Source organism: Prionailurus bengalensis, chromosome A1 (assembly GCF_016509475.1).
Source record: "Prionailurus bengalensis isolate Pbe53 chromosome A1, Fcat_Pben_1.1_paternal_pri, whole genome shotgun sequence".
Taxonomy (NCBI): domain Eukaryota; kingdom Metazoa; phylum Chordata; class Mammalia; order Carnivora; family Felidae; genus Prionailurus; species Prionailurus bengalensis.
This window is the reverse complement of record NC_057343.1, coordinates 211318755-211462933: the sequence shown is the minus strand read 5'-3', so window position 1 is coordinate 211462933 and position 144179 is coordinate 211318755. Positions and strand designations below refer to the sequence as shown.

General features: G+C 40.6%; 1 protein-coding gene across 1 annotated transcript; it reads left to right on the top strand.

Moving 5' to 3' along the window:
* The first annotated feature begins 30616 nt into the window (after positions 1-30616).
* LOC122480059 (40S ribosomal protein S6-like) lies at positions 30617-106536 on the top strand. The gene is made up of 4 exons (XM_043574034.1): positions 30617-30727; positions 33760-33947; positions 105295-105727; positions 105953-106536. Exons 1-4 carry the CDS (start codon positions 30617-30619, stop codon positions 106064-106066), a joined length of 846 nt encoding a protein of 281 aa, XP_043429969.1. The 3' UTR covers positions 106067-106536.
* The last annotated feature ends 37643 nt before the right edge of the window (positions 106537-144179 follow it).

Sequence of the window (144179 nt, the reverse complement as noted above, 5' to 3'; positions counted from 1 at the left end):
GGAAGTAACCTAAGTGCCCATCAATAAATTAATGGGTAAAGAAGAGGTGGTGTATATACACAATGGAATGTTAGCCATAAAAGAAGAGTGAAATCTTGTCGTTCATGACAACATGGATGGACCTACAGGTCCATAACACCATACGAGGTGTTATGATAAGTGAAATAAGTCAAGACGGAAAGAGAAAATGCCATATGATGTCACTTATATGTAGAATCTAAAAAACAAAACAAACAAGAAACAAACTCATAAATACAGAGAACAAATTAGTTAGTGGCTGCCAGGTTTGGGGGGAGGGTGTTGGAGAAATAGGTAAAGAGGAACAAAATTCTAGTTATAAAATAAATAAGTCATGGATATGAAAAGTACAGCAGAGGGAATATTGTCAATAACACTGTATAATGTTGGATGGTGACAGATGGTGATGACACTTATCGTGGTGAGCACTCTGTAATGTGTAGAATCATTGAATCACTATGTTGTACCCTTGAAACTAATATAACACTGTCAACTATATTAAAAAAGAGAATGTTCTAGATGCATTCTAGAAGGGATAGAGAAGGATTAAAACATGAGAACGACTCCTCTCTTTCACTAAAATAATGATTTTTAGTTTCTTATGCATAGAGTTAAATGACAAGAGTTTCTTTTTTAACAAAAGACCATTTTGACATCGTATTAATCATCAGTGTAAAAAACTTGTGTTTTCTTTTTCTTCTCATGAGACTGGACTCTAAGACTGTGGTGAAAAAAACCCTGCTTCTCCCTTTATTTTCCTCCCTCAAACCACACACACACACACACACACACACACACACACACACAGTGGTGTGTGTGTTTAGTTCTCTAAAACTATAAAATTTGTTTTAATTTTTATATCAGGCCATGTGTTCTGAACACTGAATTGCAACTAAAAAGAGAGGAAGTAGGACATACTGTAGCAAATTTTCAATTGTTCATTGAAATGCTTCTATATCAAGAGCCTCAGGAACACCCCTGGATCAAGGAAAGGAGTCATGGTCCAGTGCTGCAGGCTGTGTGGGGCCTTTCACTGGAACAGAGTGGACTGGAGCCCTGGTTGTCAAGTCTGCATGGCTTCCAAGTGCATGGTATACACTTCAAAGGAACACAAAGTGATCCAGTGGAAAGCAGAAAGTTGAAAAGAGATGAACTTCACCAATATTTCCCTGGCACTGCCATTCTGTCTGTATGTCAGAAGGTCAGTTTCACATGAAGGGCAGGAGGTGTCCTCAGAGAGGTGAGGAAGTTCCACAAAGCAGTGGGGCCCATCTCCCTCTGTTTAGGGCAGGGACATTTACAGTTTTTGGGTGCCCAGTTAAATGGCTTCATGAATGACATTATCTAGTTTTAACTAAACTTGCCCTCACAAAATAGACTTCCACATGAGCTGTGTGTTGAAGATAATATTAGCAATAATACAAACATAAAAATCTATACAAACACAATGGCAGTTATCCAATATGACCCTTCAAGAATAATACAAGGGGGAAAAATTACTCTCTCATCACATCTGATAATGAATTGGATCCCCCCAAATTGAAATTACCAAGATGACTTAATGTATGGGTTTGTAAACACTGTTATTAATGATAGCCTTGTCCATAAGGTAGATTGTGCCTTGAGAAATTAGTTAATAATAGTGGTAACTGTACATAATTTATATACATATAAGTTCAAAAATGATTTACTAATAAAAACATGTGATCAAAAGAGTTTGAATATCACTATTTTGAAGTTCTGAAAATTAAACTTTTGAATTGAAATTTGAAAAAAATTCTATTGTGAGTTCAGTCACTACAGAATGGAGGGCCATGTTGGCCACAGTAAGTTTTACTGGCCCAAAATAAACATAACTGTAATATATAAAAATGAGAAAAAAAGACATTGTTGATTGAAATGGATATTGGGTATTGTGAAGTGTATTTATTCATCTCTGCCTGTCTCCACAGACTGTGAATCTCGTGTGGACAAGGACCACTCCTATTAGCTCTATATCCCCAGCTGACAGCCCCCTACCTAGAATTGGTAAGAGCTCAAAAAATGTTTTCTGGATTAATGGATCCAAAGAAATCAAAGCACTAAGGGGAATTTTGACCTTTGGTTCATAGCATAATTTCTCATTGCCCCTTAGCATTTCCCAGGAATGAGTACTTATTTCAAGATGGAAGACCACTCTCTGTGTCCAATAGAACTCAAAGGACAACATCCAGAACCTGAGATCATAGGAAGTATCAACTCCTGTAGAGAGATGGAAGTCTCTCTCCCATCTGGGCCTCCATTAGCCTTCACTTGTCACTATTACAGTGGGCATCATGTTTATGATTCTCGTTGTCTTCCACTATTAGTTAGGGAGCTCCTGCAGGGAAGACACAGGCTCTTACTTGTCTGCTTTTCTGATATCTAGAACAACGGCAGACACAGAAGAAGGGGACAGGGAGAAAATACATGTGAACACCTACTCTGTGCCAGGCACTTGCTCTATCTTACTCATACCACGTTAATCCTGTGAAAGTTAAATTATATTCCCAAGGTCACACAGCAAATGAGGGATTTGGCATTTCAATCTAGGCTTGATTCCAAATCCAGGACTCTTTCCACTACTTTAAATTATGTTAAAAAATGTAGAACACATAAATTTGTTGATTAATTAACCTAGCCTCTTCATCATGACTCTCAAATGGTAGAGCTCTCACTGCCACGCAACAGAACCCACTTTATTTTCCAGATCCCTAATTATTAACTTCCTTTTATTGAACTAAACTCGGCCTCCTACACTTCCACATACTACTCCTGGTTCTTTTCTGGAGCCACACGGGAAAACTGTAATCTCCTTTCCACAAAATCAAATCCTTAACTTACGAAGACAATCACTGTGTCTCCCCCTTCAACAAATAGTTCTCTTCCCATGCTTTAATGACCAAATACTGCAAGAAGCAGAAAGCAAGCCCTATTTTAATCTTTCAGTTATGAATCCTTTCCTGAGAAGCGTTTGGCCTTATCTAGCCAGAAGACTTTTGGGCTCCTGACCATCTAGACCCGGCACTCTTTTATGTATCAAGACATGGCAGTGAAATTCCCTGGCTCTTGCATATTCTCTGCAAATGCTCACTTAGGCTAGCAACCACAGGGTACAGGCCTAGGGGCGGCTGGTGACTCACTAGATGCCTCTGAATGGGCTCTGTGGTAAGTACATTTATTGGCTTCTCTCAAATGCAGTCAGGACCCATCTACAACAGAATCACTGGAAGTCCATGTTAAAATGCAGACTCCTGGGCCTACTCCAGAGCCCCTAGATCAGAATTCCTAGGATAAGACCCAGAATCCCTACTTCTTAATGAGCCTTCCCTCCCTCAGGTGATTCTAATACATACCCAAGCCTAAAGCCTCGGACCAAAGTAACAACATGACTAAGTGACATGGAAGTTGCCTTTTAGTGCAGTCCCTGTTGGTGGACGGCAGCCACATAGATAAGGAATATTTTTAAGTGAGGCTGTCAATATTTATATAATATGAGAAAAGCAAAGGCATCTGCCAAGGGAGTTTAGCAGCGACCACATATAAAATCATGATAAAAAAAGGTAGGGCCCTCTAGTTAACAGGGCTGGCCTAGATAACATAGGTGGTCACCTGTACCAGCAGATGGAATCCAGGGAAGATAGGATTCTGTTTAAAATCACTTTTCTAATTGTTCTTTCCCTCATGCTTCTTAGCTGCCCAAAGTCTCTTTTTCCTCACCCTGATTCTCACTTCTCTCTCCAGAGAGCCTCTGTGTTTCTGGGGCTGAAAGGTCAAGTGCAGGAGAAGGGAATCCGCAAGACAAAAGCCTTTGAAAAACTCATGTCCTGAATTCCTGGGAATTCTGCTCTGAGAGCTGTTGTGTGACCTCTCTGAGGCGTTTCCAAGTTCTCTAGAATGGGTCTTATTCTTTGTGAGGTAATTTTCCCCATTGTTTTCTTCCTTTTCAGCATGTAGTGGCTTGCATGTATTTGAATAGATAGAAGTGACATGACTGGCCAAGGGGGCAGAAGTTCATAAACAGAACAGTTTGTGTATTTGATTTGGAAGGTGTGATGGTTAATTTTATATGTCAACTTGACTGGGCTAGGAGATGCCCAGACAGCTGGTAAAACATTATTTCCAGGTATGTCTGTGGGAGTGTCTCTGGAAGAGATTAGTATTTGAATTGGCACCCTAAATAAAGATTTCCCTCAACAATGAAGGTAGGCATCACCCAATCTGTGGAGGACCTGAAGAGAACAAAAGGTAGCGGAAAAGAAAATTTGCTGTCTTTGCTTGAGCTGGGACATCTATCTTCTCCTCCCCTTGGACGTCAGCACTCTGGCTTCTTGGGTCTTCTTGGGTCCAAAGACCATTGGCTTTGGTCTTATACCAGACTTATACCATTGGCTTTCCTCAACTTTGGACGCAGACTGAATTACACCACTGGCCTTCTTGGTTCTCCAGTTTGCAAATGGCAGATTGTGAGACTTCTCAGCCTCCACAATTGTGTGAGCCAATTCTTGTAATAAATTTCCTTTACATATCTATTCTTTTTCTCAGGAGAACATGGACTAATACACATGATAAGCAAACATCTTAGTCTCTTACTTTCAACTGCTTCATTGAAACTCAGAGTACCCTTTTTGGGTGAACTACTGATCCTACCCCACAGATGAAAAGACCACAGGAGATAGCAAACAGTCAATAGGTGTCAGCAAGTGGTCTCATTCCCAAATGAGATCAAACAGCCTGGACTCCGAGCTCAAACTAAAATATTTACATGATATCTTGCTGAGAACATCAGCATTTTTGAGAAGGACAGTAATGTATAGGAGACAAGAAAAATCATTCATTGAATTATGTTAGAAACAACCTGCGATAGGAAAGGATGAGCTGAAATGTTGGACTAGGTTTTTCTAACTTTGATTTCTTATGGAGGCATTGGTATCAGAGGCTGGGCGAACTTCCAGCAGGGCGGACCAGGTCCCAGGATCTCCGGCTACGAGGAAGAGGGTCTAACTCTGTTTCTTGCTTGCCATTCACAGCAACAATGTGCAAAAATACAGATTATGTCCCCGTGCTCTAGAATTTCTTCATTAGGATGACCCCGGGTAGATTCTACACTAAGAAATCCAGATATACAAAATGGCAAATTATTTGTGAAAAACTCCTTCACTTTAGAGAGTTGTCACAGGATTTTTAATGAGCGCCTTTGAAAAGCACGATTCCAGGTACAAAACTGTGATCTGCTCACAGCTCTTCAAGAAAACAGCTCCTGCATTATGAGAAACACTTCACAAGGCCCAGCCACTTACGGCAGCTGCGCGGCCCATCTGGGAAATAACTCCGGAACCCCTTCAGACAAACTCGCCGTGGTGACTGGGCAGTCACCGAGCCCCTGCCAGCTCATTTGTGGTCAGTATTTTTCACAGATGCTCCCTGGTGAGTAGCGATTTCCGGATATTTTTCAAATGATTTTCATCCTGCCAGCTGGGCACAGTTCAGGGAATAACAGCTTGAAGGACTCAGCCGGATGGACCAATCAAAGACAGCTTGCCAGCCTGATTTGGATCGGACTGGATTGTTTGAGCTTTGCCCTGAGGTTGGCATACCCCCTGTTTTCCCGTCCTGTTGATTTCCATCCTTCCCCTTCCCCAATCTTTTTTTGCCCCTGCTCTGATAGCTCACTATGCATTCATCTCTCCCGCTCCAATACCTTCTTCCAAGGTGACACCATTAATGGTCAGGCAAGGGGACGGAGTGAGAACAACATCCTAAGAATAGGAAAATGTAAATCTTGTCCCAATTCTGCCACTAACTAGCTACATGGCGTTGGTCAAGTTGCTTAATGTCTCTGGGCCTGTTTCTTTTCTAGTAAAATGAGAGAGCCCATCACTAATTTCATGTAAGCCCTTTACCGGATCATCCAAGTCCTTCCGTTGAGCTGCACATCTGATGACACATCTCCTCACCTCTACATGTGCTTTCTGAGCTATTTCAAGACATTCCAGATTTCAGAAGGAAAGTAGTGTTCATTGCATGAGCCTGCTTCAGTGACAGACTAGGGCTGAACATTAAATTTGGAAGAAGACATGAAATCCATTATTAATACTGCTTAGGGCAAGAAGAGGCTGAAAGAAACACAGCAGCTGTAAAAATCAATGGTGAAATGGAATTTATCACTTCTGTGCAAGTCTCACCTCCCAAGCCTTTTCCTCCATGTCCCCAGGATCCTGAATAATGAATAATGAATCAAAACATGCTCTCCGTGACCTTTAGGACATGCAAAGATGGAAGGACGATTAAAGAAAAGAAGAGAAAATTCTGTAAAGTTTAACTTTGTTATTATATTCTAAATTGAAAATAATGTTTCCTCAGATTTTAAAATAAATACAGAAATTTGGAGACTACTGAAAAATGTCATAAAATAAAATCACTCATAATAGAGATAACCACTGTCAATGTTTTGACTATTCCTTTCACACTTTCTGATCCTGACACTAAGGAAACAGTTTTCTCCATCATTTTGAAATGTCAGTCCTATCCTGAATCATCCTGGCTCATGAAAATCTCTAAATCATCCTAGCTCACGAAAACCTCTGCATCCTAGAGAACCTAAAGTACCAGCACTATCCTTCATTTTCTTTCCCATATTTCACCCTCACCCAAAATGAAAAATAATGCTAACAGGTGACTATTTGAATAGGTAGCCGAGTTGGGGGTAAATTTCGAGGGTTCCTGTTGCTTAGTGTTTATAAACAAGCCTTTGTCTGAATCTCTGTATTTCAGTAGGGGGTACGAGGCACATTTTTTTTTTCATATGCACTCTTTCCTCCTTTGCTTTAAGTTCCTCATTGGTTTCCCATGCACTTTTCATAAAATGCAGACTCCTGAAGAGGACTTCCAGAAATCATCACAGTCAGACCCCTGCCTCTGCCTCTGGTCTCAGTATGTACCATTCTCTCCTCCAGTACCACCAGCCCTTGCCAGGCTGTCACTCCTCCTGAAACACTCTTCCTCTTCCCAGTGCCCGGCTAATTTCCAATTTATCAACTTGGTTAGGTTCTATTGCTATATGCTCCTGTGTACGCTTCTCCTGTGAGCATTCAATGCATTTCATTGCTATCGTTTATTCTTTGCCTTTCCTACAAGACTCTAAATACCCTAAGAGCAATGACTAGCTGTTTTGTTCACCACCGTATCCCTATCCCCAAGCATGGGCATTTTGCAAAGTGAGTGTTCAATAAACACTTGCTGAATATATTAATGGATGACAGCCGTATTCCACATTAACCAACAAAGCTCTTCAAGAGAAAATATACATACACCACTGTCTTTCAGAGTGGGGGATTTTATAAGTGGTTGATACTCTGAAGAGAAAAAGAGAAATTCACTGTGCCCTTTTTTTTGAAACTCATAATACCTGGCTTTGGAAAATTGACATTGAAATCTTATATGGCTTTTGTAATTGCCGCCGTGACTCTTAGGCTTCTTGAGGGTAGGATAGGAACTAGGAAGATGATCCATACCCCTGTGACCTATGCCCCCAAAGAGCAACATTAATATTTGCAACCTACCACCTTACTCCTCAGAGGGGTAGCGGAGGCAATCTCTAGCCTTAATACCACAAGGCTCTACAGTGCAGGCTCCCTCTAGCCATATGCACAGGAAATCTGTGATTAGGGAAATGGAGAACTGGAGCTCAAATGAAAGCAACAGGAAATCCAAAGCTATTCATGCTAGGCATACTAGACATTTTTTTCTATGGTTGCAGCAACCAATAGATCACTGCAAAAGATCACTGTCTTTATAGCGATAGTAAAGGGGTTTCATTCTCTGGGTGAATAGCCCCTTACTTTGGGGGAGAGGGGTCCAGGACAGAGAGTCAAATAATGGAAGCCAGCCATTATTAATGGGCTCTAAGATCAGCCCCCATCCTACCTACAATGTAACAGCCCATGGCTCCAGCCAGCCAGGCTAGTTCCTACACTGCCTCCCAAAAATGTAGGGGTGGGGAGGGGAAGGGCATGCTGTATCCCAACATCAGTGGGAGTGGGGAGGTGGATTTTAATCATTCTATCATATTTCTGAAAGTTACAATTATGTGAGCAACATAAACTGTGAAACTGAATCACTGCTTTGTTTGTTCTGTAGAGTGTTAAAATCTTCCTCCTTTGTCATTATAGAAAATAACATTGTGAACAATCACACCTCAGGGAGTTTAAGCCCCAACACCATTCTTTTCATGGTCTGCTTACACTATGCTTACTCATACCACGCTCATTCCCAATTCCAAGCCATTGCTCAAGCTGACCAGATTCCTGGAAGAAATGCCTTGCCTGTTCCCTTTCACATTGCAAATCCAACCTACCCACTCAGGCCTAACCTGTTCTTGCCTTCTCTGTAAAATCTTCCACAGCAACCAATCTGCAATAGTCTGCCAAATCCCTGGCTCCTTTTATACTTATAGCCAACATCACTCATTTTGTTGAATAAGTACACTTGGCTTTGTATTGTATCTCGGCTGTTTCTAATATCTATTTTGACTCCCTAATGGATTCCTAAATCCCCGGAAGGAAGAAACTGTGACTTAAACTTCTTTGTGTTTTTGTTACAGTACTAGCCATCCAACAGATGTTGAAGATGTAATAAATGATTGAAACCATCATGAAGGGTGCCTGGGTGGCTCAGTCAGTTAAATATCCAACTCTTGGTTTCAGCTCAGATCATGATCCCACAGTTCATGAGGTTGAGCCCTGCATCAGGCTCTATACCGACAGCATGGAGCTTGCTTGGGAGTCCCTCTCTCTCTTTGCCCCTCCCCTGCTCTCGTGTGTGTGTGTGTGTGTGTGTGTGTGTGTGTCTCAAAATAAATAAATAAACCTAAAAAGAAAGAAAAAAAGAAAGAAACCATCATGAAACTAACAGCAAAATGTAGACCATAGTGGTAGAATACATAATATTTAATTGTGGCCAATTAGGAAAGAATTCATTTACCAATACATAGCCTAAAGAGAAATTGACACATTAGTTTTGATTTTCAGATAGATTTCTTTACAATACAAGAGACATGATTAGATATTAAATGACCAGCCAGTGGAACACAAGTTTTCTGGATTTTAATGTGAAACTAGTTATGAACAATTTTCTTTGGCTAACTGATTTAAAGCACAATTAACAATTTAAAGTATAAAAGGAATGTCTCATCAACCTGCTTTCATGGTTCAGTTGTTGCATGAGTATCCACCGTTTTCATTTTTTAGTAATATCTCAAAAGATTTAAGATACATGCAAGAGATTTAAATGAACTGATGAATATCTACAAAAACCTACAGCTAACATCACACTTGATAGTGAGACTAGAAGCTTTCTCACTAAGATCAGGAACAAGGCAAGGATGTTGCTTTTTTTTAAAGTTTATTTATTTATTTTGAGAGAGAGAGAGAATAGAGGAGGGGCTGAGAGAGGGAGAGAAAGAGAGAGAATCCCGAGCAGGCTCTGCATTTTCAGTGCAGAATCTGATTCAGGGCTTGAACTCACAAACCGCGAGATCATGACCTGAGCCAAAATCAAGAGTCAGATGTTTAACCAACGGAGGCACCCAGGCATCCCAAAGTTGTCCTGGAAATCCTAGGTAATGTAATAAGATATGATAAGGTATACAGATTGGGAAGAAAGAAATAAAACTGTCTTTGTTCACAGATGACATGATTATCTATGCAGAAAATCTGGCAGAATTAACAAAAACACTTGGGAAATAATAAGAAATTATAGCTAGAATATAAGATACATGTTTAATATATAAAAATCAATCACTTTTCTATATACCAGCAATAAACAAATGGAAGTTGAAATTTAAAAAACAATACCATTTACATTAGCCCTCCAAGAAAATGAATACTTAGGTATAAAGGTAAGAAAATATGTACAAGATCTATATGAGGAAAACCACAAAACTCTGATGAAGGAAATCAAAGAACTAAATACATGGAGAGAGATTCCATGTTCATTGATAGGAAGACTCAATATGCCAAGAGGTCTCTTCTTCCCAACTTAATCTATAAATTCAACACAATCCCGATCAAAATCCCAGCAAGTTATTTCATGGATATTAGCAAACTGATTCTAAAGTTTATTTGGAGGAGCAAAAGACTCAGAATATTGACCGAGAAGAACAAAATCAGAAGAGTGACACTACCCAACTTCAAGACTTACCATAAAGCTATCATAATCCAAACAGCGTGATATTGGTGAAAGAATAAATAGATCAATGAAACAGATAAGAGGGCCCAGAAATAGACCCACACATAGTCAACCCATCTTTGACAAAGAAGCAAAGCAAATGCAAAGGAGAAAAGATGGTCTTTCAACAAATGGTGCTGGAATAAGTAGACAACCACATACCAAAAAATAAAACTAAAATACAAGATAAACAAACAAAAAACAAACGGATCTATATACAGAACTTAACAACCTTTACAAAAATTAACTCAAGATGGGTCATAGATCTAAATATAAAATGCAAAATTATAAAACTCCTAGAAGGTAAAATAGGGGAAAATTTAGATGACCTTGGGCACAATGACTTTTTAGATACAACACCAAAAGACTTGATCCATGAAAGAAAACATTAATAAACTAGGCTTCATTAAAATAAAAACTTCTACTCTGCAAGAGACACTGTCAAAAGAATGAAAAGACAAGACACAAACTGGAAGAAAATATTTGCAAAAGACATATGTGAAAAAGAACTGTTATTCAAAAACATACAACAAACTTGTAAAACCCAATGATAAGAAAATGAACAACCCAATTAAAAAATGGGCAAAAGACCTGAATGGACACCTCACCAAACATGATATAAAGATGGAAATAAGTGTATAAAAAATGCTCTACATCATATGTTATTAGGGAATGGAAAATTAAAACAACAATGAAACATCACCACACACCTATTAGAATGGCCAAACTCCAAAAGGATGACACCAACAAATGCTCACGAGAATGTGGACAAACAGGAAGACATTTTGACTGTTTCTTTTTTTGTTTTGTTTTGTTTTTAACGTTTATTTATTTTTGAGGGAGAAAGAGAAAAAAAATGCGAGCAGGGGAGGGGCAGAGAGAGGAAGACAGAAGATCCGAAGCTGGCTCTGTGCTGAGCCCGATGCAGGGCTGGAACTCATGAACCATGAGATCATGACCTGAGCTGAAGTCAGACACTTAACCGACTGAGCTACCCAGACACCCCAGTTTGTCTGTTTCTTACAAAATGAAATCTGTTCTTATTATATGATCCAGAATCCCTCTCCTTGGTATTTATCCAAAGAAGTTGAAATCTTATGGCCATACAAAATCCTGCACATGGATGCTTAGAGCAGCTTGATTCATAACTGCCCAAATTTGGACGCAACCAAGATGTCCTTCAGTCAGTGAATGGATCAATCAACTGTGGTACATCCAGACAGTGGACTATTATCCAGCACTAAAAAGCAATGAGCTGTCAAGCCATGAAAAGACATAGAGAAACCTTAAATTTATATTACCAAATGAAAGAAGCCAATATAAAAAGGCTACACATACTATATGATTCAACTATATGACATTCTGTAACACTACAGAAATAGTAAAGGATCAGTAATTGGTGGGGGTGAGAGGGGAGAGAAGGATGAGTAGGCAGAGCACAGAGGGTTTTCAAGGTAGCGAGAATACTCTGTGTGACTGTAATGGTACCTACACATCATTATACACTTGGCCAAACCCACAGCATGTACAATACCAAGAGTTAAAACCTAATATGAACTATTGCTTTGGAGAGGTAATGATATAGATTCATCTATTATAACAAATGTGCCACCCACTCTGGTGTGGGATGTGCAGATAAAAAGGCTGGGAATATATGGAAAAATCTCTATACCTTTTGGTCATTTTTCCTGTGTATCTAAAACTTCTCTAAAAAAAATAAATTCTCATTCTTAAAAGTCTGGACCAAAGTGAAAAAATATAAACTGTATGTTGCTCTCAAGACTTTTTTTTAAGTTCTAAGAAAACTGTTCCCTGTGGTTTCAAAAGAATGTTACAATTTCTGCCTGAAGGTGGCGTTTGTGTACTATGGTCAAAGAACGCTTCCCTCAATTAAGACCAAAAAAAAAAAAAAAAAAAAAAAGAAAGAAAAAAAGGAAAGAAAAAAGTTTACCAGACAGTAAAACAACTCATAAAACTGTCATGAGTAATTCAGCAGCTGGGCTGAAATAGAAGGGCTGCCGTAAGCACCTCTGGTTCTCCGTGGCAGGGGTGAGCTTTTATAGATTAAGATTATAGACTTACCTGTGAACACTGAGACTCATAACTCAGTTTACAGGTGCCTTAGAGCTGAAAGAATATTTGCAGGGCTGACTCTGGGCTTTGTTACAAGCACCAGGAACTTCATGAGCTATGGAAGGCCACAAGATCTGGCGGAGAGAGTCCGACAGGAATGAGGGTTCTCAGACCCGCACAGAACTTGTGACCAATTTACTTCCAGCCATACCAGTCGCATTGTGGGAACTGTTTGCACTTGAGGGGAACAGCTGCTAATTAAAAGTTTCCTAAACCCAGCTTCTGCAAAAGTATTCTGTCTGGCACATGTTAAACACATAGATTTCTGGACTTTGACTTCAGAGATCCAAATATGAAGATCAGTGGAGCCCAAGACTCTTCATTTAAAAAGCTTTTTTTAGAATGGACAATTACTCAGCTATATAAATAGAACAAACTACTGATATAAGCAACAACACGGATGAAATCTCAACAACAATATTCTGATCAAAAGAAGCCAAATGCAAAAGAATACACATGTATGATTATGATTATGTGCGTGTGTGTATATATATACACACACACGTCATATGCATAAAGTTCTAAAATAAACACAACTAATCTCTGGTGATAGAAATCAGGCTGGTGGTTACGTAGGGCAGGGTGTTATGTAGATTAACTGCAAAGGGGCATGAAGGAAATTTCCAGAACCAGAGTAATGTTATATATTGTATTGGAGTGGTGCTTACAGTGTGTGTGTATAGAGAATACTTTAAATTATGTGCACTTAATTGCATATGAATCATACTTCAATAAAGTTGATCTAATCAAACACTTCATAGGTGACTCGAACATACATCCAGGCTTGGGAACCTCTGACTCTTTGCTAATGGAGAATGACCAGGTCTTAAGTGCACCTGAACTACACTGAGGCTTCTTTTTTTGGCATTAATACTTCCACTGAGAATATTTCTGAGCCCCAGGCCACCTTCCAGATTTTCCATGTGAGAAAACTAAAGTTCAGAACAATTGAGAGACTTTTCCAAGGCCACACAGTAAGATACCAGCAGATATCAAATAAGAATCCAGGTCCTGACAGCTTTTTCTTTTCTCCCAGTATTACACCATATTCAAAGGAGTAAGAAAAGGAAGTGGCTTGTAGATGTTCCTTGCTCTAATGTGGCTTCTTTATTTTTCATTCCCGTCTATAGGATAGACCTATTTGGTTACCTAAGCCAAAGAAATTGAATAAATAGAATAAAATCTTATCAAGAGGCGTGGGTGGCTCAGTCTGTTAAGCATCTGACTTCAGTTCAGGTCATGATCTCTCAGTTTGTGAGTTCAAGCCCCACACTGGGCTTTGTGCTGACAGCTCAGAGCCTGGAGCCTGCTTCAGATTCTGTGTCTCTCTCTCTCTGCCCCTCCCCACCCCACACACACACTTTCTCTCTCTCTCATTCTCTCTCTCTCTCTCTCTCTCTCTTTCAAAAATAAATAAACATTTAAAAAAATTTTTTTAAGGAATAAAATCTTATAGGGAATTATCGAAAGACTGGTTTCAGGTCTGTTCACTTACTCATTCAACTAATAAACAGCAAATATTTGCTGAGTACTTGCTAGTTACAGTTCTAGGCACGCTCAATTTGGTGATGAGTAAGACAGACAAGATCCCTGCCCTCAAAGTGTTTATATTATAGTCAGCCATAAAGAAATAAACAAATGCGGGAGCAAGATAATTTCAGACTGTGAAAAATGCTTGAAGAAGACAAACAAGGTGATTGACGGAGTGACTGGAAAGAAGGATCTGTTGTGGCTGAACCTGTCAGGGAGGCTGCTCTGAGGTCATGACATTGAGGAGCATGAGATGAGGCCAGAGAGGGTGGGATAGAAGGCAGCTATCTCCAAATGCTTCAAGGACTGTCATGCAGAGAAGGAAGTACACTAGTCTCATGTTGACCTACAAGGTGAAGTGAGAACCAAATGAATGGAGGGACAGAGGTTGTATTAAGATCAGTTTCGGGAAGAACTTTCCAACCTAGTAGTAAAAGAATATTTAGTCAAGGGAATACTATGTTCTGGTTTCCTTATGTGCAATACTTTAATTCTTCTAAAAAAGCTTTGGGTGGCAGATGGAACAATGTTCATTGGAAGGAGTGACTTCCCCCTCCCAAGAGATTGCGGGCTCAAGCAGAACAGTCATATACTAGGGATCCCAGAGAAGGGATCCTTCTCTGAGTACTAGAAAATTCCTAGAGTCTCTTCCAGCTATAATCTTGTTTAAGTCTGAGCTAAATAATTTATGTTTGGCAGATGGATATACCTGTAGATTTGAAAGGTTTAGCTGTGCTGAGTGGTATCTACAGACCCACAAGACTCTATGATCTTCTAAATAATCATACTCGTGCACAGGAGGTGCCCAATTTATTTTTGCTGAAATGAGATGAGCTTCTCCAGTGAGGTACAGACAGGTGAGTTGGGGCCACCTTAACCTTTGGCCCTCAACTCTTACAGGTGCTACCCTAATTATGTCACAGAAACTTTTGTAAAAAGCAAGAAAAACATACTCCAGATTCCAGTCCAGGTTGTGGAACTTACTAAAACTTCTTGAACAGTAATAGGGTACTTCCAGTTTTACTAAACTTTAACCATAGGTTCTCAGAAAGGCCTTCCACCGAATACTTTCCCTGAGGAATGCAGCAGAATGGCATTCTAATGCCTCCTCCAATGAGAAACCAGAATATGGCCAAGAACAACTCTTGAGGATGGATATCAGCAGGAGTGGAAAGGGTAATGAGCTGCCCATGACCTAGAAATTCTGCCTGGCTCACTCAACTTCACTTAGAGAGAATTTGCTTGATTTACTGCCAGAAAACAAAGTTGTACATGAGAAAGAAGCAGTCTTGATTAGAAGGCTTTTAAACAGGTGCCTCTCCAGAGAGACTGATAAGTCTCTACCATTAAAGGTCCTATGTGGAAAAGGGAAGACCTGGATATCTTGGATTATTTGGGCATTGACCTTCTTGCAGACTGTTGCAAGGGATGAATTAGGTAAGCCAAGATTCTTTTCATTCTAGGAGTCACGGCTTTGTCAACATTACCCAATTATTGACCCCGTTTGTCTCCACATGGAAAACAAAGTTCTAGCTATGGTGCAGGCAGTGGCAAGATTGAAGTATGCTGTGCAAAACACAAAATTTCTGGAAAGACAGGCTCCCATTGCCTCTGGGTAGCTTCTTATCACTCTGCGACTGTGTCCTCTCTCTTTCATCCAGTCCTAAATTATCATTCTATTAGAACATAAACCTCTCGAGAGCTCAGTCCTCCTGTCTTTGAGTGTGCTTCTGGCACAGTGCCTGGCAAAGAAAAAGAGACAGAGATAGACAAAGAGAGAGGGAGACAGAGACAGAGACAGAGAGACAGATAGGGCACTTGATAAGTACATGATGAATAAATGAAGTTTCATTGTCCTGCTTTCCAGAGCCTAATCATAGCCAAAACTAACTGAACACTTCTGTGTACCAGGGAATGTGCCAAACACTTCAAAGATATTATTATTGGTTCTTTAAAACAGCCTTATGAGTGGGTACTATCATCATCATCAGTTTTAATCATCACTATTTTTATATGAAAAAACAGACCTAGACTTGAAACCAGCATAATATATCCCAGATTGGTTTTAACCCTGTCAATGTAATGGGAACAGGGGCAGGCAGTGTGTGGAAAATCTGTGGATTGCTTTGTCCCAAATCAGAGTCAAGGTCCCAATGTACACAACAGCCAATTTCTTAAAAATCTCAGCAACACTTCGGTAGCGTCGACATTTTTGAACAGAGAGAAAAAAAGCCAGCAGGAGGAATGACTTTTCTGTCCCTCATTTTCTCCTGCTTTCCAGTGCTGACAAGGGGCATTTAGACGAAAGCTAAATTTCATTGAATTCATACTTTGTAATGACCATTATTTTAGAGGGGTCCAGGATGGTTGCCTAGGACTTGGATATCTTACTATGAAAGGTGTTTTGCTTCTAACTTGGTCAGGTATGAAGATATTTAGGACTTTACATATGAATTCTACATTACCATTTATTAAAAAAAAAAAAGCAATTGTTTACTGAGAATTCACTGGGTGCTGGACACTCTGCTAAGCCCTTGAATGTATTATCTCAAGTAGTTCTCAGGACAACAAACATCCCTAATAACTGAAATTGTTTTCCTCAGCTTCAATATAATGTATTGGTTTATGAGTGGGTGAATATTGATTACAGCCAAGAGCTGTGTGTTCATCTACAGAAAGGAGGAATAACTACAAAAAGCTTTGACAAATGTTTTTTTTTAACCAAATAAGGCAAATAGAACTGTATCCTTGACAACCTGCCATATCTGTCTTGCCCAAGACAGTCACAGGACTTCAGAGTTCTGTGCAACCATGTGAATTCATTCCACTTGGCCTTCTTAGCTAGCAAACCCTTCACTTCAAATAGTTCATAAACCAAGAAGGCAAAAAGTAATCAATTTTATGGCAGAAAAAACAGATCTGAGTTTAAGTTTCACCTTACAAAATTAAAGCCACTGATCTTTCTTTCTTCAGGTGGGGCCATCGCTAACCTGTAGACCACCTTGGCTTGAGTTAGAAAAAGGTGACCCATGGACAACCTTGGTGACTTTGGCGCTGTGCTTAGTGAGCAAATGGTACCTTTGTGGCCTTCCTTCTAGGAACACACAGCTCTGTGCCAGGCCCCATGGCTCAGTGGGAAGGGAACAGGGCTGGATATCAGCCCCCACTCAACCCCTTGGCAGGTGCCTCAAAGCAATGTGCATAACTGTGTGTGGCAGGGCCACCATCAGGAACAACGTGGACATTCCAAAGTGACAGTCTGTGGACCCCAGCCTACTCACAGATGGGTTTTATTGCCCTAATCATGTTTGAAAGAATTTAAATTGCTTTTCAACCTTAAAAATTAGGAAATTTCACACAAAATTGAGATTTCAAGCTTTTCTTGAAAAATCAGATGATCTGGGAACAGTGGGTCTGCATTCCCGTATAGCGAAATGGATTGAATCTGAGAACTCCCTACTCTATGCATTTCCTTATTTAATTCATTTGACACCATATCTTGGGTTTCCTTCCACGTTAGCATGTAAAAAGCTACATTTTATTTTTTTTAATTGTTATTTGCTGCTTGATATGTAATACTTGTACCTGCTTACAAAGTTCAAAAGACACACGCTGTCCCCTAACACCAAGTGCTGCTTCCCCAGAGACAACCACTGCTACAGGTTCTTGTGTGCTCTTCCGGAGATATCATATGCACACACAAGCAAATATATATGCTGTATTTCTAAGATGCCATCAACCGCAAGGTGCACCATTATTCTGTATTCACTAAGCAAGAAAAAATCCCAATAAAATCATGACACCGTGCCTTAATGATGATCTTGCCTGATCCATAAATCAGTCGGGTCAGCCCCTTATTGCTTTGAAATTTGTTTCATCTGCTCCAGGAGACTGGACAGTTGTCCCTGTCCTTCTGTTGCATTGCTTGAAGTATGGCAGGTGATCTTTTACATATTGCTGGGTAAAAAAAACGTAATACAGTTTTATCTTCTTGTGGGCATCTTCATTTTGTAGGCCTTATAAAAGACTTAGTTATTTGTCTGAGTTATTGAGATCTAATACATATATCTGGTTGGCATATGGTGAATCGACTGAGGTTACTCCTCCATCTATTTTGATGTAAAAAGTCAGGGAAGAATCTGACTTTATTTTTCTTCCCACTACTGCACCTAGTTTACTACAGTTCCCACCACTTCCTAGTGGCTTACCTTGAACAGCTTCACTCCTGTTACTTGTTTGACCCCTATAGAACTTTGAGTGCTCAGCATAAGGACTAGTAGATAAATGGCTGGACAGTGCAATTAGAATCTCTTTGGAAGCCCATTTGCTATGAGGGCTGGGCGGTTTCAGCACAGGCAAGAAAGCCCTGTGATAAGTCCAGAATAGCTGGCACAAAGTCTCAGCTTAGAAGAGACCTTCAGAAGCCTGAGTGTAGAGTTGCTGGGGTGGTCTGACCTGGGGGCTTCTACCCTCTGCCTTGATTCACCTCCCTCCTCTGGCAAGTGATATGTCTAGGTCACTGGTAGGGAATGCAAGGAAAGCAGGTGAGATTTATACCAATACCAGACAACCTAATGACGAGCAAAGCTGAAATTGAAGCCTGGGATCAGACTTCTGTGTTTCCATAAAACATGTAATAACTTTAGTCCAAATTGACACGGTTATTCTAAAACAAACACATCTATGACCTTAAACTGCACCTTGCACTTGGAAGATGTTTTTCAGGCAAGTTTTTGAGGCATAAGTTCTAGTCCTTACTTTGCCAGGACACCCTATACCTCCTCCAATAAGCCACTTTCTGGGCCTCAGTTTATTAGTCTCATATACCAAGTGATGGGTTTAGACAATAATCTGGATCTAGGTTCTTAAGCTTTTTGCACAATGCATGCCTTCAAAATACACCTAATTTTGCATAAAATTGCAGAGCATTCACAGACGCCCTAATATCCACCCACTGATTTCTCTGCTTGCTTGTCCAATGCTTTATACACATGCTAAGTCTCACTGATTTTTCTCTTGTGTCATCGTCACAAAGATAGTATTTGATGGTTCTCAGCAGCTGTATATTAAAGATATTTCCTGGCCTCCCATCCTTAAGAGAGTAATGACAAGACAGCCTTGTAAAGGATATCCATGGCCCCAGCATCTGAGACAGAGACAAGACCTTCTCTTCCCAGAGTACACACCAGATAATCACCGTCCCAACACCTGCGCATCTAGGGTCTGGACCTCAGTTTCGTTTCTGCCCAATCGGAAACTGATGACACAAAGGAACAGTACCACTAACCCATTCTGGTAAGGGAGGCCACAGTGACAGCAGGTCCACTCCACCTCTGGAGCCAACAGTGTCAACCATTTCAGTGGCAGTGCCCAGGTCTACCTTGGAGATGCTGGAGATGCCCCAGTAACAGAGACGCTGGTGTCTTCAGGAAACAGGTTCACTGTGGCAGTTGAAGCATTATGCTGACTGATTACTTGACCTGACCCAAGATTCTGTGAGCTACCAATATCTTCTAATAGGTCCCTTTTCTAAATTTTTTTTTCAACCTTTATTTATTTTTGGGACAGAGAGAGACAGAGCATGAACGGGGGAGGGGCAGAGAGAGAGGGAGACACAGTATCGGAAACAGGCTCCAGGCTCTGAGCCATCAGCCCAGAGCCTGACGCGGGGCTCGAACTCACAGATCGCGAGATCGTGACCTGGCTGAAGTCGGACGCTTAACCGACTGCGCCACCCAGGCGCCCCTAATAGGTCCCTTTTCTAATTAAATTACCTAAAATTGGTTTCTGTTGCTTGCAACTAAAATGCTGACTGACACAAACCCTACTCTTGAATGGGTCAAATGACTTAGAGGAGACTTCTTGGAGAGTCAGCTGTGCTGGGGGAGAGGGTAACAGAATGACGAAATCACACAACTTAATGCCCCTCATTTACTGGACTTCTCTTAGCACCCTAAGAAACGTACAAAGTAACAGCAATAAGAGTGAAATTAAATCACAAGAAACCTCTTGGGTTATCCCTACACTGTTCTATCAGTTACCTTCAAATAACGCACTTATTTAAGCCTCATTAGTTTGGAATTTGTTGATAAAACAGTATGGGTAAGTCACATATACATTTTTTGAGTGCCTACTATGTGTCAGGAACTCCGCTAGACGTCGGGGCAGATTCACAGAAGAGAGAGAGTGGTTTTCCCTTTGAGAAAAGCAAGAAATTGCTTGAGGGCTACAATGCTGAGTGCGACAAGAGCACCTATGGAAGGGAGAATAGCTGAGCCTATTCTGGGTTGTTCAAGAAAACTGTATAATGTCTGGATTGAGTTCTTTTCAATAGACCAAGGTGTGAGGTCAGGTTGTGTCTTAGAGAGTGTGCAAAGTTTCCAAGGCGATAAATAGTGGGAAACAGACTTCCACTTTGCGAGTCTGAAAATCCACCAAACTCTGTGCAAAGCTTTCTTAGTGTTTCCTGAAGTTTCCTATTTTGAAGAGACCAAAGAGTGGTGGTTAGTTAGGCTCTCACAAGTCTAAATTCAGTTGGATTGATTTTTGTCTCCCTCCCCTAAGACTTGGGATGAGTCCCACCAATTCCGAAGTTCTCAGCCTGCTTTTTGCTTTATGCATCATTGTCTGCAAAAAAGATCACAAGGTGAGAACTTCACTGGAAAACAAGTGTTCGTTCAGGTCTCATGAGACAGTAAGACAGACTCAATAGAGGCCACTGATGGGACAGAAGCTGTCCTGAAACAGAAGCCCGACTTAAGGCTTGTCATTTGCAGGGGGCCCCGGGGGATGCCGGAGATGGTGTGTAGGGAGAGAAGGCAGTTCACCAAGCAGTTCAGTCACAGGGGCCACATAAACTAGGAGACGGGCTTTTGCCATAACAAGGTGCAATATTTATAGACTTGTTTCTGAGCGTAACCACATTGAAAGCTTTTCCTGATGTGTTCAGCAGAAAACTTCTCTGGCCTTAGTCCTCACGGACATTTCCCACACCAAATATTGCTGCAATTTTTAAAGAACCTTTTTACTCTAGTGTGAAAGAAATATCCTCAAGAAAATAAAAGCAACTCTTGTGAACAAAACCTGAAACAAAGGAGTTCACTGCTGAAAGAGCTTTAAAAAAAAATACAACTCTTCTGAAAGTTCAATTTAAAATCAGTGTTTGGGAAGGAGAGCACATTTTTTCACAGTGGCCTCATTATAAATGGTGACTGGGTTCCCAGATGAGCCACAAAGGACTACTTCACTCACTACGTTCCTGTAAAGTTAATCATGTTGTCTTAGCCCTGTGTAATATTTTTATATCATTTTGTTTTTGTTTTTGTTCCTGTATACGTTCATTCTCTACCATACAAGCTCACTGCAGAAAACTTTAAAACTAGAGGAAAGTATAAGGGTAACAAAGTATAAAAGTAAACAGAACTCTCAAAATCTATCACCCAGAGATAACCATTTGAATATCTTATTCCAGTCATCTAAAAAATTTTAACAAATTTATTGAAGCATGATGGACATACGATAAAATGCAATATTTAAAATGTATAATTTGAGAAGTTTCACAGGTATGTGTGTCTATGTGTGTGTGAAACCATCACCACAATCAACATGAGTATGTCCATTGCCTGCCATCACCCCAGAATCCCCATGCCCCTCTGTAATTCCTTTCTCTGTCCCCCACTCCTAAGCCAACACCAGTCTGATATCTGCCACAAGAGATTAGGTTACATTTATTAGTTCATATAAATGGGTTCGTATAACATATATTTCTTTTTGTTTTTTTCACTCAGCATAATTATTTTGAGATTCATCCACATTGTAGACTGTATTAATAGCTCATTTGTTTTTATTGCTGGGTAGTATTTTATTAAATGCTTATAATAGCAATTTTTTCATCTGCCAATGGATATTTGGGTTTGTGATATCTTTTTTTTTCCAACACCAACAACCAGTTCTCCAATTCTCCGATATCAGTTGGGTGTCTGAGAATTCAATTCTGACACTAACTACCCAGAGGTAGCACAGACCCCACAGGTTAAGTCCTAAAAGATTATCCTCACTACAGACACCAGTCAGAAGTGGAGTCCCAGGGCAACCCATGTTTTTGCCCAGCTGACTACTAATTCTGAGCTTCCCACAACCCTTCTTCAGTTTCCATGATTTACTTGAATGATTCACAGAATTCAGGAAAGCTGTTTATTTATGATTATAGTTTACTATAAAGGATACAACTCCATTTACTCTAAAGAATACAACTCAGAAAGTGAAATGGAAGAGATGCATAGGGCAAGGTATGGGTGGGAGAGGGGTGTAGATCTCCCATGCCCCCTCTAGCATGCCCATGTGTTTGCCAACTGGGATGCTTTCCGAACCCCATTGTTTAAGGGGTTTTCTGATAGTTTGATTACACGGGCATGATTGATTAAATTACTGGCCATTGGTGAATGAACTCAATCTCCAGTCCCACTCCACTCCCAGGAGGGAGGTCAGGGAGGAGGGCTGAAAAGTGCTAATGCTTGGTCTTCCTGGTGGCCTGTCTGCATGTTGAAGCTATCTAGGGACCTCACTGCGATGTACCTCACTAGCATAAACTCAGATATGGTCTAAAGAGACTTGTTACAAATAACAAAAGAGACTCCTATCACTCAGGAAATTCCAAGGGTTTTAGGATCTCTGTGCCAGGAACCAGGGACAAAGTCATATATCTATCTATATAGATCTATATAGATATCTATATAGAGAGATGTATGTGTACATATATATATACACATATATATTATATATATATTTATATTTATATATATGTATATATACCTTATATATATACATATATATTTTTTTTTTTAACTATACCACAAGGTTGTTTTCTGTTTGGGGCTGTTATAAATAAAATTTTGAACATTCATTACAAATTTTTGTAGAAACATATGCCTTAACTTCTCTTGGGTAAATACCTAGGAGCGAAATAGCTGCATCACATGGTAACTGTATGCTTAAGGTAAGAAATTGCCAGATTTGTTTTTCAGAGTGGTTGGACCCCTTTATATTCCCACTAGCAGTGTATGAGGGCGCCAGCTGCTCTAAATCCTCACCAAATCCTGCTATGGTCAGTGTTTTAAATTTGGATGTTCTAATACATACATAGTGCTACCTCTGTGTGGTTTTAATTTGCACCTCTCTAATGATTAATGATAAAGAGCATCTACTCATGTGCTTATTCGGCATTTGTACATCTTCTCTGGTGAAATGTCTATTGAAAGCTTTTGCCCATTTTTAAATTGGGTTGTTTGTTTTCTTATATTTGAGTTCTGAGGTTTTTTTATATATTCTGGATGCAAATCCAATATCAGATATGTGATTTGTAAATATTTTCTCACAAGGCTGGGACTTGTCTTTTTGTCCTCTTATGTCAAAGACAGAAACTCTTAATTTGATAAAGTTTCATTTATTAATATCAATTATGCAATCTATATCTATGAAATCCAAAGTCAAAAAGATTTTTCTCCTATGCTTTCTTTTAGACATGTTCTAGTTTTCATTTTACATGTAGGTACATGATCCATGTTGAGTTAATTTTTGTTAATTATTTATCTATCTAAGTTTTTACTTTGTGTTTTGTTTTTGTTTTGCTTAAGGGGATCTATGTGTTTCAGCACCATTTGTTGACAAGGCTTTCCTTTTGCTCCTAGATTGCCTTTGCCCTTCATTAAAAATCAGTTCTCTCTCTCTCTATAGAACTATATATGGTGATTTCTCTAGTTTATTCCATCAAACTATGTATCTATCTTTATCTCCTTGTCTTGGTAACTGTAACTACATAATAAGTCTTGATATCAGGTAGTGATGGTTCTCCACATTTATTCTTTCTCAAAGTTGTTTTGGCTGTTCTGAGTTTCTTGCATTTCCATATGAATTTTAGGATCCTCTTGTCAATTCCTATAGAGAAATCAGCTGGGAGTTTGATAGACATTGTGTTAAATCTGTAGATGAGTTTGGAGAGTGTTGTCATTTTTGACAACATTAAGTCTCTCAGTCCATGAACATGAGATATACTTTATTCAGATTTTTAAAATTTGTTTCCAAAACATCTTGTAATTTTTAGTATACAAATCTTGCATTTCTATTGTTAAATTTAGTCCCAAATATTTTATTCTTTTTGATGCTATTGTATCAGAAAGTATATACAAATACAATTGATTTTGCTTATTAATCTTATATCCTATAATCTCACTGAAATTGTTTATTAGTTCTAATAAATTTTAAATAAGTTCCTTAGGATTTTCTACATGTAAGATCATGCCAACTGGAAATAAAGGTTATTTTCTTCTTTTCTTCTTATCTAAATGCTTTTTATTTCATTTTCTTGCCTAATTGACCAGTACAACGTTGAATAGAAGTAGCAAGAGCAAATATCCTTGTCTTGTTCCTGATCTAAGGGAAAAAGCCTTCAATCTTTCACCATTAAGTCTGATACTAGCTGAGGGTTTTTCACAGATGCCCTTTATCAGGTTGAAGAAGTTCTTTTCTGTTCCTATTTTGTTGAGGTTTGTTTGTTTGTTTTTTAATCAGAAAAAATGCGGTCATATTAATCAATTTTTTAAGATTAAACCACCAGAATATTTTATAAATATGGACAAGCTGATTCTAAAGTGTATATATAAGGGTAAAGTACACAAACAATGAGAAACGATGTATGAAAAACACCAGGCTAAGAGCTTTCCAGTATTTTCCTAATCTTCCTAGCTCTATGAAATAGCATTACTTTCATTTCATAGATCTAGGTCCTGGGGCTTACAAGAAGTAACATAATTGGACCAGAGTTACACAGATGGTAAGTGGCAAAAGTACTCAAAAGAGTCTGGCACATAGGAAGTCCTTAATAAGTGTTCATTAAGCCAGGAACACATCACTCCTCCCCCCATAAGCAGAGCTGGGGGCTCCTCAGAGATCCAAGAGGTGAGGACAACTTTTTTTTTTTCAGAGAGAAGAGATCTTTAGGACACTATTAACACTGTGACATTAATAAGGTATCAAAACTCTTAATTATCTAATTCTTTCCTTTGTTTTACCTAAAATTTAGAAAATGTCTCCTCATCAGTACACGGTAAATTTTCCTACACCAAACCATCCACCAGCGTCTTCTACTATGTGGCTTTTAAGCCTCTTGCACTGACTTTTCTCGAGTGTTATCTTTTTCATGTGGCTGCCCCCTCACTTATATCTTGTACATCCAATGCAAATGGGATGCAGGTGAAATTAAAGATTCCTTACTGTATTGAATTCCCATTGATGAATGTCTGCCTTGCACTCCCTTGAGCTGTTCACCACACTTATGGACAGAGAGAGAGAGAGAGAATTAGCTATTGTCTTTCGGGCTCAAACTTCCCTTCTACACTCTGTGTGCTGCTTTGTCATCTGGCTCAGGGCTGGATTCCACCACAGAGAGCACTGGAGGCCAACTGCAATGCTGGAGGAGGCAGAATGGATTCGGATTCACTCATTCCTATTTGCTTTTTGGTTTCAATGGGCCTCAAGGTCCTGTCTCAGCACCCTAGAAACACTTCCCTGCTTCATCATTTGCTGCAGAGCAACGCCCCCTCCTCTAGGTTTCTTTCTTTTTTTTTTTTTTAAGAGAGAAAGAGAGAGAGCAAGTGAGCCGGGGGGGGGGGGGGGTGGAGCAGAGAGAGAGCATCTTAAGCAGGCTCTGCACTCAGCACAGAGCCCAACATAGGGCTTGATCCAACATAGGGCTCAAACCCGCGACCCTGAGATCATGATCTAAGCCAAAATCAAGAGTTGGAAGCTCATCTGATTCAGCCGCCCAGGTGCCCCTTCCCTCCTCTAAGTTTCTAAGTTTTAGTAATTCCAACCTCTTCCTTTGATCCACAGTCAGAAGGACAGTAGCTGCCTCCTGCAGTTGCTGCTCTGTGATATCTTCATGTTCTCTTTTTTGCCTTTTCAATTCTTCAAGCCTAGATAACAATTATTTATATTAAATTATCTCTTCTAAAATAGTTGGTGTAACTCCTGCCTCCTAACTGGACCCTGAGTGATAAAGAGAAGGTGGGAGGAGATGGGACCAGGAGGGTTTTACAGGCCCTTCAATAACAAATCTCCATGTCCTATAGAGTGGGGCCACTGAGTGGGGTAAAGAGCTAGGGGTCCCCAAGTTACAGAGGGGACTTGAAAGAATCTGAGCTTGAGGCCCAGGGGAAAGTGAGAAGGCTGCCCAGCTCTGGCTCTGGGCTAGCCTTTAGGCTGTCCAATGTCCAGTTCAGCTCATCCTGGTGACAGCACTGAAGTATGCATAATAATGGTGGCCTCTGGATCACATTTCCCAGACACCTTATCGGCACTGGCCTCACCACCTTCAAGGGTAGGGCGATGAGGCAGCCTCCAATCTTGACTCTAACAAAACTATCATGGGCTTCCTCACGTTGGAGAAGAGACACTTAGATGTGCCCCCTCCCAGGAGAACCGGGGGCCAGAACTGCCAGTCCATTCAACTCCTGGAAGCCGATGGAGTTATTGGTACCAGCCCCTAGTCCAGATTCAACCCCACCACTGCCTCTTACTAGCTGTGGGATCTTTGGCAATTTTCTCAGTCTTTCTGTGCTTCAGTTTCTTTACCTGTATAATGGGAATAATAAGAGTGCTTGTCTTATAGGCTCTTGTAAGGGTTTAACGAATTACTTTATTTTAAACATTCAGAACAGTGCCTGGCACATGAACAAAGCATATGAAATTGCTTGCTATTGTTATTATGATGATCTGTGTATCACACACAAACAAAGCAGGGAAGAGATGGTATACATAGACAGGAACCATTTGGGGTCAGAAAAGCTAGGTTTTTAAAAATACTTTAAGTTGCCAGGAACAGCAAATACTAAAGACAAATGGCTTAAAAGGGAGGGGGTTTATTATCTCAAAAACAAGAAGTCCATAGTGAAGACAGCTTCAGCAGCACAAGAGTGTCAAGGACTCAACTGTTTTTCATATTTCTTTTCTGCTATTCTCAGCAGAATGACTTCTCCCTGGGGCTTGTCCGCTCATGTTTTCAGGATTGCTGCAGCAGCCCTCAACATCACATCTTCCAGACAACTTACCGGCATTCAGGACTCTCATTTCTCCGTGTTATCTTTTAAAGATAGAGGATGATCTTTCCCAGAAGCCCCCGCCCCAGCTTGCTTCTTCATTCTCATTGGATAGATTTGTTTCACATACCCATGCCTACACCAATCACAGACAAGCGAACTCTCAAGATCAGTTAGACCAATCGTGATTCGCAGCTGGGAAATGAGACTAGAGCCCAACCTCCACTGGAGCACATGGCTGAGCAGGAGGCACATGCCAAACAAAGTCCAGGTACTGTTATTAAGGAGAAAGGGAGAAATGGCCGGTGGGCAGGCAACCGGAAGTGGCTGCTGCAGTGGCCTTCCTGGCACCGTGCAAGTCACACGGCCCTTAACCTATGCGTAGGATTGAGCCTGTCTCCAGGCTGGCCACACTGGAGATTTAGTAGAATTTGTAGGGGAGGAAGAGATACTTCCCCCCACCTCTTCAGGGATATGGGGACAAAATAGATTTTATTTTCCTAGATCCCAGGCACACACACACACACACACACACACACTATTTGGGGAGTGTTTGTCAAGAGAAGTGCGAGGAATGGAAAACAGTGAGGAGAGGAAGGGGGAGGCTAGTGCTGAATAAATTGGCCTGTCAACAAAGGATGGAGAAGGGAACATTAGCAAGAAAGAAAAAGGATGGGAGCTGGAGAGCCCCCAAGCACAGAAGCTGGGGAAATGAAGGGACAAATTCAGGAAGGAATGTTATTTAAACTGTGTGCACATCTGAAGAGCAGAAAAACCAAAGGAGCCGCACAAAAGGCTACACAAGAGAGGGGAGCCTGGGAGCGGGAGTTGAGAGGAGGGCTTTTTCAGAGCAAGTGTAAACCGGTGTGGTAGTTTCAATAGCAATGACCCAGCACCAATTCTATTTTTTCTTAACATGAAATCTCTGCTGTGCCAAAATTACATGACTATAAAGCTGCTATTTCCATGAGGCAGGAAGAAGGCCTGGAAAGGAGTTGAATCAAGCTGCCGGAAGCTGGGACAGAGCAGCAGCCCCTGGCCAGCGACACCCCACGTGAACAGCTCCTGATGGGGAGGCCGGCGGGAGCTCTGTGTCTGTTTACTTTTTCATGCCCAGACCTCCAGAGGGCCCAGACCTCACTCTTGGTATCCCATGGTGCTAAAGCTGGGGGCAGGAGAGATCTGAACCCTCTTTGACCCTGAGCTAGTGGCTGCTTTCTCCAATGGACGCTTTTAATAATTGGATCCAGAGATGACAAACTCAACCGTTCTGAGTATGGATACTGTGAGAATAAGGAGGGTAAAGAGAATTCCTGGGATTATTCTTGGAGAAAGCATGGGATTTGCTTAGAAGAAACACGTTAATATATCACTTGAGGTGGAAAGTGTGACCCTAAACGAGACACCCTCAAGTTGCAAGTGATGTTCTATAAGCAGCTATGCAAGGGCCAGGGGAAGAAATTCTTGCTGCTTCTAATAGGAGGTAGAGATGCTAAAATCCCCTGTATGCTGATTAGAAGTTATCCATGCAGGGACACCTGGGTGGCTCAGTCAGCTGAGCATCCAAATTCTGCTCAGGTCATGATCTCACTGCTTGTGAGTTCAAGCCCCACATCGGGGTCTGTGCTGACAGCTCAGAGCCTGGAGCCTGCTTCTGATTCTGTGTCTCCCTCTCTCTCTCTGCCCCTCCCTTGCCCTCGTTCTGTCTCTCTCTCTCAAAAATAAATAAAAATTAAAAACAAAAAGAAGTTATCCATGCTGTCTCAGAGCACCTGGGTGGCTCAGTTGCTTAAGTGTCCAACTCGACTCTTAGTTTCGGCTTAGGTCATGATCCCACGGTTCATGAGTTCAAACCCTGCATTGGGCTCCGTGCTGACAGTGTGGAGCCTGCTTGGCATTCTCTGTCTCCCTCTCTCTCTGCCCCTCCCCTTCTTACTCTCTCTCTTTGTCTCCCTCAAAACAATAAATCAATAAACTTAGACGTTATCCATGATGTCTCTTTTCATCTTCCCAGTAAATTTTAGTTTTTTCTTGTCCTTCTAGACATCTTCCATAGTGGAGTCACCAGTAGACATTTTAGCTCTATAGCAGCTGTTGGTGCACACACTCATGCACAGGGACTCTCTGGTCATTCTGTATCATGGACACAAGGAGATGGTGAAATGCAGAAGTCTGCCAAAATAGCCCTCCTACCATCCCCAAATGCTTAGTGAAAGTCTACCAAGACTCACAGGACATTTGGCATGAGTGGATTTTTTTTTTTTCTGGAAACTGGAGCAGAGGCTGAGTCTTGCTCCTGAGAAGAAGTGGGGGTGAGTCAGTCTGTGTGGATACGAAAGCCCGACAGAGACCTTTGCTGACATCTGGGGTCAACTGAGCAAAACACTTAACATCTGATTAGGAGGTGTCTGAGCCACAATCAATCAATCAATCAACCAACAAACCAATTAATAAAAAAGAAAAAAAACGGGGGAATTCAATAAGTTCTTGCTTCACCCTGGACACATACCATAGCACATATGACAGATACAAACTGTGGGAAAGGCATGACCTTCAAGCAGCTGACCATCTAAACTTGGCACCAAATGGAAGCCCAAAAGGGATTAAAATGTGCAATCATTATGATTACAACAGAGATCAGAGAAGAGGGAGCCCAGTAGAGGCGGAAGAAGAGTTTTATGGAGGAGGGTAGCTTGAAAGCACAGAGGCACAATGTAGGCAGAGAGGAAGCTGGGAAGAGGACTCCAGGCAAGGACCAAGTGAGGCGGTGACAAGGAGGCAGGGGTAAGCATGGCAGATGTGGGGGAAGTTAGTCCTGCTCATCTGCAACTGGGCAGCCTCTTAACCTGGACGTCAAGGCCAGGGCCAACAGTCTTCATAACTCAGAGATGCGGGACTCCCCACACGTGCAAACATGATCATAAACCAGACAGGGAGAGTTTGCAGAGGAGGAAGGTTGGGAGGAGGTCGTTTCTGTGGTTTAGAACTTGGTGTGACCCTAGATAGCAGCCGATCCAGCCCCTAAAGGGGGCTCTCTCTTCAGAGAGCAGAGCTGTGTTTTGTTTTTGTTTTTGTTTTTTTTTTCATAAAAATGTTCAATTACCTTAATGCAAAAGTCAGGAAAAGCAAGTCTGGACCAAAAGGGGAATTTCTCTGGGAGATTTGTGGTTCTCCCTTGCGGCCCCCAGGGGCGCCCATCCCCACAGTCTGCAGCCTGCTGCTCTTAGGACGAGGAAATTACCGATTCCAGTCTCACACAAGGAATTAAGCTTGGAACAATACAGTATTTTACAATCCAGTACAAGCTGCATTTATCCAGAGCTTTTCATGCATGGCATCTTAAAGCTCTTTATGACCCCTTTTAAAAAAAGGGGAAAAGAAAAAAAGAGAATTTAAAAGAGGAAACCTTCTAAAAACCCAAACCCCCACTGAACTAAATGAGCCATTGAGCGTGAATAGGACTTAACAGTGGCCTTCAGAATGGGAACAGAAGTCCCACTCGGATAGAACAAGAACAACAGAATCAAAGGAAATCACAGCTCAGAGAGGATTGCACAGGCCCTGAAACTTACCCCTTGGCCCTTGGGCACTGATGGGCAATGCCGTCTGTGCCTGGCACTATGAGCTTTGGACAGGGGTCAGGAGATGGGGTTCTGGCTCCCATGCGAGTGCAGACAGGATTAGAAGGCCATCCCTTGGCTCTGAAGATGGTCAGCACCAGCCTCAATATTCACTTTGCCCGTCCAAGCATCACCCCCCCACACACAACAGTTATCACAGCATAGCAGGTGGTTCTGCTACGTGCCTTTAGGCACCATCCTACTTGAAACTCCTCTCCCCAAGCTCCCAGGGCCCTCACACTGGGTTGCTGCTCAGCCCTGGCCATGCCTGCCCTTCTTGGAAGTCTCTCATGCTTTGAGCATCCTCTCCACACCTCCTTTTGCTCTCTCTTCCCCACCTCCCCCAACACCTTGGCTCTTCCCCTGGCTCCTATTTCTTCCACAGCCAGCTCTCTACTTGGCCCAAACTGATCAACTTATTTTTTTAGGTGTGTCACAGGGTGATGATCATTTAACATGATACTGTCTCAAAAGCTATAATTGTCTCCTAAAGAGATCTCCAGTGTTATAACCAGAAGAGATACCTGGAACATCCATGGGGATGGAAGACACTCCGATTAAATGCTGCCAACATTTAGATGCCCAGGGCTGCCCTGCTGTACCAGAGGCCAGTGAAGGAGTCTCCTCATGAACATGAGAATTGTAATTCATCTTGCGCTGTTGACAAAGTAAAACTATTGGCCTCGTGAGTCAATCCCTAGGCAGCTCAGTTATTCTACATTGAAACTTTAGTTCGTGTCTGTGCATGTGTGTTTAATTTCCTGCTACTGAGTGGGAATGAAGTCCCAGGACCAAGATGAGATCAGTTATTTTTTTAAAAAATCAAAGAAATTACTTTTGTATAGAATTTGACTACACTATGACAACTACTTTTCAGAGACTTTGTGAAGAGTAACACCCTGGGGATGGTTAGTGTGAACAGGAGTGTGGCAAGGGGATAGGGACAGGGGCTAGGAGGCCGTCACCTTGTCCTGCCTATAATCAGCCATGTGACCTTGGACATATCATTTCACCTCTCTGCTCATTGGTCTCATTGTCAATAAAATAAGCTCATTTAAGTAATATTTAAGGTTTCCCATGGGTCCAATATGTCAGGTTTGGGGAGAAATGATGTAATGCTATTAAATATGTTCAATCCCTCTGGATTATAACACTGCTGTTTTTTGAACTCCCCAACCCCTTAAATTTTAAACACAAGCATTGTTTCTTCAATTCTATGAGTACTAAGACACAGATATTGAGATTTGGAAATGAGCACAAGAGCATCACAAACCAAACGCACTGCAGGAAGACTAGCCTGTGCTTTGCTGAAACGCACATGCATATTAGCCACCCCACTGATCGTAACGAGACCGTGGAGGTGACTTGTTCTGGTAGCTGTAGTCTCTGGAACTTACTATTGTCTTTAGGGCTGCAGGAACCAGTGACCCTCAGGGTCCCCTGACAGCAACTTGTACAGAGGAAATAAAGGGAAAGGAAACTGGAATAGGGCAGAAGGGTATCGTAGACACTGCAAATGCCCCCTACCATCTGTGCACTGGCCAATCTGACTTACAAGTGTAGTGCACACCTTCACTAGAAGGTTTTCTGTGGCCCCCACAGCCCTTTCCCCGGGCACATTGCAGGTTGGAATTAACGATGCTCCTGAGAGCCGTGCTTCGTCAATACCTGATAAAGCTGATGGATAATACCTACACACCTGGGCTCCTTCACTGTCTGGGTGAGGTCCCTCGGAGGCAGGTGTCCCTCCCTGGCTCCCTGCACTCCCCAGCAGGATTATACCTCGTTGCCCACAGAGGCAATTTGCTAAAGGAGACACCCCCTGTTGGCTGCTTTCCTTCACCTGCCCCACTTCCTTATTCTCTTATTGGTGTTTCCGGAATCACTTCCCAGATGAACTATTCCCACTTACACCCATGTTTCAGAGTCTGCTTCTTGGGAGGTCAGGGGGCAGGGGTTAGTAATCCAAACTAAGACAAATGGTTCAGCTCCTAAAAATATAGCTTTGTTCCAGGGTTTCATTCAGTATCTCATTTGTTCGTTCAACAAATATTTGTTGTGTCCCTACGGGATCAGGCGCTGAGCCCAGTCCTGAAAAGCTATACATACACACTCTGTGGAAGATCAGTCAATGACTATTTGGCTGCGAATCTCCCACCACAGGCCGACTTAGCGGTGACTGGGCACGGGACCACTGAGGTGCCAACCCCCACTGGACACAGCAAGGGCCAGATGCACTGGCTGGCTCAATGGCGAAAGATGAAAGACCTCACTCCAAGAAGCTTCTAATCCAACACGCACCGTCTTCCCCAGCCCCCAGCAACACAAAAGCCTCTTTATGTTGTGAGCCATGAGAAGGTAGTTCTAACAAGTTTTGCTGCGGGAAATGTGTAGCAGGACTAAAGAGCCCCCCTGCATCCTTTGTGTTTGTCCAGGTGTCTGTGCACATCAGAGGCATTTCCAGGGGCTGACCTGCCACAGGGGCTCATCCGGGCCTTTGAAGCCTGCAGTCCTCTGGCCAGTCTGTCTGCCCAGCAGCCTGGGAAATAGATGTTGCTCCAAATGTGGGTCCCTGAGCCTGTCACAGAGGGCAGCATACCCTTGAGGGGCCATGAGAAACACGCAGACCTCCCTGTGCCATTTGGGGTCCTGAGGGAACCCAAGAGTTTCAAAAAGAAACATCAAGTAAAAGTCGCAGGGCTTCAGGTGGAGAAATAAAGACGTGCAGCAGCTTAATAACTGTCATAGGGCTCAGGCGCCTTCCCGGAGGCCCCCAGGGCTTCCCGTTGTGCCTAAGTCAGAGTCTGGGGGCAGGGCTTCTCTCCTTTATTCAAGGCGCCAGGCGCTGAGTGAGGGCTTATTCATGCTATCTGTGTGGGGATCTCAAGCTCAGGAATTTCTTCCTTAGATTTACACAAGCCCAAATTTTAATAGACATCAGTTACTGGGATCACGAGTTGGGCTAAAAGCTGATGAAGTTTAGCACTCAAAAACGAGAAATGGCCAGTTAAGCACATTTTTGTAATTCCCCGTGTAATAAAAGAGAGAGCAGGAGAATTGTATTTTTGTCTGCTTCTTTTCCTAAATGGCTCTTTTCTACTTCCTTTGATTTTGCCCTAAAGCCACAGTGTTTTATGATAGGAGGTGGCATCAAGGAGGCCCAGAGGAAGGAGAAGGTGAAGCAGCAGATTGCCATTACTGTACGATGTGGCCACACGAGGGAAGCGAAAGCAGGTGGAGACAGAGTCCACTGCGCCTTCTGCCACCGCATCCACGTCACGCTGATATTGACCACGCCATTACAGAGGGGGTGGGTGGGAACATGGGCTTTATTTCTCCTGAGAAGAAACTGTGAGGATTATGTTCAGAAAGTAAAGCTGACCCTTATTAAGGGATTTTACTAAGTGATGTTTATTAGATTCATTTTGCTTTTGAAATTTAAAGGCTAAATCTTAACAAATTAATTTTTAGCAGTAAAGTTTGATATTAGTAAAGAAAAGGGAGACAGGAGTGGGGGGAAGACAGAGAACATTGTCCAGAATTTCAGAGGTATTCTCCCTAGGTAAGAGCACTAATGACTGTGTGCCAGGCTTTGGGGGTAATGCAAAATGGTAAAAGACCCCATTCCCAATCAGGAAGCTTATACTCTGGTTAAGGAACCAAGGCAAATCCCAAAATAGTATAGAGCATAATTTAGACTGTAAGAACTAGCATAAGAGAATAGCCATCAAAGTAATATAGGAACTTAGAAGAGACTATCTTGACTATGGGAAATTCATTCCCTCTTTTCTTTTTTCTTTTCTTTTCTTTTCTTTTTTCTTTTCTTTTCTTTTCTTTTCTTTTCTTTTCTTTTCTCCTTTCCTTTCTTTTCCTTTCCTTTCCTTTCCTTTCCTTTCCTTTCCTTTCCTTTCCTTTCCTTTCCTTCCTGCTTGCTTGCTTTAACAAATGGCACCTCCACTGGCTGGGCACTGTTCTAGAGCATCGGTATAGCAGTGAACAGAATAGACCTGTCTCATGGAGCTTACAGTCTAGTAAGGAGAGACAAATGATAGACAATAAACATACCAAATAAGTAAATTAAATGTTTTGAAAGAGGCTTTACATGCTCAGGGGTGGGGGTTGGGAAATAGAGCTGAGAAAGGAAATAGTGCATTTGGGTAGGTCTCTGTAAGGATCATGACTTTCACACTGAACGGAAGGGGCTATTGGGGGGCTCTGAGCAGCAGAATGACATGACCTGATCAGCATTTTAAATAGGATCACTCTGGTTGAGAATGGCTTTGGAAGATGTTTAAAGGAAACATCAAAATCATCATAGTTAATGTGTGCTGAGTAGGTCCTACATGTCAGACATGTGATAATCCAGTGTCATGGATTCTTGAATACATTCTCCTATCAATGCTGTGGGGAAAATATTATCATTATCCTTAGTGTACTTACAAGGAAACTAAAGCTTCAAAGCTAGCCAATTTGTTCAACACCTCACAGACAACAGGACATAGAGTCTCATATCTGTCAAATGTTCTGACCACTAGCCTCCCTGCTTCCAAGCAGTTCTGTTACACTGGGTATCACGCTTTCCCACAACTTTCTTTCATGATATGATTTCCCGGTCAAAAACCTACAAGAGTTCCCAATATTTGAAAACCCTCTTTTGGGTAGTTTATGTACCATGATTTGAGCAGGAGCTCTCTGTTTCACCCAAGCCAAGAAATACCTAATTGTTATGGCCAAGGCACTACTGAAAGGAATACAAAAGATAAAGCGTTCCATGTCAAAGATGTAGTGTAATATAGCAGGAGTTACAAGATATATCTATGTTAAAAAAAAAAATCCAATTCATGCAGAAAGAGCCAGGCCAACAAGAAGTCAGTTGATTTTAGAACTCAACTCATTGTCCTTCAAACATGCCATGCCCATGTGTCAGTTTATGTCAGTTCTTGCACACTGGCCTTCACACGTCTTTTTATCATCATAAGATAATTACGTACTGATTGTTATCATCCCAAATTTGTAGATGAAGAGCCAAGCTTAGATATAAGTATTGCCAAGGTTGCATAGCAAGGTGGCACCTTGGAATCCTACACTGGGAATCCAATCTGGAGTTTTTGTTAACTCCAAATTCCATAGACTTTTTAGTATAGCTCACTGTCATTTAAATGGAGGGAGAGAAGAGAGAATAGGAAGGGGAAAAGAGAGTAAACAATTGTCTAATACAAGGAACAAATGACTGCCAGCAAAGTTAATGGCTGCCTAAAAGAGTACCCAACTGGGCTGTGATGCAGGGTGAGATGCCTATTACCCAAAGATGTAGCAACTAAACCAAATTTTAAGTAGGGAAAGCGGAGTCTGGAAGGAAGCAGGTGTCAACATGGGTGAGGTCCCAAACCAGGGAAGGATCTGGCCAAAGTCGAGGTATGAAACCCAAAGTGTGGTGTTACTGGGAAACACAGCAATAGAAGAAATGAGGAGACTCTTGGGGAGAGGGTTGGGAAGTCAGGGTGCTGGATAAAAGAGAAGGAGGCATACAAAAGAGAAGGGCACAATGCCAGTGAGGCATCTTGGTAGCAGTTCTTGAATAGCATTATGAAGGAGCCACAGAACCTCTGTGAAGTTCTCAGACCAAATGCTAGCTTCACATTATGGAACAGAATGACATGAGTAACAACAGGTCATCAGTTGACAGAAAATCTACGTGCAGGTGAATCCTCCCCTGTGCTCACACTGGGATTCAGAATGTCTCTCCTGGGTTGTCTAGGGTCTGGGATCTGAGGATGGACACTATTCCCTAGGGTGCCCGACCACACTGGGCCATTTTATGTCATTTTTTAACTCATCCACTGCCAATGTTACAGGACTCTTCCAAAGAGGTCGGTTGATTGATTTAGTGAACTAAAGTGTCTTCCTTGTTCCAAAAAGGACTCTGTCATATATACTTCAAATGAAATCTTGTAATACTTTTATTCGAGTCCTTTTCTCAAACATTGGATTTTGTGAGGTTAGAGCATTAAAATAAAGTCATTTAACTTCTACAGTTTCCCATACATGGAGGCTTTGAGGCTGTATGAAGAACAGTGTGCATGTTCTTGTAAACTCATATTTCTTGTTTTTAAACCTCAGTTTTATTTGGGTTAAATCTCCTTAGCCCCAAATGATCAAAAGTTTTGGCAGTTACCTGCTTTATTTCACCATAATCAAACCCATGCAAGATTCTGAGGTCTGAAGAATGCTGTTTAGAGTAAAAATTTATAGTAAGGGACAGATCATTATATTCATCATCAACGCGGCTTACGTCTCAGGCACTCTCTCTTCCTTTGCCAACACCTCATTGGTGCTATTATTCCATGCGATCACATGGCAACCCTGTGAACTGGGCAGGGCAGATGAGCAAATTGAGGCGAAGTGGGTCTGTCTAAAGTTATTCATTTTTCCTTCGTCAAAATTGTGTAAGTGCCCATCTCCTATTCCAATGGTAAAATGATACAGGCTGAGGTTAGGGATTTTCCCCCTTCCTCTAGCTAGGCAGATAAACTTCTCCAAGGAGAAAATTAAGGAAAAAGCGAAGACACATTTAAATTTCAGTTTCTGGAAACAAGAGGACAAGGTATGGCTTGATTGGTAGCAACTTTGTCTTTAGTGACTCTTATCCTAACTTCCTATCTTATTACATGCAGCTGCAGAAGAATCAACCATCCTGAATGTAGCTTAAAGGGCACAGGAGGATTAAATAACGCATGAAGGATTTTCTGACAGATTTGTCAGACTTAAATTTTGGAACATGCAGGACATGGTTCAGAGTCCCTGGAGTGACAGGTCCAGTAAGTGATTACTCACACCCTGGATTTAATTTGTTTAAAGAAAAATCTAGTTCAGTCTTGAAAACTTTTACTTTCATTTTGCCATATTTTACAGTCTAGAGTTTCATTTCCAAAATGAAAGCCACTAAATAACTACTGAGCATTTGAAATGTTGCTAGTAAAAATTAAGATATACTGTATTAAAAACACTCCAGATCTGAAAGACTTTGTACTAAAGATAGAATGTAAATGTCTTATTAATAACTTTATATTGATGACATGTTGAGATGATATTTCAGATATATTGAGTTAAATAAAATATATTATTAAAATTAATTTTACCTGTTTCTAGTTTTTTTTAAAATATAATTTATTGTCAAATTGACTAACATACAGTGTGTACAGTGTGCTCTTGGTTTTGGGGGTGGATTCCCGTGGTTTGTCGCTTACATACAACACCCAGTGCTCATCCCAACAAGTGCCTCCTCAATGCCCATCACCCATTTCCCCCTCTCCCCCACACCCCCCTCCCATCAACCCTCAGTTTGTTCTCTGTTTTTAAGATTTTAAGACATATCAGACAAAGGGCTAGTATCCAAAATCTATAAAGAGCTCACCAAACTCCACACCCAAAAAAACAAATAACCCAATGAAGAAATGGGCAGAAAACATGAACAGACACTTCTCTAAAGAAGACATCCAGATGGCCAACAGGCACATGAAAAGATGCTCAACATCGCTCCTTATCAGGAAAATACAAATCAAAACCACACTCAGATATCACCTCACACCAGTCAGAGTGGCCAAAATGAACAAATCAGGAGACTATAGATGCTGGAGAGGATGTGGAGAAACGGGAACCCTCTTGCACTGTTGGTGGGAATGCAAACTGGTGCAGCCGCTCTGGAAAGCAGTGTGGAGGTTCCTCAGAAAATTAAAAATAGACCTACCCTATGACCCAGCAATAGCACTGCTAGGAATTTACCCAAGGGATACAGGAGTACTGATGCATAGGGGCACTTGTACCCCAATGTTTATAGCAGCACTCTCAACAATAGCCAAATTATGGAAAGAGCCTAAATGGCCATCAACTGATGAATGGATAAAGAAATTGTGGTTTATAAACATAATGGAGTAATACGTGGCAATGAGAAAGAATGAAATATGGCCCTTTGTAGCAACGTGGATGGAACTGGAGAGTGTGATGCTAAGTGAAATAAGCCATACAGAGAAAGACAGATACCATATGTTTTCACTCTTATGTGGATCCTGAGAAAGTTAACAGAAACCCATGGGGGAGGAGAAGGAAAAAAAAAAAAAGAGGTTAGAGTGGGAGAGAGCCAAAGCATAAGAGACTGTTAAAAACTGAGAACAAACTGAGGGTTGATGGGGAGTGGGAGGGAGTGGAGGGTGGGTGATGGGTATTGAGGAGGGCACCTTTTGGGATGAGCACTGGGTGTTGTATGGAAACCAATTTGACAATAAATTCCATATATTGAAAAAAAAAAGATTTTAAGAGTCTCTTATGGTTTGCCTCCCTCCCTCTCTGTTTATATCTATTTTTTTCTCCTTCCCTTCCCCCATGGTCTTCTGTTAAGTTTTTCAAGTTCTACATATGAGTGAAAACATATGATATCTGTCTTTCTCTGACTGACTTATTTCACTTAGCATAATACCCTCCAGTTCCATCCATGTTGCTGCAAATGGCAGGATTTCATTCTTTCTCATTGCCAAGTAGTATTCCATTGTATATATAAACCACATCTTTATCCATTCATAAGTTGATGGACATTTAGGCTCTTTCCATAATTTGGCTACTGTTGAAAGTGCTGCTATAAACATTGAGATACGTGTGCCCTTATGATGAATCAGCACTCCTGTATCCCTTGGATAAATTCCTAGTCGGACTATTGCTGGGTCGTAGGGTAGTTCTGTTTTTGGGGGGTTGTTTTGTTTTGTTTTTAAGGAACCTCCACACTGTTTTCCAGAGTGGCTGCACCAGTTTGCATTCCCACCAACACTGCAAGAGGGTTCCCATTTCTCCACATCCTCGCCAGCATCTGTTGCTTCCTGAGTTGTTAATTTTAGCCACTCCGACCAGTGTGAGGTGATATCTTAGTGTAGTTTTGATTTGTATTTCTCTGATGATGAGTGACGTTGAGCATTTTTCATGTCTTCTTTGGAAAAGTGTCTATTCATGTCTTCTGCAGATTTCTTCACTGGATTATTTATTTTTCGGGTGTGGAGTTTGGTAAGTTCTTTACAGATTTTGGATACTAGCCCTTTATCCGATATGTCATTTGCAAATATCTTTTCCCATTCTGTCTGTTGCCTTTCAGTTTTGTTGATTGTTTCTTTTTTTTTTTTTTTTAAATTTTTTTTTTCAACGTTTATTTATTTTTGGGGGGACAGAGAGAGACAGAGCATGAACGGGGGAGGGTCAGAGAGAGAGGGAGACACAGAATCGGAAACAGGCTCCAGGCTCTGAGCCATCAGCCCAGAGCCCGACGCGGGGCTCGAACTCACAGACCGCGAGATCGTGACCCGGCTGAAGTCGGACGCTTAACCGACTGCGCCACCCAGGCGCCCCTGATTGTTTCTTTTGCATTGCAGAAGCTTTTTATCTTGATGCAGTCCCAATTGTTCATTTTTGCTTTTAATTCCCTGTCTTTAGAGACGTGTCGAGCAAGAAATTACTTTGGCTGAGGTCAAAGAGGTTGTTGCCTGTTTTCTCCTCAAGGGTTTTGATGGTTTCCTGTCTCACATTCAGGTCCTTTATCCATTTTGAGTTTATTTTTGTGAATGGTGTAAGAAAGCGGTCTAGTTTCATTCTTCTGCATGTTGCTGTCCAGTTCTCCCTGCACCACTTGCTAAAGAGACTGTCTTTTTTCCATCAGATACTCTTTCCTGCTTTGTCAAAGATTAGTTGGCCATACATTTGTGGGTTCAATTCTGGGTTCTCTATTCTATTCCATTGGTCTATGTGTCTGTTTTTGTGGCAATACCATACTGTCTTAATGATTACAGCTTTATAGTAGAGGCTAAAGTCTGGGATTATGATGCCTCCCACTTTGGTTTTCTTTTTCAGGATTTCTTTGGCTCTTCAGGGCCTTTTGTGGTTCCATACAAATTTTAGAATTGTTTGTTCTAGCTTTGAGAAGAATGCCAGTGCAATTTTGATTGGGATTATTTCTAGCTTTTTAATGTGCTTTCTGTAAAATTTAAAATTATGTATGTGGCTCACATGAGTGACTTACATTGCATTTCTGTTGTATAGCAGTGATCTAGAGAACACTTCTTTTTCAAGAACTGTGAAGAGTTTGAGATATTACTCCACTTGCAAGCTAAGAAGTCATTTGGCCACAGTTTCATGGATGCTGGTAGATATGAAACTCCAGGTTCAAAGACAAAGGATAGTTTCTTACTCACAGTGAGAGCAGTAACCAAAGTATCAGCATACTGGCATGAGCTCACCAAGCCCCAGTTACCACGGATGATGTGAAGAGAGCTAGGTGATACTGTATTGCACTAACAGAGAGGAACTTGGAATTTGAAGAACTTCAATCCTTGATAAAGCACAGTTGGCAAACCTGCCTTTGCTCTGGAGGAAAACACTATCTCTGTCTTCCAAGGGTGTTAACTATGCAAACATCCTTGAAAAGATACTCCAGACAAAACGACAGTTGATGCATTGCTTTCAAGGTGTGGAAAAGTGAGAGAGACCCATGGGGAACTGTCTACCAACATTCTCATTCCTATTAGTTATTTTTCCCTTAGACTATACATTTCTCCTTGTGGATGTTATATTTTTCTCAATTAATTAATATACATTGTTAAAAAACATTATTAGCTCCTAACTCGTTTTAGTTTTCTAAAGGCTTTGCAATTTCCTTATTGAATTGTACACCACAATGTGTCTTAAGCTGTACTTCCCTTCTCTGAAAAGAACTCATTTTCCTGAAATCATCATATTCAAAATGCACTTAGTGGACCATTGGCAGTGTTGTAGGAATGTAATACAGGAATACAAAAACTCAACTGAAATAGTCTGATTCTCTGGGCACACACATTTAAGAAACATTTGGAAGCACTGGCACTTTAGAAACATTTGTTTAACTAAATAGTGATTGGAAGTCTCCCTAAAGACTTGACTCTGGATAGAGTCTCAGTTCCCATGACAGCACACAGGTCTGAACAGGCTCTGCCTTGCACCCTGGAATGTTGCACCTTCAAAGCGTTTCACCAACATCAAGTAAGTGGTTTTCACAATGCATAGGTAAGGTTGATCATTAAGTACTATTATCCAGATATGACTGGCTTAATTCACTTGCCTCCAGCCCCAGCAGCCAAAGTCAAAAGCAAGAGATGAATCCAGAATATCTGGCTTCTACGCTATATTAACATCCCTGGACCATGTCTATTTTTTGCACATAAAACCACTCCTTCCTGTTCTTTTAAATATACTCAGTAAGTAACAGCTCATTCGGTAATAGTATATTATTCTATACCGTTGCTTATAGACTATTTTATTTCTTTTAAAATTGTCACGACCTCACTTTTAATTTTTTTATTCATTTAAATAGGTAACAGATGCACACATGAAAACAAAAAAAGGTAGTAGGAGGTGGAATATAATAAAAAGTATTCTTCATTTCTCCTCTATCAGACAGCCACCTAGTTCTCTCTGGAGGCAAACCTTCTTAATGATTTCTTGTGAATATCTCCAGACATAGATCACACATTTACAAATCTATCCCTTATATTACGTAGTTGATATGCCTGTCATCCATACTTTTCTGTATCTTGTTTTTCTCACTTAGTTATCAATTTTGGAGATTATTCCCTATCAATGAGCTTAGTGTTTCATTCTTTTAACTGTACCCTGTTTATTTAATCAGTTTCCTATTGGGGCAGGTAGGTTGTTTCCAGTCTTTGCTATTATTTACTTATTGAGCCAACACTTACCCAGTGATTGTCTCGCGCCATGCTCTGCAGTGACTCTCCTGGCACTTGTATCACTTTCTGCACATGCAAATAAACCAGAAGCACCGTGGTTTTGCCACTTTCTAGCTGTCTTTGGCCAAACTGCTGAGCCTCAGTTTCTTTATTTACAGTATGAGAATAATAATAGTACCTAGTTCATAGGATTGTTGAGAAGAGAGTAAAAGAGTCAAATATATATAATATATAAATACGTTTGTATATAATCTATGCAAAGCATGGTATCTAACACAACGTACGTGTATTCATTGTAGCTGTAATTTGCATTTCTCGAGTGAATTTGAGAATCTTTTGTTATTAAGCCTATTTTGTTACTAAGTTATTGATCTTTTACTTACTGATTTATCAAGTGCTTTAAAAGTATAAATTGTAGGGGCGCCTGGGTGGCTCAGTCGGTTAAGCGGCCAACTTCGGCTCAGGTCATGCTCTCACGGTCCGTGAGTTCAAGCCCTGCGACGTGCTCTGTGCTGACAGCTCAGAGCCTGGAGCCTGTTTCGGATTCTGTGTCTCCCTCTCTCTGACCCTCCCCCGTTCATGCTCTGTCTCTCTCTGTCTCAAAAATAAATAAACGTTAAAAAAAATTTTAAAAAAAAGTATAAATTATAGGGGCTCCTGGGTGGCTCAGTTGGATAAGAGTCCAACTTCAGCTCAGTTCATGATCGCATGATTTGTGAGTTCAAGACCCACATTAGGCTTGCTGCTGTCAGCGTGGAGCCCACTTTGGATCCTCTGTCTCCTTCTCTCTTTGCCCCTCCCCCATTTGTGCTCTTGCTCTCTCCCTTTTTGAAAAATAAACATTTTTTAAAGTCTAAATTATGTATACACACACACACACACACACACACAAACACACACATATATATATAATATATCCTTTGTCTATGATATAAGTTGAAGATATTTTCCTAGTTTGTAATTTGTCATTTCATTTTATTTTTCTCACCCTGTAGACATTTTTATTATTATAGAATCAAATTTCCCCATCTTTTTTTATATGACTTTTGGATTTTGCACTCCATTCAAGATCTTTCCTTCTTATTGTGAGATAATAAAAAAAATTATTTTCTTTTTTTTCCTGGTATTTTATTTTCTTTACAGTTAAATCATTGGTCCATCTGTGAATTATTTTGGTCTTAGGTGAGCCAAGAATTCCATCTTCTCTTTTCCAGATGTCTGCTAGTTATTCTAATACCATAAAGGTAATTTAAGGGAAAAAATGGTTTAATGTTAGAGAGTTTTACAATTTACTAATAGTACAAAATTTATTTTGCCTAGTGTGTGTTCTATGGGAAGAGGAAGAAGGTGTGTGTGGCCTTTCTCATCCAGCTCGTTATTAGTAATATAAGTACTTGTCATTGAGGGCCAGGGTATAACTGGCCCATTTATTTAGTGATCAAGGTATACTAGCAGTTGAAAGGAGGATACTAGAAGATTTACAGTCAGAGGACCCAGCAAAACTGTGCCCGGTTTCTGACCCACTATGAAATCACAAATGTCATTGTTTTAGCCACTAAGTTTCAGAGTGATTTGTTACCTAGCAATGGATAATACAATGAGCACAGATGAGCATTGCAGAAGTGAGAGCCAATGGCGGGTCCTTTCTGATTGCTTCTATTTTCTCAGTGAAGAAGGTTATCTGCTGAGAGCGAGGAGGCAGCAAGAGATAATAGAGGTTTGAGGAGAGAAGAGAAGGTATGAAACAGAAGCATGGGAGAGTTAATAGACCAGGGAAGTACAGTATGACTGACAGGCTGAGATGAGTGGTATGAACGTAAAGCAAGAACAGCCAGCTCAGCTGTGTTGTCTGCAACCATATTCGCGTGCAGGGGTATACGTACAGAGGTTTGGCTGTGGTCAGAGCCAGGGTTTTGCCAGATGAGCATGACAAAGAAAGCGGAGGCAAAGGAACTAAGGTACATATAAAGGAATGAATATTATGACAGACCACAGACTATGGCCTGGATAAGTAGAGACTGAAAGAAGTAAGAAGATAGTATGCTCAATTGTTACAGGTCCTAGCAATGGCAAAAAGTTTTTAAAATCAGGACCTAGAGGAATAATAGGAAGTGATATACAATTACGTTAGAAAAAAACATAGCATCATGTAAAGTTGAACCCATCGATTCTGCTCCTACAAAAACTCTTGCAAATATGTGCCAGAAGATATGTACAAGCTATTTATAGCAGCAGAAATAATGACATCAAAAAGCTGGGAAGAATGAATGAATACATTTTGGTATATTCACACCACAGAATATTATACAGTAGTAAGACTACACCATAGCCATTGCACACAATATGGAGACATTTTATGCATAGAATAGTAAATACATTGCAAACTCCAAATCACTACATGCAGTATGATATCATTTATATAAAATTCAAGAAAAATAAGTAAGCAACATGCTGTTTAGGAATACATGCATATATGATAAAGCCATTTTAAATATCAGGGGAAGTATAAATAAATAAATAAATATCAGGGGAATTAAAAATGCAAAATTAGGGCTTATGGATACTCATGGAGAGGAGGCAAGGAAGTGGGATAGAGAAGGAAGACATAGTTAGATGAAAATAAAATAAAATAAAAAGTGGTGCTCAAATATTGGGATGCTTAAAATTAAGATCGCAGAGGGGATAAGATTCTTGGTAAGGACAGAGTCATGTGCCATGACCATGCAAGTGAACGGCTGAGGTAGGATGGAGTATGAGATACTTGGAGGGGAGGAGGTAAAGGAGCTGAAAGGCCAGTATACTGGAAGATTCACCTATGTGGATACTGAAATCACCTAGAACAGAGTAGACATGGTGTCGGAGAAAGTGACAGTGAGCCAAGAATGAAGGGAAGTGACACTGGAGTCATTAGTGGTTGTCAAAAGGAAGGTGGCAAATGATATAGAGTCCAATATTAAGAATTCCAGTGCTGCTTATTTTTTTTGGAAAAGGATGGGACAATGGCTTGGGAGCAGCAATAAGCAAAGAGGACATCGATCCTATGCCAGGCCCAGCGGTGCCAGAGATGTAGGAGAGAAACCAGCTACCTCTATGAGCGACTGCAGTGGGAGCAGTGTCCTTAGGGAAGAGCCAGTTAGAAACGAAAGGGAAAAGGACATGAGGAAGAAGAGTTTCCTGTCTGTATACACGGAGTTCCAGGGGCACAGAGGAAGAGTTTTGATTTCTGGAAAAAGGATGAGAGACGGAGTCACTCAAGATATTCAGATTTTTCAGAAATGAGAATCTGGGAGACGAGGAATGACCAGGCAGTCTTGGGTGTCTAGTGGTAACTGAATTACATGGAGGAAGGTCAATCCAGAGGGTCTCGAGGAAGATAATGCCACTGAGATGGGTGTTGGTGGATAGGGAAGATGGGATGTCCTGCCAGAAACACGCAAGAATGTCTGAAGCCTGAGAATTTCTTCAGTACCGTGCTAGAGGCAGGAGCCTGGGGAAGAAGTACTGCATTGGCCTCCGTGTCATCCTGCTTTAACCTCCTGCTGGAAAATTGATGTCCAAAGGAAAGTTAGGATGGCTCCATTCAAATCTCACCTTTTCGTGTCATCCCTTCCTCATTCTTTCCAGAATCACAGCAAAAACCATTCGGAGTCTGCCAGCTGTTACATAATATTCATCATTCCTTTTATTTGTCATATCCATCAAATCCATTGAAATTATACCTAATGGCCTAAGACACTGGGCCTATTTTCAAAACCAAAACTTCAAGCATAAAACAAGCAAAAGACCCCTCATATGAAAGCTGGTCCTACGCATCAGGAGCCCATCTTATGGGACAAGGAAAGGGGCCAGGAAAGAGATTCCTCCATTCAGGCATGGATGCAATCTGGGGGTCCAAGATGCAGGAGACCACTGTAGGGTTTGGCAGATCCCCTTGGTTGTTCCCAGCATTCTTCATGAGGTATTTTGTACAAGGGCTTTGGTCTTGGCAGGTCACTCAACCCTGAAGGGCCCAGAGTAATTGCATCATTCAGTAGTGTGTGTCCACAACGGACCACAACCCTCCTGGATGGCTGATGTTTGAGAAAGCAAGCATACATGGACAATGGTTAGAAAATCCAGCCATGTAATTGGAGGCTCATGATGTAAATAAGGCACCAACCTCACTAGTCCCGATGAGGGTGTTGGCAGACACCCAGCTTATGAAACAGCAGCAAGAGAGAGTCTAGCACTCCTTAATGTCAGAGATGGAAATTCTGTTCCTTGTGTCCTGTGGTGGCAGGGAGGCTACCCTGGACCATCCCTGTAGAGTAGGCTTCAAGTCAGGTGTGCTGGTCCTTCCAAAGTTTCTGTGAAGTGCCTAATAGTCTTTATAAATTACTCGTCTGCTAAAATAAACTAGTGTGGTTTCTTATGTTTGCGGTAAAAGCCTTGATACCATTTTTTAAAAAGATTTGTACAGGCAGAGAATTGGAGGCAAGGAATTCCAAGGTCAGGGAATGGCACAAGGACAGGCAGGCATGCAAGTGTGAAAACTCAGAGTGTGTCGTTAAAAATATTTGCTGATTTAAAGCTTGGGGTACAAGTGCCCCTATGCATCAGTACTCCTGTATCCCTTGGGTAAATTCCTAGCAGTGCTATTGCTGGGTCATAGGGTAGGTCTATTTTTAAATTTTTGAGGAACCTCCACACTGTTTTCCAGAGCGGCTGCACCAGTTTGCATTCCCACCAACAGAGTTTATAGCAGCACTCTCAACAATAGCCAAATTATGGAAAGAGCCTAAATGCCCATCAACTGATGAATGGATAAAGAAATTGTGGTTTACATACACAATGGAGTACTACAGGACAATGAGAAAGAATGAAATATGGCCTTTTGTAGCAACGTGGATGGAACTGGAGAGTGTTATGCTAAGTGAAATAAGTCCTACAGAGAAAGACAGATACCATATGTTTTCACTCTTATGTGGATCCTGAGAAACTTAACAGGAACCCATGGAGGAGGGGAAGGAAAAAAAAAAAAAAAGAGGTTGGAGTGGGAGAGAGCCAAAGCATAAGAGACTCTTAAAAACTGAGAATAAACTGAGGGCTGATGGGGGGTGGGAGGGAGAGGAGGGTGGGCGATGGGCATTGAGGAGGGCACCTTTTGGGATGAGCACTGGGTGTTGTATGGAAACCAATTTGACAATAAATTTCATATATTAAAAAAAAAAAGAAATATTTGCTGATAGGTGTGGCGGAGAAAGTAAGGAACTTGAAAGTAAGTATTGGATGATCATTCAGTTTCCTGGCAAAGAGGAACACTATACAGCTGAAGCCATACTTTGAGGAACAGAGGTGTGTATCAGAATCGGATACTAGCTATGATGGGGAAGAGAAAAGTGGCATAAGTGGGTTATGTGGCTTCACAGCGGGTGGGGGCGTTAAGCAAACGTAGAGGGCAGCGTGGTATGGTGGGAAATGACTGGACTTCATCACACTTCATTCAGATCTTGGTCTGAATTCTGTAATTCTGTGACCACTTATCCATGACCCCGTATATATTTTATTTAATCTCCCTGACCCTCAGCTCCTTCACCTGGAAAAACAGGAATAATAAAATCTACTGTCCTAGCGTGATTAGCTTGTGCATTCCAAGGGCAAACAGGTAGGCCAACTAAAGCAGATTTATTGGTCCACTCAAAAGAGGGAAACCACACACCAGAGAATCATGGGATATCTCACCAAACAAAGGAAAAGATAGTTTTATTCTAGGGTTTGGGGAAAAGGTAGAAGTAAGTAAAATTTAACCGAAGTAGTATGGCAGTAGACTCAAAGAAGTCAACATCAAGTGTGGGCTGCAAAGTGAAAGCGGGGTCTTGTTTCCTTGGCAACTACAAAGTTAAGATGGATGTGAAATGCTGGATCTAAACCCTCTTATCTCAAGCTCTGCTCCTGGATTGGAAACCAAGACTACTCCTCTATGTCAAAGTGACTTAAATCCTCTGGTCAAGAGTAATAAAACTATTCTTAACCAGTTTTAGTTCACACAGTAAAGTTAGTAAGTAAGAAAGCAGTGGTCACTCAAAGAAAGGAGTTATTGTGACGCTTTGAAGCATGTGCTTGGAGGAAATATTGTTTTCTATTAACTCTGCAACTAGCTTTATCTGTGTTTTTTATTCTAGTCAGTTGAAAGAATCTTACCATCCAAGCTAATTTTTATTTTCTCACCCTCCTTCATTGCCTAAACAATGAGAAGATCAGCCTGAATATTTTCACATTATTCTGTGAAATCCAGATCTTCACCGTTGTCTAAGTCCCACTGATTAAGTGGCTGTTTGGAGGGGAGGACTTAAGACAATCCTTTATATTTTTTTTTCATTGTAAGATGAGCTGTTGAGTCATTTGATGCGACAATGGCTTTGTAGTAGCACTTAGGACTATAGATCACATATTTGAGCAGCACAACACAGACAATATGAAGAGAGCTACTTCAAGTTTGTAGTACACTCAGTCGCCAGATCACATGGTTAACATCGCATAAAATTAGTGTAACACTATCACTCATACAAACAAAATTTGTCACAGGGAATTTTGTTAGTATCTGAATATTCACTCTCATTTATACTTAAGTATTCTAGATGTGACTTACAGTCACACTTTCTTTGTGTGCTTTGCATATTGAGCCCCAGCCAGTTGAGGTTTAAATGTTTATTTGTTTTTCCAAGAACAAAACGTAACAATAATTAATGCGATCACACGGGTGTATACAACAACTCACCAAGCTGTGCAATGAAGATTGATACCCTTTATGTTTGCTACCTCTCAATTCAAAAGTTGTTTTGCTTTGTTTTGTTTTTAAGAAAAAATGTCATTGAGGAGAAGTTCCTTGCCCAAGGTTGTGCAGCATTTTATTGCAAGAATAAAATGCAGCAAAAAGTTGCTTGAGACCAATTGTGTAAATTCACTAACGTTTGAAAGTTCTTAACTTTCAAAGGACTTGTCTATAAGTCCTGCTTGTAGACAGGAAGGTAATAACACAAACAGAACTGCCAAAGATAAATAAATAAGGAAGTGGGCTGACAGCACATTCGAATTTTAAGAGGGTATAACAGCTGGCTAAGTAGTTGAGTTTACAGTTTGGACTTACGTTGTCTGATTCCACAGCTTGCATGGTCAACTTCTAAGTTATTTTAAATGAATACAAAATATGTAAGTAACTCCTAGTCGACTGAGAATATCTTACACACAGAGTGCCCTTTAGAAAAGTTGGCTTGCCAGTGTAATGGACATTAGATGATAGCCCAAATGCATTAGAAGGGCTAAAAAATAGTTGAGATCTTGCATTCAATAAAGAAAATATGAGAAGAAAGCTTGACATTTCTCAAGGTTTTGTGATCCCCAAAGGAAGAAATAACTGAGAGGAGAGACGAGTGCCCTTAAATATGTGAAGTTTCCCCAAATGCCAAGTCAAGAGATATTATACTTCAGCCTGCTGCTGGTAGATCACAAAACACCATGGCTCCTGTGGGGACACATTCTTGCGGTCAGGAAGAGACAACATCTTGATCTATTGAGTGCCTTTTTTGCTGAATTTGAAAATGAAGGAAGTACATTTTTTTCCTAGTGTTGTTCTTTATAATCTACTAAAAAGTCTTGAGTCAGGGTAAATTAGATAGCCTCAGACTCCCCTCCTCTCCCGTATTAGAAGAGGCCGACCAATGTCCACTGCAGGCCAGCCTTTTCCAATGCCACGCTTCCAGGATTTGGGGATCCTAAAGCTGAATTCTTCACTGACTGGAAGCTTCTACTCAAGGTCTCACCAGTGATGGGAAAATGGAGCATGCTACCATTTGCTGCATCCCACAAGTCTTCTCATGACAGTTGGGGGAATGGAGGCTCAACTGCTCGCCGACTGTTCACAGCATCACTCACCACTCCATTAGGTGGCCCATGGAGCCATGCACTGCATTCCCCACAGAAAGCTACCTAAACACAAGTCCTGTCTTCTAGACCAGGGGCCGGCAGCCTCTCGGCATGGCGTGTTGGCCATCCCGAAGACAGCAGTTCCTGGTTGATGTGTACCTAAACTTCCAGTGATACTTGTGACCTTGCACAAAAATTTAATTTTAATATTCTTTCGATTGTCACATTACATAACTACAGATCTCTACTTCACGTCTCAAAAATATGACCGAAAACTGGTTTTACTTGTTTACATCACAATGATAAGAATTCGATTTTTTTTTTTTCCAAATACTTCTCAGGCTGTTTCAAAGCCTGGTTTGCATAAAATATTCTGGTAGATAAATTGTAAGTTACTAACTGACAAATATTATGTCTAAGTTTATGCACAGCCTCTCAGAGTGGCATAGTGACTCTTCTTTCACCCCTTGTGTAGAGGGGACAGTGAGAGCATAGGTTGAATCCAGACGTCTCCACCTCCACCAGGGGGTGCTGCAGAGTGAGGTGGTGGCTGTCCTTCACCAGGAAGGGTCTCAGACCCCAGAGCAACACACCTCCTCTAAGGGTCAACTTTGGAAGGAAAGGAAAGGGTATAAGGAGTACGGCCTCACCGCTACCATTTGTGGGCCCTGGGCAACAAAACAAGTGGAGGCCTGCACATATTCTCTTATCATTTCAACCAGTAGGATGAAACTGCAAGATTTCATCTGACCTATTTGAGTTGTGTTGTTGATGAGAATCATTTTTTGCTCAATTTAACTGTTTTGATCAGTAATTAGAGAATGTTCCTCCTATTAAAATGGCTAAGTAGGAAGAAAGAAAGAAAGAAAGAGGAAAGAAAGAGAGAGATGGAGGGAGAGAGAGAGAAAGAAAAAGAAAGAATGAGGGAGGGTGGGAGGGAGGGAGAAAGAAAAGAAAGAAAAAGAGAGAGAAAGAAAAAGAGAGAGAAAGAAAAAGAGAGAGAGAACATCTTATCCTACAAAGTGCCCGCAAGGATGCACAGTGAGGGTAACTCTCATACACTGCTGGCAGAGGGCAAAATGGACACCCACTCTAGAAAATACTTTGGCAGTTTCTCACACAGTTAAACATTCACTTTCCATATGACTCAGCAAACCACTCCTAGGTATTTACCCAAGAGAAATGAAAACTTAATATCCACTCAAAGACCTGTGTAGAAGGCTTATAGCTGTTTTGTTCATAATCTCCCCAACTGGAAAGAACCCAGATGTCCATCAACTGGTGAATGGCTAAACAAATTGTAGTTCCTCCACGTAATGGAATAATACTCAGCAATAAAAGAAAATGATCTATCAATACTTGCAACAACATGAATGACTCTCAAAAGGATTATGCTAAGAAGCCAGACACAAAAGATTATATACTGTATGAATTCCATTTACATGACATTCTGAAAAAGACAAAATTATAGGGACAGAAATCAGATCAAAGGTTTCTGGGAGCAGGGAGCTGGGAGAAGAGAGCAAAGGGATTGACCAGAAAGGGGCACAAGGGATCTTTCTGGGTTGATGGAAAACACTATATCTTGATTGGGGTCATGGTTACGTGATAGGATACATTTTGTCAAAACACATAAAACTGAACACTTAAAAAGGGTGACTGCTCCTACACGTAAATTATACCTCAAAAACCTGACTTAAAAAGAATTTGTAATGTCCTATTTTCCAATCTTTTGTGGGTCAGAGTAACAGAAGCCTGCTCACTTTTTAACAGTTTTTAAAAATTTAAGCAGATGGCCTCTTTGTAGATTTACTTATTTTTCCTTTATAGCCTTTTCTCTTCTCTGAACTCCGCTTTTGTAGAGTTTTGTATTTTTCTTAATGCTTATTTATTTTTGAAGGAGAGAGAGAGAGAGCCAGGGATGGGCAGAGAGAGAGGGAGACAGAGAATCCAAAGCAGGCTCCAAGCTGTCAGTGCAAAGCCCCACGTGGGGCTCAAACACACGAACAAGGGAACCGTAAGTTCATGACCTAAGCCAAAGTTGGACACTCAACAAACTGAGCCACCCAGGTGCCCCTGGAGTTTCGTATTTTTAATTTTTATCACAATTGCAATTTGCACTCATTCTCAATAATCTAGAAGATTAAAATATTTTAAGTTAAAATTCAAAGTTTATAAAATTTAAACAGGCTTTCATCAAATTCTATAAATTGTAGTAAATGCAAAATATTTAGAAAAGTAAAACCTCATTTTTTAATGTTTATTTATTTTGAGAGAGAGAGAGCACGTGCATGCGAGCAATGGACAGGCAGAGAGAGAGAGGGAGACAGAGAATCCCAAGCAGGCTCCACACTGTAATCATGGAGCCTGACGCAGAGCTTGATCTCATGAACCTCAAGATCATGAGCTAAGCTGAAGTCAGATGCTCAACTGACTGAGCCACCCAGAAACCTCTTGAATTCATGCTTACTGAGAGCAAAGATTTGAAAAGTTGATTAATTTGTTTTGCCATACTTCAGTTCTTCCATTGTTCAAATCCTTCCTACATATGAAAGCAGTGTCTATCTCTGACTTCAGCAGTGAAATAACCCACAAGCATTAGGTCTAGCTGTTGATGTTTCAGGAACACAGGGTGAGAAATGCAGAGAAGTATCTCCCTGGGGACTGAATGGTGTCAGTAATGATAGTGGACTTTTAGGATTATGGATCATACTGTGCCAACACTGAGCACAGAATCCCAAGGCATTCACACCTGTGTATGACTTAATAAATTTATTTTGTGTGTCGTTCTATTATGGGAACCCTCTAAAAGCACCCAGAGCAGGAGTCCCCCTTGCCCCACCCACTTACCCTATGGCTTTTGTCTCTATGCCTTAGGTGCCAAGACTGCCCTAAAGAATTGTCTTCAAAATTACAAATGCTTTTGGTCAAGATCACACTTCAATGTACTTCATTTAACATGATCATTACCTATTAACACTTTAACTGGATTTCTACATGAACTATGCTCAAGAATGGGTAGAATGGAGATCTGAGGAAGGTTTGGGGACTTGGAAGAAGGAAAGGTCATGGTACAGGTAGATCCCCAAAAAAGCTCCAGGACTGTAGAAGGTAGACTTTGACCTCAAAAATCCTCACATATGCTCCAGGCTATCAGTGTTCTTTAAAGCAGAGAGGCATAGAAAGCCTAGCTGTGGAGACTCATGTACAAAACACAGAGTAGAGCAATCCCTATCAAAATAATACCAGCATTCTTCACAGAGTTAGAACAAACAATCCTAAAATTTGTATGGAACCACAAAAGACCCCGCATAGCCAAAGAAATTCTGAAAAAGAAAACCAAAGCTGGAAGTATCACAATCCCAGACTTCAAGATGTATTGCAAAGCTGTAATAGTCAAGACAGTATGGTACTGGCACAAAAAACAGACACTCAGATCAATGGAACAGAACAGAGAACCCAGAAATGGACCAACAAATCTATAGCCAACTCATCTTTGGCAAAGCAGGAAAGAATATCCAGTGGAATAAAGACAGTCTCTTCAGCAAATGGTGCTGGGAAAAACAGACAGCAACATGCAGAAAAATGAACCTAGACCACTTTCTTACACCATACACAAAAATAAACTCAAAATAGATGAAAGACCTAAACGTAAGACCGGAAGCCATCAAAATCCTCGAGGAGAAAGCAAGCAAAAACCTCTTTGACCTCAGCCGCAACAGCTCCTTACTCAACATGTCTCCAGAGGCAAGGGAAACAAGCAAAAATCAACTATTGGGACCTCATCAAAATAAAACCCTCTGCATAGTGAAGGAAATAATCAGCAAAACTAAAAAGCAACCAACAGAATGGGAGAAGATATTTGCAAATGTTATATCAGATAAAGAGTTAGTATCCAAAATCTTTAAAGAACTTACCAAACTCAACACCCAAAAATCAAATAATATGGTAAAGAAATGGGCAAAAGACATGAATAGACACTTTTCCAAAGAAGACATCCAGATGGCTAACAGACACATGAAAAAATGCTCAACATCATTCATCGTCAAGGAAATACAAATCAAAACCACAATGAGATACCACCTCACACCTGTCAGAATGGCTAACATTAACAACTCAGGCAACAACAGATGTTGGATGTGGAGAAAGAGGATCTCTTTTGCACTGCTGGTGGGAATGCAAACCAGTGCAGCCACTCTGAAAAACAGTATGGAAGTTTCTCAAAAAAATCAAAAACAGAACTACCGTACAACCCAGCAATTGCACTACTAGATATTTATCCAAAGGATACAGGTGTGCTGTTTCGAAGGGGTACATGCACCCCAATGTTTATAGAAGCACTATCGACAATAGGCAAAGTATGGAAAGAGCCCAAATGTCCATCGACAGAGGAATGGATAAGGAAGATGTTGTATATAGATGCAAAGGAATATTATTCAGCAATCAAAAAGAATGAAATCTTGCCATTTGCAACTATGTGGATGGAACTAGAAGGTATTATGCTAAGCGAAAATAGTTAGGAAAATACCAATATCATACAACTTCACTCATATGAGGAATTTGAGATACAAAACAGATGAACATAAGGGAAAGGAAGCAAAAATAATATAAAAACAAGGAGGGTGACAAAACGTAAGAGACTCTTAAATTTAAAAAAAAATTTTTTTTAACATTTTATTTATTTTTTTTTTTAATTTTTTTTCAACGTTTATTTATTTTTGGGACAGAGAGAGACAGAGCATGAACGGGCGAGGGGCAGAGAGAGAGGGAGACACAGAATCGGAAACAGGCTCCAGGCTCTGAGCCATCAGCCCAGAGCCCGACGCGGGGCTCGAACTCACGGACTGCGAGGTCGTGACCTGGCTGAAGTCGGACGCTTAACCGACTGCGCCACCCAGGCGCCCCAACATTTTATTTATTTTTGACAGAGAGAGAGAGAGAGACAGAGCATGAGCGGGGGAGGGTCAGAGAGAGAGGGAGACACAGAATCCGAAGCAGGCTCCAGGCTCTGAGCCATCAGCACAGAGCCCGATGCGGGGCTCAAACTCACAGACTGAGAGATCATGACCTGAGCCGAAGTCAGACACTCAACTGACTGAGCCACCCAGGTGCCCCAGGAGACTCTTAAATACAGAGAACAAACTGAGGGTTGCTGGAGGGAATGTGGGTGGGGGGATGGGCTAAATGGGTAAGGGGCATTAGGGAGGACACTTGTTGGGATGAGCACTGGGTATTATACATAGGGAATAAATCACTGGAATCTACTTCTGAAATCATTATAGCACTATATGTTAACTAACTTAGATGTAAATTAAAAAATAAATAATTTTTTAAAAATAATTTTAAAAAGAATTTTTAAATAAAACACAGAGTAGAATAATAAGATTTCACCAAGACCCAATGGTTCACATAGGGTTGGAGGATATTGTGTGTTTGGAATAAAGAGAAAGAGAAATATATAATCTGCATTTTTTAGATTGTTAAAAGCATTCTAAAATGTCCATTGTTCACTTAGCAAAAATGTTAGTTTATTGGGGTATATTCTCCTTTGAGGAAGGTTCCTTAAAATACAAATTTGAGCATATTGCTCTCTCAAAGTCCAATCCATGGCCTTCAAAAGCCCTGGGTGATTTGCCCCTATACATTGTCTGCCAACTTCCCCTCATCACGCGGCTCTCATGAACACTAGGGGGCAACCATGTGACCTTCTTTCAATTGTTAGCAAGTTGCTTCCTGTGGCTAAGCCATTAGTCCTGCCACTCTCTCTGCCTAAAACAAATGTTCTTCTTCCCCAGCTTGTCATGTCCAGCTCCTTATCATCATTACACCTCAATTTAAATGTCCTTACCTCAGAGCATCCTTGTCTCCTGGTCACCTCACCACAGATAGGAAATACCCTCACACACCTTATTCTACTTCCTCTCTTCTTTTAAAACCCTCATCTTAACATTTGATTATTTCGTAAGTTTATTTGTCTTTGCCTAGCAATACCAGAGTGCAAGCTCCATGATCTAGTCCTGTTTTGTTCCCCTGATGTCTTTACTGTGCCTAATAGAATTCTTGGCATAAAGTAAGGAGCAGAGCTTCATACATTCTTCGTTGATAAGAAATCAAAAAAGAACTGCAGGTTGTTGATGGGAATGCAAGCTGGGGCAGCCACTCTGGAAAACAGTATGGAGGTTCCTCAAAAAACTAAAAATAGAACTACCCTACAACCCAGCAATTGCACTACCAGGCATTTAACCAAGGGATACAGGTGTGCTGTTTCGAAGGGACACATGCACCCGCATGTTTATAGCAGCACTATCAACAATAGCCAGAGTATGGAAAGAGCCCAAATGTCCATCGATAGATGAATGGATAAAGAAGATGTGGTATACATATACAATGGAGTATTACTCGGCAATCAAAAAGAATGAAATCTTGCCATTTGCAACTACATGGATGGAACTGGAAGGTATTATGCTAAGTGAAATTGGTCAGTCAGAGAAAGACAGAAATCACATGACTTCACTCATGTGAGGACTTTAAGAGGCAAAACAGATGAACATAAGGGAAGGGAAACAAAAATAATATAAAAACAGGGAGGGGGACAAGACAGAAGAGACTCATAAATATGGAGAACAAACTGAAGGTTACAGGAGGGCTTGTGGGAGGGTGGATGGGCTAAATGAGTAAGGGGCACTAAGGAATCTACTCCTGAAATCATTGTTGCACTATATGCTAACTAACTTGGATGCAAATTTTAAAAAATAAAAAATAAAACAAGTTAATTAAAAAAAAAAAAAAAAGACCCACCGGGCCACAGACAATATATCATTAACATAATAGGTACTCCATACATGGAGTTCGTTCCTTAGGTAAGCTTGCAGAGTACTGAACAGGACTCAGTGGCAAAATAAAATGTATATGAGATGCCATGAGATCTGTGGGAAATGAAAGTTTGAAAGGTTTTGATCATGGCCACAAAATAGGTAAGGTCTTTTAATATCACTGTGTTATTTCAAATAAATGAATATACTGGAGCAGAATTCAATATTGCCTAGGTTTTAAAAATAATCTGGCGTGATGTCATGGATCTGGTGTACACATGTTATTTTAGTGCCTCATCTTTTAACAAAATATTAAGTAAAACTCAGTAAATGTTAGTACTCCTTTATATTCTCTAGGAGTGGGGTAGAGTGTTAACAGGTATACAGTGAAAAAGCTTTTCCCTAGTCCAATAAATGAGTAAGTATTAAGCAGGCCACCCATCCTTTATTTATATTAAGCTATGTGACTCCTCAGAGCCTTTAACATGCAAATATGTACTATGAATCAGAACTGTGGAGCCCTTATTCTTTTTTGAACTCAGATAAGCATTTCCTCGAACTTATTGGGAATGCATTGGGGAATGCTATGAGCTCATCATTCTGCCTTCTAAGAAGCTGCAAGACCAAATTACAGGCTGAAGAAAATGCTACAAACCCGGATGGGGAAATAATAACATAGAATAGATCAGTGCCTCGGGTCAAATTTGCCTCATAGGGTCCAGGTTCTATTTCTCCAAAGAATATCTCTGTGCCATTTACTGCCTCTCCACAGGTCTTTGGAATAGAAACAGCATTCCTTGATTTTGAAGCATGCAGAGATTATACAAATACCTTCCAGGTGGTCAAGATTTGGGGGAAGGTACGGAAGGCACACAGACTTTCCAATAGGGCTCACTCATACTAGTTATGTCTGGGAAACTATCCAGAAATCTAAGTTCCATCCTTGGCCAATTGTGAGCCTGAAACTGTCTTCATTCATTCATTTGACAAATATTTATTGAAAGCCTACTGTGTGTCAAGCTGTGTTCTAGGTGCTGAGGATGCATCAGTTTATAAAACAGACAAAAATTCTTGCTCTCATGGAGCTTATGTCTTGTAGGGAAAGACAAATGATAATCAAAATAAATAAGTGTATTATTTATACATAGAATATTAGAAGCTTATTAGCAATGTAAAAACATAAAGCAGGAAGGAGGATTAGGGAGGGCCGGGGTTGCAACTATAACACAATGGCCAAAACAGACCTCAATGAAAAGCAAAGACTTGAAGGAAGTCTGGGAAAAAAGCATTCCCAGGAATGTAAATTGCAAAGGCTCAGAGGCAGGACCAAAATTGGAGGCTTGAAGATTCACAGGAAATCCAGTGTGTTGGGAGATCATGAGCAGGGGGACAATAATAGGAACTGAAGTCAGAGAGGCAATTAGGAGCAGAGAGGGCATAGAGAGAAATGGGGCCACTGAGGCTGAAGAGAGACATGATGGATTCATAGGACCCCTCTGGCTGCTGGGTGGAAATTGAACTGTGGGCAACAGGGAGTGGAACCCAGGAAACCAGATAATAATATAACAGACCAGAAAAAAATAACAAAAACATATACACCTTAATTATAAATTTTTTACATTTCTGTAGTTAATGAAGCGGTTTTTTATATCCATTGTCTTATTTGATCTACATGACAATACATCCGTGGCAATCCATATTACACCTGTCTCAGAGGTGAGAGAATGGAGCCATAACAAGGTCAAGGGTCCTGCCCAACAATGGGCAGCTCCTATGTGAAAGAACCAAGCAGTTCTGGAGTTAGGGATACTGACTCAGAACCGAAGGCTCCTTTCACTAAACTACAGTTTGTCAATTCTGGAAATTGAAGTAAAGACTTCTTAAGTGCTGGGTGTTTGAGGAAATGGTAAAGATAAAGAATGATGGGTACGTTAGGTTTATCCTAGAGAAAGTAAGACTTAAGCAGGGCTGTTGTTTTTCTTTCTTCGTAAAAATTTTTATTGAAGTATAACACACATACAAAGAAGTGTCCAAGCCCCAGGGAGAGTTGTTTGTTTGTTTGTTTTTCAATATAACTTATTGTCAATTTAGCTAACATACAGTGTATACAGTGTGCTCATGGCTTCGGGAGTAGATTCCAATGATTCATCACTTACATACAACACCCAGTGCTCAACCCAACAAGTGCCCTCCTCAATGCTCATAACCCATTTCCCTCTCTTTCACCCCCCTCCCAAACAACCCTCAGTTCATTCTCTGTATTTAAGACTCTCCCATGGTTTGCCTTCCTCTCTGTTTGAAACTATTTTTCCCCTTCTGTTCCCCCATGGTCTTCCTGTTAAGTTTCTCAAATTCCACATAGCAGTGAAAACACATGATATCTACCTTTCTCTGACTGACTTATTTCACTTAGCATAATACCCTCCAGTTTCATCCATGTTGTTGCAAATGGCAAGATTTCATTCTTTCTCATTGCCCAGGCAGAGTTTTTAAAGGAAATTCTGAAGTTTTCCATCTCACCACCAATTTGAAGGGTCTCAAGAGAACATACAAAAATGAGAGTAATACATTCTTGGTAAGACTTTCTTTTAGGCGCCTATGAAACCTCTCATTAATTCTATGCTTGGGCTTCCAGAGATAGAGGTCACACACTGCTCCACATACCACAAAAATGACGGCCTTGAGACACTCCTTGCAGTTTAAAAGTTTAACCCAAACCTTGCTCTTACTGCTGGGACTGGACAGCCAAAAGATTGGAATGTTCCAGGCGCATGCATGTTAGGGAAATCTCAAGGATTAACTTTCCAAAAAGCACCTTTTTAGAGATAAGAAGCTCAGGACTTAACTGGTTTTTTTGAACAGTAACTTTACTCAGAAATGTTCATATTGTGTACAGGAAGGCATATCACCCATTCAAGGAAAAAATAAAAGCACCCTACAGCCAAGAAACTGAAGAGAAACTAAATTTCTCTTCCTCCTCCTCCTCCTCCTTTTTCCTCCTCTTACTCCTTCCTCTCCACCTTCTCTCCCTCTTTCTTCCTGTCTCTCTCCTTCCCTCCTTTCCTTCCAAGACTAAAGATCTCGAGAAATCTTTATTCTAATTTTGGTGCATTACAAGACCACAGAATGGAAGAAAGCCAGGGGCTTGTGGATCCTTGAATGACAGATGGCAGGGTGGGGGGGAAGTTGGGGTCCCAGTTTTCAGAGCAGAAGATTTTCCTCTCCTCTGGCCAATACGAAACAAGTCATCCAGTAGAATACACAGACCAGAAAGCAGGGAGAGAATTAAGCTCCTTTTTCCAGCTCCTTCTTGATTTAGATAACATCAGGAGAGTTTCAGGACTCCTCCAGGATTACCCCAGTGGTTAGAAGTAAATCAGGGACTAGAATCCAGATCTCAGGGCTCCAAGCCCAGTGCTCTTTTCATTAAATCACACTGTCCCACCTTAAAAACTTCTGTTCATCTTCACACTTCCCAGGGGCTTGTAGCAAGCAGAAGAAGAGAATACATGAAGGTTATAATTAATAGTCATAATCATAATCGACAAATAGGGGCACCTGGGTGGCTCAGTTGGTTAAGTATCTGCACTATCAGCACGGAGCCTGCTTGGTATGCTCTCTCTCCTCTCTCTGACCCTTTCCTTTGTTCTCTCTCTCTCAAAATAAACATTTAAAAAATAATTGGCAAATATCACATTATCCTAATTGCTATTATTATTATAGCTAAGAGTTATTGAATACTTAATATACGTTAGGCACTATTCTGAGAGCTTCACATATATTAACTCATTAAATCTCCACAACAACCCTATTATCTCCATTTTATAGATGAGAAATCTTTAAGCACAGAGAGGTTAAGTGACATTACTTAATGTCACCCACTAGAAAAGAAAAAGCAAGTGATTCCAATCATACTGACTCCTGGGGTGGAGGGATGAGATGTCAAGGTTGGCCCACAAAAAGTGAGCCAACTCTGGTCCATCCACACAATGAAGTACTACACAGCCATATAAAACAATGAAGATGATCTCTATGTAGTGGTGTAGAGTGGTGTCCAGGATATATTGTCTATTAATCAGAGTCCTGGCAAGAAACACAAATTTGAGCATTAAAAAGAAAAATGACTATAATTGGTTGTAAAATCTTGAATAAAAATACCCATAAGCTTATACTGACATTCAAATTATGAAGTAAAATAAAAGGAGAGGAAAAAGCTCATTTTTCATCTTTGGAGGTAACTCATAACCCATTACTCCAAAATCTGGTTGTTAAAGGAAAATAATTAAGTATCTTTACCTTTTTATGAAGTAGTAGACATGAATTTGTCCACTGTCAATAAAGAAAAGCTCTGTTTTATAGAACAATTACAGCAAATAAGTGTAGAAAGGATCATAGCAGTAGAATATCACAATTCTACAACTGCCAATAAGATCATTTATCCAAACAAGAATCACTGATGGATCATTATTAAGGGAGAGGTTATTGGAGACTAGGATGTTCAAGTGCACCAAAGTACCATCCCTACACATTTTTTATTAAATTGCAAAGGGTAAACTGTACTTTTGCAATGCAAAGATCTCACAGTGATCACTTTAACCAAGTGATCAAATTTAACATTACAGTCAGACAATGGACTATTTTGAAATTATGAACCTCCTGATAGGATTCAATGTTAAGTACCCAAAATCACATATAAAGTATGCTTGTCAGAAACTTAGCCTGAAGCTAATCAAGTCTTTAGATTCAACTTCCAGTTTACAAGAATGAGAAAACATAAGGGAAAAAATTAAACACCTTGAGGAAGCAATCAGACAAATCCAGAATGGAGGACATTCTACAAGACAAATGAACACATCTCTTCAAAAAGTCAATGCTATTTTTAAAAGAAGGAGGCCATTCCAGAGTAGATGAAAAATATTTAATCAGACACCATGTGTAAACCTTGATCAAATTCTGATTAAAAAAAAAATGTAAGAGGGATGCCCTGGTGGCTCAGTTAGTTGAGTGACAACTTCATTTTGGCTCAGATCATGATTGCATGGTCATGGGATCGAGCCCCATGTTGTTCTCTGCACTCCATGTGAAGCCTGCTTGGGATTTTCTCTCTCCCTCTCTCTCTGCCCCTTCCCCATTCTCATGTGCTTGCACACACACTCTCTTGCTCTTTCTCTCTCAAAATAAACAAATAAACAAACAAATAAATAAATAAAGGGGCGCCTGGGTGGCGCAGTCGGTTAAGCGTCCGACTTCAGCCAGGTCACCATCTCGCGGTCTGTGAGTTCGAGCCCGCCTCGGGCTCTGGGCTGATGGCTCAGAGCCTGGAGCCTGTTTCCGATTCTGTGTCTCCCTCTCTCTCTGCCCCTCCCCCGTTCATGCTCTGTCTCTCTCTGTCCCAAAAATAAATAAACGTTGAAAAAAAAAATTTTTTTTAAATAAAATAAAACAAATAAAAAAACTAAAAAATAAACTATAAGGACATTTTTAGTAATTAGGGCAATTTGAATATGGACTGGATATTAGATTATATAATCACTATTAACATGCGTAGATGTGCAGATATTTTCTTTCCGGAGGAGAATGGCCTTTAAAAGAAGGATACCGAAGCATTTAGGGGTGACTTATGATATCTACAACTTACTTTCAAATGCTCATATGGAGTTAAGCAAGCAAAACATTAGGAAATGTTTGATTCTAGGCAGCTGGTATAGGAGGGTACGTGTGCATTCAACTTTCCACTGTGTTTGAATATGGTTATAATTAAAAGATGGAAAGAACACCTGCAGACCAAGCAATATACACTTTGTAAGAACGAATGCCTGGAGGGAAAGGGGAGCGAGTGTACGGAATGAGATATAAGGGGAAACAAACACCGAACCGGTGAAAGGGGCTCTGTACTGACAAGGGTAAAAGGGGCGCAACGAGCTGAACATTACAATCGATTCAACTCTCCATGCCTGAGAAAGGAAAGACATTCATCAAGTCAGCCAAGCGAGTCCCTTCCCTCACAGCTGCATGAGAGGAGAGCCGCCTGAGGGCGAGGAGTGTGGAGCCAGAAGGCCCACAAACGTGTAGCGCCAGGCTGACTATCTGAGCTCTTATTGCCCGTTGAGCTGGGATGTTTTCAAACCCATATGGTAACGCAGAGTTATCTCCCTTGTGTCATGAAGGCCTTATGTTATTTGATTTACAGCCACTCCCACAAAGGGAGATTTGTTCAATAATCCCCAGGATTGCAGCTAAACACCAAAGGACATATTTATCTACTTGGCTGTAGTCAGATGTCTCCATCTCCCCCAGGGATATAACTATGATTGCTTTTGTTTATTTAAGGTGCTTCATCAGCTTCCAAGCATTCCAGAACTCTTCTGTGGCATCCCTGTGAGACAGGGGAGAAAAAACTGTGAGGATCCATCAAGCCTCATTCCTGGTGGAGAAAGGAAAGGGCTGAGGTGCATTGCCTCTGGTCCTTGGAAAAAGAGCCAGAATAAAAAAAGTACAGGCCAAGAAATGCCCCCAGCAGGCCTTGATGACACATAAGAGAATGTCATCGCCCAGGAAGTCTGTATAGAGTTCCTGAGAGAAACATATTGGGAATTCCAGGAGAGTGAGAGCTTCTGGAAGGTAGGAAACACATTTGCCTCTATCCTAGACCTAGCCCGGTTCTGAGAACATAATAGGTGCTCCATTCGTATCTGTCAACTGAGTAAATGAATCCATGATCTAACAAGGCATAAGTGGTTCAGACTGAGAAGGACAAATAGGTAAGAAAACACTGATTTTTCTTTTCTTAAAGTGAGTAGGGAAAGAAATGAATAGCAAACAAGAAAAATAAAGCAGATATCTAGATCTACCCATTCGCTTTGGTGGGTGAAAACAATTCTTAAGTAAACATAATAAATGGAAAGAATGTTACATATGCAAGTGAGATACAAAAAAATAAAAATAAAAAGATTAGAAACAAGTTGTGTGTTTGGGTTAGAAACCCAAGTATTACCTTCCCAGGGTTCAAGGCTGAAGACTCTCAGAACCTTGTAGACCACTCTCAGATATTTCTAGTCCAAGAGTAGCGACTCTCGTTCCTGGTTCTATCAGCCACAAGGCTTTCCATTTCACCCCCAGAAGTGTCACAAAATTCTTCCCTGGTTTCCCAAAACAACCTATTTTAATTCACTAAATTATTATAAAACCAAGGTGGTAAAAGAGAAGGGAGTGTTGTGAAATCAAAGAAGCAAATATAATTCTCCAAAAACATTCAAAACTCCTCTGTAGTCCAGACAGATGGTTGTTTCTGAGAATACCACCCTCCCCAAAGCTACAACTACGCAGGAAAAAGTTTTTTTTATCCCATTCTTGTATGGCTCCTCCTGGGATTAATTTTTCCCTTCTCAATAGCACAAAGAGGTGAGTCTTCTGTGCTAGAAGAAGGGAGCCAAACATGTTGGATCTGGCAGAAAGCAAACATTTGTGCATTGCCTGAATTATTTTAAATAATGAAAACATCACTCTGATGGCCACTGTCACAAGGCACCATGTAGTAAACTTAGGAAAAACCAAGGGTTGTGGCCTGCTGGCTTAAGTAGCTGAGCAGAGAATTTGAACATGCTAACTCAGAGACAGTTGCTGGATTTTAAAAGTAGAAAATTGGAGGAAGCTCCTGTTTGCCTCACTCCATTTCTCCAGACGCTTTAGGTAAGCCCCATTCTGTGCTATCAAAGGGATCCATCTGCCCAGCTCTGTTTTTCATGGGGCCTTTCTTTCAGGCTCCCTCACAGAATCAGCTGGCCTTGAATCTGACACTGCTAAATACAGACCCCAAGGCTCCCGGTTCCTTCCTATGCTTCCCTGGAACAGAGCACCCATTCTTGGCCTCTGCTTATGATTGTGTTGGTCTAGTCCAAACTCTGATCCAACCCCAGGACTGGGATGGCATCCAACTCTGCGTTAGGTACAGTGCTGGAGACCATCTGCTCTTTTCTCAGTGCTGCACATTTGTCCAATGTCATGGTCCTAAGAATCAGATTAGAAGACAGCTTGCTTTGTGATTTTCCTGTTCGTTTTTTTTTCTCTTTTGAACATGCATTTTATCTTGCTCCGAACATTATTCTTTTCTTCCTGCTCTTTCAGGTTTAAAGCCAAGAAGTCCCCAGTATCTGCTATCATCCAAGAATAAAACGGGCTGAAATCTTTTCAGATCCATGTGTCCATTTGCTAGTGTTTAAAATCCAAACTCTCAATATCAAGTTTCCATCGTAAGCAAAGAAACTTACCATTATTTGCTGGACACAAAGAGCTAACGTAAAGAGGTAAATCTTATTCTGAAGAGTTAATCATGTGGAATCCCAGGTCGCACCCCCAGGGATACCAATACAATGGGTCTGTTGTGAGACCAAACACCATACACTTTTAACAAGGGCTCCAGGTGATTCGACACAGGTGGACCACATTTTTGGAGAAAGAGAAGGTCAGCGTAGTAAGAGCTGAAAACAGCTAGAGTGGGGAAGGGGGTCCCAGGGAACTTGGTGATATGTAGCCACCTGGGCTGGAGGCCTTCGGTGGAGGGGAGGGCTTCAGAGCATGGAGAATCCTGAGGTCTGCAGGTTCCCCTTTGGGCTACTGTTCACCACTTGAACCCAGGCAGCAAAGAAGGAGGGAGAAGCAGGTATTGTGCCAAACAGCCAGCAGTAACCTGACTTCCCAGACTCTACTCCCTTGCACCCCTCATGTTGAGGACCATCTCCTGCCTGCCCTGTGAGCTCAGGCTCACTCTCAGTTGCTAAACTAGCAACCAGAATTGGGCTGGGGACAAACTCTGCTCCTCCCATGGTGGCTTGGTAACATCGTCACAGTTACCTGTCAGACTTGAACCTCGAATCCTCAACATTTTTGGCTTGGCAGCCCTCAAAATAAACTTTAAAGCAACCTCACTCATTTCTAAGTAGACATCTAACATTTTTCATCGTAAGTTTAAATTGTTGCAAAGTATGTACTTCCTGGCATGTTGTGTATTTTGACATTTTTTAAATGTTTATTTATTTTGAGAGAGATAGAGAAATCGCACGAGTAGGAGAGGGGCAGAAAGACAGACAGACAGAGAGAGAGAGAGAATCCTAAGCAGGCTCTGTGCTCAGCACAGAGCCAGACATGGGGCTCAATATCATAAACCGTGAGGTCATGACCTGAGCTGAAATCAGGATCCAGACACTCAACCAACTGAGCCACCCAGGCACCCCTGTCATTTTTTAATTGAACCATTACATGACTCTTTAAGTGTATTAAATGGAATCTAGAAGCTATTACGATTGGTACTTACCATCATTCATTCATTTATTTAAACTATACACGAACAAGTCCTTCTTTAATAGTAAGAAATTTTATAGCAATTCATTTTCCTTTTGGACTTACATTTCCATCTGACTTCCTCCATGTAATTTTAACCTATTATATTTTTATTCTTATAGTCTTTTACGACCATGCCATCATACTTTATCTACTATAGCAGATACACCTATAGATAGAGACATGTTTAGATGTAGATATATAGATACATGTAAAGCCTGGCATTTAATATGCTCTTTATAATTTCCTATGGCCAAAAAGATTTAAGAGTCAAAAGATGTCTTCTGAATTTCATTATCACTGTAATTTTGGTAAAACTAACATAAATATATTACAAATCATTAAATATAAAAGGTGAATTTTATTAGAAGTGCATCTCTAAATAAATAGGAGTGATTCTAATCATTTCTACAGATAGACAATACTTAACATCAGAATGAGTCAGTGCTCAGCCTACTTATATTACTGTATTCCATTTTTTTTTTAATTTTTTTTAACGTTTATTTATTTTTTTTGGGACAGAGAGAGACAGAGCATGAACGGGGGAGGGGCAGAGAGAGAGGGAGACACAGAATCAGAAGTAGGCTCCAGGCTCTGAGCCATCAGCCCAGAGCCTGACGCGGGGCTCGAACTCACGGACCGTGAGATCGTGACCTGAGCTGAAGTCGGACGCTTAACCAACTGAGCCACCCAGGCGCCCCTGTATTCCATTTTTATATATGAAAGTCCTGATATATCTTATTCATATAAATAATTACATAGAAATGAAAGGAGTTTTGTTATGGCAGTGTCACTCAATTCTTTGAATCCTTCCTGAGCTCGTTTTAATGGTTCATCGGCTGACATCTTGTTACATTCTTGCATGTTTTGAAGCAAAGAATCAGAAATTTTATGAGTCGTAAAAGATTCAATATGCAATCAGAGTCATTTAATCTCTCACACCAATATCAGTATTTCAAATAGCCCTTTGGTGCCCTACAGATTTTTGTATTCTAAGGTATGCTTTCTTGATGGGGGCAAAAATTGGTTCCTAAGGGATAAAAATCTTACTTTTTTAGTGTATGAAGTACACATATGCATATAGAACATGAACAGATATATGGCATACATATGTGGAATTAAAATTTTGTGATGGAATGATTGGGAAAAAATGTCTAAAAGTCTCCTTAAGATACTAAAGCAGAGACAGAATCCCAAGCAGGCTCCATGCCATCAGCACACAGTCCGATGTGGGGCTCAAACTCATAACTGTGAGATCATGACCTGAGCTGAAATCAAGAGTCCTACATTTAACCAACTGAGCTACCCAGGCACCCTCAGAACTTGATTCTTTTAAAACTATGAGTCTGTATGTCTTGTGGAGGATATTTATCCCCCAGGGAAACTTATACCTCACTTTTAAGACCACTGAGTTAGGACAGAATCAAATGCTTATGATGAAGACCCAAAGTAATAATAGTTACACTACAGAAAAACTCATCTCTCCGTCACAGAGAAGTTGGACCTGGTGTGGTGGATCCTGTCCAGGGGTCAGGACTCCAACTTCCTTGTATCTCGTTGCTCTGCCAGGTCCCAGGGTTTGCCCTTATATGGACAGTTACTCTTACCCTGCCCTCCCCTAGCCCCTGGCCACCACAATTCTGCCCTCTTATGGATTCAATTAGTTTTTTAGATTCCACAGAAATGGGACATGGCGGTACTTGTTTTACTATGTCCAGCTTATGTCACTTAGCATAATGTCCTCCATGTTCATTCATGTGGTCACAAATGGCATAATTTCCTTTTTTTTTTTTTAAGGCTGAATGATATTCCATTGTGTATGAAGTAACCCATACCTCCTCTCATACTCGATAATTAAGAATTAACTGAACAAATAAATTTGAATGTACTGATCAACTGTTCTCCTAGTGTCTTAAGACCAGGAGGGAAAAGGAAGAGAAATCAGGGAATGGAATTCCCATGAATCTTAAGAATATATTATATGGAGGGTGCAAAAAAAAAAATGCAAATAAGCACAAAAGCTATAACTGCCTTCAAATTATAAAAGACTGTGGTGAGCCCTAAGTTGAGCTAACAGTGTGACATAATGTTAGTTGATAAGAAATCTGTGTAGACACAGATTTCTGCGTGCTCTTGGCGATTAGGAGAGGCTGATCCTTGTGGTGCTATTTTTATCTAAGCAGAGGTACATAATGATCAGGCAAAGGCATAGTTTAGATTTGGTTGATAAGTAAAAACAAATCAAAAAAATTAATTTAAAAATTTATTAAAAATATTTACGCAAAACTTACAAATATAGTGTGTTTACATATAAACACACACACACACACGTCTGGATAGGTTAGATTATGCTACAAAAACAACCCTAAAATCTTCATAATAACAACAACAAAACCGAGGGAATATATTTGAAAAGCTCTAATGACTGCCACATGAAGGTATAGGAGACTTGCCTGATTCTTGCATTTGAAACTATAGAACACCAACATCTAAACAAAAATTTCTGTGCTAACTGTGTCAGGGAGGACAGGGAGTGGAGGAGGGAAGCCCCACCCTCAGCACAACAGGCTTTCCCAGTGGAGATGGTATAAGGGCTCTGGTCCAGAGTCCTCATCTTCTCTGGGCTAAGCCCAGACAGCATCCCCGTGTCTGCTGAGGTCAGGGCCTGGTGAACAGGGGCAGCATCATCACAGGGAGGTGGAGGTGCCTTTTGTTTAGACACTGAGAGATACACAAGACCAGCCTCATCACTAAATCATTAATGGAGTTATTTATTTAGTTAGTCATTCAAAAATATTTTTTGATTGCCTCCCATGTGGTAGGCACTGTAGTGATATAGCTGGAAGATAAGTAGGAATTACAACAGATGGTGCTATTCCGATCCTGGAAGAGGACCACAGAAGACTTATCAGTTATGGGATGGTCCAGTGCCTAGAAGGTGCCGGATACAAGAAAAATGCTTGATAAGTATTTCTCATTGATGGTTGATGTTATTGATCGTTGCTTTATCTGACTTGCTTGCTTTCTTCTCTTTCATTTTCACTTTGATGGACAAAGACAAAGCTACAATATGACTCTGCTGTGACACTTGGGACGCTTTTCCCTGCTGAGAGTGTTGTCTTTATCATGGGTGCCTCAGGCAGTCACAAGTCCTCTAGTTTCTGCTGTCTTCTAGCAACATCAGTTAGCCCACATGCCTTTGGGATGCTCAGCCAGAGACTGGACACATACTCTTTTCCCCCAGGGCTTGGCAGATGATCACAGGTGAAAAATGACATTATGTGTTTTCCTACCCTTGGTTCAGCTGAGCTCATCCAAAGTGCCAACTGGGGTCCCCCTGTGCTTGCCAGCACAAGAGCATGCCTTGCACACTGCACCCTGAGCACCGTTGCTCATGTGCTCTCCTTTCCCAGAAGCACGCTCTGTGCCCCTCAATATCTGATTGCAATTTAAAAGTTTTTCAAAGAAGGTTTTTTTTTTAAGTTTATTTACTTATTTTGATAGAGAGAGAGAGAGAGAGCAGGGGAGGGGCAGAGAAAGAGGGAGACAGAGAATCCCAAGCACGCTCTCTGCACTGTCAGCACAGAGCCCCATGTGGGGCTCCATCTCACAAACTGTGAGATCAAGAACTGAGCCAAAATCAAGAGTCTGACACTTAACCCACTGAGCCACCCAAGCACCCCTCAAAGCTTTTTACTGAAACATAACACATATACAGATAGATAGATATAAATAGATATAGATATAGATAGATGATATATAGATATAGATATAGATATAGATATAGATATAGATATAGATATAGATAGATACAGATACAAATACAGATATATAGATATAGGTATAGGTATAGATAGATATACACACACAGATATGACTATATTAAAATCATATTCTGTCCCTCTAGGGGCACCTGGGTGGCTCAGTTGGTTAGGCATCCAACTTCAGCTCAGGTCGTGATATTCCAGTTCACGAGTTTGAGCCCTGTGTTGGACTCTGTGCTGATAGCTCAGAGCCTGGAACCTGCTTTGGATTCTGTGTCTCCCTCTCTCTCTGCCCCACCCCCCCCCCCCCCGCTCATATGCTCTCTCTCTCTAAAAACTAAATACACATTAAAAAAAATCATATTCTGCCCCTCTTGATAATGTTTGGTATATTTTTCCAAATTTCCTTCCATGTGTACATAATTTTTTATATAAGTTTATTCAAGGAATCATTGCATTTTGTGTTATATTTTCATTTAACATTTTATCATAATTATTTATCATAAATAATTAGACCATAAAAATACTCTAATGAGAGTTGTAGTGGCTATTTCATATTCCACTGTATTTGTGCCACAAAATCTATCAAAGCATTTTCTCAAAGCCTTGTCTTAAGAAATAAGAGAAAAGCCTTAGTTGAATTGTTCAAATTTCTTGATCTCGATACCTAATTTCTTTCTTACATGAAGAAAAAGCCATGACCACTATTATATTTCATACCTTGAAATGTCAGTTATTGGAAGATTACACCCATTTTATGTTTCTCAGAAAGAACACAGGTCTTTAACAATGATTGTGACTGGGGTGCCTGGGTGGCTCAGTTCAGTTAAGCGTCCAACTCTTGGTTTTGGCTCAGGTCATGATCTCATTTTCATGAGTTTGAACCCCACATCTGGCTTTGCTCTGGCAGCATGGAGCCTACTTGGGATCCTCCTTCTTTCTCTGCCCCTTCCCCATTCACACTGTATCAGTCTATCTCAAAATAAGTAAATAAACTTAAAAAAAAAATTAAAGGGGCTCCTGGGTGGCTCAGTCAGTTAAGCATTCAACTTCGGCTCACATCATGATCTCACTCTTCCTGAGTTTGAGCCCCACATAGGCTCTGTGCTGACAGCTCAGAGCCTGGAGCCTGCTTTGGATTCTGTGTCTCCCTTTCTGTTTACCCCTCCCCATTCCTGCTGCCTTTCTCTCTCCCTCAAAAATAAATAAACATTTTTTTTAAATTAAGAAAATTAAAATAAATTATTGTGACCTGTGCAAATGTCTCTAGAGTGAGATATGTTTTCAGATGTTATAGAATCCTCTGCATGCAGAACTTGGGGAACTTTTCCATGCCCCACAGAGTCCCTCTGTGCATGACACTTTTGTGTTCCTACTGCCATACCCTGATTTACAAATGTGCCTAGACACCCCCTAGCTCTTCTCACCTAAGACTCATCCGTTTCTGGAATTTGATCTGGAATTTAATTTATTCATGTCCACGGCTCTCTAATATATATATATATACATATACATATATATATATATATGTATATATATATACACACACACACACACATATATACACATATATATATGTGTGTATATATATATATATATATATATATATTTTTTTTTTTTTAGTTTATCTACTTTTGCCTCCATGTTATCTTGGGGACAATGGTCTGTCCTAACAGGAAGGATCACTTTGTGAAAGTAGATTTTATCCTTCTTGGTTGCACTAGTGACATTTCAAGTACTAAAAGCCATACAGGGTTATTGGCTACCCAATGGGCATAGAGACTATAGAATATTTTGCATAAATTAAGCAGCCAGCCACCTGGATTCCCAGTATCCAGTCTTCTTTCCCAGCTCCTTTTAACTGGGATTCCCACACTCTGCCTTTCCTCCTGTAAGGATTCCCAGTCTGTGAGAACCTGCCATTGAAATGGCATCAGTGGAGTCCTGATAAGTGGCCCATGACTTGCTGCAACTGTTCGCAGTTTTTGAAATGGCTGCTTCCCACCTAAGCTTCATCCCAGACTCACTTCTTTGGAACCGCTAGGGACTCCAGGGCACATATATGTCCTGGCAGCTTAGGTCCCTCTCTGTGGCTTCCCACTGCTCAGAGGAGCCTGAACACATTTCTCAACCATGTCCTGCTGGGCAATACAAATCAACTTCTGTCTTAAAAAAAAAAAAAAAAAAAAAAAAAAATCTGACTCACTGGAGTTACTCCAAATCACTTTCTTTCTTGGAATTCATGACTTCTTTTGATGTTTATCAATACATCACTACCTGGTGAGCTTGCCAAGATCGTGTCTAGGTTTTGGTGATACATCATCTCCCCATGGCTTATTGCAAGGAACTTCCCACCTCTTTTAGGGATCCAAAAGATCCGTGAGCAGCATAAAATGGCAAGATGCCAGGAAACAAGGACTCAGTTCTCAGCTAGATATCTTATTCACCAGCACAGGGCTGCCTTTGAGTCAGTGTGTATTGGGGAAGAATTCCAGGAAGATGTGTGACTTTAGAATAATTACAGAGGTCAGCTAAGTAAGTTAAATAAGCCTGGAAATCATAATTATGCCAACCCTAGACAGGGCGATGAAGTCAAGAAGTTTATCTTTGGCTTCTCTCCAAACCTCCCTGAGAACCCTTCTCTTTGATTCTTCTCCTTTGTCCGCTTCCCTCGAACTTGCTCAGGACTCTATCTGGGCTACTCACTGCTTCAGGGAAGCCCTTTTGGGGCTCTTTTCTCCCATGGAAACTTAGTTCCATGCCCATTAGGCTCTGCTTGTGAAGACCAGCCAGCTATTAGGACAAGCTAATTTACTTAAAAACAGGAGTTTTTTACCTGGTTCTAAAGGTGGGCTTCAGAGGTCGGTGAAGACCCTAAGACATTATAATTTTGCTTGTGTATTTTCTGCGGAAAAGAGCCATAGATTTCCTCAGATTCTAAAATATGTCTATGACCCCAGAAAAGGTTGAAACCCCTGATGGCGAATGTCAACAGCTGATAATTGTAGGAGGTTTTCTTCCCAGTTAATGTTTGCATTTTAACCAAAGTGTGAAGGAGAGACCACCATCTGTTAAATATCTTTGCTTTGGGATATAATAATAGGACAGTTTTCAGGCCAGAGGCAAGAGAAGTAGGAAAGACTCTGGGGCAGGAAATGTCCTGTTATCACCTTTGAGATCATAGCCAATCGTCTCTGTGTAGGATCAAGGGCAGCTTCTCTGGGTTGCACCGTTTCTCTTTGAACACAAAACCTTTCCACTCATATAAGGTGTAGGCTCTTTAAAGAAATGTCAAAGAAACTAATCAGGCTTGGGATGCAACCCTTTCTGTTCGCTACAGATAAATTCTGCTGACGCGCCAGTAGGGTTTGGTGAAAGGTCCGGAAACATTGGCAGTTCCTGCTCTATCACTCATTTGCTGAGCAACTTTCTGAGAATGGCTTGGCCCCTCTGGACCTCAGTTTCTTCATTTCTAAAAACTCTGGCCACTTCTCTCCAGCTTTGTGATTCTAAGAAAGCTGCCAGAAGTTCAGCGTACATGAGATTTCTGTACTGTCTCTTTATTGATATGGAGAGGCGTTTTTCATATTTGGGGGGAAGACACCCAACCAAACACTAAGTTGTTTGCTTCCTTTTTAATATGTTAGCATCTTGTCCCAAGTAGCAAAACCTGCGCTTGAAAGCTTCAAAACAGTCTGCGGTGGATTGCGATTCTTGTCTCAGAAAGATTAATTGGAAACAAACTCTAAGGAAGAAAATTCAAAGCCCATTTCTATGCTTCCTGCCTTTTAGATCTTCTAACATGTAAATCGACCGTTACAAAGAGGATCAGTGATTAGAATGGCCAGCGCGAAGACCAGCATTCAGCTCCCCCATTATTCCTCGCCAGAGTCCCTGGTGACCAGCATCTCAATGGCCTTCTTTTCAGCCTGAATGATGATGAACCGCGCTAGCTCCAGATCCTGCACTCCCCAACACAACCACAGTCTTAACAAACCAGAGACCCTTCCCCACCCCCAGACCGTGCTTCAAATCAGAACAAACCCTGGTAGCGAGGATCACTCCAGACATCCACATTCAGGAACTATCATTATATTTCAAAGTTTAAGAAAGCTGCTTTTGATCTCTGGATATTTGTTTACCTCCCCCATAGTTATGCCTGCTATATTCCTCATTTGCCCCGTCTTTTTATTCTTACTTTTTTTTTTTTTTTTATCCTGGCAAAATTCCCTGGAGGAGAGCTGTTTTCTGATTGCTTCTTTCTCCCCCATCACTGGTCTCCTCGCATTTCCTCTCTTCTTCTAACACAGAGACTCCTTGCTTACTCAGCAATCTCAGCTGTTCTGGTAACTGAGAACCAGGAAGCAAGCAAGCAGCACTCCCAAATAGCCAGCATGGACTTAGGACAAGAGTGGGCATATCTTAGCCTTCACTCATACCGGTTTCCTTCTGCACCGCATACAGTTCTGTTTAGAAAAAAAAACAAGTGCAAATGTCAAACATATAAGTGTGTAAAGAAAGGGAAGGACGAAACAGGCTTGGTAGAGGGGAGCCTCCAATGGCTGCCCTGCCTGCCAAGGAAAACGCCAACGGATAGCTTGGCAAGAAGAGAGAAAATTAAAAAGGCAGTAAAAACATGATAAAAGGGGAATCCAAGAAACCTTGAAGTCTAGGATATTTAATGATGAAATAAACAGACCCATTTATTCTACCTTAGAGTGGGAGTGGAACCAATGATCAAGTTAGCTTCAAAACAGGACAAAGATAATAAATCAGTTGAAAGAACTATTGCATCTAGAGGTACCTGGGAGGCTCAGTCAGTTGGTTGAGCGTCCAACCCTTCATTTCTGCTCAGGTCATGATCTCAGGGTCACGGGATCAAGCCCTGCGACGTCAGGCTGCACACTGGGTGTGGAACCTATTCAGATTCTCTCTCTCTCTCTCTCTCTCTCTCTCCCCCTCTGCCTCTCTCCCTGACTCGTACTCTCTCTCCCTAAAAATAAAAAAATAAATAAAAATGAAGAAAGAAAGAACCATTTTACCTAAGCTCCCAATAGCCATCCTTCCTATTTTAGTATAATAGCTGAGAGCATGACTGCTCAAAACAAAGACTATGCTATTCTCCCCCCAGTTGGGTATGGCCAATAGGGTGTGTATGGAAGTGATATACTACTTCCAGGTCACGCCCGTGTTTGAAAGGAAGTCTAATGCTCTCTGTTCTCATCATCTGCTGGCTTGGGTGTGGACATGGTGTCCAGAGCTGGGACAAACAACCACATATTTAGGATGACAGAACAACAAGAAAGGGTCTGGTCACTGATGCAATGGAGCTGCCACATCACCTTATACTGTTTATCCTTGGTCTGATTCTTGATAAGAATATAAATTTGTCTTGTTTAAGCCACTGATATTCTGGTTTTTAGCAGCAAGACCTACATCCTAGCCAAATAGTGAAATTTGTAACTAGGGATATAATTTTGGGGATCCTGTTGATGCCCCCACATTCCACTTCCCCTCTCTCCTTTTGGGAGTGGCCCTGTGCTGAAATGGGGGGGAAAAAAGTGGGAGTTGGAATCTAATTTTGACTCCACCAGTTACTCATTTTTCTTTATAAAATGAGAGTCGTAAGAGTTAGTATTTATTAAATGCCTCTGCGCCATCCTTGCTTGTTTGCATGATGTCATTTAATCCTCGTAAGAACCCTGTGTGGTAGGTGCTGTTATTCTTCAAGTCCTACAGATGCAGTTAAGCATCTTTCCTAAGATATTACGGCTAGTGAGAGGCAAAGCTGGGATTGGGACCGAGAGAGTTTCTTGAGAGCTCGCAGCTTTTAACCACTTCCCTCTGGGCTTGCCTTTTTGCATTGGTGGGAGATTCAAGGCAAATTTCATTCCCAGAGCACAGCTATCCCTTTTCAAACTGGGATGCTTCTGTAGGGTGCTGACCGTGTTCTGACAATCTGTCTCTTTGAGCTAAGGTCCTGCATTACCTACGGACCACCCGCTCTTGGGTGAAAGTCTTCCTTTGGTGAAGGGAGCTAAAAGTCTCTGATTAAACTACAGTAACTCCCACTTAGTTAAGCAGGGAAATTTTCTTCCTCCTTCTGTGATAAATTGATTTTTTTAGTCAAAATCTCAAAGTCCCAGGTCTCTGCAAAGCCACCGTCCATAATGATAATTTGGAGTTACCAAAAAAAGACTTGCATTCTGTCCAAAATGTTTTGGAAGGCAGGATGTCACCCCAGTGACAAACCCACACACGGAGAGAGGGCTCCCCCAGATGAGGGAGCCAGAAAACCTTCAGCCCTCTAGCCTTTCCTTTCTCACACAGGCAGGGAAAAGAAGAAATAAACACTGCTTGGTGCTAAAAAAAAAAAAAAAAAAAAAAAAAAAAAAAAAAAAAAGGAGACTCTGGAACTTGAGGCCTGTCACTGCTCACTAAAGGCAAAAAATTAAAAAGAAACACAAGTGTGAGAAGAAGACAGAAAAAGACAGAGAAGCAAGTATATGAAGATTCTCTCCGGAAACGGATGAAAGACAGAAGCAGGGGTACCTTAAAAGATAGGTTCTGTTCCTCTAGGAAACCACCCTGTAAGAATCAGTCTGCATCCAGCTCATCCTGCATCAATGTGGCGAATTGGCTAAAGGCAGGTGAGGTCCCACATGTGTGGAAGTCCCCCCAAAACTGCCAGGGGCACTGGGACTGATTCTTCTCTCAGTGGCCGAGTCAAGAACAGTCTCATAGTGCTGGGAAAATGCATTATCCCCATTTCACAGATAAGGAACTAGAATCTCGAAAATGACAAACAGTTTGTCCCAGATCAGATGAATATTAAGTGGCAGATGTAAGATTTTACATCAAGACTGTCAGATGCCAAAAGTGACTGAAAAACACTATTTATTTGATATGTAGCTTCAATATTCCCTTTATAGCATTTCTTCTATCACCTCTTGTGCAAGTGACTCTCTTTCCTTCTTTTTTTCATTCAACATTTATTAAGCACCAACAATATCCAGTTGCTAAGGTATAAAAACACAGTTCCTCCTGTCATTAGATTTGCAGACTGATAAAGAAGGCAAAATGAAACCACATAAGGATAAGAAAGTGTTAAAAGTGTTACCAGAACAAAGGCGAAAGTAGCTGCAGAATACAGTGATAACAAAAGTTATTAACCCTTATTGAGTGCTATATCTTTACCAGACACAGTGCTGAGAGCTTTGCCTGCACAGTCAGAGAAGGGAGACAAGACAAGATGCAATCCCATCGGTGTCGCCCAGGGAAAACCTTGCTCCACTTGTCAGATTTAGCAAGTAAAAATACCAGATCCCGGGCACCTGGGTGGCTCAGTCGGTTAAGTGTCTGACTCTTGGTTTCAGCTCAGGTCATGATCTCAGGGTTCGTGAGTTTGAGCCCCGTGTCGGGCTCTGCGCTGTCAGAGTTCTCTCCCTCTCTCTCTGCCCCTCCCTCACTTGTGCTCTCTCTCTCCAAAAATAAATAAGTCAACTTTCAAAAAATTCAGGATCCCCAGTTAATTTTGAATTCCACATAAACCGCAAACACTTTTTTAGTATAAGTCTCATGCAACGTTTGAGATACACTTCTACTAAAACATTATTCGTCATTTATCTGAAATCGCAATTTAACTGGGAGTCCTTGTATTTAATCTGGCACTTCTAGATGAGGAGAGCAAGGAAGTAGCAGAATGTGTTTCACAGAGAAGTTGAGTCTTTACGGTGAGTACTTTTACTCCATATTCGGAGTAATGGGGAGAGAAGAGAGGGAAGTAATGACTGTTGAACCTCTAACCTCAGATGAACCATGACCACAAGAAACTATCAACTTTCAAAAGACCAACATAATTACTTTCTTAGGATGAGTACACGATGAGTACTTTTATGAGTAAAAGTACTCATTCCTCCTCTGTGAAGTCCCTGACATACATCTAAGGCTCCCTCCAGCCTTCACAGTGATCCAGTTTTAAGTAGTAAATCTAAGTCATGTTGGCTCTCAGGCAACCACATGAGGAGGCAGCTTGGTTCTCCAGTCTTCCTGACAATTCCATAAGCTTCCAGGACTTCTCCAGAAAATTACTTTTGTTCTTCTCAGCTAGAGTTGGTATCTCCTTTCAACCAAAGAATCAAAGAACTCCAGATCACTGCAGGCAGTGGGAAGGTGGGTACCAAGGTCAATTACATTTGTGAAACTCTGTTAAACATAGCTACACTGTATTCTTTACTGCAGGACTTCTAAGACCCTTTAACATGGTCGCATCTTTGTGACTTTTCAGGAGAGAATGAAGTATTTGGAGCTTCATAAACCTTCTTTATCGCAGATCCTTATTGTTAATGTTTTTTTCTGGAGAACTTTGGAGGACCTATATAGCCTAGAGTTCCTGTTTCTGGAGATTTTTCACATATATATTTTTTTTATTTTAATTTTTAAATTAAATAAAAATTTAATAAAATAAATTAAATTATTTTTTAAATAAAAATCTTAATTTTTAATTTTTTAAATTTTTAAAATATTTTCTTATTTAAGAGAGCACATGCGAGCGGGGGAGAGGAGCAGAAGGAGAGCTAAGAAAGAATCCTAAGCAGATTCCACACGCAGCACAGAGCCTGGCATGGGGGTCCATCCCAGGACTCTGGGACCATGACCAAAATCAAGAGTTGGACTCTCAACCTGCTGAGCCACCCAGGGGCCCCATCACTTGTATCTTTAACTGCTGTATATATGTCAAGTCTGACCTACTAGCCAATTTTAGGGCCTTAGGTGAAGGAATGAACTCTTCCATTGCTTTTTCACCCCCACAAAGTACTAGGTATAATGAAGCAAAATGCACTGTGAACACTTTGCAACCAGCCATCCCATAACCACAGAGTGATTGAATGTGATTAAAGTCACACGAATCTCAGAGCACTCTTCTTGAGGCCGGGAAAGCTGACCCATGTCACCTTGCCAAAACACAACTTTCCTGATTACTTCTGCCTGCCCGGGATTCCTGTGGTTTCCACTTGTAAGGTGATCTTTCACTTCCTGACACTGTTGCTCTCTTACTGCTATGGCGGCAGCTGTATCCCAGGACCCCTGGAAGGGTTGGCTGCCTCAGAGACAGAGGATACATTCTCTAGACATGGCCAAGGGCTGATTACCCACAGGTGGCTCCGCTGCAGATCCATTGGCAAATTGTGGTTATTAATGACTTGATTGCTGGCTCTAAAGGCACACTCCTCAACCCAAAGTTTTACTTAAAGTGTTTATCCGATATATAGCAAACCCACGCCATGTGCCAGACTTTTTCGTATCATCTCATACTTTCTGTTTAATTCTTACCCTATATGATTGCTTAACTCTTTCTGGATCACTGTACATAAGTGTCTAGAAAGCAGGGAGCCTGGCCTGAAAGAACTGAAGATTGCTACTTATCATGGTGTTCTCTGTACATCACTGGCCGGAACTCCTTGACATTGAGTGTTTGAACAATAAAAATAGATTCACAAAAAAAATGCAGACCACAAAGGCTTAAATTTGGAAGACAAAGTGAAAAAAAAAAAAACCTTTATAATAAAAACAATAGTTTTTAAACTATTTCGTTTTTAAACTAAAGTTCAAAGGGCTAGAAGTTATTAGTTCCTAGAGACTTTGTTCAATAAATAAAATTCATTTAATGCAAAACTACTGTTGACTTAGAAGAAGAATGCATTCTACTTAGGATTTAATAACTGATCACCTTGCTAAGGGCATTACATGGATATATAATACACATTTTTATATGAAAATAGACATTATCAAATAGGTACTTCTATTATTATTCTCATTCTACAGAGGAGGAAATTAAGAGAGAGCACATTAAAAAGTTTGCCAAGGTCATATCATTAGCAAGAAGCAAAGCCAGGATTTAAATATGGGATTGATTTCCAAGTTCACTATGCCTATCACTATTTTGCTATATTCCTGATAGCTTTGCTGAGACATTAACCCCGTCAGATCTCCTGGGGCATTTGGAGTCCTGAAGCCCAGTTGTCTCTGGACATGTTCAACCTTCTTCTGTTCACTTCCCCCCACCCCACCCCAAATCCCACAGTCCTGAGCTGTACAAACTACTATCATTTTCCAAATGTGCCATGTCATAGAAAATGTTAAGAAGCATTAATTTAACCACCTAGGAAATCACTTTCTGATCAAAAAGCAAAAGTCATTGATTGGACAGATAGAAATCCAATCAACGAGTGATCCAATGAGCAGTCCTTCTCTTTCCTCTAGGAAACTAGTCTAAAAAACCAGGAGCTGGTGGGGTAGAGGACAAAGAGGGTGCAGGACAAAGGATGGTTGCACAAACTTGGTAGGGTAATTAGGCTAAATGCCCCTAAGCGCTGAGTGAGATTTGCTGAAGTCAAGTCTTCATGGACTTGGTCAGAAGGCTATGTCAGTCCACAACAGGCTTCCATACTACAGCCAGTCCCGTGGGCCAAACCCAGCCTATGGCTTGTTTTTGTACAGTCTACAATGTAAGAATGCTTCTTATATTTTTGAAGGGCTGTAAACAAAACCAGAATACGTGACAGAGAACATTTGTGGCCCTCAAAACCTAAAATATATGCTATCTGGCCATTTACAGAGTAAGTTTGCTAACAACCCCTGGTGTAGAATCCACTCTGTGATCACCACAAGAAAGCCATGGGCCAATGAATGGGAAACCAGTGAATGTGAAACTTTAAATGAAAATCATTTTAAGATTGAAATGACTTCACTAACAATTGTATAGCCTGTATATAACTCTTCAAGACAGATTTGCTTAGCCTTTAGGAATGAAGTTTCAGGAGTTGAAAAAAAGAGACACAGGAAAATAACCTCCTGTTTCCCAATTTTACACCTTCAGTTTGATAAATCTGCTTTTTCCAGGCAGATTCTGTGAAAACGAACAGCTGCAAAGAGATATTTCTTAGAGGGTATGGGGGTATCTTAACCATAAGGAAGAGAGAATTCTTTAATGCTTACTACATCCCAAAACCTTTCACACTTGCTGAATCAAAAATCCCATGTACTCTGCCTCTATTCTATCTAAAAGATAACATACTGGGTCTCAAAGGGCTAAGTGGCTTGTCCAAGATCCTACAGCTGTCAGGTGGCAAACCTGGGCTGCAAATCTCCGTTTTCTGAGTCCAAGTCCAGAGCCCCTTTTTCTACACTCAGCTCCAGCTAGCGAATTTGAATGTGTTCCAGACATAGAATCCAAAATCCAGAGTTCCAGTTAGGCCCTGCTTCCTCATCTGATAATGAGCATACAGATGAGAGGTCCCTCCCAGCTCCATCCTTCTTTGATTGTTTCTGAGAAATAATGCAAATGAAATGGAAAAGGAAACTCAAGTAGGCCACTCTATGTTCCTGGTTCATCCAACTTCTTTGGGGTGTGAGATCAGATCAGGGGAATTTGTCCAGATTAATTTAAGTGAGAAATGCATAACCAACACATGAGTATGGAAGGCCTTCAGTGCTGGCAAAATGGCAGCCTGACAACAAAGACTCCTCCCCACTACAAATACATGGAATGCTGGATAAATATTTTAAAACTCTAAAATGCACAGCTTCAAAAAGGCCAAGACAGTTCCCGGGTGCCAGAAACAAAAGGAAATTCAAAACCAGAGATGTGGGGCTCCAGCTGACATGTAAGGGACCAAGAAAGAATCAGAACTGGATACAGGTCCCACAGTAAATTTGGCCTGGAGGCTGTTCAGGCTGAAACTGAGATCTTTGCTTGAAACTGAGACTCCAAAAATCCTCCCAGGACTTGAATGGAGTACTTCAAGAACTCTGTCTACTGTCCAGAGCAACAACAAGGAAGCAAGTTATCTTTTCTGGGCTCAAGTGGGAAAAAATATTCATCTTGTGAAAAGTACCAAACCCAAATCCCAAACCTGAGTATGGGGTATGAATTTAAGCTAGTGTAAACCATGGGAACCTGGAGTGAAATAAATACAAAACTGCTGTGTAAAGAATTATCCACAATCCACGGTGAATGGAACTCTTAACAAAGGGAAAAGTAAAAGCTTACAGTAAAAATGTACTAACCACATGATGAAAATGTATCAGGGAGGAGTATCAGCTGATACAACACATGGAAGAATAATGAGCCGAAGAACTAAAATAACAGAATAACCTGAAAGACACAGCAAAATAAGTATGTTTAAACTGAGGTGATAGAAGAAAGCACAACAAAAATCAAAATGATAGGACTCAAAAATTTAAGTGAGCAATTTGAGTAATAATCAAGTAGAACTTCTAGAACTGAAAAGTAAAATCATTAAAAATTTTAAATCAAATTAAATAGCAGAGGAGATGCACTTAAAAAGAACTAGTGAACTGGTAGATTGATGAGAAAATCATCCAGAATAAAACACAGAAAAATAAGAACAGAAAATATCAAAGAGAGTTTAAGAAACCATGAGAGTTGACTGATATATTTGGATTTTTAAATCTAAATCAAATATAAATTACAGAAGAGAATGGAGGGAAGGGGGTTTGAGGAAACTCAAAGAAATAATAGCAGGGAATTTTCCAGAATTTAAGAAGGCCATTGAGTCCCAAGTAGCATAAAAGAAAATAAACAAAAAAGCCATACAGATACACACATTGGAGCCAAACTTTTAAATTTTTTTTAAACATTTATTTATTTTTGAGACAAAGAGAGACAGAGCATGAACAGGGGAGGGTCAGAGAGGGAGACACAGAATCTGAAACAGGCTCCAGGCTCTGAGCTGTCAGCACAGAGCCTGATGCAGGGCTCAAACTCACAGACCGTGAGATCATGACCTGAGCCACCCAGGCACCCTGGAGCCAAACTTTTAAACAAACAAACAAACAAACAAACAAATAAAACACTTAACAGCTCCTGAAAAGACAGAAAACCTAAAAGAAATGACAAGTAGGTTGACCACAAAATTATCACTAGCAAAAATAGAAGAGTTTCTCTTCTATACCCAACTAAGCTGTTGTTCCTGAATGAGGATGAAATAAAGGTATTTTAAAAAATAAGCCTAAAGAAATTTATCCCTGACATCCATTGCTGGAAAAGCTACTAATTGAATGTATTTTAGAAAGAAACACAAGTTGAATCTTAAAATAAATATAAACAAATGAGCAGAGAAATGAGCATTGAGTTGAAACAACAGTAACAAAAATAAGAGCTAATTTGGAAGAGCCAAAAGCAAGTTAAAGGAAATACTAAAGAACAATGGCATGGGAAATGTGAGGAGGTATCTTAAATCCTTGTATTTGGGGAAGGAAAACAAATAAAGATTGAATAACTAGTGAAGTATGCACGATAAAACTTTTACTGTAACCAGTAAAATATTTGAAATATAAGGAGGAATAGTGTAATAAAAACAATACAATAAGATAAAGAAAGGATAAAAAAAAGAAGAAAAGAAAAAGAAGTCCATGGGCAAGGAGATCTAAAGATCCCCTTTCTTGAATGGTCCCCACCGAGGTTGGGCACCACCTGGTGGTGATCATCTACTGGAGCTTGCTACTGACAAGACTTCTGGGGGGAGTAACTGGCTGAGAACCCACCTCCTGTCTCCATTGCCTGCCATTTCACCTTTGCCCAGCCCTCTCCCACCTACAAAGAGGATGAGAACTTCAATCTGCCTCCTGATTAAGAATAGGGGCTGGATAGAAAATGGGAGCCCATCACTAATTGCGTTAGACCAACATTCATATTTTGGCCAGGATTTATTACATTCAAAAATAAATACATAAAAGCTAAAAATTAATGCTGAGCATTCAACTCAAAGAGTTAGAAAATGAACACAGTATCCCAAAACTAAGTAGAAGGAAAGAAATGACAAAGGAAAGACTTTATGAATTAGAAAATAAACAGTAAAGAAAGTCAACAGAATCTAAGTTTTTGTTTTTGTTTTGTTTAAGATGAGTAAAATCAAGATCTGGCAAAGAAAAAATATGTACTATATTAAAAATGTTTAAATAAGGTATAACTAAAATAATGAAAATTTAAATATATAAGTTATATGCCAGTGAAGTTTAAAAATAGATTAAATTGACATTATTACTTTTTTAATATTTAATCATTTTATTGGCTTTTACATCTATCAAAACATATATAGACCTATGCATGTAAATGATTACATGTGATCATATGTATGATTTTTTTAAGTGGGTCTTACTTATATTTGCTTTTCTAAGCCTTGACTTACTCCCTTCACCACATGAATTCACATAACCAAAAGTATCCTATATGATAGAATACATATTTACTGTGAGTAAAACATAGGTGTCCAGTTTGTTCTCATAATGAGTTCTAAAGATACTCTACTGCTGGCAATTCTTTTGGCCTTTCTTTCATTGCCTCAAAATGGCTGCTCCAGCTTCACGCATTGAGCATATATCCTGGTGAGGAAGCCAGTGTTGGGGGCGGGGGGTGGGGGGTGAGGGAGTGGAGACATGACAACCAGTACAATTGTGCTTATGTCTCTCAAGCCAGAACTGTGTCACATGGCCATCCCTGACTGGAAAGTGGCTATGGAAAAGGGGATCGAGAACGGCTTCCATCAACAAATCAATATTATCTTCCATGCCATGTTCACAAGTTAATTTGTATCCTCCCATATTTTTCTTCCTGGTCTTATAATCCTATGCAGATAATATGCACACATATTCATATATTCACAGTTGTAATGAGGCAAGGAAGTGCCAGGAGGTTATACATGGCATTCCTCATTTCCTCCTTGTATAAAAGCAGTCCTACCATTTCCTGTGAACCAGGATCAGTATGGCAGCCATGAGAATGCACTCAGCAGAACTCCAACTATAGGGAGTGTAACTGACCAAGGGCCCCAGGTGCTGGCTCTGAAATCTGAGGCTGCACTTCCCACAGGCTGCTCCTGGCCAATGAATGGGCACTGTGGGGATACTATGGTGGCCCTTCCTGGGAGACATGGGACTCCTATGGTGGCTGACTTTGGGTTAAGGGCTCCCAGTGGCCTTGTTGAGACTTCTGAAGACTGCACAGCAGTGTAGGACCCTCCTACCCAACCTTTGTTTCCTCTCCACTTCCTTCGGATCAGACTTGCATCACAGTCTGACCACTCTCCCAACCTCACATGATTCATTTTCTTCCTTTGGCGTTTGCTCCAATAAAATCCCTACATGTCTAATCCTGCCATGATGTCTGCTTTTCAGAGGACCTAGACTAATAGTAAATTACCACTGTCAGTATGAGGACTTCCTTCTTGCCTACTGGAACCTGGACACAACTGTAACTTGTAGTTCAATGGGAACCCTGCTGTGTACCCTGCAAAAATGTTCCTACTTTGGGGATCAAGACCTTCAATTCTACAGAAATAGACTTAAAGGGACAAGAAACATAAAAATCACCAGTGAGACCACTCTTGTTTCCACTGCTTGTTTCCTAGACCTATTTGTTCTTGTTGGTGACAGAGCATCATATAGAGGCTTATGCTTAATATACATACCACATGCTGAATGATGACAGACCATCATCCCAAAGTATTAGCTCTGAGCTGGAGTGTCTGCTGCAATTTTAGAAGACTGTGGTGCCACCTAAGACACCAGCTGCTTCTGGATGGTGCAGTATGCGATACAAAAATGGACCCCATTATCATGGCTCTGCTCCCAATCTCCCTCACTAGGAAATGGGTCCCCTGGTCTGACACTAAGTTGTGTGGGTTTCTATGCTCCTGAATAGGTATTCTGTAAGCTCCTTGGTAATGAAGCCTAGATAAAGGCTCTACAGGTGGAAAAGGCAACCCTATACCTAAAATAGCCTGTGATAGTCAGCCTCCAAAATGGCCCCCAACAATTCTCTCCTCATATTCACACCCTTGTAGAGTCTCTTCTACATTAAAAAGGGCTGATCTGTATAACCAATAGGATATTGCAGAAATGACATGTGACTTCTGAGGCTATGGCATAAAAGACATGTGGTTTCTGTCTTACCCTCTTTTGGGTCACTTGCTCTGGGGGAAGCCAGTCAGCATGTATCAGGACACTCAAGGAGCCTTATGGAGAAGTCTGCATGGTGAAGGACTGGGGCCTCCTGCTGAAAGCCAGCGTCTGACTGAAACCTTATACAGCCCCCTAGCCAGAATAGCCCAGCTGCGCAATTCCCAAATTCCTGACCTACGGAAAGCACAAGAAATGAGAAATGCTTTCTTTGTACTAAGCCACTTAGATCTGAGGTGATTTGTTATGCCTAGAGTTTTGGGCATAGCACTTACCTAGCTACTGAACAAATCATCTTACTTCTTTTTCTACATGGAAGTCAAAATCATTCTAACTATGTGCCAAGATATCCTCTATAATAAATCCGATTATTCTTCATTGAATCCTTCATCTCTGGACTGTATAGAAATGACAGAAGTATGTACTCCAACATCCCGGGTTACTGAATAAAAAATGGACAATCTTCCCATAAGGTTTTTCAAAATGTAAACATACCAAATATAACAAAATTAATTACTGGAAAAAACATCAGAGAGAGATTAAAAAAACAAAAACAAAAACCCTAGGGGTGCCTGGATGGCACAGTTGGTTAAGTGTCTGATTCTTGATCTCAGCCCAGGTCATGATCTCACAGTCAGTGAGTTCAAGCCCTGCATTAGGCCCTGCACTGGTGCAGTCTGCTTGGGATTCCGTCTCTCCTCTCTGCCCCTCCCACTTGCACTCACTCTCTCTCTCAAAATAAATAAATAAACTTAAAAAAAAATACAATGTCATTAATTGCCATCTTCATCTTGTTTTACTCTTTGGATAAACCTAAGATCTGTGGGCCACAAGAGGAATGCAAACACTACTGCCCTAGAAGATTGCCAATACTTAAAAACTTCTGATGATATTGGAGGTGAGATTATCAACTATGCTTTTTTGATATTGCATAATAAAATATAACATTTGGAAAATCAGCATAACTTAATGAGCCAATATTTCCCAAGTGACTAATTCATGATATTATGAAATTACTCATGGGTAAAAGATGCATTAAAAGTACATGCTAAAACAATAGATTTTAGTGTGAAAAATATGGAAAGTTTATTGACGGTTTCAGATTCCACATTGCAATTAATCTTTAAAAACCATTCGATTTTCAAGTTTTACGTAGCAAAGGAAAAACCCCCACAATTATCTGAAAACACTATAAAAATACTTCTCTCTTTTCCAATTAAAAACCCGAGTGAGGCCAATTTTCACCATATACTTTGACCAAAACAACACAGTGTAAACATAACATAACCATTCCACAGAAGGAACACAGAAGCAGAGAGATAAGAACCTAGCTGTTTTCTCTTAAGCCAGACATGAAAGAGATCTGCAAAAATGTAAAACAATGTCACACTTTTCACTACTTTTGTTTTGGAAAATAACACAAAAATAAGTTATGCTAATATGTAATGGTTTTATATTTAAATAAATGTTTTAATGTTCTTATTTCTATTTCTAATACTATGTAGAGATTTAACTCAAAAACTGTCCTTTTGGTGGGGGGGGTCGTCATCAGTTTTTCAGAGTGGAAAAGGGTCAGAAGACTAAAGAATATAAGAACTGCTAAACTTTTGCAACTTCATGAAGTTGGAACTATTGTTATCATTCCCATTCTGCAGATGAAGAAACTGAAGTTTAAGGAGTAATTTGGTCAAGGTTATGCAGATGTCAAGTGGCAGAGGTAAGGTTCAACCCAGGCTTCTGGCTTTGGGGCCCAGACCCTTCCCTACTATACCACACTGCTGGGGTTTGGTCAAACAATTCAGCTATAGTAGCCCAAAGGGTTGACTTCATTATCACCCTCAATTTTCCCCATTCTCAGTAGCACAAAGTCCCATCCTTGCTCTCCTAGGATTACTGAAAAAGGCAACATAACCCTTCCAGTATAGGACCTCCATGAGTGGAAGGAGGTTGGTTATCATCAAGGTCATACCATGCTGTGTACTGGGAGGGGTGGGAGAAATGGTCAATTCGCACATATCATCCAAGTTATTCTAAGTATGTCCAGATTCTCCCAGCTGTTAGACTTGGTACTTTCCAATGGGTTGATTTTGGAAACAGTGATCTGATCCAAAGCCAGGAGCTGATCAGGTTCTTCCTCCCTGCCTCTAATTCTGCCCTATGTAACATGGTAGACACTGCACTCATGTAGCTATTTACATTTAAACTAAAATTAGTTAAAAAGCAATAACATGAAATTTCCAGTTCCTCAGTCTCACTACCGCATTTCAGGTACACATGCATACATGTATATTGCAGCTGCTGGGGTCCCTGGAATTTTATGTGGTCTAGCAAGGAATGTGCTAGCTTTGCAGAGTCGAACCTGGGCCATCAGATGATAAATATTTCCTAGATGGTGGTAGTGATGGCAGTGAGGGTGATGGAAGGAGCTGAGGACCAACGTCTCTGCCCTTGGGATTTACAAATGTTGGGTTTCTCACAGCACAGTCTATAGACTTTCTGCATCAGATTCCCAGGTGGGCCTCAGCCCTACTGAGCCAGAATCTTTAGGAGCAGCATTCTAGCCAATCTGACTCAGCTTTCTCCCAGCAGCACTGGGATTTTTCATTTCCCAGAACCAACAACCCTGGTCTCTCCATGTCCTCTATAGAGGCACCAATATGGCCGTCTCCTGGGTTAGAAGAATTTCAGTGGTGAGTCTGAAAGGATCCAACTGCCTGAGCCTCTCCTTTCATTTACCTTTTGTTAGGTTTCCTTAGGAATTCTCTGCAGTATAAACTCCAAGCAGGTGAATGTTCCCTCTCCCTTAAGAAGATGGAGAGGAGGCTGGCATGAAGTTCTGAGTGGATTAGGGATCTCATTAATCGATGTGGGTGGGGCTGATGAAAAAAAAAGTTTCAGCAGATGGCAAGCTTGACTCAGAATTTTCTGAAATTCTTTTCAAAGAGTAGTTGGGTATTCTTGTTTCACGAGATCTTTGCTATAACATGACTTTCCTTGGCTCAGAAACAGGGTTACAGAGGCCCTCACTGGGCCCCAGCCAAAGAAGTCAGATTAGCCGAAGTACCAGAAGTACTGTGTGAGAACACCGTGTCACTGAGAACATGGTCCTGGAAAGGATATCTCAAGGCCAGTCATATAGCAGGGTTCCAAGCTACAGCCATGCTAGGTTGGGAGGTTCACCATGAGAAAAGATGCTGAACATTGTGGGACCAAGTGACTGTAAAGTAGGCTGAACATTCCAGAATACAGAGTAAGAATCACCCTGGTGGAACTGCTACTGGTTGACACCGCCCAGGAAAGCCATGAATCTTTCCTTCCTGTGAAGATGTCACCAATTAGGCATTTATGAAGCACGTGACATATGCTAAGGAGCATGCAGGTTCTCCGGGGCGTGGAGTAGGAAATAAATGAAACGATACTTTGCCTGCCCATGAAAAGTATTTACGTTCAATTAGAGGTCAGAAGTGTGGCTGTGAGGTTAAAAAAAAATAAGTAAACATGAAATTATCTATTAATGTGATACAAATACATTAATGTGGTTTAAGGGAAAGGACTCATAAAGGCAAAAAAAATGTTCCTAATGCTAATTATACTTTAAAAGATGGTGAAGCACCTGGATGGCTCAGTCGGTTAAGCATCTGACTCTTGATTTTGGCTCAAGTCATGATCTCACACTTTGTGACTTCTAGTCTCTCGTCAGGCACTGTGCTGACCCTGCAGACCCTTCTTGGGATTCTCTCTCTCTCTCTCCCTCCCTCCCTCCCTCCCTCCCTCCCTCTCTCTCTCTCACTCTGCCCCTCCCCTGCTCACGCTGTCTCTGTCTCTCTCAAAATAAATAAATAAACTTAAAAAAACTCAAAATAAAATAAAAGGGGATGGTTAAGATGAGTAATCTAAAAATTCATTCTTGGCTAACTTGCAGGCTTGGAGCTGGCAAAGAGGTAGGTGTGTGTGTATTGTGTTTGTGTGTTCACGTGCACACACATATCCACTCAACACATGCCCAGAAGCCAAGCCACGTCCTCTCTCCTCAGGGTCAGTTTCCTTACTACAGATTTTTTCTTCTTCTGCTCTCACTCTCTTTTTCTGCCTCTACCCTCATTCTTCCCTTTGTCATGCCGGCTCAGGGGCCTGTGACTTCACTGATGAAAGAGATAGGAAAACAAATATTGTCTCTTCTGGACTCTGAATTCCTTCACTGCCCTGCACCCTTCTCCTCCTTCTATCCCCTTACCTAGCCAAACCTCACCCTCACATTTTGCTCCAACTATTTGGGATTATTTCCTAGTGTGTGGTAAGGAGGATTCTAGTGCCAACAATCCCATGCCATTTTTGGATCCGAATAAGTTGGCAGCCAATGAAATACAGGCCAATACAATCGAACCTTCCAGGGAGCCAGCTACTCTTGGATCACTCTGCAGCCTGCTCCTATTCACACTTCACCCCTTCCTCTTGTTTTCTTCTTCATTACAACAGCAAGCAAATTATGCTCAGATAACAAGCAGGGTGTTGAGGCCCCTGCTCCTCTTTATTCTCTGAACCTTTTGCTTCCCCCAAGGACCTCGAGGGCTGGGATTGATGTGATTGTTCTCCTGTGAATAAGACTACAAGGCGGGGCCCAATGGAATCCAGTCTCAGTCATGTGAACAAGAGGGTCTTCTTATCCCTTGGTCTTAACCCTTGTGAGTTAGGCCCTAGCACAGGATCTTGCTAGAGTCCCTGTTCCAGTTAATAAATACTTATCTAGCAGTTGTTTGGTGGGGGTTCCAATGATGAGCCACAGGAAAAAGAAGTCCACCTCTCACAAAGCTTGCTGACTTCTGGAGCATTTGACAAGTTGTGAAATGTCAGTGGTTGTTATGTCACTGTCATTATGGTCAGGGCGGGTAGGTCCACTTGGTCACATTCACTGGAGCTAATGACATCAAGGACTAGTCCTCAAAGGGCCAGCAGCCTTTGTATAAAGAAAAATAAGCTGTGTAGCCCTGACTCCCCATGTCCTTGGTCAAGGTTTGCAGTGTGGCCTTCGGTCTGGTCACAGCAGAGTGTAGGCCGGTTTAGGTCATGTTGACTCTGGGAGACAGAGAAGTGGGAGACCTCAATGGCAACATCCCACCGAAGGCTACCAGTGGCACCAGGAACAAATAAAAGTGAGCACACTAGCATCATAACTGTTTCCTCCTCTTCTCTGGCCAAGCCTCAGAGCCTTCCACCCACAGAGGAGACCCACACCAATGCTACCCCAATCCCTTGGGCAAATACTCCTTTGTTAATTTTCTTGCCTCATCTACTTATTTAAATGGGACTAGAGACAAATTGCTGCTCCCACACCTACTCCCCCACAAACTGTGGGACTTTGGGCAGGTTATAGAACCTCTCTGAGCTTCATGCTCTTCATCCATAAGGTAACAGAATAAAAATATCTATGTCATAACCGTACAATGTGGCAATCGAATTCGATAAAGCATGCAAAAGTGCTATGTCAATTGTAAATTGACATCATCATTTCCATCGTTTCCATTTCCAATTGTAAATTTCTATCATCATTTCTTGAGTGAACTCCTATTCCAGAAGAAAAAAGACGGTCTTTTCAAATGCTTCCTTCTGGAAGCATTCATGGAATTCATGGAAACCGGACCAGCTTGACGGAGAGCATAGGTGGTACTTCTAGCCCAGGTGTGTGCATAATAATTATAATTATATGGATAAGAACCTATTGAATCTGTCATCAGGAATGAGCTAAATGTATCCATTTCCCCCACTGTCCAAAAGTAGAATGTTCCCATGAAATCTTTGGTAAGCCAAAATGGTGTAAGGTGAAGAAGCAAGTATCATTAATTTATATGGAAAATTTTTAGTGCCAAGATCCAAAGAATAACCTCCCTTAGGCTTTTTTGATACCTTAGGACACAGTTTGCTGACAGATACACAAAATAAATAGAGCTCAAGTACAGATGCTCGCACAGTCCAAAGCTCTGGCAGCCTGATGCTGAGATACTAAGTATAGTTACCAGAGAAGGAGCTTGGTGGAGCCACCCGCATTGCTGGGGGTGCACTGCCTCTATAACGACTTGCTGTGAAATAAATGTTCAATGCTATTTTTGCTTTTGTTGTTTATCATAAAAGTGCAAATTATCTCTGGATTTCTTCCAGGTAGCAAAAACAGGTACGGTACTAATGTAGGTCTTTCATAAACACCAAGGGGGTGCAATTTGTGAACTTTTGAAAAGTAAGGGACACCTGTATGTACCTTTTTTAAATGCCTCAGGTAATTCTGAGGATTAGCCAGGCAGAGAAGACCTGGGCCTGTCTCTCATTACTCCTACATCCCTTAGCCTTTCTCCAACTTTTCTGGTAAGAATCACATGGGATACCTGCTGGAAATACGAAGTCCCACACTCCATTCCAGATGCTCTGGATCAAATCTTGGGGGAAGAAGCCTAAAACATAGGAGATTTTTATCAAGTTGGAAAACAGCCTAAAGTTTCCCAAATGTTTAGCGTATAGAAGAATTAACTGAGAACTCTGTTTCTAAGAAATGAATACGGCTAGGCGTGTCCCCTCTAACTCAAGAAATTATCTATTTGGAAAACCTGGGGTGAGTCCTGGGATATTCACTTTTAACTAGCACCCTCTGTTGTTCCTCCAGTCTTGCTACTCCATGGGAAATGCTGCCCCAAATGTCTGGAATGATCTCAGAGAATGGAGGATAAGTCCTGGGTAGTGTTACTCTAGCTCCTATGAACACTCTTGCTTGAACTTCCTGGTGGCTGTTGAGAAGGACTAATTGAGAAGGGACAATCCTAAGCTGTTCCAAGTCTTGGCAGTGAAAGCTCTAAAGTGGGGCACATGGCATGAGGGGCTAAGACAAGCCAAGGAATGCTAGTGTCCAGAGAAGCTATATTCTAAGTGCTGCTTCCTGGGGTTCCACTCCTTTAAGCTGTGAGTCAAATCACATATGCCACTGCCCCAAGGAAAAGCTTCCCTGCCCTGGTACTATGGACACCTAATAGGTCCTGCCAGTTGTCAACACACCTGGGAAGCTAGGCAAGTTTCCTTTGGCATCTATACTCTCTGCACCCTCCCCCACCACCGTCTTGGATCCTATGCCTGCGGGACCTGCAGACTGACCACCAAGAGTCCACTATGGACTAAGACCCTTCAGGGCACATGATGTAGTCCTCGCTCAAGTATATTTGTGTCCCCAAACAAGGAGCCATTGGTAATGGAAAATGTGAGAGTAGAGGCATTTTCTTCCTTTCCCTAAGTTCCTGTCAGCACACAGATGAGAATTTCTGCTCTCTCCAATATACTGAAGCAAAAACTTCCCCTTTCTTGTCACCACTCATTGGCTTTGCCTAAGTGATAACAGAGAGTCAGTTTATCAATGTGGGAAGGGAGGTTCTTTTTTTTGTTTAAGTTTATTTACCTATTGAGAGAGAGAGAGAGAGAGAACAGGGGAGGGGCAGAAAGAGGGAGAGAGAGAATCCCAAGCAGGCTCTGTCAGCACAGAGCCTGCTACAGGGCTCCATCCCACAAACTGAGATCGTGACCTAAACCGAAATCCAGAGTTGGACACCCAACAAACTGAACCACTCAGGTGCCCTGGGTAAGGGAGATTCCTGTTGGGTCTCCAGCTGGAGGCATCTATCCAATGGATAGCTTTATCCCCACTACTCTACATCCTGGAGATTCCATGGCTTGTCTCTTTGATGATATGAATCTTCAGGTATGGATCTAGATAATCAGTGAGGAAGGCTTGCTTCAAAATACAAGAGAGCCTAGGCATTTACCATCTGCTCCTAAAAGATGATGAGGTGATCTTATTTCTGCACTCCCACCTCCCATCTGATTTAATATCTCTTTTGAAACCAAGATCAGCCAAAAGCATTGTGATAACACAGACGATGGATCCCTGGGCATGGGATAAGACACTGATGGACAGACTGACTGACTGACTGACTAACCAACTAGAGAGACTCCCATGCATAGTGACTCATACAGTTGATTTTTCATAGTCACCAAATAAAGATTTAAAAAATCGAAGTAAGTTACTTCTGACAAAATCTGCAGATGGGACACAACTGTCTACTTTCCTCCCAAAATACACTTAAAAATGCCAATAAAGGGTTATTTTTTTCTTAAGACATAAATCTAAAAATCCAGGGGCTCCTGGGTAACTCAGTCAGTTGAGCTTTGGCTTCAGCTCAGGTCATGATCTCTCACAGTTAGTGACTTTGAGCCCCGCATCAGGCTGTCTACTGTCAGCACAGAGCCTGCTTCAGATCCCCTTTCTCCCTCTCTCTCTGCCCTTCCCCTGCTCGTGCCATCTCTCCCTCTCTCAGAAATACATTAAAAAAATACATTAAAAAAATTAATAAATCTAAAAGGCCAGTAGTCCATGATAGAAGGAACTAAGAGCAAAAATTTGGAAGACAGAAAATACATGAATGTATTCCCTAAACCAGAAAGCTGAGAAACAATTTGGTTTGCACCAGGAAATCCTCAAAAGTTTTGGAAATTAGCAGCAGGTACCTCTAGAAGGAGGGGAGCTGGACAGGGTAGCTGAAATAAACAGGACTGGTTAAAGACTATATTTTAGAGCCAGACCCCCAATGTCCCTGCCAGGACAGTCATGTTATACAATTTGTTGCTTTTCTCCTAACTAATCTTTAATGTTTATTTATTTTTGAGAGAAAGCACAAGCAGGGGAGGGGCACAGAGAGAGGGAGACACAGAATCCGAAACAGGCTCCAGGCTCCTAGCCGTCAGCACAGAGCCTGACGCGGGGCTCGAACTCACAAACTGTGAGATCATGACCTGAGTCGAAGTTGGATGCTTAATCAACTGAGCCATCCAGGTGCCCCTCTCCTAACTAATCTTATAGACCTCTGTGACCTTTAAAACTATGTGCATTTTACTACTTTTTTTTTTTTCTTAATTAAGGTAGGGAAGGAAGGAGGGTAGAAGGCATTCTCTATTAACAAGCATGTCCAGGGCCAATTTTCCCCTCTTTCTCTCCTCTCTGAATCTAGCCCTTCAAAGTCTAGCACATGCAGTCAGCTCAAGATCCCAAATGAACTCTGCCACAGCATGAGGAAATTTCACGCTGAGAACAGTTGAACACTGTGGCACGTTACTCAGTAGCTTGGCTAGAGTTTAAACAGGTCCATCCAGGCTCTCTCTGTCTTCCTTCTTCCTGCCAGGCACAAGGTCCCTACCCTCCAGGTTACTGTCTTGCTGTCCAGCACACCTGAGTTCTATACCTATAGCAAAGGCTGAGGTCATTCCTCTAGCTCCTCCTGGTCCTGAAGGAGAAGGCCCTTTCCCACTCTGGCCCAGGTCTCCTCATTGAAACCAAAGTCAGCCAAGTCAGAGTATTCACCACCTAGGTATTAGAAGCCCATTTTTTCTTAGTCATTTCTGTTTGCTCTTATCGAGGCTCCTCTTGCCTGGGGTCCACCCAATCTCCCCATCATCACAAAGCTTATTCTGGATTACGTATATGTTCATTCTTTCTAGGCATTTTTCCTTCTGCAAAATGGCTTCTTTCTGGCTCTGCCTCAGGCCAGCCCTAGCACACTAGGTCCTGTTTGGGACTCTTCTGCTCCAAAACTCTTAAGGGTCTCTGTTTTCAAGATAATGATCTTGATCAAGATAATGACAATGATCTGGCTCTGGGAAGACTTATGGACTGTTCTCTATACTGTATAAAGAAGAGTATAAAGCTGTTCTTCATACTCTCAGGATCCTGTCGTGTTTGCATTTTAATGCATAAACCTCTGGCAGCCTGCCTGAACCCTAGTCGCCATCTTTGGGAGAAGAGGGATTTCTTTCTTTCCTTTTTTTTTTTTTTTTTTTAAGAGAGAGAGAGAGAGAGAGAGAGAGAGAGAGAGAATCCCAAACAGGCTCCATGCCCAGTACAGAACCTGATGTGGGGCTTGATCTTATGACCCTGAGATCATGACTCAATCTGAAATCAAGAGCTGGACGCTCAACTGACAAAGTCACCCAGGCGCCCTGGGAGAAGAGGGATTTCTAAACAGGTCCTAGAAGCAGTTTCCTGAAATAGGAACTTTGTGGTCATTTTGCTGATAGAGACTCTAATGCCCTGGGAAATCCTAGATCCTAGTCTCACATCTGGGACTCTAGTTTATAGTCCACCAGAACACCTGTAAAATGTGTTAAAGATCACAAACTTTGGGGTGCCTGGGTGACTCAGCTTGTTAGGTGTCCAACTCTTGATTTCAACTCAGGTAATGATCTCATGGTTTATGACATCAAGCCCTGCATCAGGCTCTGTGCTGGCAGTGTGGATGGAGCCTGCTTGGGATTCTCTCTCTCTCTCTCTCTCTCTCTCTCTCTCTGCCCCTCCCCTGCCTGCCTGCACTCTCTCTTTCTCTAAAAATAAATAAACTTTAAAAAGAAAAAGATCACTAATATACATCAATTTTTCCTATGCTGAGCCCTGGAAATGGTTTTTTTTTTTTTTTGCAGCACCATGTAGTCGTTAAGACTGTAAAGTCTGGGGCACTGAATTCTGGCTTAGCTGTGTGACCTTAAGCATGTTACTTAACTTCTCAGTTCACTTATCTGGGGATAAAAGTACTTGTGCAGTTTGGTATTAGCTAATACATGTATATACTTAGAATGGTGCCTGGCACATAGTAAATACTCAGTAAAAGCTATGGTCTCTGGCCCACCCTGCCCTCCAAGGAGGATGCAACCCACCGCCAAGTTATCCACTCTCTCCTCTGCTGACCACTGTGAATGGTGCTGCTGTGATCATGTTCATCACCCTATAGTGTCCCCTGCTGGTCAGGGGCCTCCTGAGGACAGGAGCTGTATCTTAATCATCTTTATATTCCCCACTATCTGTTGCAGAGTTCAGCATTTTGCAATTGTGTGATAAATGTTTGTGCAACTAATATCTTTCAAAGAAGAGAGAATAGCAGGCAGTTATGAGGTCCTCAGCAGAGATTTGATTATTAATTATCAGAAACCCAGAGGTCTTTCTCACCACACCCTCCATGGCACCTGGGAAATTTCTTCATATGATTTTAACTTCTTTCCCATCATTATGGAAGCAGCTGCTGAGAAGAACCCAGAAGAGGAAAGAAAGGGAGTGAACCGAGTCGATGTGACTGATCCCAATCTTGGAGGCAGCCAGTTCCATTGCTTTGTGTTCTATGACCTTTTCAAGATGTCATTTTTCAAGACTCTTTCCCAGCAAGAGCACCCTGCCTTCCCCAAACTTCCCTTAGCATTGTTGTACCACCCCAGAGTCTGTTGACCGCAGAGTTTTGTTTACAAATACTATGGCAACCCCAGAAGCTCTGGCAAATCTAAAATATCTTGCAAGCAAATAAAGCACAAGGCTGGAGCCATCAAAGCCCTCTGGACTCCCAACCTCACTGATAGGGCTTTAAAGACATCTGTTTTATGTTCCTGAGCAGGCATTGCACCACGGTTTTCAGGACATTTTTCTCCTTCAAAGGGGACATGTCCTAGGGGACATTTAAAAAAACCCATTCCTCTTGCCAATAACTGCATTACAGTTTAGCTGCAGAGCCTCACTGAGGGGATTATCAACTTCTTAATGTACAAATTTCAGTGGGATGATTCGTCAAATGTGATTATTTCAGTGTGTCCATATCCCCTTCCCTTTACCTGCTTAGTTTGGTAACAGAGCCTGATAAAAAGATTCAAGTACAAGGAGTTCGGGGGAGGGGGCGGGGGAGAGGTGATTCCAATAAAGAGATGGGAAATGAGACAGGAAAAAGACGGCAGCAAATAAACAGTGCATGATAGAGTCCATTTCTGCTGGAAATAACTGGAGCATAAATTTGGGAACACAAAGAATCAGTTAGAACGTGTGCTTTGAAGCTACCAAACCCAAGATGCAAAGGAGCTGAAGATTTATGAACCAGTTTTCATCAGTCATGGTTGAAGACTTCTGGGTGTAGGAGATTAAATAAAGCCTCAGGCACTTCTCACCTAAGGAAAGAAAGCCTTAGGATGTAAGAAGTCTGACACTGCAGTTGTAAGGCCAGAGGGGATAGGACAGCACAACAGGAGTAACCCCTTGAAGCCCCACCTTGGCCCTTTGCCCAAGGTTGGGGATTCTTTCCTTTGAACTTGTACATTTTTATCTTTCTTATCCTAAACAGAATGCCTATTGGTGATATGCACATGATTTGTCTTTGGCAATAGTTCCTTTCCCACTAACTGTGGATTACATCTCTTATAGGGGCAGCACCCACCTAAGATAAACATACTTCCACTCTTTATTTCAAAATTCTTCACATAGTTGATTATGGCTATCTTGCTCTGCCTAGTCTTCCCTTCTCCAAGCTGAATATCCTCAGATCCCTTAATAAGTATAATACAGTAACACCACCTGGTGTATTACTTTACTTCTTTATGATGCTTTACTTCTTTTTTTTTTTTTTTCAACGTTTATTTATTTTTGGGACAGAGAGAGACAGAGCATGAACGGGGGAGGGGCAGAGAGAGAGGGAGACACAGAATCGGAAACAGGCTCCAGGCTCTGAGCCATCAGCCCAGAGCCTGACGCGGGGCTCGAACTCACAGACCGCGAGATGGTGACCTGGCTGAAGTCGGACGCTTAACCGACTGCGCCACCCAGGCGCCCCTATGATGCGTTACTTCTTATAAGCCACAGAACATGGTCATACCATAGCTGCCACTCATCTTGATTCCTCCCATATAGTCCTCGTCCCTCCATCTCCGCCACTTTCTGTAAGTTTGGTTCTATTTGGTATAAGGAAACATAGTCAAATTGCCAGCAGCCTAGGTAAATATGCTCTTTATCACTGTCAACTCTGTAAAGAATCTGGTATGTTACCCTCTTTGCAAGCAAACAAACTTTACACAGATCCATGGATGCTGGCAGAAGATATGAGATTCCTGGGTCAGAGACAAAAGACTTTATTACTCACAGCACAGCAAAGGGCATAAGCATCAAAATATTTGTACCAGTTTTTCAGGCCCAAATTCCCACAGGCAATGAAAAGAGGACCAAGTGACACCCACACTTGCATTGGGTTGCTTTACAGGAGAGTTTACAGAACCTGAATCCTTTATAATGGCCAAAAAGCAAACAAAGCAAAAACTCTGACCTTGGCTCCAGTGGGAGAAATTTTTTTTATACCAGGTTTATAGGCAATCTTGTCTTCTGCTCTACAAGATTCTATCTCTAACTTCCAAGCTATTTGCTATATAAACATCTTTGAGAAGATAGTCCAAAACAAAGAAATGCAGAAACATGAGAATCAGATAATTATCTCTCAATATTTATGTAATAGGTAGATAAATGTAGATGACTACATTAATTCTTATAAACAGTACTCTAATTTCTAAATGACTTCCATTTTTATTTCAGAGGCACTTCACTTGCATTTTGGGAAATGATATCTTTTATTTTACCTCTCAGGTTCTAGCTACCTGATTCTCTGAAAGGCCCTTAATCAAGGAAATACACACTTAAAATCTAATTGTAGAGTCCCTACTTGAATAAACACAATAGTTTAAAAAAAAAATTAAGTGAAGGGTTGCAGAACTTCTGTGATTTGAGATGAAATGTCATGGACTAAATTATTCTCTCACCTGAAACAACTAAAAAGCCCAGACAAAATGCATGACACAATGGTTTTCAAGACATTAAACATCAGGTATTGAAAGACAATGAACACTAAAAGAGGAGAAACAAATGAAATGAATCTACATGTGTCCCATTTTACTGCCTAGAGCAGTTTCCAGGATGTGGAAGAGAAAGGAAAAACCTAACTAGAGCCAGCATCATCCCTGAGTGAGGAGACAGAGGTGAGAGTCTGAGAAGATTGGTCTCCCCATAGCTAGAGTCTGTATGGGAGAGTGCTGGAGAGAACAGGACTCAGAGAGCTCTTGAGATCTGCAGATGACTCACAAGTCTTCAGTAGAGTGCTGAGCAACATTTGTATGTCAGGAAATGACCCTGAGGCAGGCTGAAGTTGGGGGGAGGGGATATCCAATGAGAGTAGAAGGAATAACCAAAGGTCACACAATGCCAAAAAAAAGTTCCTGGTTCCACAAACCAGAGAAGAAAACCTCTTAATTCAGAGTTGTCAGCTAGCATATATCCAAAAGTTTTACCTTAGTAATGGCGGAAAATTAGCCCTAAACTAAAAACTGCTCTGATCCTGCCTAACAAAATCTAAAAGTAAGACCCAAAAGGATCATACTGTTAGATTAGTAAACTTAATGATATTATAATAGAAAGTATTCAAATGAAAAATAGAGAAAAGACTGAAGAAAAAGATGAACAGAGCATCAGTGAGATCTGGGACAACTTCAAGCAGCCTGATATATAGGGAATTGGAGCTCCTGAAGTAGGAAGAAGAAATAATAATAATAATAATGGAAATAATGGTCAGAAATTTAATGAAAGCTATAAACTCACAGATCTAAGAAATTCAACAAAATCCAAGTATAAGAAACAAGAAGAAATGATTAAATGATTAAGTCAGTTGGTTAAGCATCAGACTCTGGATTTTGACTCAGGTCATAATCTCATGGTTCTGGTTGTGAGATCGAGCCCCAGGTCGGGCTTGAAGCCTGCTTGGGATTCTCTCTCTCCCTCTCTCTCTCTCTGCCTCCCTCCTATTTGTGTGCACTTGCCACTCTCTCTCTCTCTCAAAATAAATAAATAAATAAAGTCTTAAAAAAAAAAAAGCATGTAGGGATGTCATCATATGGCCTATTGCAAAAAAACAAAGATAATTTATCAGATAATTATATCAGACTCCTAGTGAAAAGAATGCAAGTCAGAAGGGACTAGGGCACATATTCAAAGTAATGAAATGGAATTCTATACCCAGCAAAAATATCTTTTTAAAAAGTGTGAAATAATTATTTTTTTCAGAGATATAAAAGCTGAAAGAAGACATTACCAGCAGACCATAACTATAAGAAATATCAAATAAAGTAATTCAGGCAGATAGAAAATTGTACTAGATAGAAATCTGGATATACACATGAAAACAAGAGTACTAGAAAGTGTAACTATGTAAATATAAATCAAATATTTTTTCCTTATTATTTAAACCTCTTTGAGTGATAATTCACTTTAAGGGGGGGGGGAACCTGTTGTGAGGTTTATAATGTATTTAAAGTAGAATGTAAATAATAATTGTGCAAAGATCAGGAGGAAGAAATGAAAGTACACCAGAATCAGGTTCTAATACTGTATTTGAAATGGTATGATATCACATGAAGATATATTGTGGTAAGTTAAAGATGTTTACTATAAACCACAAAGCAACCACTAAAAAAATACAACAGATTTATAGCCATTATCCAAATTCAGAGTTAAAATGCAATCATCAAAGATACTTAATCCCAAGAAGGGCATACTATGGTCTGAATGTATCCCTCCAAAATTCATGTGTTGAAATCCTAATGTCCAAGTTGATGGTATTGGCAGGTAAGACCTTTGAGACATGATTAGATCATGAGGGCAGAGCCTTCATGAATGGGATTGGTGCCCTTAGAAAAGAGACTTTAGAGATATCTCTATCTACTTCTACCAGGTAAGGACACAAGAAGTCTTCAACTGGAAAGAAGGCTTTCACTCAATCATGCAGGCACCCTATTTCAGAATTCCAATCTCCAGAATCATTGAAAGTCAATTTGTATTGTTTATAAGCTACCCAGTCTGTGACATTTTGTTATAGCAGACTAAAGGCACAAAAGAAGAGAAAGAGAACAAGGAACAGATGAGACAAATAGAAAACATGGCAAAGGGAAGATTTGAACTCAACTTTATCAATAGTTACATTAAACATAAATTGCCTAAACACTATAATTAAAAGAATTTTTTAAAAAAAGAACCTGCTTCCTACCATAAACCTACTTTAAATACAAGAAACAAATAGGTTAAAAGAAAAAGAATGGTATGGTTGGCTGAATAATGGTTCCCCAAAGATAACCACATCCTAATCCCTGGAAACTGTGTTCACATTACCTTACATGGAAAAAGGGATCTCACTGATGTGAATAAGGATCTTGAGATGAGGAAATTATCCAAGTGGTCCTATTGTAATCATGGGAGTCTTTATGTGAGAGAGGCAAGAGGGTCAGAGCCAGAGAAGCTATGTGACAATGGAAGCAGAGATAATTAAGGGAAATATAATGATGCTATGCTGTTGGCTGTAAGGATGAAGGGGCCCTAAGTTAAAGCATCCTGAAAGTAGAAAAGGCGGGGAAATGGATTCTTCCCCAGAGCTTCCAGAAGGAACCAAACCTGATGATACCTTGACTTTAGCCCAACAAACCTGATTTTGGACTTCTGACCTCCAGAACTATAACATAACAAATTTGTGTTGTTTAAAGCCACTAAGTTTGTAGTAACTTGTTATAGCAGCAATAGGAAACTAATATAGATGGGAAAAGATGTACGATGTTAACACTAATCAAAACAAAGATAGTGTGACTATTTTAATATCAGACAGTTTTTAGAGTAAAGAATATTGCCAGGGTTAGAGAAGCTCATTACATAATGATAAAGGAGTCTGTCAATTCTTCTAGAAGACATAACAATTCCAAAAATGAATGTTTCCAATAACAGAGCTTCAAAATGCATGAAACAAAAAATTGATGGAACTTTAGAACAAATTTTCCAAATCTATAATTATAATTGCAGATTTCAATATCTATCTCTCAATAATTGATAGGAAAAGTAGACAGAAAAGATACAGACATCTTGAATAACACTATCATCTTGACCTAATTGACATTTCTAGAACACTCCATACAACAGACTACACATTCTTTTCAATTGCATGCAGAACACAGACCATATTCTGAACAAAACAAATCTGTGTCAATTTAAGAGGATTCATGTCATACAAAGTATTTTTCTGACCACAGTGGAATTATTATTTTTTTCAATATATGAAGTTTATTGTCAAACTGGTTTCCATACAACACCCAGTGCTCATCCCAAAAGGTGCCCTCCTCAATACCCATCACCTACCCTTCCCTCCCTCCCATCCCCATCAAGCCTCAGTTTGTTCTCAGTTTTTAAAAGTCTCTTATGCTTTGGCTCTCTCCCACTCTAACCTCTTTTTTTTTTTCCTTCCCCTCCCCTATGGGTTTCTGTTAAGTTTCTCAGGATCCACATAAGAGTGAAAACATATGGTATCTGTCTTTCTCTGTATGGCTTATTTCACTTAGCATCACACTCTCCAGTTCCATCCACGTTGCTACAAAGGGCCATATTTCATTCTTTCTCATTGCCATGTAGTACTGCACTGTGTATATAAACCACAATTTCTTTATCCATTCATCAGTTTATGGACATTTAGGCTCTTTCCATAATTTGGCTATTGTTGAGAGTGCTGCTATAAACATTGGGGTACAAGTGCCCCTATGCATCAGTACTCCTGTATCCCTTGGGTAAATTCCTAGCAGTGCTACTGCTGGGTCATAGGGTAGGTCTATTTTTAATTTTTTGAGGAACCTCCACACTGTTTTCCAGAGTGGCTGCACCAATTTGCATTCCCACCAACAGTGCAAGAGGGTTCCCATTTCTCCACATCCTCTCCAGCATCTATAGTCTCCTGATTTGTTCATTTTGGCCACTCTGACTGGTGTGAGGTGATATCTGAGTGTGGTTTTGATTTGTATTTCCCTGATGAGGAGCAACGTTGAGCATCTTTTCATGTGACCACAGTGGAATTAAATTAGAAACGAATAATAGCAAGATCTGGAAAACTCCCAAATATTTGGAAACTAAGTAATACACATTTTTGACAGTTTTATTTAATTGACACAAAATTGTGTATATTTAAAGTGCAGAAGTAATAAACTTCTAAACTTATGAGCCAAAAAAGAAACCAAAGAGAAATGAGGAAGTATTCAAAAATTAAAAAGAATAGGGAGCCTGGGTGGCTCAGTCAGTTAAGTGTCTGACTTTGGCTCAGGTCATGATCTCCCAGTCTGTGGGTTCAAGCCCCACATCAGGCTCTGTGCTGACAGCTCAGAGCCTGGAGCCTGCTTTGGATTCTGTGTCTCCCTCTCTCTCTACCCCTCCCCCACTCATGCTCTGTCTCTCATTCTCTCAAAAATAAATAAACATTAAAAAAATCTTAATTAAAAAGAAGAAAAATAACATCAAAACATATGGGATGCAGCTAAAGCAGTACTTAGAGATAAATGTATAGTAGTAGCTATCTATATTAGAAAGAAAAAAGTTCTCAAATCAATGACTTCAGCTTCCACTTAAAGAAATTTAAAAAAAGAAAAGCAAATTAAGCCAAGGAATTAAAGTAAAGTAGAAGGAAGGAATAAATATCAGAGCAAAAATCAATGAACAGAAGACAGAATAACAGTCGGGAAAATCAATGAAACCAAAAGCTGCTTGAGAATATCAATAACACTGAAGAACCTCCAAATAGAATTATCAAGGAAAAAAAAAAAAAACAGAGAAAACAAAAACTAATAATATTAGAAATGACAGAGGTGAATGTACCTTAAATTCTACAAATATTATGCCAGGTCCACATGACTCAGTCAGTTAAGTGTCTGACTTCGACTCAGGTCATGATCTCAAGGTTCATGAGTATAAGCCCTGCATCAGGTTCTGCACTTTCAGTGCAGAGCCTGCTTGGGATTCACTCTCTCTCCTTCTCTCTCTTCTCCTCCCTACCTGTGCTTTCTTTCAAAATAAATAAATAAACTTAAAAAAATAAATGAGCAAGAAATTTTATGCCAATAAATTTAACAACTTTAAAATGGACCAATTCTTTGAAAGTTACAGACTAATAAAGTTCACTCAACATGGCTCTTTTTTTTTTAATTTTTTAATTTTTTTTTTTTTTTTTTTTTTTTGAGAGACAGCACAGGAAGGGGAGGAACACAGAGAGAGGGAGCCACAGAATCTGCAGCAGGCTCCAGGTTCTGAGCTGTCAGCGCAGAGCCTGATGCGGGGCTCAAACCCATGAACTGTGAGATCATGACCAAAGTCATGAGGCCCTCCTAACTGAGCCACCCAGGCGCCCCAACACAGCTCTTTTTCAGGGCACCTTAGAGGTGGTCGGCTGCTTCAGGGTGAAGCTGAACCTCTCTTTCCCAGCTACTGGCTGCCAGAAACTCATCAGAGTGGACAATAAATGCAAATTTCGTACCTTTTATGAGAAGCATATGACCACAGAAGTTGCTGCTGATGCTCTGACTGAGGAATGGAAGGGTTGTATGGTCCCAATCAGTGGTGGGAACTATAGACAAGGATTCTCCCTGAGGCATGGTGTCTTGACCCATGACTGTGTCTGCCTGCTACTGTGTAAGGGGCACTCCCGTTACAGACCAAGGAGGACTGAAGAAAGAAAGCACAAATCTTTTCCAGGTTGGACTGTGGATGTCAATCTTAGTGTTCTCAACTTGATTATTGTAAAAAAACAAAACAAAACAAAACAAAAACAGGGAGGCGATATTCCTAGACTCACTGATATTACTGTGCCTTGTCTCCTGGGACCCAAAAGAGCTAGCAGAAATCTTTTCAATCTCTCTAAAGAAGATTATGTCTACCAGTACATTGTGAGAAAGAGCCTAAACAAAGACAGTAAGAAACCTAGAAACAAAGTGCCCAAGATTCAACATCTTGTTCCTCCACATGTCATGTGACACAAACATCTTCTCTCTGAAGAAATAGCATACTAGGAAAAAAAAAAGGAAGAGGCTGCAAAATATACTAAACTTTTGGCCAAGAGAATGAAGAAAGCCAAAGAGAAACACCGGGAACAGATTGCCAAGACACAGAGGCTGTTCTTTCTGGAAGCTTCTACCTCTAAGTTGAGTCTAGTCAAAAATGAGATTTTCTAAGAGTAACAAATAAATAAGATCAGACATAAAACAAAACAAAAGTTCACTCAGCATAGATAAATCTCAAAATAATTATGCTGAGTAAAAGGAGCCAGACCAAAAAAGAGTACACATGTGTGATTCCATTTATATAAGTTTCTAGTAAATGAAAACAAATCTATTATGAAAGAAAGCAGATCTGTGGTTGCTTGAAGTGTAGGAGCCGTGTGGGCAGGGGCCAGGAAGAGGGGAGAGGGATGGGTTCCAAAGGGGCAAGAAGGAACTCTTGGAGGGGATGAATATGTCCATTATCTTGATTATGGTGATGAGTTCATGGGTGTATACATATGTCTAAACTTACCGAACTATATACTTTAAGTACACGCAGTTTATTTTATGTCAATTGGTAAATTACTTTTATCAATAAAACTGAGTTTGTTTTTTTCAACTTGAAATCTATAAATCTCAATTCAATCCACCTGTTTTTAAAGTTAGACTTTAAAGCACCAGCCAGCTCTATTAAAAAAGAGACCCACTTGGGGCGCCTGGGTGGCGCAGTCGGTTGAGCGTCCGACTTCAGCCCGGGTCACTATCTCGCGGTCCGTGAGTTCGAGCCCCGCGTCAGGCTCTGGGCTGATGGCTCAGAGCCTGGAGCCTGTTTCCGATTCTGTGTTTCCCTCTCTCTCTGCCTCTCCCCCGTTCATGCTCTGTCTCTCTCTGTCCCAAAAATAAATGTTGGAAAAAAAAAAAAAAAAAAAGAGACCCACTTGAAGCAAGGAGGTGTGTGCCTATCCGATGCTCGTTTATGTGCAGTACACAGAATTCTGTTCTGAAGACAGAACCGGGAGAGAAGGTGGAATGGGGGAACAGGGAGGGTACGGGCAGCCAGCCTGGCTGGAATTATCAATTGAGCTACCAACACACACAAAAAAACCCGCTTCACTTGCCCACCCTCTCCCCAGGCAATACACGGGGTGCAAAGTAAGTAAAATCTACTTCTGGCCTTGACAGAAGAATTCACTGGCCTGAAGCTGGCGTGCTCATTCCAGCTAGTTTGCTAGTTACACCATCCTGGCAAGCCACGTGCTCAGCAAACTCTATTTCCAAGTCACTGTGCCCTGGGTGAGCCATCAAGGGCATTGCTTGGGACCTTGCTATAGGCAGGCCAAAGATTTACGGGTTTTTTAGCTGGGGAACTCCAAGGAGGGTTTCGGTTCTGGTGTCTGGAGTAACACAGAGAAGTTTTGTTTGATCTATTAAGGCAATTGAGATGTTGTAACTCATTTGCAACTGATTTGATTTTACTCCAAAAGTATTTCCCTCCAGCCTCGACTTGGCTTTTGTGCCCTGGAAATCAGGAGAACCGTCTGTGGGTAAAAAGTAAAGAGGTCTAATGGGCAAAGAGAAAGGAACTCAAGGTCCCCCTGCATATGAATATATTAATTACTTTAGAAGTCCCGCCTCCCTCCACCCGCTCGCTCCTTCTGCGCGCGCTGTTTCCTTCCCCCGGGGCGGTGCACGGCGGCGGCTGGGGCTCTCCGAAATGCCACCGCTGTTGCCCTTGGCAATCCTTTATTGTGCAATGCCCTTTCTCAGGAAGATGAATACAAGCTGTACATACCGAGTGTCAGTCACACACTCAGCTGCCACCGGTCTCATTAGGCAGAAACTGAAAGGACCCCGAGGAAAAATAAATGCGGCTGAATCTGGAGTTCAGGGAAGGAGGCAGCAAGGCAAAGAAACTTCCTGCTAGGTGGAAGCCACTTCCAGGCAAACAACCCGACGCCCCCCACAGCACATTTCCCTCCCCCCCCCCCCAAGAGCAAGGGCCATTTTAAATTCCATCTCTTTGTCAACCTGTTCCAGGGGTAAAACCCCTCCCGAGGGAGCCACGGGCACAAAGACCCGGGCTAGGTGGAGGCCGGGTGTGCTACATGGGGCAGCGCTGGTTTCTCTTACAATGGAGGATGCATCCATCTGTGGAGAGAATGGCACACCAGGGTTTTGTTTTTTAATAAAAATCTAGATCTGCCTTTTAGGGGAGAAATACACCATCTTCCCTCTACCCTTCTGAGTTCTAAGCTGAGATAAAAGGCAGACTGACACGAGAAATACATCATTAGCATGTATATACCTTATGCATTCACAGGAGATATGCAAGGAAAATGAGTAAGACCCAGAGGTGGCTTTAGAATTCGGGATTAAATACTATCTTAATAGGGAAAGAGGAGGGAGGGAGGCAGATCATTTACTCTTGGGGGAAAGACGTATAGATGAGAGATAAGACAGCGACAAAGTTTGTTAGGGTTGGTATTAATTTCTAGTCTCTTCTCCTGTGATCAATCTTCCCCAGTTAATGACATTCCCAGGGAGGGAGGGGCTTGAGGACAACCTAGTTCCTATTGCCTGACCTGTCCTCTGGCAGATAAGGGGAAATCAGGGAAAGCCTTTTCCTGCATGTATTGTTTTTCAAGTGACTACAGCTCAAAATGATGAACATAATAAAGCATACTGGGATAGCCTGTCCTGAACTACTGTCACATTTCTGCTGCCCTTCAGTCTAGAATTAGTTGTGAAACCTTACGCAAGTCACTTTACCTCCCTGGGACTCTGTCCATCTGTGAAACGAGAAGATTACACTCTAGTTTTCAAGCTTTAAGCTTGTATTTAAGAGAAAACCACAGGCCCAAAATGGTGTCACTTAGGTTAAGACCCCAGGTCAGTAGGCTGAGATTTAATACCTAACCTTAAAACCTAATCTTAATACCTAACGTAATATCTTAACGCGAGCTTTCCCCAGGAATGTAACCTTTAACCAGTCAGGATGGAATTAATTCCCTGGTGAATATTAGAGAATTTACTGAAATACTCCTTTGGGTCCCCTTAGGAGGGCAACCTTCCCAAAGCAACACATTCCTTGTTAATATACTCCTTCCTTCTTTTTGTTGTGCCCTCTCTGTGCCTTCTGTGTAGTTCACTGGAGCTACCCTCTGCTTGCTGGATGAAATGCTGCCTAATTCATGAGTCGTTTAATAAAACCAACTAGATCGTCAGATTTGCTTGGTTGAGTTTTGGTTTTTTAACAGATTTGGTGGCAACGATGGGATCCAAAGTGAACTTTTGACAGCATTCAGGGACAATAAGAAACAAACATGATGCCTTGCAAACCCTTTTGAGTTCACGGTCTTTTTTTCACCATCTCTGAGGGCCAATGGTGAGTCCCTCTTGGTTTGAGCTCTGCTCTTTTTGAATTCAAGCTACCAACTTAATTGGCTTTCCAGTCTAAGGTTAACGGGTCAGTGGAGACTGATAAGAGCCTCCAACAGAGCACCTGCCCTTGGCCCTTGGTTCAGTCCACAGTTCCACACTGGAGTCCCTTCCCCAGTTCCCACCTGTATTCTGTATTTGCTGGACTTTGCTGACTTAGTCTATTCTGGAAATTGCTGATGGTGCACACAGCCTTCTCTTGGCCAGTCTGCAATAACATCTTTTGGTTACTGCTGGTGTGTTAAGGAGCATATGTTTGTTTTTCTTGTGTTGTGTAAATAAAGTCTTAGCTAATGGGATCCTTAAATTCTAAAGAGTCTGGTGCAGGGGTTCCTGGGTGGCTCAGTCGGTTGAGTGTCTGACTCTTGATTTCAGCTCAGGTCATGATCTCACAGTTCGTGGGATCGAGCACTACATCAGGCTCAGCACTGAGAGCACAGAGCCTTCTTGGGATTCTCTTTCTCCCTCTCTCTGTGCCTCTCCCCTGCTCATGCTCTCTCTCCCTCTCTCAATATGAATAGATAAACTTAAAAAAACAAAAACAAAACAAAAAAAAGGTCTGGCAAGCGCCTCCCAGCACACCTGGAAGTCATCTCATGTCCAAAAACTGAGGCAGGGAGCTGTGAATACCTATAAAAATGGCAAAATTTTACTGAAAGCAAAATGGAATCACAATGACCAATATGGGGAATATTCCGATTAGACAAAATCGTTCATTTGAGAAGTTCATTTGAGAGAAAGCGTTCTCCAATTCAACTGAACAGTATACCCATTTTAGTTGGCAAGCAAAAACCTCCAAAAGGTTTCAAAATTCCAAAATCGTTCCATTGAAAGTTTTGTTGCAAAAGCTAATGAAAAATTAAAGATGTGGGAGGTACCTAAAAGAAAAGACTATAAGACTGACAGAACTATTGCTTTCTTCTTTCTTCCTTTGAGTACTCATCCTAGTCTGAATTATTTTTCCACCCTGAAAAGACTACACAATATAAACAAAATGCTTCCAAGTCAATGGCCTTACAGATACCCCCATATCTACCTTCAAAGGAGCCCCCCCCATATGGGCCCCTCAGAGTTCACGCCACTGAGACATTTTGGGGAGACTCAGAGATACTATAGCCTGCAGAGGGGATCCTGGAAAAATTGGCAGAAGCCAGTAAAGATGAAAACTCTTAACAGAATCAGTTCTTCTGAATCTCTGTCTGTAGTGCTCAGTCAAGAGACGAAAATAAAATTTCACACTGTCCCTGCCTTTCCAAATCCAGACCCATTGGTTATTGATCCTTTTGGGACAGGGAAACTGAAGGACCCCATGAAAAACACTTTTTTTTTTTTTTTTTGCTCCTTTTCCTGCTGCTGTTCTTGCTAGGACCTGCACCCCAACTTTTCACATGCCTTATAGTTCAGATACTGTATGTCCTCTTTGTAAAGGTCAAGAAATTGATTTTTTTGGAGTCTTCCAGAACAATAGATAACATCTAAGGAATGACCAGGCAGAGTCATCAGGTACCATTTCCCAATACCACTGACTCCACACACCTAGACACCAATACCCACGGCTCCAGGCCATCAGTGACTTATGGAGGACGCCTGAGCACTTGTCCTTGTTTTGACCATTCCTAGATGTCTGAGAGGACACATTCACAAGACCAGCATCCTCAATAAAAACCCCAGACCCCCAGAAGGAACAAGAGTGTCCTATCCTCCCCGTGTCTCCCAGATGCTCCATCTGCTACGCCCCATCACTTACACTATTATGCAAACTCTGCTCTCACTTTCCCTGGGAGTTTGATTTCTATTCCCTGCAAAGCCAAGGGCCCTTTTGGCTGGTCCTGCAGATCCCCTACTGGGTCCTCCTACCCAGGCAGCCTGCATCACTCTCTCTCCCAGAGATAGCAGTTGCTTTCTTGCTTGACTCATTTTGCATAACTGGGCTTGGCTTTCTGCCTGCCTGGGACAGCCCCACTCATCGGGTCTTTCTTTTGTCTGTCTTTGGGAGTTTGGGGAAGGTAATATCCTTTGCACCCTCTTTGGGGACCTGTCTTACACCCAAGCAGGGCGAGGGGGAGGGGTACTCAATACTGCTAAAAAGATTTAAAATTCTAATTATGTACTCAGAGGGAAAGAAACAAATTGAGGATAATATAGTAGGAAAGGTAGATCAACCTATGATGTCATTCAAGTGACAATTTAATTCTTTAAGTAAGAGCAACTGTCCTTAGCTTACAAATCTTTTGGAAAACAAAAATCAGCTCCAGAGGCAATTCTAAATTTATCTATTTCTTACCAATCCCCAAACTTCCTTTTGTTCATCTTAAAAGGTTAGTAAATCATTGGCCTTAGGAAACCAAAGTCCTCCTTACAGAAACTTACATTCTTTCATTGTTCCTTGAAGTTAAACATCTTATCATGTCTTTGAAATGTAAACACAGCCCACAATCACCTGAGACTAAAAGAAAGAGAAGGAGGCCTTTTTTAAAAATACAAACCACTAAAAGGGTACTTGTTCCCAAACTCTAGCACAGGTCCCTTAACATTAATTTCAGGGACAAATACAAATCTTAAAAATCTTCTCCACAAATATTAGTAACTATGAGGTCTTTGCGCCTGTGTGTTTGTGTTTATGTTACAAATGTGAGGTACTGTTCTACCCCCAGATGATATTGCTAAAATTAATTTCAAAAAGAGCTCTATTCAGTGGGTCTGAGGACAAGCACTTGTAATGACTGGGCAATTTAAAATACTCAAAAAGATAGAAATTAACCCCAATTTTTTTCAAGTGCATGTGAACTGGGAAAATATTTGATATGTAAAGCTAGTTTAAGGTTGATGGTTTAATTAAAACAGACATGTCTTTAGAGTTATCAGCATTAAATACAAAAATTTTATTCTACCTGAATTTACTAGCCAAATAAGCTCATGTTGTCTCATACAAGATTTATAAACATGTGGGAGGGGGGATGGACTAAATGGGTAAGGGGTGGAATTAAGGAATCTACTCCTGAAATCACTGTTGTACTATATGCTAACTAACTTGGATGTAACTTTAAAAAAATAAATAAATTATAAAAAAAAAGATTTGTCAACAAAAAATTAATAGTTTAGGATAATGGCTGAAGTTGTCTAACGTTGAATGAAATTTTCGTAGGTAATCTAAACATAATTACTGAACAGAAGTGAATTAAGTAAAAGTTAGCAAGAAAAGTTTAAAAAGGAACTTTTCAGCAATATTTATGTCTACTTAAATAGCTTTCCTAAAGCTTTGTGGGCAACCTAAAACCTTAAAAGTTTTTCTGAATGAGGTCAAATGATAAGTTCTTTAAATATCCAGATCATTTCCAAATAAGATGAAATACTAAAACATTAATTACTGAACACAGGTTTTCTACTTTTGGCTTCTTATTGCAAAGAAACTAAAAGATATTTTAGATGTGTTAGCACGACATTGGAAAAATGAAAAAGGCATATACTTCTAAAAATTATTCATAAATTTGCAATCTAAAGAATACTGGTGTAACAGTTCACAATTGCTTACTTATAAGCTTTCACTCAAAATTAAGAATTCTGGGAGTTACAAATTCTAATAAATGCAATTAAGACTACTGGAAATAATAAGGGTAACAATTCTATATGCAGGAAAGTTTTGGTAAGAAAAAGCATGACAAATAGAAATACATTTTTGTTGAGGAAAAAGAAAGTAATTTTGTCCTAAAATAAGACTGGCTATTCAAAGAGAAAACTTTCAGGGCATCTGTCTGGCTTACTTGGTAGAGCATGGGAATCTTGAACTCAGGTTGTAAGTTTGAACCTCATATTGGGTGCAGAGATTACTTAAAAACAAAATCTTTTTTTTTTTAAGTTTATTTATTTATTTTGAGAGAGAGAAAAAGCATGAGTGGGGGAGGGGCAGAGAGAGAGGGAGAGAGAATCCCAAGCAGACTTCGCACTGGGAGTGCACAGCCCAATGTGGGATCAAACCGGTGAATGGTGAGATCATGACCTGAGCCCAAGTCTGACACTTAACTGACTGAGCCACCCAGACGCCCCTAAAAATAAAATATTAAATAAATAAATAAATAAATAAATAAATAAATAAATAAATAAAATAAAATAAAATAAAAAAGGAAACCTTAAGACAAAATCTAAATTTAAAAAGAAAGTTACAGGTTTGTGGAAAAGAAATCCTTGAAAAGAAATTTTAATAATGTCATCGGCCGGACTTCCACACAAGGCAGCAGCAACAGATTCTATAAAGATTGTGACACATGCAGGTGACCATTAAATGAAACATCAGGGCTGCGAGAAAACCCAGAGGGCTGTTTGGTTTTTCCCGGCTCCCTGACAAACCCCCTTTTTCAGTTTTTGCATTCCTTCACTCACCACAGTGCGTTTCAGAGGACTCAGATTATAAATAGACATTAGTGGGAAACTTCTTTAAAAAAAAAAAAAAAAAGTGTGATTTGGCAGGTCCATAATCCTGGAAACTGTTTTTGTCTCCCAGGCCTCAGATCTATTCCCTCTGGACCCTCTGAACACTTACAGCTTAACCTCATTCATACAGATGCCACTTTGTAAGTATTATCAATATGTTCTTGTTACCATGTTTTCTGGATGGGCTGAAGCCTTTCCTGATGCTCTCACAGTAGGAAAATAGGAAGAAAAGCCGTTCAAAAATGTGTTTCCCACTTAGGATATGATATACCTTCTATAATCTCCAGTGATCAAGGCATCCACTTCACTGAGCAAATCATACAAGTCTTAACAAAACCTTGCAGACTTCTTGGAATTCTGCCAGTGTACAACCTTCGGCTGATCCCTGTTGTCTCATGCTAGTGTGGCCACCTACTGTAAGTCTCTAATGCATATGTTCAAGCCTGTCATCAACAGATGAAAGAAGCCTTCTTGGGTCCCAATTCAAAGGATTCCGCTGAGGGGCATCTGGGTGGCTCAGTCGGTCAGGCGTCTGACTTCCACTCAGGTCACGATCTCATGGTTTGCGCCCTGCATGTCAGTTGTCAGTGCAGAGCCTACTTCAGATACTCTGTCCCCCTCTCTTTCTACGTCTCCCCCACACACGCACATGCACGTTCTCTCTCTCTCAAAAATAAACATTAAAAAGAATTTAAAAATATATATATATAAAACAAAAAACCCACAAAGGATTCTGTTGATCATAGTTTAGAGCCTGGTGTTTAGGTATTTTGGAAATGTTATCAGAGGAAACCAGCTCTCGAGCCCCACTGAAAAGGAACTTACCAAGCTCTGCTGACCACAGACACTGCTACAGAGCTAGAATGTATCAAGCCCTGGGCTCACATCACACAGCTAAAGAAGGCTACATGTGGCACCTGGTCCTATATAGAGGCTGGAGCCTCCAAATCAAATTGACGAGGAAAAGCAGTAGTGACATTGAGGCAGACTCTTTCTGCCCAAGACGACAGATCAAGAGTTCACAGTTTAACTGAACGTGAAACCCTGTCTCCTTCTTTTCCTTTCCTTTCTGTTGGCATTGGCCTAGAAAGATAATGCCTCATCTTCACCTCCAAGGCCATTACTGAGGGTGCGGGGTGGGGGTAACCTCTGCAATTCGAACAATGTTTTATTTAAGGCTAGGGAAAAAAATCTACCTGTGCCCCTAACTTTTCACAAGCAAAATAAGACATCTCACTGGTCGACTCCTCTAAATTCACATTATTGAGTGAAAAAGGATGTTGCAGGAAGCTTTCATGATTCAGGATTTACTCCCTCTGGCAGGTCCCTATTTCCCGGTTAGGGGCAAATGTAAATAAGGTTGTCAAGCCTGCATGTCAGCTTTTATCATCCAAAAGCTTTAAATGGATGTTCACAGCTGCTAGCCACCAAGCAAGTGATCACCCTAAGACTGGAACGTCAGAAAAGGCACACAGAAGATGACCGACTTAAGGAATGTGAACCTAAAGCCATAACGTACAGAGATAAAGCAAAACGTCACGGCCCGCGAATGCCAGCGAAGGATCAGCAAACCTGAGAGAACCAGCAAGAGGTAGCTGAGAGTGGCACTAATGTCTTAAATTTTGATCACATGTCTGAGTTAGAGGAAGTCTGATCAAAAGGAGGGAACTGTGAAGAAAACCATAGGCCCAAAATGATATCACTTAGGTTAAGGCTCCAAGTCAGGAAACCCAGACTTAACACCTAACCCAACTCCAGTTTCAACACCTCCAGGAATGTAACCTTTAACCAGTCAGCATGAAATTTCCTGGTCAATACTAGAGAGTTTGCTGGTAGACCCCTTTGGCTCCCCTCAGGAGGTCAACCTTGGCTAAAGAATGCATTCCTTGCTAATACATTTCTTCTTTTTGTTATGCCTCTCTCTGCCTTTAAAAACCTTTCCTTGCTGATACATTTCTTCTTTTTGTTATGCCTCTCTCTGCCTTTAAAAATCTTTCTTTCATTTAGCTGAATGGAGCTCCCCTCTACCTGCTGGACCCGATGCTGCCCTGATTTGTGAATCACTTAATAACACCAATTAGATCATCAGCTTTACTCGGTTGTATTTATTTACTTTTGGTTGCTGTCTGGAACCCTGAGCTCATAGGACACCAGTCAGAATTCCGCAGAGTATACGTTTTCTATGAAGGAGACCATTCTACTTTGACTTGTTTTGCTGCATTTTACCTTTTGTCTGGTATGTCTGACACATACTGATAAATAAAACAATTGATCTGAGCTATAAGGAGCCAAAATGGTAAGGGCAGAAATGATTTCATAAACAAAACAAAACAAAACAAAACAAACAAAAACCAAAAAACTGCCTGGTCCTGTGCCCAAAAACCTCCTTTCTTTTAAAAACAAACAAACAAACAAACAAAACCCCCCTTTTTTTTTTCAAGTTTATTTCTGGGACACCTGGGTGGCTCAATTGGTTAAGTGTCAGACTTCACCTCAGGTCACAATCTCATGGTTCACTCGTGGGGCTCTGTGCTGACAGCTCAGAGCCTGGAGGCTGCCTCAGATTCTGTATCTCCCTCCCTCTCTCTGCCCCTCCCCTGCTTGCACTCTGTCTCTCTCTCAAAAATAAATAATAAACATTTAAATAAATAAATAAATAAATAAATAAAGTTTATTTCCTTATTTTGAGAGAGACAGCGTGCACATGAGCAGGGTAGGGGCAGAGAGAGAGAGAGAGAGGCAGAGAGAGAATCCCAAGCAGGCTCCATGTTGTTACCATAGAGTCCAATGTGGAGCTTGATCCCATGAACCATGAGATCATGACCTGAGCCGAGATCAAGAAGCAGTCGCTTAACCGACTGATCCACCTAGGTTCCCCCAAACCTCCTTTCTGTGTACAGTGATCAGGCCACCTTTGAGTTTTTAGACCCTTCGTAGAAAGAAACAAAATTTCTATTTTGAATGTTTCCTGTAGAACTCCGTACTTCGCCCTATACAAATTATCTTAAAGTTCACTCTTACGGCTTCAGTTTATCTGGGCTTAGTTCCTTGCGATAACATTAAACCAAATGTCATACAGCAAAATGTCACTTATCCAGCATCATGGAGCTCTATCAGCCAATGTTCTTTGTTACACGCCACGGAATCAATGCTAGCGAGTTTGAGCTGGAGATAAATGTCTTTCTTTAAGGATATCACTGTGGGAGGCATTTTTCACCTATGACCTTGTAATCAGGGACATTATTCAAATTACATCACTTCTGCTGCTGCTACCTAGGTAAACTAAGTCAGTGGAGCACCAGCTGACCTTTCCCTTCTTTTCTATTTTTTTCCAGTTTTATTGAAATATAACTGACATATAACATTATCTAAGCTTAAGGTATGCAACGTAGTGATTTGATATATGTGTATACAGTAAAATGATTATCACAATACGCGTAGTTAAAATCTATCACCTCACAGTTACAATTTTTGATAAGAACTTTTAAGATATACTTTCTTAGCCATGTTCAAATAAATAATACAGTATTATTAACTACAGTCAGCATGTTATACCTTACATCCCCGGAATTAATTAATCTCACAACTGGAAGTTTGTACCTTTTGACCACCTTCACCCAGCTCTCCTGTCGCTTGACTCCCCACCCTGACAGCCATCAATCTATTCTCTGTATCTATAAGTTTGGGTTTGTTTTTTTTTTTTCAGATTCCACATAAAAGTGAATAATACAAGTAAATACAGTATTTGTCTTTCTCTGTCTAATTTATTTCACTTAGCATAACACCCTCAGGGTCCATCCATGTTATCACAAATGGCAGAATTTCCTTCTTTTGGGGGGGTGGGTTGTGTAACACTTCATTTTAATAAGGAACCTGGGTGGCAGTACTTATTTTTTTCAGCTTTTATATATTTAGAGGGAGAGTGAAAGCAGGGGAGGGGCAGAGAGCGATAATCCCAAGCAGGCTCAGCATTGTCGGCACAGGGCCCACTGTGGGGCTCAAACTCACAAATGGCAAGATCATGATCTGAGCCAAAGTCCACCCTTAACTGACTGAGCCACCCAGGGGCCCCAACAACAGTTGCTTTCTTAAAGATTAGTTCTTATCAACCTTGAATGACTATGGGTTATTTTGTGAAGGAAGACAATGTGTGTTCCTGTAAAATTAAATTTTATCTTTATTCCTCATGAAAATCTGTATACACAGGAATTGAAAGTCTTTGAACGAGTATTAAAAATCTATATAAGTGTACAAACAAGCTGAGGGGTAAAACTGTCTACTCTTATAAAATATCTTTAATTACCTGAGTATAATAAATTGTGTACATATAAATGTGTGTCTATATGCTTTCCTTTAAATACATTTGAAAAGAAGTTTGAAACTTGATTATACTGTTTATTATTGGCACAGTACTTTGAATTGTGCCACAATGAATTATACTACATTGTAAAGGTAGACTCATATTTTTTTGATATTTAACAATGCTTAACACTTTAAAATGCCACTTCTGGGGAATGAACCTGGTATAACACACTTGAATATGTGTGATGCCATACTTTTAAAAATAAAACATAAATTATGCTTATTTACTGTTTTCTTCAGTTTAATCTTGGTCATGTTTTAGTGTGTATTTTTAGTTTTTTTCTTAAAGTAACACTTTGGCGTGGACATTACTACATGTTTTCGATGAATATAATGAATGCATGGAATTCAACTGAATTTGCATGGTCTTAAGAATTTTTTTCTGTGTGTATATATTTAGCTGCTATTAACAGAAGAGAGAACTTTCTGCGAGTGGCCATGTGCGTTAATCAAATATAATTTTTCTGAGAACTTCGATTAATCTCACTTTATTTTTTTTTCAATATATGAAATTTATTGTCAAACTGGTTTCCATACAACACTCAGTGCTCATCCCAAAAGGTGCCCTCCTCAATTCCCATCACCCACCCTCCTCTCCCTTCCACCCCCCATCAACCCTCAGTTTGTTCTCAGGTTTTAAGAGTCTCTTATGCTTTGGCTCTCTCCCACTCTAACCTCTTTTTTTTTTTTTTTCCTTCCCCTCCTCCATGGGTTTCTGTTAAGTTTCTCAGGATCCACATAAGAGTGAAAACATATGGTATCTGTCTTTCTCTGTATGGCTTATTTCACTTAGCATCACACTCTCCAGTTCCATCCACGTTGCTACAAAGGGCCATATTTCGTTCTTTCTCATTACCATGTAGTACTGCACTGTGTATATAAACCACAATCTCTTTACCCATTCATCAGTTGATGGACATTTAGGCTCTTTCCATAATTTGGCTATTGTTGAGAGTGCTGCTATAAACATTGGGGTACAAGTGCCCTTATGCATCAGTACTCCTGTATCCCTTGGGTAAATTCCTAGCAGTGCTATTGCTGGGTCATAGGGTAGGTCTATTTTTAATTTTCTGAGGAACCTCCACACTGCTTTCCAGAGTGGCTGTACCAATTTGCATTCCCACCAACAGTGCAAGAGGGTTCCCATTTCTCCACATCCTCTCCAGCATCTATAGTCTCCTGATTTGTTCATTTTGGCCACTCTGACTGGTGTGAGGTGATATCTGAGTGTGGTTTTGATTTGTATTTCCCTGATAAGGAGCAACGCAGAGCATCTTTCCATGTGCCTGTTGCCCATCTGGATGTCTTCTTTAGAGAAGTGTCTATTCATGATTTCTGCCCATTTCTTCATTAGGTTATTTGCTTTTGGGTGTGGAGTTTGGTGAGCTCTTTATAGATTTTGGATACTAGCCCTTTGTCCGATATGTCATTTGCAAATATCTTTTCCCATTCCGTTGGTTGCCTTTTAGTTTTGTTGGTTGTTTCCTTTAGAAGCTTTTTATCTTCATAAGGTCCCAGTAATTCATTTTTGCTTTTAATTCCCTTGTCTTTGGGGATGTGTCGAGTAAGAGATTGCTACGGCTGAGGTCAGAGAGGTCTTTTCCTGCTTTCTCCTCTAGGGTTTTGATGGTTTCCTATCTCACATTCAGGTCCTTTATCCATTTTGAGTTTATTTTTGTGAATGGTATGAGAAAGTGGTCTAGTTTCAACCTTCTGCATGTTGCTGTCCAGTTCTCCCAACACCATTTGTTAAAGAGACTGTCTTTTTTCCATTGGATGTTCTTTCCTGCTTTGTCAAAGATGAGTTGGCCATACATTTGTGGGTCTAGTTCTGGGGTTTCTATTCTATTCCATTGGTCTATGTGTCTGTTTGTGTGCCAATACCATGCTGTCTTGATGATGACAGCTTTGTAGTAGAGGCTAAAGTCTGGGATTGTGATGCCTCCTGCTTTGGTCTTCTTCAAAATTACTTTGGCTATTCAGGGCCTTTTGTGGTTCCATATGAATTTTAGAATTGCTTGTTCTAGTTTTGAGAAAAATGCTGGTGCAATTTTGATTGGGATTGCATTGAATGTGTAGATAGTTTTGGGTAGTATTGACATTTTGACAATATTTATTCTTCCAATCCGTGAGCAGGGAATGTCTTTCCATTTCTTTATATCTTCTTCAATTACCTTCATAAGCTTTCTATAGTTTTCAGCATACAGATCTTTTACATCTTTGGTTAGATTTATTCCTAGGTATTTTATGCTTCTTGGTGCAATTGTGAATGGGATCAGTTTCTTTATTTGTCTTTCTGTTGTTTCGTTGTTAGTGTATAAGAATGCAACTGATTTCTGTACATTGATTTTGTATCCTGCAACTTTGCTGAATTCATGTATCAGTTCTAGTAGACTTTTGGTGGAGCCTACTGGATTTTCCATGTATAATACCATGTCATCTGCAAAAAGCAAAAGCTTGACTTCATCTTTGCCAATTTTGATGCCTTTGATTTCCTTTTGTTGTCTGATTGCTGATGCTAGAACTTCCAACACTATGTTAAACAACAGCGGTGAAAGTGGGCATCCCTGTCTTGTTCCTGATCTCAGGGAAAAAGCTCTCAGTTTTTCCCCATTGAGGATGATGTTAGCTGTGGGCTTTTCATAAATGGCTTTTATGATGTTTAAGTATGTTCCTTCTATCCCGACTTTCTCAAGGGTTTTTATTAAGAAACGTGCTGGATTTTGTCAAAGGCCTCTTCTGCATCGATTGACAGGATCATATGGTTCTTATCTTTTCTTTTATTAATGTGATGTATCATGTTGATTGATTTGCGAATGTTGAACCAGCCCTGCATCCCAGGAATGAATCCCACTTGATCATGATGAATAATTCTTTTTATATGCTGTTGAATTCGATTTGCTAGTATCTTATTGAGAATTTTTGCATCCATATTCATCAGGGATATTGGCCTGTAGTTCTCTTTTTTTTACTGGGTCTCTGTCTGGTTTAGGAATCAAAGTAATACTGGCTTCATAGAATGAGTCTGGAAGTTTTCTTTCCCTTTCTATTTCTTGGAATAGCTTGAGAAGGATAGGTATTATCTCTGCTTTAAACGTCTGGTAGAACTCCCCTGGGAAGCCATCTGGTCCTGGACTCTTATTTGTTGGGAGATTTTTGATAACCGATTCAATTTCTTTGCTGGTTATGAGTCTGTTCAAGCTTTCTATTTCCTCCTGATTGAGTTTTGGAAGGGTGTGGGTGTTTAGGAATTTGTCCATTTCTTCCAGGTTGTCCAGTTTGTTGGCATATAATTTTTCATAGTATTCCCTGATAATTGTTTGTATCTCTGAGGGATTGGTTGTAATAATTCCATTTTCATTCATGATTTTATCTATTTGGGTCATCTCCCTTTTCTTTTTGAGAAGCCTGGCTAGAGGTTTGTCAATTTTGGTTATTTTTTCAAAAAACCAACTCTTGGTTTCGTTGATCTGCTCTACAGTTTATTTAGATTCTATATTGTTTATTTCTGCTCTGATCTTCATTATTTCTCTTCTTATGCTGGGTTTAGGCTGCCTTTGCTGTTCTGCTTCTAGTTCCTTTAGGTGTGCTGTTAGATTTTGTATTTGGGATTTTTCTTGTTTCTTGAGATAGGCCTGGATTGCGATGTATTTTCCTCTCAGGACTGCCTTCGCTGCATCCCAAAGCGTTTTTGGATTATTGTATTTTCATTTTCGTTTGTTTCCATATATTTCTTAATTTCTTCTCTAATTGCCTGGTTGACCCACTCATTCTTTAGTAGGGTGTTCTTTAACCTCCATGCTTTTGGAGGTTTTCCAGACTTTTTTCTGTGGTTGATTTCAAGCTTCATAGCATTGTGGTCTGAAAGTATGTATGGTATAATTTCAATGCTTGTATACTTATGAAGGGCTGTTTTGTGACCCAGTATATGATCTATCTTGGAGAATGTTCCATGTGCACTCGAGAAGAAAGTATATTCTGTTGCTTTGGGATGCAGAGTTCTAAATATATCTGTCAAGTCCATCTGATCCACTGTATCATTCAGGGCCCTTGTTTCTTTATTGACCATGTGTCTAGATGATCTATCCATTTCTGTAAGTGGAGTGTTAAAGTCCCCTGCAATTACCACATTCTTATCAATAAGGTTGCTTATGTTTATGAGTAATTGTTTTATATATTTGGGGGCTCCGGTATTCGGCGCATAGACATTTATAATTGTTAGCTCTTCCTGATGGATAGACCCTGTAATTATTATATAATGCCCTTCTTCATCTCTTGTTACAGCCTTTAATTTAAAGTCTAGTTTGTCTGATAGAAGTATGGCTACTCCAGCTTTCTTTTGGCTTCCAGTAGCATGATAAATAGTTCTCCATCCCCTCACTCTCAATCTGAAGGTGTCCTCAGGTCTAAAATGAGTCTCTTGTAGACAGCAAATAGATGGGTCTTGTTTTTTTATCCATTCTGATACCCTATGTCTTTTGGTTGGCGCATTTAATCCATTTACATTCAGTGTTATTATAGAAAGATACGGGTTTAGAGTCATTGTGATGTTTGTATGATTTATGCTTGTAGCGATGTCTCTGGTACTTTGTCTCACAGGATCCCCCTTAGGATCTCTTGTAGGGCTGGTTTAGTGGTGACAAATTCCTTCAGTTTTTGTTTGTTTGGGAAGACCTTTATCTCTCCTTCTATTCTAAATGACAGACTTGCTGGATAAAGGATTCTCAGCTGCATATTTTTTTCTGTTCAGCACATTGAAGTTCTCGTGCCAATCCTTTCTGGCCCTCTTCTGTGGGCCTCTCGTCTGCGGTTGACTCCGGAGACTCCGTTCTGCTAGTCTTCTGGTGGTTTTCTGGGTTATTTAGGCAGGTGTAGGTGGAATCTAAGTGATCAGCAGGACGCGTGGTGAGCCCAGCGTCCTCCTACGCTGCCATCTTCCCTCCCTCACTAATCTCACTTTAAAATAACCAAAACAGGGATGCCTGGGTGGCTCAGTTGGTTAAGCATCCAACTTCAGCTCAGGTTGTAATCTCACAGCTCGTGAGTTTGAGCCCCCATGACAGGCTCTGTGCTGACAGCCCAGAGCCTGGAGCCTGCTCCTGATTCTGTGTCTCCCTCTTTCTCTGCTCCTCCCCGGCTCACACTGTGTCTCCCTCTCTCTCTCAAAAATAAATAATATTTTTAAAAAATTAAAAATAAAAATAAAATGACCAAAACATGTCTTTCTTGAATATCTTTGAATAAAAGTTTGTATATCATTTGTTTCAAAAACAAAAAGAAACCACTTAGGTTGTTTCCATGCCTTGGCTATTGTAAACAATGCTGCAATAAACATGGGGGTGCAGCTACCTCTTCAGGATAGTAATTTTGCTTCCTTTGGATATATACCCAGAAGTGGGACTGCTGGATTATATGGTAGTTCTATTTTTAAGGTATTTTTTTTTAGGAGCCTCCATACTGTTTTCCATAGTGGCTATTTCAATTTACATTCCCACCGACATACATGCTTGATGATGAGGGCTATCATTTTGGATAGATTATACTATGATGTGAAGCAAGGAGAGAGCCTGGAACCAGGGACAGCAGGGGAAGGAAGGAGGCATGTGTAACAGATGGCTTTGGTACAAGAATCATACCCTTGGTCCACCTCTGATTTCACCTATAGCTGCAGAGGACAGTTCTGGAAGACTCAGACTTACCTTGAACTGGTGGTACCCCACCTCATGCCTACTGCATAGCCTTTCTGGATTTGAGTCCCTCTGCATTCTGCCCAGAGCTTCATAGGACAAGCCAGTGCAGTCTGTGAGAGCAGGAATTTGATGCCCCCAAGGGCAACCTTTAGCCAATTTGGCACAAGGTACAGCGGGCTGGGTGAATGTTCTAGACTCTCCATCTTCGGGCAGACAGTCTGACAAGCATTCTCTATGCTCCTCAGCGGAGCTGCTCCCAGCAGAATCAAGCACTGCCATCCACAGAAGCAACTGTGATGATATACATTTGTATTGGTTTTTCCTCCTTCCCTGTCTCACTATCCCCACCTCCCTCCATCCTGCTCCCTAAGCAAGAGGTATACTCAAGGATACAGGAAGTGCTGTGTCAGGCTCTGCCTTAGGGGGAACCCAAAATAACACAGCCTACTTCAGGAATTGAATCCATCAACCAAGAGTTCTGTCACAGGCTTTACCAGCACCAAGTCCCAGAGGGGTAGAAAAAGGATGCCAGAACTGCCCTGAGAAGTGTGAGCCAAAGTCCAATACCAGGGGAATGGCAGAGGACTAAGAGATAGCAATGTGGAAACTAAGCTCTTGCTCTTAGCTCTTGCAGACAGAAGGTACCTGAGCTGGGCTGGATCAGTGAAGTGGATAGGACTATGACCTTACATGTGGCCAATGAAGGTGCTGCCCCCCGTGGACAGGGGACCCAAGTATTTGCTGAAAAAAGAAGACAGTCTCCTGCAGGCTAACATGACCTCAACTCTCAAGAACAAGACAGCTAGTGCAGGACAAGGGGGGCAGATCATGAGATAGTTAACAAGATGGAGCAAACCAGGTGTAAGACAGGACAGACCTGGCCATAAATGGTTGGTATAAGAGATAGCCAAGGATAAAGGAATGCAGAGCCAACTGGAAAGGGGCAAAGATGAAAAAGCAGAGAAAGCATCACGAGAAGATAACATAGACACTGGAAAATCCTCGTGCGCATCACTTTCTGGGTGACTTTTAACAACCAATTGAAATGTATCTCAGTCACTTTTGATTGCTCCCTCTTGGTAGAGCTCTGTTAAATAAACTTTCCCTATGAATGACAAGTTTGATTCCCACAAAGACAGGCTTCTACATTTAGCTCCCAACCCATATCTTTGCATGAGAGAAGAGGCTTGTCTCCCAGTCTGGCTGTGGTCTCCAGTGGCACACCCATGCCCCCAAAGGTGCTAAGCCCAACTTGGTCCCCAAACTCTAGGCTCTCTTCTCCCTCCAACTGAAGTCTGATAGCCTCCACCTGCATACCCATCCTGCTCTGGGTTGGACCACTTCTGGCCTTAGACAGAAAGATTTTAAAGAGATTTAGCTTAGCAGATTGCATTGTCCCACCTAAGCCCATAAGCAGACTCTTGTTTTTGTGGGGACTTGAAGCAGATGCAATCACAGGAGTTGTCTTTATGAAAAATAATACAAAATAATGAATTAAAAATTAGGTATAGGACCCGTGCAGGTGAAGATACCTGACACTTAGCCTTCATTAACTTCATGAGAAGTCTACCCCTAGTTTCAATTTCTATTTTCTTCACCCCCCTATAGCAAATCCTGTCTCTATATCCCATGTATACCTGCAATCCCACATTTCCATTGCTACTGCGTAGTTCAAATTGCATGAATTCCTCTCCCTGGTCCTCTGCCCACCAGTTTTGTTTTACATACAGACAATTATGTTTAAAACATAAATTTGGTATGTCACTCATTTAGTTAAAACCCTCCAAAGTTTTTCAATTGCTCTTAAAATGAGATCCAAATCTATTATGACAGCCAACAAGGTCCTATATGACTGGCCCTTACTTATCTCTCCAAACTCATTTTTACCATTCCCTTTCTTCCTTTTCTGGTTCCACTCCTTGGTCTCTTTTCTATTCCTCTTTTCTCATGCTGTTCCATCTATCTGCAATGCTATGACCCACAGCTGATAGTTTCTTGTCCCCCAGGTGTCAACTTCAATGATGTCTCCTATTTTAGTTTTCCATTGCTGCTGTAACAAACGACCACAAATGTAGTGGTTTAAACAATACAAATACAGTTCAAGTATTAAGGTATTAGAGTTCTGGAGGACAGAAGTCCAAAATGGATCTCACTGAGCTAAAATCAGGTGCTAGCAGGGCTGTATGCTTCTGGAGACTCCTTCCTCTGTCTTCAAAGACAGCAATGGTGAGCCAACTCCTTTTTGTATGGTACCACTCTGACCTCTTCTGCCTTCCTCTTTCCCTTTTAAGAACCTTTATGATTACAGGGGGTCCCTCTCCCCACCTCCCCACAGCCCCCTGACAATCTAGTCTCCCTATCTTAATGTCATCTGTAGTCTTAATCCCTCTTTGCCATTTAACATAATATATTTACAGGTTCTGCGTATTAGGACAGGGACATCTTGGAGAATCCTTATTCTGCTTATGACATGTCCTCAGGCTCTAAATCACCTGGTGTAATGAAGCCAACAATCTTCACCACCATTCTAGTCACTCTTGATTCTTTTTTTTTTTTTTTAATTTTTTTTTTCAACGTTTATTTATTTTTGGGACAGAGAGAGACAGAGCATGAACGGGGGAGGGGCAGAGAGAGAGGGAGACACAGAATCGGAAACAGACTCCAGGCTCTGAGCCATCAGCCCAGAGCCTGACGCGGGGCTTGAACTCACGGACCACGAGTCGTGACCTGGCTGAAGTCGGACGCTTAACCGACTGTGCCACCCAGGCGCCCCCCTTGATTCTCTTTAGATCACTGATCACTTTCTGAAATAATTGAATCCAATTTTTTGCTTGCCTCCTCTTAAGAGGTGAGCAGGGGTCTTTTCTGGTTCATGGCTGCCGTGTCAGAGAGCTTAGCTCAGCACATAAGAGGGACTCCATGAGTACAGAATGAATGAACAAATGAGAGAAAGAGATATGAGATTTGTCTTCAGTAATAATACAGTGATAATAGCTAGCAAATAAGCATTTCACATATACTTTCTTACATAATATTTGTAACCACTGTATGACTTAGGTTTTAGCATCAGAACTAGATCAGAAGCCAAACTCCTTGACTCACAAGTTGTGTAAACTTCAGCAAGGCACTTAACTTCCCTAAGCTTCAATTTCCTCATCAACAAAATAAATATAATAAAGCACTTACCTCATAATTTTTATGAAGATTAAATGAGATGCTTAAAGTGCTTGCCATAGTGCCTGACATAGCTAGCCATTTTTTATCATCATTCCCTTTTTGTAGTTGCAAGCCTAACTATTAAATGGTAGAGCTGGGGATCTCATTCTGATCTGTTATCCAAAGTCATTTCCGCTGCTGTTTGTCCACTCTGTCCTGCTGGACTCATAGTCCACAGTTTGACTCATAAAAGTGGGCAGAGTTTACCTTCATGGTGTTAGGGATGATTCAACTAAAATCTGAAATAGCGTCCTAGGTTTGGAATAGTTGGTGAAAAAACATCACATGCATAGGGACCCAAAAGAAAGATAAAGGGTCAGCAACCTTGCTGCAACAATCCCAAGAAGACAAATTCGAGAAGACAAATCTGAGACAAGTGTGGAAAGAGTCCTGGATAAATCAATGTATAGGAGGAAGGATTTTATAGGAACACTATGACTTTACCCAAGTGTGGGAAGGAAGCTGAGAACGGCACTCTGAAACCCAGACTATACTGGTCCCATCAACCCACCATCTGGATTCACCATGCCCTAGAAGTCACACTGTACCCTCCAGACTGAACTTCCTCCCAGCATATGTGATTCAATCTGATACCTCAGTGTTTGTCTCATCCTAGGGGTCAGGGCCTTCCAGCCCTCCATTCTTGTACCAGAATCTGGACCACTGTTGATGACAACTCTAATACTATAACTATTCCTCGACTAATCTTTTAATTTCTTGGGTCATGGGGTCAGTGCACGGATAAGTACAGAAACAGGATTCTAAGACAGGCTATTTTGCCACTTACTGGTAGTGAAGTGTCTCCTATTGTCTCTTCTTTTTCTGAAAATTATTATCTCTCAGGAAAATATCGGACAACAACATAAAGGAGGGAAGGGTGGAGTTGTATAGGAGCAAAATTTCTACATGGTATTGAAGTTAAGGTCGTATCAACTGAAATAGACTGTTACAAATTTAGGATACTAAATGGTAATCATAAAGAAATAGAATCATAAAGAAAATATCTAAAAAAGATACACAAAAAGAAATGAGAAAAAAATCAAAGCAGTTCACTACAAAACACAAACTAAACAGAAAATAGATAGTAATGGAGGAAATGGAGGACAAAAAAAGGTGTTAAGATATAGAAAACAAGTAGCAAAATGGCAGAAGTAGATTCTTCCTTATCAGTAATCACATTAAATATAACTAAGTTAAACCCTGTAATCATAAGGCATAGATTGGACAAAATAACATGAGACAGCTATATGCTGCCTATAAGAGAGTCGTTTTAGATCCAAAGATACAAAGAGATTGAAAGAAAAAGATGGAAACAAATATGCTGTGTAAACAGTACCCAAAAAAGATCTGGGGTGGCTATTCCAATATCAGACAAAACAGGCAAGTCAAAATTGCTATAAGAAACAAGGAAAGACATATATACCGATAAGAGAGTCAATCCAGCAAAAACATATAATAATTATAAACAGATGCACCAAACAACAGAAGCCCAAAATACATGAAGCAAACTTCAACAGAATTAAAGGAAGAAATAGACAGTTCTACAATAATAGTTGGAAACTTTAATACACCACTTTCAAATATGTATAATACATCTAGACCAAATGTCACCAAAGAAATAAAAAACTTAACAGTGTAAGCCAACTAGACCTAACAAACAAAAACAGAAGATCACCCATTCTTTTTAGGTGCTCATGGAACATTCTCCAGGATAGAACACTATTAAGCCACAAAATAAGACTCAATACATTTTTAAAAGATTGAAATTATACAAACTATTATCTCTCTTACCACAATGGAATGAAGCTAGAAATAAATAATGGGAGGGAAACTAAAAACAATTTAAATATATGGAATTTAAGCAATGTATTCTCAACAACCAAAAGTCAAAGAAGAAATCACAAAAGAAATTAGAAAATATCTTGAGGTGAATGAAAACAAAAACAAAACAGTAAGACTTAGAGAATGCAGTAAAAGTAGTGTTCAGAAGGAAATTTTTACCATATATGCCTACATTAAAAAGAAGAAAAATCTCAAATTAGTAACCTAATTTTTATACCCTGAGGAGCTATAAAAATAAAAAATAAAAATAAAAAGCAAAAGAGCAAACCAAACTAAACCAAAAGCTACCAGAGAAAGGAAATAATAAAGTTTGCAGAAGAAATAAATGAAATAGAAACAGGAAAAACAACACACACACAAAAAATCAATGAAAGCAAAATTGGATTCTCTGAAAAGATCAACAAAATTGACAAACTGTTAGTTAGACTGGCCAATAAAAAGAGAGAAGACTCTCACTCTTCCCTTCGGAGCCCACAGCAACATAGATTAAAAGTAGTATCCAAGAATCAAAGTGCAGCTTGGAGGAAAACCACAAACTTGTCTCAGATAAGAGATGCTCTAGTTTGGATTTTCCCCCAAAACAGACTATGGAACAAGTAATTGTATACAGGTGGTTTAACTAGAAAATGATCCCAGGAAGCACAAGGGAGACAACTGGGAATTGAGAAAAGGGAAAGAAGAAGGCCCAATAAAGAAGTAATGGTATTGATCAGGTTACTGCTTTAGGCAATTGAAGTTTAAACATCTGGGACTTCCTGAGACATAGTGTTGAATGCACCTCAGAATTGTCCCACTGGAGGACAAGACTAGGGCATCAAGAGTATCAACTCCCCCCCCCACCCCACAGTAGTAGGTGAACCCAGGTGGGTCAAGGGATACAGGGAATGCTATTAGCAGTATCTGCCAGTCACCATCCTTAGCAGTTCCCAGACCTGCTTGTGCCCCACCCTGATTCCACTCTTTTAATGATGCTTAGGGGTAAAAGCTGAAATCCCTGCTGCTGTAGCTAAGAGGGTTAATGGGGAAACCTGAAGTTCTTTTGGCTTCAGCTAGGCCCAAAGCAACTGGTTTTATTTCCTCCTTCCCCTTGCATCCATTCTAGTTTCATCTAACAGTCAGAACTTTTGCCATCCTAGCTTGTTTTCCTTGAGACAATGCAGACTTTGGTCTTTGAGATGTCTGAATCCCTGGTATCCTTGACCTTGTCAATCCTTTTTTTTTTTCAACGTTTATTTATTTTTGGGACAGAGAGAGACAGAGCATGAACGGGGGAGTGGCAGAGAGAGAGGGAGACACAGAATCGGAAACAGGCTCCAGGCTCCGAGCCATCAGCCCAGAGCCCGAGGCGGGGCTCGAACTCACGGACCGCGAGATCGTGACCTGGCTGAAGTCGGACGCTTAACCGACTGCGCCACCCAGGCGCCCCGACCTTGTCAATCCTTAATTGATGAAACTGCCCTTCCTTCAGGCACAGAATTATCAGAGATTCCCTGAAGGATCTACTGACTTTCAGACCATGCCCACTGTTACAACGAAAGCATTAGATTCTCATGATTATCTTATCGATTACCACCACCAGCATGGTAACATTTTTTAGCCTGATGGTGTGTTGACATGAGAGAAACAGTCATAACTTTAGATTCGGTGGAACCCTAATTGTGTCCCCTGGTAGAAGGATTACTTCCTTGAAGATCAGGACCTTTAATTCTGTAGACCCTAAAGTTGTAGGAATAGAAAATAAAAACTCCCTAGTTGGGACAGTGATGGTGAGAGCGAGGGGAGTCACTTCAACTTCCACCCCTTGGTTCCACCCTTGTATTTTAGCTACCAAAGACAAAGCACCATATGATAGCCTATTGGGGACAAAGTACCATGTAACATACTTTAACCTTTAAAGGTGTTATTCTCCAAGCTGGATCCTCATCTGTGTCTTTAAGAAGACATTCTAATTTTTTATCATGCCAGCAGCTTCTAGGTGATGCAATATATGGTAGGACCAATGGATTCCATGGTCATTGCCCACTGTCGCACCTCTTTATGGTAAAGTAAATGTCTTGGTCCCTTGATCCGAGGCAATATAGGCAGGATCCTATATAATAAATCAGAAATTCTACCTTCAGTTAGTGGTGCTGGCCAAGATATTGTGGGCAGAGATGGCAAAACTGTGCCTGGAATACTTATCAATCTCAAGTAGAAAGAATTACTTTTCCTCTAGGGTGGAAGGGGTCCGATGTAAGCAACTTGCCACCAACTAGTTAGTTAGTGTCCTTGAAGGATAGTATCAGATCAAGTGCTCAACATTATTTTCTGTGCTAATGTGTTGGACACTGAGCAATGGCAATTACTAGATGAGCCTTAGTGAGAAAGAGCCCAACAACAGTTGGACCCATAGAGAATATCTATACTTGACACCCTTGCTAAATTCTTCATGGGCCCATTGTGTATGCAGTATGGTGGCAGAGGACAAACTCGCTGATCTCTAATGACTGAGTTATCATGTCCACTTGTTCAGTATATGTTTTTGTGGTTGATACTCCCTGAGGACCATTTATTCATTGACTCCCATACCCTATCAGTTAAGTTTCCCCTAGAAGTAGTATTCTACCCATACTTTTGGACTGTGCTTGTACACAATCAAGCCAACTCCCATGTTATCAAAGAAGGGCTCCAGGCAGTAAAGAGGAGATGTGTAGGTGCTTGAGAAGGGAAGAGGTCAGCATGCCAGGAACTGTCTGCAGCTGCTGGTAACTCAGATGAGAGGAGGGGACATGGGGTGGGGTATTAAAATTACCTTCTATAAATGGAATATGTGTCAAGTTTCATGCTATATTATAGAAAACAGACGTTTGGACAAAAGCTTCCCAGGCATAAGCAAGATTAAAAGAAATACAATAGAAACTATATAGAGATACAACAAAAAGAAGATAAAGAAATATACAAAAAGAGAAAGAAATGTGCAAAAAAACACAAATGAATTATTAAAAGTGGAATAGAGTTCAATAAACAGAAGCAGATTCTTTTAGAATGTATACTATAGAAGAATTTAATAAGAGTATTGCTTCAATAAAATAGGAGTGCAAAGACAAGATGATATAACAACATGTCATGGAAAAGGAGGCAGAATGATTAAAGCATACTAAAAATACTCAAAAAAACCCTCACCGTTTATATCAGATAAGTAACCTAGATCTAGCAAAGGATGAAATAGATACACGTGAATTTTAAATTAACAGTAGGAAGGAACACCTTAAGATAAAAAGAGTGAATATATAAGAAAAAGAAAAGAAATGAAATGGATTAAGACAATATGATAGAAAGGAAAAAGACAATTCAACCTAAAAATGTTTGTGTCCTTGAAGAAGAAAGAAACAATAGTAGGAAAAAAATGTGTTTGGAGATGTATAATCATATAAAATTTTCCTAAAATGAAGAACAGAATATGTAAACTTGAAAGAGCATACTACATACCAGGTAAAATTGATACTATATGACGTCATTACATATTCAGGAATAAACGTATCTCTGAAAGTGTATACCATATTTCATAATAAAATACGTAAATTAAAAAATAAATAAAGGAAGACTACCAGACAGGAAAAAAATGTCACAATAAGGACAAAAATTCAGGATGACCTCAGACTTGTACCTAGAAAACTTAATTCCAGAAGACATTGGAATAATGTGCACCAAGTTCACAGATATACTCAGACAAAAAACACAGAAATTTTCAAACATGTAAAATCTTAGGCTTATTTAAAACATATCTTCCAAAAACCTACTTAATGATGAAATCTAGTCATGCAAGTAAGAGATCAAAACAGTTCAGAATTTAGGAATCTGAAATGGTAAAAGTAAATGTAAAAAAGATTAGTGATACACTCCAAATCTATTTAAAGTAGCTCTAAGCAATCAGATAAATACTTTTGTTTCAGAGAAAAACATAAATATTGATTGAACAATTAAACAAAAGTCAGTAAGGACAAAATGGAGCTGAAAACACTACAAACCAACTTGACCTAATATATATAGAAGGTTATATCCTATAATTTCAGAATATGTACTCTTTTCAGCCCATGTGGAATGTTTATGAAGAAAGACCATATACTAGGCTATAAAATAAAGCTCAATAAAATGAAATGTACTAAGATCATACAGAGTAATATCTGTGACCATAATGGACATAATTAGATACCATTAAAAGAAGATATATGAAAAATACCCAAATGTTTAGAATTAACAATACATTTCTAAACTCTTAGGTAAAAGAATAAATCACAAAAGAAATTGGAAAATATTTTTAATTCAATGAAAATGAAAAAAATAATACCACAAAATTTGTTGGTTGAAGCTAAAACAGTCTTACAAGATAATTTAAACAATATTAATTGTTTAAATAATTATTTAAAAAAAACTTCTAAAGTCAATGAGCAAAGCTTTAAGTAAAGCAAGGAAAAGAAGAAGAAATTAAATCCAAAGTAGAAGAAAAGGAATATTAAAGTTAAAAGCAGAAAGTAGTGACATTACCAATAGAAAAATAACAGGGAAAAATCAATAAAAACAAAGTCTGATTCTTTGAAAGAGTAAAATTGATAACCCTGTGGCTAGAAACATTATAGCTATTAAAAAGCTAAGAAGGCAATATTACAAATAATTTGGATCCCATAAATTTGACAGATTAAATGAACAAATTCATTGAAATACACAAATTACTAAGACTTAGTCAAGAAAAAGTACAGGAATGCAAATTGGTATAGCCACTATGACAAATAGTATAGAGGTTCCTCAAAAAATTTAAAATAGAACTACCTTATGATCCAGCAATTTAATTTCTGGGTATTTATCTGAAGGAAATGAAAACACCAACTTGAAAAGATATCTGAACCTCCATGTTTATTGCAGCATCATTTACAATAGCCAAGCCATTGAAACAACCTAAGTGTCCAACAATAGATGAATAAAGGAAATGTGGCATATACATACACACATATACACAATGGAATATTATCTAGTAATCTAAAAAAAGGAAATCTTGTCCTTTGTGACAACATGGGTGTACCTTGAGGGCATTATGCTAAGTGAAATAAATCAGAAGAGAAAGACAAATGCCATATGATCTTTATATGTGGGATCTAAAAAAACAAAACAACTCATAGACACAGAGAATGATTGTTGGTTGCCAGAGGCAGAGGATAGGGGGGTGGACAAAATGGGTAAAGGTGGTCAAAAGCTACAAATTTCCAGCTATAAAATAAATAAGTCCTCAGGATGTGATGTACAGCATTACATAATAGTACTGTGTTGTATATTTGAAAGTTGCTGTATTGTATTATATATTTGAAAGAGTCGGTCTTAAAAATTCTCATCACAAGAAAAAAAATTCATAAGTACGTGTGGTGATGGATATTAATGAGACTTATGGGGGGTGATTATTTCTCAATATGTACAAATATCAAATCATCGTGTTGTACAATTGAAGCTAGTAAAACGTTATACCTCAGTTATATCTTGATATTAAATACAAAGATAGATATCATACAAGGTATCTTCTCTGACTACAATAGGATGAAGTCAGACATAAATGAATAACAGAAGAAAAACTGGCAAGTTCACAAATTTGTGAAAATTAAAGAGCACTCTCTTAAACAGCCAATGGATCACAGAAGACTTCACAAGAGAAATTAGGAAGTGCTTAGAAATGAATGAAAACAAATACACAATACACCAAAATGTATGAGACACAGCAAGAGCACTGTTAAGGGGACTTGTATAGCTATAACTACTTACATTAAAAAACAAGAAAGATTTCAAATCAACAACCTAACTTTATAATTCAAGGAACTAGAAAAATAACAAATGTAGAGCAAAAGCTTCACAACATTGGATCTGACAATACCAAGGCACAGGTAACAGAAGAAAAAAATAAACACACTGGATTTCATGAAAATTTTTAAAATTTGTACCCTAAAAGATATCAACACAGTAAAAAGACAACCCACAGAATGGAAGAAAATGTTTGCAAATCAAATCTAATAAAGGTAATATCCAGAATAAATAGAGAACTTCTAAAACTTAACAACACAAAACAAGCATCTCAATTCAAAGACGGGCAAAGGAGTTGAATAGTTCTCCCAAGATGATATACAAATGGCTAATAAGCACATGATAGGATATTGAAGATCACTAATCATTAGGGAAAGGCAAATCAAAACTACACTGAGATATCACCTCACACCAATGGGTGGCTACTATCAAAAACCCTGAAAAATAAGTGTTGAGAAAGTTGTAGAGTAATTGGAACCATTTTGCACTATTGGTGTGATGTAAAATGGTACAGTGCTGTGGAAAACAGGATAGAAGTTCCTCAAAAAATTAAAAATAGGGGCACCTGGGTGGCTCAGTCGGTTGAGCATCCAACTTCGGCTCAGGTCATGATCTCACAGCTTGTGAGTTCAAGCCCCACGTCGAGCTCTGTGCTGACAGCTCGGAGCCTGGAGCCTACTTCTAGATTCTGCATCTCCCCCTCTCTCTACCTCTCCCCTGCTCACACTCTGTGTCTCTCAATAATAAATAAACATTAAAATTTTTTTAAATAAAAAACAAATTAAAAGTAGTATTACTGTATGATCCAGCAATTCCACTTGTGGATATATACCGAAAGGAACTGAAAGCAAGATCATAAATAGATATTTGCATACCCATGTTCATAGCAGCATTATTCACAATAGCTAAAACGTGTTAGCAACCCGAATGGCCATCAAAAGATAAATAGATAAAAGGCAACCTACTGAATTGAAGAAGATATTCACAAATGACTTATCCAATAAAGGGTTAGTATTCAAAATATATGAAGAACTTATACAACTCAACACCCAAAAAACAAACAATCCAATTAAAACCTAGGCAGAAGACATGAATAGACATTTCTCCAAAGAAGATACACAGATGGCCAACAGACACACGAAAAGATGCTCAACATCACTCATCATCAGGGAAATGCAAATCAAAACCACAATGAGATATCACCTTACACCTGTCAGAATGACTAGAATCAAAAAGACAAGAAACAACAAGTGCTGATGAGGATGTAGAGGAAAAGGAATCCTCATGCACTGTTGGTAGGAATGCACACTGGTGCAGCCACTGTGGAAAACAGTATGGAGGTTCCTCAAAAAGTTAAATACAAAAACACTAATTCAAAGGGATACATGCACCTCTGTGTTTACTGCAGCATTATTTACAATAGCCAAATTATGGAAGCAGCCCAAGTGTCCATCAATAGACAAATGGATAAAGAGGATATCGTCTATATACAATGGAATATTACTCAGCCATAAAAACAAATGAAATCTTGCCATTTGCAACAACATGGATGGAGCTAGAGGGTATAATGCTAGGTGAAATGAGTCGTTCAGAGAAAGACAAATACCACATGATTTCCCTCATATGTGGAATTTAAGAAACAAAACAAATGAACAAAGGAAAAAAAAAGAGACAAACTAAAAAACAGACTCTCAACTATAGAGAACAAATAGATGGTTATCAGAAGGGAGGTGGTTGGGGAGATGGGTGAAATAGGTGAAGGGGATTAAGAATGCACTTGTCTTGATGAGCACCGAATAATGTACAGAATTGGTGAATCACTATGTTGTACACCTGAAACTAATATAACACTGGTTTTTAAAATTTTAATCTTTATTTTTATTTTTGAGAGAGATACAGAGTGTGAGTGGAGGATGAACAGAGAGAGAGGGAGACACAGAATCTGAAGCAGACTCCAGGCTCTGAGCTGTCAGCACAAAGCCCAACGCAGGGCTTGAACTCACGAACTGTGAGATCATGACCTGAGCTGAAGTTGGGTGCTAAACCGGCTGAGCTCCACAGGCACCCAACAGTGTATGTTAACGAACGAAAGAAAGAAAGAAAGAAAGAAAGAAAGAAAGAAAGAAAGAAAGAAAGAAAGAAGAGAGAGAGAGAAAGAAAGAAAGAAAGGAAGGAAGGAAGAAAGAAAGAAAGAGAGAAAGGAGAGAGAGAGAGAAAGAAAGAAAGAAAGAAAGAAAGAAAGAAAGAAAGAAAGAGGAAGAAAGAAAGAGGAAGAAGAAAGAAAGAAAGAAAGAAAGAAAGAAAGAGAAAGAAAGAAAGAGAAAGAAAAAAAGAAAGAGAAAGAAAGAAAGAAAGAAAGAGAGAGAGAAAGAGAGAGAAAGAAAGAAAGAGGAAGAAAGAAGAAAGAAAGAAAAAAGAAAGAGAGAAAGAGAGAGAGAGGAAGAAAGAGTTAAAGAATTCATCTTTCCTTTTTCATTCTTTTCACCTTTTTCTTCCAGCCCTTTTCCAATAACAACTTGGATGTAACTACTTCTAAATATTTCACATGACAGTGTTAGTGCTTGGCATGTATTTTCCTCCAGGTGTTAAATGAGTGGCATCCTGCAAGCTAGACAACCTGGTGCCTGCTTAGAATAAGCACAGACCAAGAGAAACCCATGTGTGCCCTCAAAAATTAAATTGTGGAATGAGGACACCTTTTTTATGGCTTGAGTCATGCAATTTTTTCTCCTTACCTAGAAATCTGAAGCAACTATTGTTCAATGTGGCATGAACATAAAAAAGTTTTTGGAAGAATTACAGCTTCTGTTGGCAAATACCTGAAACTCCATTATCTGATTAAAAGCTCCTCAGTTTCTTCCAGGTTTCACCTCTCTGTCTTTCTCTCCTGTGAAATCACTAGAAGTTTCTATTCCTTTATTTGTTGTATCAAAATAAGAACTGTACTTTTTAGCATCTCTGTACCCCGAGTATAGATAGCTTCTTGTCATAGTTTTCTTCTCTCGACTTTTTCTTTTTCTTTTTTTAATGTTTATTCATTTTTAAGAGAGAATGAGAGAGAGAGCATGAGCAGAGAAGGGGCAGAGAGAGGGGGACAGATGATCTGAAGTGGGCCCTGCACTGACAGCAGAGAGCCCAACACATCGGGCTTGAATTCACAAACTGTGAAATCATGACCTGAACCGAAGTTGGACACTTAACTGAATGAGCCACCCAGGTGCTCCTCTTGACTTTTTCTTCTTTGTTTTTGATTGAAAGAAACTTCCAATATAGATGTGCATAAAGACTTTTTTTTTCATGTTAACTTTGAGAGAGAGAGAGAGAGAGAAAGAGAGCGTGCGCACAAGCAGGGGAGGGGCAGAGAGAGAGGAAGACACAGAATCAGAAGCAGGCTCCAGGCTCTAAGCTGTCAGCACAGAGCATGATGTGGGGCTTGAACCCACGGATTGTGAGATCATGACCTGAGCCAAAGTCAGACACTCGACCGACTAAGCCACCCAGGTGCCCCAAAATGTTCATAAAGACTCTAACAAGGTACAAGATTCTCCTCCTCACAAGCCTGGGCCAACCTTTGGCCATTGAGGACCGTCTTCTATTTTGTGAGGTAGAAACAGAATAGGACACAATTCTTATTACTCTTGTCAAAGAAAAGTGGTGGATTTTCTACAGGATTCGAAGAAATAAAATGAACATGCCACAACATGCTAATACTTCAGTGGCTCAGCACCATTTGGAAATAAACTAGTTCACGTAAGTACACTTCCCAGATAACTGAACATCGCCACTTTCCGGTGCAATTATTACATTTTGGTAAAATGTAAAGATGATCTCCACGCTCGTGAAGGTTGTGGGGTGAGAGTCACCTTCAACCAGTAGCCTCATGCTCCACTGTTCCCTCCTTTCCTATTAGAGTCACCTCTCTCTAGCAGCACCCTACCTCCCTTTTCCAATTTGCTTCTATTTCTACTGTAGCATAGAAACCAGATGACCACACTTATTGAATTGTGACCCCAAAAAAAGCCTAGTGAAATTCTGGGACATGTTCCTTAGTTGTCCCCCTGTTATTGCTTTATGAGGTCTAAGGCCTCTTAAAATCTTTTTATCCTGGGTAGGGCTGCATAGGCAAAACACATCAATGTTTCATTCATTCATTCAACAAACAATTGTCATATGCCTCCATGCTCCATTTACTATTCCAGCTACTGGACATACAGTAGCATACAGAGCAGACTCCAGTCCTTGGGTACATAGAGTTTAAAATCTAGTCAGGCAAAGGGATACCGTGAAGAGAGCTTCAAAAAACACTGTGAGACCATGGCACAGGGGAATTAATCCACCACACATAACTCAGAATTCAAATTTCAAAAAGAAAAAAACCCTACATTTCGAAAGGACAACTTTGCAGCCAGGAAACCATAATAGTCCTATTAGAGGCATGAGTCAGAGGCTCTTCAGGGAATGAGTTGTTTCTGGCAGCAGGGGCCTGTTCTGGAAGCAGGTCTGGTCCCATGCACAGCTTTGCTCTCTGGGGCCCTAACAAGAGACCTGCCCCCTGCCCCTCCCCCCCTTCCCAGCCTCCCCCTCAGCTGTTAGTCAAACACTCTGCACAAGCCATGGAGTTATGGGGTCAGGATGTGAATAGTTGAGACATTTGGATTTGTATCCACAGCTGGCAGGAGAAAGACGCTCTGACGGGTAGCTTCTCCTCCAAGGAGTTACGGGAGTCGACCAGGAGCCTTGCTTTCAAGAATAAATAAAATGGGGGAATATGGAGCCCCCTTGGAACAGTTTCAAATTTGAAGAGACATTTAAGAAAGAGAAATATGGGCATTTCCATGAGATACGTATTATGGTCGCTGGTAGAAACATCAAGTTCGCAATTTAGTTTAGGAAAATCTGAACCAGTACTTTTATTCTTCTTCCTCTACAGTTCCAAATTTTGTGCCAGCAAAGTGAAAAGCCCCATTCTCCCCACCCTGCACCTCCCCAAACCTCCCACTTTGTGTTTGTGAAAAGAATATAAGCAGTTGGCTGTCTTTAATGATTCTTGACAATAAACAGGGCAATGGGCTAGATTATTTAAAAATGAAAAAAAAAAAATCTGTAAAAACATTTAACTGGTGGTTTCTGATGTGTTCCAAAATGAGAGGCACTAAAAAGAAAGGCCTCTCTGCTTCCCATTCAAGCAGGAACTGGAGATATCAAGTCCCAAACAAGGGCCCCTGGAGCAGTAAGATGAGGTCACAACTGACCACATGAGTGGACTTTATCCAAGAAAACTCTTTGAAGGTATCCCTTCTGGTGACTGAATAGATTGTCCCCTGAGACTGAAGCAAACACAGATTAAAAAAAAAACAAAAAACACTTGGGAAAAGCCATTGCACATGGCACAGGGCTGATAAATGCCTGCTGGTTTCAGCTACTGACTGCAGGCTTCGGGCTATTTTTCCTCAACTCAGTCCTATACTTATCCAAAACTCCAGAACCTTCCATTGTGAAGAAGAGTCTGATGGTGTCAAATGAGTTTGCTTATCAGGAAAATGATATGAAGGCTTCCCTCCACTTCATAAGAACCCAGGAATTGAAAATGTACATATAATCAGAGACTCCCAGCTCTCCATCCATCAGAATCATCTCCCCAAGAGGTCGTGTTCACTACCCAATGATAAAAAGCCTGCAGTGTCTCCCTACCCCTCACATCAGATATAAGTACTTTATAAAGAGCCTCACTGACATGAGCCTTGTCCTGGACATAATACCCATGTTCACTGGAGGCCAATTTCACACACTCCTTCAGCGTGTATCTTGTTGACCTCCACAGACTATCTACTCTGCTGGGTGGACCTGCTCATCCTATTTCCACCTCAAGGTGAACTTGAGCCCTGTATTTTTCACACAGCCCTCTCTCCCAGAATTGGTAAACATTTGATTTCTACCCCGTTTTTCATAGATATCTTTACCGCAGGGAGCAAAGAACCTCTGAATCCCAAATCCCTTGGTGTTAACCAAGGTCATGGTGTCTGACCTAACGACCTGTAGAAAACTAGTTGCCTGAAACCTTGCCCATGTTTCAAGGTAAAGAGAAGGGGAGAGTATTCTCCACCAAACTTTTCACTCATGGCCACTCTCCTCACCCCTCCTAGAACCTCTGGACATAAGAGATTATTTAAAAATCTAGATCACAGTGTCAGCAATCCAGCTGATTCTTCTACTAAAAGAGGTGGTGAGTCCCCTCCCTCACCTATCCCCCCAGCCTGCCTTTGAAAAGTTTCCACCGCATGGTGATAATATGGCCACCTTTCCACATGGATGTGCCTCTATGAGGGGCTCTACCCTAGGTAATACCTTTGACCCAACCTATATCCACCCCCATACACTGTTACACTTCCCAGGTTTTGCCCTTGTTCTTCCTGGTACTTAGAACTCCCTTGTCCTCCTTTCCAATCCTGTAGACATCTCTCCAGCCTTTTCAAACTTTGGCTCAAATATAACTTCTTTCTTCATTTTCCTTTTCCTGAACTCTTAGACAATATTAACTACTCTCTCTTCCCTTATTCCCAAGGTAGATGATTTTTTGCTCTACTTTAGAACTTAGCAGCTGTATATAGTCAACTGTTTATACATATGTCACTCTTAGCCCATGGAGGGGAAGGAATGTCTTATTTAATCGTTATACCCTCAGTTCCTAACCTTGTGCCAACCACATAGTAGATGTTCCATTAATATGTGAGATCAAATGCAAATGTCTAGAGGTTCTTTTTTTTTTTAACGTTTTATTTTTGAGAGACAGCACAAGCAGGGGAGGAGCAGAGAGAGAGAGAGGGAGACACAGAATCTGAAGCAGGCTCCAGGCTCTGAGCCGTCAGCACAGAACCCGATGCGGGGCTTGAACCCAGGAACCACAAGATCATGATCTGAGCTTAACCTACTGAGACACCCAGATACCCAGAAGCCCAGCCTAGAGCATTCTGCTGATTCGAATGCTGGCTAGTGACCCCTCCAATTTTCTCATACCAGCAAATTATTTCTTCTTATTGCAGCTCTGACCCTCACTTCTGGTTATTCTTCTTCTGCAGACCTACAGCAGGCCCACTTCTCCAGCTTTATTTTTGTGAACTCTCTGCACAAGCCAGGTGCTTGCCTGACACCTCTAAATCTCAGTTTCCTTATCTGATAAACCTACTTGTAGCACTGTTGCATAGAGGAAAATAAAATGTATATGTAAAAAGTGTTTTGGGGGCTCCTGGGTGGCTCAATTGGTTAAGCATTCAACTTCAGCTCAAGTTATGATCTCAGGGTTTGTAGGTTTGAGCCCTGCATCAGGCTCTGATGCTGACAGCTTGGAGCTTACTTGGGATTCTGTGTCTCCCTCTCTCTCTCTGCTCCTCCCCTGCTTGCTCTCTGTCTCTCTCTCAAAAATAAATAAAAATCATTAAAAAAAAGTGTTTTGAACTGAGATATCGAACAATAATGCAAACAAAATATGGAATGCATATTTCACAGTAAAATATATTTCTAACAAAAAATAGTAATGATACAAAAATAACTCACAGAAGATTAATGCAAGGGAGCCAGGAATATATCTATGAGTGGCCAAAAAAAAAAGAATCAAGAAAATTATAACAATACAAGTATGACTGAAAAAAATACACTGGACTGAAAAGTTACTGAGAATTACCAATTGTCAGAAGAAAAAACAAAAACCTTTCTCCTTTATTCGATGCTTAGAAATCTATTATTATCTCCCCATAAACATAATCCAATGTGTTTCCCATAATCCAATGTGTTCAAAACTAAACTAGAATCTCTAACCTAAACACCTCCCCCCACTGTCCCTCGCTGACTAACTTGTTTCTATTCTTATATTCCTTCTCTTGGCCAGTGCCACCACTATCCAGCAGTCTTTCAAGCCTGGGAGACCTCATCCTAACTCCTCCCGAGCCCTATTCCATCTGCCCACCCTCTATCCAAGCCAGTCCCAAGTCCTATGGAGTCCAAGTTCTAAAATAGCTTGTGTATTTCTCTCCTCTTATACAAATTCATTGCCCCCACTTTCAGGCCTTTACAATTTGTCACCTGTTCTTCTTCAGTTGTGTCTCATTAGATCTTCTGTCTACAGTTCATCCTCCGTAATGCCACTAGAGAGAGCTTTCAAAGACACGAACCTTACATGGCACTTACAAATATTCTGTGGCTCCTCATAATTCACACTAAAGATTGAATTCCTTAACGTGTCATTCAAATTCTTTTATGACTTAGCCCCTATTTGTCTTTCAAATTATATTTCTGTGCTCTCTTTCATATCTTCTAATATAGAAAATCTTCTCAGACCTTCTCCAGGCAAGCTTCCTCCCAGACGCACCACAAGAGTGTGCACTCACCTTAATTAGAGCATCGGGCTCACACATTGTCATCTCGAATTAGGTACCTTCCCTGTCAGACTGTACACTCTTTGCTTGTCACCGAAAATTTTTACAAGAAGGTAGTGGAATTCTTCCATTGCCTCCTAATCCAGACAGGCAGTCCATGAGTGGAGTGTTAAAAAATAGAAGAGAATGAGGCGCCTGGGTGGCGCAGTCGGTTAAGCGTCCGACTTCAGCCAGGTCACGATCTCGCGGTCCGTGAGTTCGAGCCCCCGGTCAGGCTCTGGGCTGATGGCTCAGAGCCTGGAGCCTGTTTCCGATTCTGTGTCTCCCTCTCTCTCTGCCCCTCGCCCGTTCATGCTCTGTCTCTCTCTGTCCCAAAAATAAATAAACGTTGAAAAAAAAATTAAAAATAGAAGAGAACAAGAATGGGGGTGGAGGAATGAAGAAGAGGTTAGTCCTGACTTTGGAGGGAGAAAAGGAGAGAGCCTTGCAGCCGCTGTTAGTGGGTGAAGAATGTAAAATACCGTATCCAGCATAAGCTTGACAACATGACCCCGGCAAGGATCAAGGAGTTTAACCCTTGATATGAGTCATTATAAAACAATACAGACACCAAGTCTCCCTGCCAGGACTTTTGGGAAAGATGACTGACCAAATAAGCTTTTGCCTGATGGATATGGACTAATCCCACAACACAAATGTTTTCCTGTGAATTATGTCTTGACCACATGCCAACAGGTGATTGCATTTAATGAACTACAGAATTTTTCAGAGTTCTTAAAATGTTCTCATCACTGAAATCTCCAAGGGCAGATAAACATTTCAGAATCAACACAATGGCCCAAACAGAGTAAAAACAGATCACAAAAATAATACTTGGTAAATTAAACTAGTTAAATTTAGTTCTCTGTGTTCCTCTCTCCACACAAACATCTTCATCACTGGTCTCAATATCTAACCAAGCCCAAATTTATAGCAAAAAAATAGGACATTCTAAATTCTACTTCTTTGGGAAAAAGACTTACACAAATTAAATGAGGATTTTGTCCACTTAGTCAATGCATTCTCAACCAAACTTTCTGCCCTAAAAGTATCAGTATTTATAAAGAACATAACACAGATAGTTAGTTCTAGTGTTATCGT

Bases quoted from the DNA above. Each gene is read 5' to 3' on its own strand.
- LOC122480059 (XM_043574034.1), top strand. From the start codon at position 30,617: ATGCCGTCTGTGCCTGGCACTATGAGCTTTGGACAGGGGTCAGGAGAT. The intron at 33,948-105,294 runs GTGGGTGGGAAC...CGGCTGCTTCAG, and splicing joins ACCACGCCATTACAGAGGGG to GGTGAAGCTGAACCTCTCTT. The intron at 105,728-105,952 runs GCTAGCAGAAAT...CTTTTGGCCAAG, and splicing joins GTCTCCTGGGACCCAAAAGA to AGAATGAAGAAAGCCAAAGA.